This window comes from Clarias gariepinus, chromosome 21 (genome assembly GCF_024256425.1).
Source record: "Clarias gariepinus isolate MV-2021 ecotype Netherlands chromosome 21, CGAR_prim_01v2, whole genome shotgun sequence".
Lineage (NCBI taxonomy): Eukaryota > Metazoa > Chordata > Actinopteri > Siluriformes > Clariidae > Clarias > Clarias gariepinus.
This window is the reverse complement of record NC_071120.1, coordinates 10853577-10966212: the sequence shown is the minus strand read 5'-3', so window position 1 is coordinate 10966212 and position 112636 is coordinate 10853577. Positions and strand designations below refer to the sequence as shown.

General features: G+C 39.8%; 3 protein-coding genes across 4 annotated transcripts; 2 read left to right on the top strand and 1 right to left on the bottom strand.

Moving 5' to 3' along the window:
- Positions 1-1696: 1696 nt before the first annotated feature.
- On the top strand, positions 1697-27289 carry svopa (SV2 related protein a). Its single transcript, XM_053481124.1, has 16 exons — positions 1697-1846; positions 12813-12973; positions 14381-14466; positions 16687-16785; positions 17190-17261; positions 18726-18850; positions 20095-20158; positions 20847-20972; positions 21062-21190; positions 21331-21404; positions 21606-21682; positions 21793-21897; positions 22351-22462; positions 22840-22921; positions 24429-24518; positions 24950-27289. The coding sequence occupies exons 1-16, from the start codon at positions 1812-1814 to the stop codon at positions 25148-25150; spliced, it is 1638 nt and encodes a 545-aa protein (XP_053337099.1). The 5' UTR covers positions 1697-1811; the 3' UTR covers positions 25151-27289.
- LOC128509398 (D-amino-acid oxidase-like) lies at positions 27276-43800 on the bottom strand. The gene is made up of 11 exons (XM_053481125.1): positions 43737-43800; positions 40725-40920; positions 39392-39506; positions 36528-36604; positions 34100-34165; positions 33772-33826; positions 33183-33287; positions 32992-33074; positions 32609-32726; positions 30041-30139; positions 27276-28072 (listed from the first exon to the last, which is right to left on the bottom strand). Exons 2-11 carry the CDS (start codon positions 40916-40918, stop codon positions 27950-27952), a joined length of 1035 nt encoding a protein of 344 aa, XP_053337100.1. The 5' UTR covers positions 40919-40920; positions 43737-43800; the 3' UTR covers positions 27276-27949.
- A 5617-nt stretch (positions 43801-49417) lies between these two features.
- ssh1a (slingshot protein phosphatase 1a) lies at positions 49418-102301 on the top strand. 2 transcript variants are annotated; one of them, XM_053480930.1, is made up of 15 exons: positions 49418-49804; positions 58556-58593; positions 76809-76909; positions 84618-84682; positions 87424-87545; positions 89855-89923; positions 90423-90488; positions 91783-91977; positions 92292-92385; positions 92685-92813; positions 92923-92969; positions 93637-93783; positions 94103-94303; positions 94470-95100; positions 95309-102301. In XM_053480930.1, the coding sequence occupies exons 1-15, from the start codon at positions 49733-49735 to the stop codon at positions 96371-96373; spliced, it is 3042 nt and encodes a 1013-aa protein (XP_053336905.1). In that variant the 5' UTR covers positions 49418-49732; the 3' UTR covers positions 96374-102301. The 2 variants fall into 2 exon arrangements, with proteins under 2 accessions (XP_053336905.1, XP_053336906.1); XM_053480931.1 differs by lacking the exons at positions 49418-49804; positions 58556-58593 and adding an exon at positions 68816-69044.
- Positions 102302-112636: the final 10335 nt, after the last annotated feature.

The following is a 112636-nucleotide window of genomic DNA, read 5'->3' as shown; positions in this document are numbered from 1 at the left end:
CTCAGAAATCACCAGTTAACAACCAGCACCTCAGATTACAGCTAAAGTAGCAGCTACATCTCAATATCAACTGTTCAGATGAGATTATTGCATATTTTGGAAGCGTTCAGCATTGTTTTACAGTGGAGAAATATAAAATCAGGGAAGACCATGGGATTAGAAGGTGTATCCAAGCGTTTGACTGATGGTGAAATGTCGGACATACTAACATGACATTTACATTTGGCAGACTCTCTTATCCAGAGCGACTTACAGAAGTACTTTGAAGTTATATTTATGTTTGATGTTAAGTTTCATCATTCAATATATGCTTACACAGGTTCACTAGGTGACTATCTAGAGGTATGATCTGTGTTGACAAACACTTGGAAAGTTAAGTCAAATATCTAAGAAACAAAGATCTTTTGTTGTTGCCTGTGACTCGGCTACAGGGAGCCAGTGGAGGGAGTGGAAAGGCGGGGTGACATGGTACTGGGATGTCATGGTGGGATTTTTAAGGTGAGGAAAAGCCCGTTAGCCCTGTCCGGATTACATTGACCCATGCTTAAAAACCTGCTGGCCAATCTTTGATTATAGTTCACCATCAGGGACAACAGGAATTGTGCCACATCCTTAAAATGCTGGGGAAACGTTAAAATAATGTAGACCAAAAAAACATTTCAGTCATGTTAAACCATCTAACCAGCCAAACTTGGGCCACCTCATCAGTCTTTCGATAAAGTAAAGATAAAAAATAAATAAAAGCAACACTTTACTCCACTGAGATTTTACAAATTACAAATCATTACTGGCAAGATTTTTGAAACATTGCATGTTTTTTTTTTTTTTTTTATTCAACAAAAATATTGTTGAAAGAAAATGGTGGCGTAGTGGTTAGCACCATCACCTTGCGTTGATCCTCGCCTTGGGGTCTGTGCTTGCTTGGTTTTCTCTTAAAGTCCAAATACATGCAGATTAGGCTAACTGGTGTTCCCAAATTGCCCATAGAGTGTGTTTTTTGTACCCTGTGATAGATGCTGTACCCCCTAAGTCTCCTGGGATAGATTCCAGGCCAACAGCAACCCTGTATACAGAATAAAGCGGTGTAGATAGTAGGCTTTCTTTGTCATTCCAACCATATCCAGTCCAGTACACAACGTTCCTCCAGGGCCAAAGAGCTACATACATGCAACAACATAAATAAACAACACAACATAAGTTAACAACACACTTTACCCGAACCAGCCAGCTAACTAAGAGTTGTAATTAGCTGACTGGCTCAGATATGAGATTTTTTTTTTGATGGTGAGTGATTAAATGTATAAAAAAAATTTAAATATTATCGGCGTTTATGGAAGAAAAAGAAGAATGTCCTCATAAGCAAATAAATGATTTTAAGGCTCGGGGGAAAAAATATATATATATATTTTATTATTTTAAAATAAAAATGTAAAAAAAATATTAAATAATAAAATAATAAGAATAATAATAATAAAATATTTTAATATCCATTATAAAATTGTATAATAATAATAATAATAATAAGTGTTGTTATTATTATTATTATTATTACTGTTGTTGTTGTTGTTTCTTTTGGAGAGCCCCACCCCCATTAATCACTTCTGCGGCTCGAGTCGATAATCGCTGTGGCTCCGCCCCCTCCACGCCCCGCCCACCGAAGTGTGTAAGTGTACACGTCTGTGTCTGTGTGCGCGTGCGTGTTCGCTGTCCGCCCGCTCGCGGTGCTGAAATCCCGGCGCGCAGCAACAACAATAAGGAGAAGAAGAAGAGGAATGTGAGGGCGATGAAAGACACGAGCGCCGGTTTACATCATGGACGATGATCTGTTCCAGCTGAGACAACTGCCGTGAGTGAGACAGCGCGGTCCTCTCTCCCTCTCTCTCTCTCTCTCTCTCTCCCTCTCTCTCTCTCTCTCTCTCTCTATAACAGATTTGTGCTGATGAGATCCTGGGCCGTGTTACAGCCTCCTCGCCCTTCTCACTGCTCTTCATCTAACTGTCTCACAGGCGTGGACATGATACAGGACAACACGGTTTAATCTCCATGTCCATGTCTCAAGAAAAACATGGAGGCGTGTGTGTGTGTGTGTGTGTGTGTGTGTGTGTGAGAGAGCTTTGTAAACAGCGCAGGGTGGATGTCAGCCTCTGTGTGTGTGTGTGTGTGTGTGTGCCAAATATATATACTTATTTGTTTTTTTATTTCACCAGCATTTATTTATTACTCATTAAAAACCAGCAATGACGTATCAATGCATAATATCGGTCATTTTATTACATTGTGTTGTTATTGAAACCCAGCCAGTTAAATCCCAGTACCGTACGATACACCAGACGGATAAAAGTAATCCACCAGACCTGTTAATCATCAAATTGGGGTGTTTCAATCAGTCGCCTCATCCCTATTTAAAATCTATCTTAATGATTCAGCATACCAAGACATCTTGGACGATGCTATGCTTCCAACTTCGTGGCAACAGTTTGGGGAAGACCCTTTTCTTTTCCAACATGACTGTGTCCCAGTGCACAAAGCGAGGACTATAAAGACATGGTGTGATGAGTTAGAAGAACTTAAACCCCACCAAGCAGCTTTGCTTTGGGATGAACTGGAACATGGAGATTGCAAACCAGGTCTTCTCCTCCAACCTCATACCTGACCTCATAAACGCTCTATAAAATGAATGGATATGAATTCCTACAGAAACACTCCATAATCATGTGGACAGCCTTCTGGAAGCTGTTATAGCTAAAAAACGGGGACCTAATCCATATTGAAGTGTATGTATTTGGATACAATGTGGTTGCAGGTTTGGCCAAATACTTTAGTCCATCTGGTGTATATTATATAATATGTATTAGGGGTTATCACTGTTGTCCGTGGTTGACTGTTCAAATCTCATCTGGTCAGGGTACATGTAGTTTGCATAATTTCCTGTCTATGTGTGTTTGTTTGTTTGTTTGTTACATTCCTGCCTTGTCCTGCCCTTGGGACAGACTCCAGGCTCCTACAGTACCACCCTTCACAGGATCAGCTGTATAAAAAATTAATGAACAGAGAAGCATGGATATCCAAAGAATGAATACTACTTTTTGGTGCACTATGTAGATGTCAACTATTTGACGTAGCATTGGCATCCTTGTCCGATTATTCACTTAATTAATGGTATATCTTATCTGGTTATATCAACAAGTACAGCTGTTCCTGTGGTCCAGTGAGATAAGTGTCAAGCATTATAGTTAGTGTGATCACTGGCATTGTTCCTTTATTATCACAAATAGTGTGTAGCGATACCGTAAACATACGGTAGTGTATGTTTCTTTTAGTGTACAGTACTGTGAAAAAGTATTAGGCACCCAATTTTAGGATATGAACTTTGGTGTAGTTTTGTTTAAAATAGTATGACTTTATTATTGAGTCAGCAAAAAAACATTTCTGATTTCCAAACATCAGTATTCCACCACAGAATTGGAAGTTGCAGTATACTCAGTAAAACTTTCTTTATAATTTCCTTACAAATTGTACGTGTACGTAAGTGTCATCACACCAAATACACACTTTGTTTTATTACTTACTGTTTATTTGGCTTTCTAGCTATTTATTTATCCATTGACAGCATCCTTGTTCTATATATATATAATGCATATATTGTATATGCATGTGCCTAAGAGAATATTCTATATATACATACTATATTAGATGTTAAGTCCCATTACTTTTAAATCTGTTTTAGAGATAAAAACACATGCACTTTTTTGGTACAAAAAAAAACGAAAAAAAAAAAAAACATGCATTCTTAATGATGCAACACTTTTTTTTCTTGTCATCTTCTTGATAACATCCATCCAGAGTAGCCATGCAGTGCAAAGATCTTACACAGCCGGTACTCTTTGTTGAAAAATATCAATCAGGAGAGGCTTAAAAAGAAGCCTGGATATTTTCAGTACCATGGAACACTGTAAAGTCTTAAATCAACAAGTGACATTACTAAGATGATGATGTCCCTTTAAAATTGACGAGTAGACCAGGACACAAATGGTGTCAGAGTGTCTGCCAGGAGGCTTAGTGTCATGCTAAAAGAACTGCAGCAGAACAGTCTATGAATTGTTTTTGTGTGTGTGTGTGTGTGGGTGACAGGATAAGGTGCCAAGACACAAGTCCATGAAGTCAATTTTGAACACACATACACACACCAAAAATGTATGGGAAAAGAAAAATAGTATGATGTATGATTATCACAATATTATCATAATATTATTATATATTAATATGTAGCATATTCTAAATATTTATAATTTTTTTTCGCTGCCTCTGTATATATATATATATATATATATATACAGTGAGGTCAATGAGAATTTGATCACCCTGTGATTTTGCAAGTTCTCTTACTTATAAATCATGGAGAGGTCTACAATTTTCAGCATAGGTGCATTTCCACTGTGAGAGACAGAATCTAAAAAGAAAAATCCGGAAATCACATTGTATGATTTTTTAACAATTTATTTGTGAATTACTGTGTCAAATAAGTATTTGATCACTTGCTTATCAGCCAGATTTCTGACCCTCAAAGACCTGTTATTTTGCTTTTAAATAGTCCATATGCTTCTTATGGAGCCACTCCTTGGTTTTCCTGGCTGTGTGCTTTGGGTCATTGTCATGTTGTAAGATCCAGCCCCGACACATCTTTAATGCTCTGACTGAGGGAAGGAGGTTTTTGTCCAATATGTCACAATACATGGCTCTGTTCATCCTTTCCTTAATACAGTGCAGTCGTCCTGTCCCCTGTGCAGAAAAACACCCCCAGAGCATGATGCTTCCAGCCCCATGCTTCACTGTAGGTATGGTATTATTGGGATGATACTCATCATTCTTCTTTCTCTAAACACGGCGAATGGAGTTAAGACCAAAAAGTTTTACTTTGGTCTCATCTGACCACAGGACTTTCTCCCATGACTCCTCTGGATCATCCAGATGGTCCCTGGCAAACCTCAGACGGGCCTGGACATGGGCTGACTTGAGCAGGGAAACCTTCCGTGCGATGCAAGATTTTAAACCATGACGTCTTAGTGTATTACTGATAGTAGCCTTGGAAACGATGGTCCCAGCTCTCTTCACGGCATTGACCAGCTCCTCCAGTGTAGTTCTGGGCTGATTCTTCACCATTCTTAGCATCATTGATACCCCATGTATCTATTCAGACTTTGGCTGATTGTGGGGTGAACAGGTGTCTTTATGACAGCTAACGACCTCAAACAGGTGCTACTAATTTAGAATCATGAGCAGAGTGTAGCTGGACCTTTTATAAGCAAAATAACAGGTCTTTAATGGTCAGAAATCTGGCTGATAAGCAAGTGATCAAATACTTATTTCACCCAGTAATTTACAAATAAATTGTTATAAAATCATACAATGGGATTTCTGGATTCGGAGTCCTGATCGAATAGCAGATAATGACACGTTAGTTAAAAATGCTTTTTCAAGGGAAAAACAGATAATGTATTGCAAAGTACAAACTGATCAAGTCTTTGATTAAGTCTTTGTTTTATGGAACCAGTTTATTGTACAATTAATTTATGGTTTGTGTAACACATTTCACACACCCATCATATCATGGCTGTCCAACTTCTCTACTCCATTTATTAACTACTAGTGGTGCTAGGTATTACATTAAACCTTTAGGGAATTACGTGGTTGGGAGACTTCAACCAAAATGTCTTTTATCATTTAACTAAGGACAAATCTAGTGTACTAGGTGTTTGTTAAGGCCCTGATCTGACCCTGAACATTATTTGAATGCCCTGACAGCTTCCTCCATTACACAGTGAGGAAACATTGCTGATGCTCTTACCTTTCTCTTACTGCTCTCAGACGGTGACACTGGCACGGTGCCAGGGTTAGGAGGGGTCAAATGTCCAACACGTCCAACACAATGGGAACATTTCTGGAGATGTTTGCTTAAAGCTAATGTTTTCGGCGAGTCTCAAACCTTTGTAAAGCTCTTAGTGCTAATAACAGGTACATCAGCAAACACTGAAGCTTGTAGTCTCTAATAGTCTCAAACGCAATAAGTAGGCAATAAAGCAGGCATTTAACACAAGCGTGCTACGGGACAGTTCAGGATAATCCAGGAATTTGTGCTCGCTGATTGTCGCAACAAAACTGAAAATTTAGTGGTTTATCCATTTTAAAAAAACACAGAATTCAAATGCATTATCTAGCTTTCTTAAGTAGTTTAGAAGTAGTCTTAAGTAGAGCCTTTGATGAATAAATTATTCATTTACTATCCCATACTCAAAAAGTCATACACACTATATATCACTGGACCCCATTAGCTTTGAGTATGGGACACATTTGCTGGTGCAAGTTCTTGGACCGATGAGGGGAGAGTTTACAAACCTCTGTAAAGTCTCAAAAATCTGGTCATTTGGTACATTCAGGTCATCAGCTGACTTCATTTTTTTTGCCACATTATGTTGCTGAGCCAGCGGCGCAGTGGTGTAGTGGTTAGGACTGTCGCCTTGCACCTCCAGTGTTGAGGGTTTGATTCCCGATTACCTCCTGTCCAAAGTCTACTGGGATAGGCTCCAACCCCCTGCCACTCTGTATACAGGATAAAGCACTACAGACGATGAGTGTGTAAGTGAGTGAGTGAATGAGTGAGTGTTGTTGAGCCCAGACCAACTGAAGCAACCCCAGACCATAACTCTGCCTCCAGGGGCTCGTACTGTGGGCCCTAAGCATCCCTTCATGCGCTTCCCTTCATACCCCAACGCTGTGTAATAGAGTCTATGAGGGTCAAACATCTGGAAGATCTGATCTGATCTAATCCCATCTGGACAGAGTGCAGGGCTCTTGATGAATTTTTTTTTTTTAAAGATACTAGATTGCTTTTGTTTTAGCTTTAATTAATAGAAGCTGCTATTGCTTTTACCAGTTACATATTGTAGGATACACAGCCTTCTCTCTCTCGGTCATCATTACTCACTGTTATACTCAGGTTATTCAGGTTATGCGTGCGTGCATGCATGTGTGTGTGTGTGTATGCTTTCGTGCCCTGCAATGGATTGGTACCTCACCCAAGGTGTACCTCAACTCGTCCCTCAATAGACTCTAGGCTCCCTGAGAATGACTGAGTGAGACATATACACTATGCTGCCAAATGTAAGTGGACAGACACCTGACCTGCGCACACTTGTTAAACCTCCCATTAAAAAACTCAGGTTTCTATTTTGACTAGATGTTTTTGAATTAGCAGTAACATTACTGGAGTTGAGTGAGAAGGTCTGGTGTGCAGATAGAGCTCTGGTTCATCCCAAAACATCTTGTGTAGTTGAGGTCAGGGCTTCGAGCAGGACACTTGAGTTTGTCCACATGCTTGAGGGGACTGTTTCAAGGGATGGTTCATTTTAAAGATAATTTCTTCCAACTTTGTGGCAAAAGCTGGCATCCCTGTGTGTTTATGATGGCAAAACATCAGTATGAGACATATCAAAATGTAAGAGATCTTTGGGGGGCTTCATCATGCAGCACTGATTGGATGATCAAATTATGAGAAAAAAGTAAAGCAATATGCCGCTTTTTGGACTGCCTTAAAGAGAGCAATAGATACTCGTGTTTTTACACACTGTTGTGCTGTGGTGTACCACAAGGATCCTCCTCCTCCTCCTGAACTCCTGTTCTTCGGAACAACACACACACACACACACACACACACACACACACAGATTAAAGGAACAGTTGCTTTCTTATGCTGTCTGGGCATTTCTTCAGACTGATCACATTTTATTCTGATGTGTGTGGTCTCTTTCAGGATTACTCCACCACCATATACTCAGGGTGTCAGCGCTTAATGAAAGGATGATATTTTATTTATATAGCGTTTTTAACAATGGTCATTGTCTCGAAGCAGCTTCAAGAAATGAAAAAAAAAATGTATGGAAGTGTGTATGAGTGAGAACGGGGGCAAGGAAAAACTCCCTGAGATGGCAATAGGAAGAAACCTTGAGAGGAACCAGACTCAGCAGGGAACCCATCCTCATCTGGGTGATAACAGATAACAGGGATTGATCTGCATCATATAGTGTGTTTAAGATATAGAGTCCAGTTTCGTTATTCATAATCATGCCACATCTATATAGATATAGAAACCCTGCACTTGATCTTTGCCAGCTGTTTTGTTCAAGCCACATAAAATCATCATATTTCTATCAAACATCCCTATTGTGGATTAGGAAAGTAATCCAGCTCATGTTTTTTTTCAGTCCTGTTTATTTCCCCAGCCTGTGAACCTTCCCAATCTCATGATCTGGAAAATATTTAACATCACCCTCAATATTAAATCAGAGCCACAATGCAGCCCTGAAAAAAAGCTAAAAAGTGTTAACAGTAATGATATTGCGCTGTATTGAGTTTCTCTCGGTCTGTGCCGTATTCAGATCATATGTGAAGCAGCGTTACTGGGTTCATGAAGGCGCTTTTGCTATTAGAGAGACTAAACAAAGGCTTCTGCTTAATTACACCGGCTGTCTCTGCACGAGGGCTTTATTCGCCCATGATAAGGCTGAGAGCTGTGATTACTGTAATTAGGAGCACTGGCGGTTCTCAGTACTCTCTCTTTGTGTAACAGCACTCAGATCAGTGCTCAGCAGTGGCCTTACACTTCACACTGCTGACTTACAGTAAATAAAACTCAGGCTGCTTTTCTCAGCCTCGGAAAGAGCGCTTTATATACACCGTACATACAGTACGAGTCTCTCCGCCTCCAGATTTAGGGTCAGATCTTTTTTTTTTTCGTCTCACTGACCGTCTGCATAGTTCTTTTTTTTTTCAGTTTATATTTATTTTAAGCATGTTCCGTACATCTCGAAAATGTGAACTCTATGGAAAAGTTGTTTTTTTGTTTCCTGTAAATTTCACTTAAAAAGTGAAACTTATTCTAGATTCATGGCACGTAAAGTGAAATACACTATATTGTCAAAAGTATTCGCTCGCCTGCCTTCACTGCGCACCAGTGCACAAAGTAAGGTCCCTGAAGACATGGATGAGCGAGTTTGATGTGGAAGAACTCGAGGTCCTGACCTCAACCTGATGGGATGAATTAGAGCGGAGACTGCGAGCCAGGCCAACATCATAATAAACCCTATGGATTGAAAATTGGACGTTACTCAAGTTCATATGCATGTGAAGGCAGGCGATTTTTGCAGATGGCAGTATACAGTCTTTCACGTCTTTTTTATTTAATTTTTTTCGTGCTTAAAACTAATGAAAATCAGAAATCCTCATTTCTGCGCTCTATACCCTGTTCTAGGTCGGGGCTACTGTAGCATGAATTACTGCATCAGTGTGGCATGAAGGTGATCAGTCTGTTATGGGCGTTACTGGAAAAGGATATCTGCGACTCCATAAAGCTTAAAGCGCTCTAAAATGTCCAGGTAGATGACTATATACTTAAGAGAAAACAGAAAACACAGTGGACCACTTCCAGCTAACGACCCGATATGGAACGGCACATCATCACAGACTGTGGAAACTTCACTCTGGACTTCAAACTACTTTGATGCCTCTCCAATTTTCATCCAGACTCTGGGACCTTGATCTCCAGATAGAATGCTAAATTTACTTTCATCTGAAAGAAGGACTTTATACCAGTGAACAGTCCAGTTCTTTTTCTTTTCCTTAGTCCAGGTAAGATGTGGCCTCTGTTTCAGGAGGAGCTCAACACTAGGAGCGCGAGAGTTGTAGCTCATTGCCTAAAGACATCTGTGTGTGGTGGCTCTTGATGCACTGACTCCAGCCTCACGCCACTCCTTGTTAGATGCACTGAATATACAGTATATTCCATTTCTGAATTTTCCCTTGTTTACTTGATTATGTTCATTTCAGTTTGATCATTTTTGCATGTGATTCTGAGCTCAAGCTCTTCTCCTGCTGGAAAATTCCTTTCTTTCTTTCTTTCTTTCTTTTATTTTTAATGCAGTCTTGAGGAATAATTCTCAAGCTTCCTGGAGGAATTTTTTGTTTCTTATATTCACTCCAGACCCTGTACCCGAGCAATTTCAGAAGAATGTGTTTGGTTGTTAAGCTGCACAGTGAGCAATGAATCATTCAAGCATAAAAAAACATTTAACGTACTGTAAGGCATGAACCAGTGAGAAACAGGTGTCGTGATGAAAGATGGAGTTAAAAAGAGCTGGTAAATTGAATGGCACAGGAATGTTCTCTTAATAAACCGGCTGCTATTTTTGCTCATAAAACCAGCAAGTCATTGCCTTTTGAGAGACCAAAAATAAACCAAAACAACCTTATACTGTACTTTTCGATGAACTTGAAGGTTCAGCGCTATTCTCCCAGGATTTGGACAGTCGTGTGTTGGACAGTCGTGTGTTGGACAGTCGTGTGTTGGACAATCGTGTGTTGGACAGTCGTGTGTTGGACAGCCGTGTGTTGGACAGCCGTGTGTTGGACAATCGTGTGTTGGACAGCCGTGTGTTGGACAGCCGTGTGTTGGACAGTCCTGTGTTGGACAGCCGTGTGTTGGACAGTCGTGTGTTGGACAGCCGTGTGTTGGACAGTCGTGTGTTGGACAGCCATGTGTTGGACAGTCGTGTGTTGGACAGTCGTGTGTTGGACAGCCGTGAGTTGGACAGTCGTGCTGGACTGTTAATAATCAGCCGATGACTTCCTCGTGTTTATTCTCAACAGCGTGGGTTCTACTGAATGCCAGCATTAAATTGTTGATTGTCACAAGAATAAAAATGAGTCAGAGGGAAAGTGCACTTAGCAGGGAGGAGCCATCTCACCGGCTGTGGCAGAGCAGGCAGTACAGCTGTTACACAATGTCTCCCAACGCCCAGTCTTCCTCCTCGCTCTTCATTAAACTAGAGTTACCCTCTCTGATAGCTGGTTTGCTAAAGAATATAAATCCTCATTGCTGCAGTCATGTTATTGGAGCATCACACTTCATCATCTCCCTGTTGTTCAGAAAGATTCTGTCCACATACGATTCTGTCCTACAACATGCAGGACAGGCTGCCATTGAACTTGTCTCCCTGACCCTGACTAAAGCCTGTTCAGCCTTCAGCTTTATAAGTCTATAACTGTTGCCGGGACACCGGTTAAGCATGCGTCCTTTGTTCCCTGCTTCGTTCGGTGTGTGAAATTTCAGCACGACTACAGTAGCTGTGTTTAAGACCAGAGCACACTGTTCCTTTAATAAAGATAAAGTTCGAAGTAATGCTACGGGTAATGCTGCAGCCAAAGCACATTGCAACTTATTGGACGTGTCCTTGCGGCCATGTAAACCTCTGATTTTAGTCCTGCTGTTCAGCAGGTATGCATTTCACTGCTCCAGATGTTGTCTCATGTCTCTGGCTTCTGGGATAATTGTGCCTACTGAGGTGCCATATTTAGACTAACGGACGCATGGGCAAGCAAGGACATGTAGATGTCCAGAACAATGTGGAATTCTGGGTTAACAGAAGTGTTTGTCTTATCATCCAGAGATTGTGAGTTTGATTCCCTGGTGATGCTACAACCCGCCAGGAGCCAGGAGTCGAGGGAGCAGATGTTCTCTCAGGGTGAAGAGGTGGCATGGCAGCACTCTCACGTCCATCAAAATGACACTAGTCAATCATGGGCGTCTGTGAGCTCATGCCAGTGGATTGTGTTTTCCTCCGAGTGTGTTACACTAGGGTGTGTTGAATAAGCAGCGGTTCGAAAAGTTATGGTCGGCTGGCGTAAAGTTTCTCAGAGGGTTTGTGATGAGTCTTTACCCTTGGTGGGAGAGTGCTCTTAGAGAGAGAGACGGGTGGGAATGGGACATGGCTGAATCAGGGAGACAAATCATGGAAAAATCCAAAACAACAACAACAACAAAAACCCCCATGTTGGAAGTTCCTTGCATTAAATGACAAGAACACTTTCTCTATTTCTTTCCTTTTTCATGCCTTTTTGTCTCTTGTCCACACTGTGTCTCATGTCTCTCTTGTTCCCACTCCGTCATTTTCTGTTTGTCTTTTTCTCCCTATGTCTCCTTCTTGTCATCTTTTTCTTTGCTCTTCTGTTTACTCTATTTGTTACTCTATTGTTCTTTTGTTCAATTTGTTTTCTTCTTTGTCTGCCTACCTTGTCTTCTTCTTCTTCTTCTTTTTCTTTAAATATCTTCTCCTTTTGTACTTGGTACTCTATTGCGTTGTCCTCCTCCCCCTGTATTTTCTCGGTTTAGTGTTTCTATTCAGAAAAATACTATATATGTGTAATACAGTGGATGTTCAGGTTCACATACAATGTCTTCATGAGTGCGTGTGGAATAACTGAGCTTGGGAGTCAGTAGGCGGTGAAAATGTGTTTTTGTATTAATGGAGAATGTTGTTGTTCAGAAGATTCTTTATCTTTCTTTTTCAGGCCACGTCACACAACCTGTCATGGATTATTTTCTTAGAATTGGTTCTCTCTTCATCAATTTTTGATTTTAAAATGAAGTTTTTTTTTTATTTCTTTATAATAACAGTATACTCAGACCGGATGTTCTCCTGTTGTCTTGGTAACACATCACGACCAATTAGAAAGGACTTGTGTTGTTTCAGGATTATGTTTTGTCTGGTCAGCTCGATTCTGCCTGCAGGAGCAATGACTCATCCACCACTCGACACTGCAGTAATTCTCCACTACATAGTGACAGAATGCCAGAGTTTCTGTACCAAACATCACTACACCACACAGTGCAGTCTGTGCAGACGGACCTGACTTGAGAATTATTATGATTATGTCTTCAGTCATTGTATAATATCTTTCTGTCTCCCTCATCTGTCCTGCAGTGTGGTGAAGTTCCGGCGTACAGGCGATAGCACTTATTCAGAGTATGAGTGTGGAACGAGGGATCAGATGGTGCAGGTCGAAGGCGGAAACATCGATGCAGGTTCTGTGGATCTGTCTGATGGAGCTCCGGTACCGCAAGAGTTTGCCAACCCTACTGACGGTACGTGTCTCACCCCACTGTCATTTGATGTAATCTAGGAACGAGGGCCGTTCAAGTCAAACCGGGACTGGTGATGAAATTTCTCATGAATGAACGCCTAACACCGATTGACATCTGAGAATGATCTGATCCTGGCTAAGGTGGCTCAGAGCTCATCGCAGTCGTTCCTGTGAACGTTCAGTGAGTGAAATGCCTGATCCAGATAACTTGCCAGGAATAAAGGAATAAAGACAAATAGGATTAAGTGGGTTCGGAGCAAACCGTAAATAAGAGTAACTGCATGAGCACAGAGAGATCTTTATAATTACACCTTCAGTTTTTAACTACTTGTCTACAGTGTCCCAGTGAGGTGATTAACTGAAGCATGTGTGACACTTGGACAGTTCCTCTTCCCATCCATATGGGACCATCCACAACAGCACAGAGTGTCACGAGTAATAGATTACATGTGCATCTCAATAAATGATAAATCTTAACAAATAAATCAAAACCTTGATTTATTTCAGTAAATTCAATTCAAAGTTAAATTATATAGATTCTTTACACACAGACTGATATATACTATCTGGTTTTTTTTTCTATTTTGATGATTATGTCTTTTTAACACTGAAAAATATGAGCATGTACAGCACTCACAATGGGTTTTCATTAAACTAAAAGAAATAAACACTCGAAATATACCAGTCTGTGTATAATATAAGAAGTTTCATTTTTGGAATTGAATTTTACTGAAATAAATCAACTTTTCAATGAAACTCTAATTCTTTGAAGTGCACCTGTATCACTGAGGCTGACAAAAAGTCTCCGTGAACAGCTAAACACACCGGGGACACCAGGGGACACCAGGGGACATGGGTAGGACCTGCACTGATTAACATGTCCAACATTTTCCAAAAAGAAACAGAGGTGTAAACAAGGCACAAATAGCGAACAAGACACAGGTGGTGTGATAATAATAATCAGGAGGATATGACCAAAACAGATCTGGTGCGGCAAATTAGAACCACAGGCTTAATCGGAGCTAACGTTTACATCTAGCCACTGATGCTAAAGATTGCAAATGAAAACTATAATAAAATGTAATCAACATTGTTGTCTTGTTTTTTAAGGTTTGACTAGAGCTAGAAGGGTGATGAACTGTAGCTATCAAGCAAGATACGTTCATAGCTTTTTGCATTCTGAAGCCTGAAACAACAGTTTTGAATAGTCCTCCAGCTGCCTTGGTTTCTGACGACATTCAGTACAGTATAAGACAGTATAAGAAAAGCCAAGAGCCGTAGTAGCAGCACCATCTAAAAGTTTTCTGCTTAAACTCCAGACTTATTAAAAATAGTTTTTAAAATAATTTAACAAACCACAGCAGTGCTTTCTACACAATTTTTCATTCCTCTCTTCATCTGGCTGTAGATACCTTCATGGTGGAGGATGCTGTGGAGGCCATCGGCTTTGGACAATTCCAGTGGAAACTTTCAATCCTCACGGGTCTATCCTGGGTAAGGCTGGCATCCTTGGCACTTGTGTTATAATTACTGATGGAGATCTCTAAAGTTCTATCTGAGCTATTTTTTGACTGGACCAGTGAGCATTGGGCAGTTGAACAGCATTCTGGGTAATAATATGTCATAGGTAATAAATGTCTGCAAATCTCCCTCTGGATTAATAAAGATTTATCATAATTTTTTTCTAATCTTAATATAAGAAACTCTTACTTAAAAATGAAAATGGACCAATTAAGTAAATAAATAAACAGAAATGAAGAATTTATACTAAGAAATTTCTTGATCCCATATGTTTGACGTCCCTGAATATCATTTTATTGTTATAAATATTAATCAAAGTTGTTCAAGGTGTTCCTGGTGAAGTTTTTTTTTTTTTCAATGTTTGCAAAACCTGTTATCATCACAGCCTTCTTACTGGTAAAAACAGTTGCAGTTTAAAATATTTACTTTATTGATTAAAATTGTGTTTTATGTGATTTTTGTAATGTTTTAATAATAGTGTTCACTCTGATCTGTTCACTTTTTTCCTGAACAAATTATTTGCAAAAACCTTTCAGTAGGAAGCGAACGCAGTGTCACCTAGAGCTCCCTTTTCACCCTGCGCCCCAACACAGCATCAGTTTTCCATCCAAAAAAAAGTTTCATATCTGAGTTTTTAGGATTTTTTTATTGCACAACTACACAAAATAAAAATAAGCCATAAAAGTAACACGTTCCACAGCTTTTTTATGATAACTTAAGTTGACTCAACATGTAACTCAAATATTTAAGTCGGCTCTAATAGGCAACAAGAGTTTGTTTGTGAATCCAAGGACAGCGTGTCTCTCCAAGTCCAACAGAAATGGCTTGATGGCTCTATAGGTGTAGTCCAGTCCTTTTGGAATTCAATGTTCAGAGCACAGACCTGTCCAAACATCACTCCTGAAGCTGCTGCATTGTCACGCAGACCATCGAGGACTACATTCACCTCTCCAACAGCTTGTTCAGGCTTCTCAGCCGTCACCCCTCTGACCCCATCATCCACAGCAGAGATCTGGTTAAAGAGAACAAGAGAAGTCTTATGAAGACAAAGATAAATGAATTTCACAGAATATCTAGTTATGATGGAAAATAAAATATACTAGTAAGGCTATATACCACCAGAGAGTGTAAAAGAGCTTCTGGAATTCTAATGATGGGTTAAAGTTACGTACTTTTTTACATACGTATTAAATACTAATCAGTTACATTACAGCTTTACTCTCTGATAAAAGTAACTAGTTCGAGTACTTTTCCATTGCAGAAAACTCCTTTGTGATTCCTCATGCATGTTGTTTTAGTCAAGACCTTTATAATTATTCTACCATCATCATCCAGCGAAGTTTGGGCCATAATCTGTTAACTACTAATACCCCTATCTCACCTACGCGGTTTGGCGCAAGTTTTGGCGCAGTGATCTTGTAGACCTTGTAGAACTTCGCAGAACGTCGGGCGATCAGTCACGGCGGCTCATGGCTAACACCGCTTCTCACCGCGAGTCAACCACATACTGTAGGTGAGATAGTGGTATAACAGCAGGAATAACAGAAGGGAGAGGGGTTATCGGGGGCGGGGCTTGTAGGACAACTTTTACACACACAGACACTAACGGAATCACTGCTGTCTGGCTCACGGATTAACGTGTTACACCCAACACTGAAGATGAGCATTAGCGACTCTGGCAGTTTTTTATGTCCCTTAACTTAGCGAGTCCTAAAGCGCCACGACTCCTTAACTGTTATACGCTTCAGGTTTTTATGGAACTTATAAATCATGTGATTGCATCCTAGGGAAGGTAAATTGCTGGCTCAACTTGATTCTTTTAGTTAACATTATAATATGTATTCAATACGCATCACAATTGTTAGACGACTCTTCTGGGTTTTGTATTGATATTTTCGTGGTGGAAATATTCACAGTGTGTTATAAAGTGCGGTCTGCGGTCAGGGATTTTTTAATTTTGTTATAGTGGTGGAAATGCCAGTTTAATAGGAACACTTGCGAGCTGTTAAGCTTACATTCTTGTTTCATCAGAACGTGAGCAACATCTTCTCAATGAGCTTGGTGACGTTGTCCACGGCTCAAATTGATGTCAGACTGCTGGAATTTTTTTTTTTTTACCATTTTATTTTGATCTGTAATATGTGATTGTATGTGTGTGTGTGTGTGTGTGTGTGTGTGTGTGTGTGTGTGTAGATGGCAGATGCCATGGAGATGATGATCCTCAGTATCTTGGCCCCTCAGCTGCACTGTGAGTGGAGGCTCCCCAACTGGGAGGTGGCACTGCTCACTTCGGTAATGATGATGATAATGGTGATCATGATGATGATGATTGTGGTTGTGTGTGTGTGTGTGTGTGTGTGTGTGGTTGTGTGTGTTTTCCGCCCTATTTTTCTTCTATTTTAATTTTTCCCTAGTGGCAGCTTTTGCCATTTTCCCATCTCCTACCTCTTCATCTTCTGTGTTTTTACTTAGCCGTCCCCCTCTCCCTACTTTTTCTTCTGTCTGTATCTACATTTTTAATTCCCCCTTCCCTTCTTTAACTTTCTATCAGTTCTCTCTCTTCTTGATCTTCTTTTCATTCATTTCCATTCCGTTTCTGCTTGCTGTACCCTTTCCCATCCTGATTGTAAATTATCATCTCTATTTTGGTCATGTTTGTGATTTGTCTGTCTCCACTCTCTCCCTCTCTGGTGTAGGTGGTGTTTATTGGCATGATGCTCAGCTCTTCATTATGGGGAAACATATCTGATAAATATGGACGGAAAACAGTGAGTATCAATCAGAGAATCCTCGGATCATAACACTGTCTCGTACAGTGGACGCTATGCATGATGGGTACATCGCTTCATGCTCTTCACTTCTTAACCTGACCTGCTCATCGCTCTAGAATAGAGTCAATCTGAACTCATCAGACCACATGACCTTTTCCATCGCTGAAGATATTCTCATTAATGGGGGGATTTCTGATGATCACACGACTGTTTATCCCCAACCCTGTGAGATCCAACGGCACTGTGCATGAGGAAATGCTCTGACGTCCACTATTAAACATAGATGGGATTTCTACTGTCATTTTTTTTTTATAATGCAACTTAATTTTTAAAATTTAAAGAATTTAAGAGATCTTGTGTTAGAATGGACATTGATGATTTTCTTTATCAGGATTTAATAATGCAACAATCTTCTTAAATATTAGTAATTTCAGTCATTATTATTATTATTATTATAGATATAAAATATTTAAAATATAAATAAATTAAGTATAAATATATTTTTTACAAATGTATAAATTACAATTATAAATTGCAGGAATTTTTAATCCGGTACAACATTCTGGGATACGCTCAATTTATTTTGCCTTAAAATATATATATATATATATATATATATATATATATATATATATATATTTTTTTTTTTTTTTTTTTTTTTAATGTCTATACTTTTTTTTTACATTTACACTTTATCAACTTTATGCGTTAGTTCTAATTGAATATGGAGTCGAATCTGGAAGGACAGTCCCCCAGTTGGTCACCACCTGCCCGTCAGCGTCCCTGTTACACAGTCAAAGTCATTTAGTTCTGCTGGGTTTAAAGTGTCAGAACATTTAAACAGCACTGTCCGGTCTCGCCCGTAATCGTGAGGAGAATTCTAACTCTTTTCAGTGAATCAGATCATCAGCCGTTCTTGACTGCCAAATGGCTCGTTGCCTGTTTACATACAAACAAACAAGAGCAACAAAAAATCTGGACATAACAGGGCCTTGCATAAGTACTGACTTTTTAAAAAGTAGAGTTTATATCATATATCTACGAATAATAGAGCATGTAAAAAAGGTCATAATTAGCTCAGTGGGTTTGACCTGTATGGAACTACAATATCTCAATACTGTAGTAATAGAGTAAGCAGTTTTATAAAACCAAAATGTGAAAGAGATGTTTAAATACTTGATGATGTTCCCTGTGCCATGTAGAGCCTACAGTATACTTTAGGTGTGTATAATTATTCACTGATCTTGGATTTGTCTTGGATTTGTCCTCGTCATGATGAACATCATGTTTCCCCTTTATTGTGAAGGCCCATAATAAACTAACCTTTCTGTGCCAGACCTAAATTGGCCATGTTTTGATCCGATATCCTTTTTATTTCCTATTATCCTCTCACAATAACGTATTGATGTCTTTACAGTAGTACTTCCATATAAATACAGTTTTCATATGCTTGTGTTTCAGGGTCTGAAGATGAGTGTTTTGTGGACTCTGTTCTACGGCATCCTCAGTGCATTCGCTCCTATCTACGGTTGGATTTTGTTTCTCAGAGCTCTGGTCGGTTTCGGTATTGGAGGAGCGCCTCAGTCGTAAGTTCCCCTCACAGTCACAGTGTGAGATCAGAACACAGAAGTTACATTAGTGCTGTAAGACACTGACAGGCGTTATATGTCTCAGAGGACTATACTAATGTGCATCTGATTATGCGCTCCTGTTCTCACCCTGTCACCACATATACGGTCAGTCAGGACTCATCAGACCATGTGATCTTACATCAAGCCTTTTTCTGATGAATCTCAATAACAATTGGTTTTCTGGTGACCACACGGCTGTTTAGTCCCAATCCTGTGTGTGTATGTGTGTGTGTGTTTTTAACCATGCAAGTGTTTAAATGATCTCAATTTGTGATTGTTTTTTCTACCACATTTCTTCCACAACTTAAGTTGTGTTGAAGGATTCTTAACCCAACTCCCAAGATTTCAAATCTCCTTAGTTGTTTTCTTTGCTTTTTTTTGCAGCCCAATAATTCAACCCTTCAGAAACTGGGCAAGGGAGTGTATGAAACCAGTATGAAATTCCCATCTAAACATAATTTACTTTTTTTTCAGGTTACATTCTTATCTTGTAATAGAACTTTTCCCCTCCACGGATCGTTGGCGTTAATGCTGCTTTCATTAAATATGAATCCGCTTTATAATTGCAGGTGTCGCGGGTAACGAAGCGAGGCAGTCTGAAGCGAGCGTAGACCTTTACAGTAACTAGACTCTGTGCTGACTAATGAGGCACAATAAATGTAGAACCGAGGAACAGGAACTATGAGCTGTGAGAAGTACATACGGACTATCGAACACAACAACGAGCAGTTTGTATAACAATTGCTCCTGTAGGTAGAGCACCACACAGAGAGACATAAAAATGGAAACTTAAATAGACAGAAAATACACACACACAGTTGAGTGTGATCAGGGATGTGTGATTCGCTGTGGCTGATTAGAGGTGGAGTCCCGTGTGTCTGTGGTGCTACAATGACAGCAGTGAAGACTGAGCATCTTACATGCATCAGAATTTCCCAAACCTTGTAGACTTACAAGATGGAATGTTTGTAGATCAGACTGGTCCAGCACGTCATCCCACACATGCTCGATCAGACTGGAGGTCTGGAGAATCTAAAGGCCGAGTCAACACCTTGAACTCTTATCATGTCCTTCCAACCATTCTAAAATGATGACATTTCGACCCTATTTACTGCACCTTTGATCTTTTGCATTGGTCCATTGCAGTGTAATATTTGCACCAATGACTTCTCATCGTTTTCTTCTTCTTTCTCCTTCAGAGTGACGTTATATGCCGAGTTTCTGCCCATGCGCTCCAGAGCTACGTGTATTCTTCTCATTGAGGTATCATTATTTTATATATTGCCTTTATACTCAAGCTGTCTCATTAAGACATTATGCATGTCGTGTACATTATATAAGTTCAGAAATTAAATTCAGTTTTACCTGCACAAAAAAAATCTTATGAGCATTTTTGCAATTTTAAATGAAATACACTCTCCAGTTAAACCTGGGATTGCGAGCATAATTTGTTCCGGAAGCATGCTTGTAGATCAAAGCACTCGCATATCAAAGCGAATTTTGAGTCTTTATTCGGTAAACTGGTGTGTGTGTGTATGCACATACAAACATGAAATAAATAATGTTTTACACGCACATTCGTGGTCACGTGTTACATTAAACAGTACACACTTGCATGGATGTTAACTATACAGGTGTCGCACGCACACTAAGACCCAGCAGGGAAGGCGATTACCCACAATTACACAGCGCGCGAGAGAGTGGAACCATTGACTCAGTTGTGATCACGTGACGCTCAGCTTCAAAACATGCATGTGTGATAATACTCGGTGATACGCGTATATCAAGACTCGCTCATTTATCAAGTCACAATTTATACTTTTTTTGCTCGTCTTGTGAAACGAGGTTCCACTGTATTAGAATTTTAAATTGTAATGCATGTACACTTCGAATATGCAAAACTGAGCATACACACAAGCATGTGTGTGTGTGTGTGTGTGTGTGTGTGCAGGTGTTCTGGGCTCTGGGCACGGTGTTTGAGGTGCTGCTGGCGATCCTGGTCATGCCGACGCTGGGTTGGCGCTGGCTGCTCGCTCTGTCCACAATCCCACTCTTCATCTTCGCCATCCTCTGTTTTGTAAGTTCTGCTATGATCCTGCCAACATTATCAGGACTGAGCATGCACCTTATTTATTTTTGTGTGTGTTTGTGTGTGTTTATGTTTAGTGGCTGCCTGAGAGTGCCCGCTATGATGTGCTGTCTGGAAACCAGGAGAAAGCTTTGAACACGCTCAAACGCATCGCTACAGAGAACAAAGTCCCCATGCCACTTGGCAAACTCATAGTGGCACGGCAGGTAGCAAAAGATATTGAATCTATTCTATTGTATTTTTTCGTGTTTTATTCTATACTGTGATTTCATACTTATCTGTGCATCCTTACACTTTGTATGTCAGATGTGAAATGTTTTTAACTTTCTCTTCGTTTCCTCATCAGGAGGACAGGGGGAAGATTAAGGACCTGTTCCTGCCTCATTTCCGCTGGACTACAGTTCTCCTCTGGTTCATATGGTGTGAAAGACATTACAAACACACATCAGTAATCAGTTAGATAGTGTATAGGAAGCTCACACCACCTCTCTACTGTATAGTCACTACTAGAACTTTGAGATTATTTAAAAGACTTATTTCATAATTTTATTCTGTATCTCTCAAAAAAGAGAGGCGTAACCAAAAGGTCTACAGCTTTAAACAATGTTCTGTATGTCTCAGGTTCTCGAATGCGTTCTCCTACTACGGCCTCGTCCTACTGACGACAGAGCTTTTCCAGGAGGGCGGCGCCTGCGGACGTGAGTCCTGCCTGATTTCTCCTCACTTGAAATTCACCGTTAAAAATCCAGATTAAGTATACATGTATATAAATTTGAAGTTCCAAATGCAGCTCTCTGCCTCCCGCTAGAGACCAACGGCAGTAAAAAAGAGCCAAGGTGTAACCTGGAGTGCAAGTACCTGAACTCGGATGATTACAAAGACCTGCTGTGGACTACGCTTTCAGAATTCCCAGGTGCTCTTTACACTGATGACACACACACACACACACACACACTACTCAAAAAATCTCTCCCAGAGTACAGTTGATAGCATGGTTTATACCAACCGGCGCCACAATGGCTTAGTGGTTGGCACTGTCTTACCTTTACCTTACACCTCCAGGGTCCGGGTTCGATTCCCACCTCAGGTCTGTGTGGATGGAGTTTGCATGTTCCAGTATAAAGACATGTAGATTAGGCTATTTGCCGTTCCTAAATTGCCCGTAGTGTGTCTCATTGTGTGTGCCCTTTGATGGATTGGCACACTATCCATGCCCTAGGGTAAGACTCTCTGGGTTAGGCTCCAGGCCCCCTGTATACAGGATAAAGTGATATGAACGATGAGTGAGTGAGTGAGTTTATATCAAAAACACTGTGGAAATCTTCATTTAAATGAAGGAGATTTATTCACGGTTAATGTGCTGCAGGTCTTCTGGTGACGCTGTGGGCAATCGATCGGCTGGGGAGGAGGAAGACCATGGCGCTGTGTTTCCTCGTCTTTTCAATCTGCATCGTGCCGCTCTATGCCTGCGTGGGCAGGTAGATACCACGCATTGTTTCCTGTTCCCCTTTCCGTTCCATCCTACTCATCTACTCAATGTTTGGATTGGCGTGAATTGTAATTATGGTGATTCTACAGTATGTAAGAAATACAAACTAAATTCCAAAAACATCTACTGTAGAATTTGAATGCAGCCAGAGATGATCTGAGTGTATTTACATTTACAGCAAGAATAATACAGCTGAGTGTTACAGTAGCTGGATCACCACAATGCTTCATGGAACAAGAAGCCTTCACTGTAATCATGTGACTAGGACTTGACATCCAGTGTTATAACTACTGTATGCAAGTCGAACAGTTCTGATTGTGTGTGTGTGTGTGTATGTGTGTGTGTGTGTGTGTGTGTGTGCTGCAGGACGTCTTTAACAGTGCTGATCTTTATTGCGAGGGCGTTTATTGCTGGAGGTTTCCAAGCAGCTTACGTTTACACACCTGAGGTACGTTTGTCTCACACACACACACACACACACACACACACACACACACACGCTCGTTACGTGCTTATGTTTCCTTCACCCTTTCACTCTGTTTTATCCTGATGTTGAACTTTGAGCTGCACTTAAACACCCCCAGGGTTGAATATTGGCTAATACGAGCTCAGTCTGGACTTTATAACTCTCAATTTATTGCAGTAGCGCTACACACAAAGGTAGATTTAGCTAGACTGAGTCGCATCAGCTGCAATTTACTGTGTATGCAGAAATGTATTGTTCTTGTATACACTGATCAGCCATAACAGAAAAAAACAGGCTGTGGTGCCTGGTGCAAAGGTGTTAGCACCAAGTCTTGTAAGTTACAAGATGGAATGTTCGTACTGTAGATCAGACTGGTCCAGCACGTCATCCCACACATGCTCGATCAGACTGGAGGTCTGGAGAATCTGAAGGCCGAGTCAACACCTTGAACTCTTATCATGTCCTTCCAACCATTCTGAAATGATTTTACAGTGCAGCAGACACATGATCCTGCAGAAAGAGGACGTCAGTCAATTCTTGGTCTGCAACCTTGTTCAGGTAGGCGGTACTGTACGTGTCCAAGTGTCATCCATATGAATCCCAGAATCCAGGTTTTCATCATCACACTGCTACCGCTGGCTTGCATCCTCCAGAGTGCCATCTCTTCTCCAGGTAAGGAACGGACATGACCTGGGCCATCTACATGATGGATAAGGAAATGTGATTCGTCAGAGCAGGCCATCTTATTCCATCGTCCAGATCTGATTCTCATGATATGTGCTTTTGGTGGTTGGGAACACGTATGCATGGACTACTCGGCTCCACGCGCAACACACTGAGATGCCATGTCTGCTCCAAAACCTCTCTACCAGCACTAGCATTGAGCTTTTTAGCTATTTGAGCTACAGTAGCTCTTGTGTTGGATCAGACCACATGGGTCAGCCTTCGCTCCCTATGTGCATCAGTCAGGCTTGTCCAGCCATGACCCAGTCACAAGTTCACAGGATTTCTTTCCTTGGAGCACCTTTAGTCACCCGGCATGATTTAACACTTATCAGAGTCTATCAAATCCTTATGCTTAACCATTTTTCCTTCCTCCAACACGTCGACTTCAGGGACAAAATGTTTCGTTACTGCCACGTCTAGGTGCAAACAACTTTATTCTGATCGGCTAATTGGTGTACGTGAGCTACATTGTATGCTGTATATATTGTAGATGACAAGTTTGTGGAATTCTGCAAAATGTAATGGTTCAGGCAAACAAGACTTGCGTTATGTTGTCTTAATCACAAAACATACTTACAGTACGATACATATTGTGGGACCAAATGATGTATAATGTAATGTTTTTGTATTGCAAATGATTAAATTTCAGTATTTTTACCCAATCCGCAATATTTATATATTCACCACTTTTAGTATCATAGACAGCATGTTGGCATAGAATCATGCTAATGATAACGTTAGAATTTTTTCTGTGTGTGTGTAGGTATATCCGACAGCAACGCGAGCTCTGGGTCTGGGCACGAGCAGTGGCATGGCCCGGGTCGGGGCTCTCATCACACCTTTTGTGGCTCAGGTGCCCGAATACAATATTTCATACGGAACCATCAGAATTTCTTATGCTGTCTGATTCACACATCCTGAATGTTTAGGGATGGAATTAAAGCATGTAATCAATAATACAAACAGCTACAGTGCTTTGACTTTATTATGCTCTAAAACTCATGTTCTACATAACTGATCAATGGGCTTTCAATGTAATTAATTTATTTTTTAAATCATAGTAGAAAACTGTCATCCATTAAGGTTGCTTTTGATTGACAGATGAGGTAGAGCTGTGGAACTTCTCGATATCAGCAGATGACAGACACAGTTATTAATTTTACATGCATGCTGCATGTATACATTTCCTCATAGTCATTTGTCCATCCTATTATAAAAACCTGCAAGAGTGACTAATATAAAACTGTCTGTATAAGAGACCTTATGTGGTGTGTGTGTGTACAGGTGATGCTGGAGTGGTCAGTGTATCTGACTCTGTCGGTATACTGCTGCTGCTGCCTGCTTGCCGCCGTGGCATCGTGTGCTTTACCCATAGAGACGACGGGCCGAGGCCTGCAGGAGTCCAGTCACAGGGAGTGGGGACAGGAGATGAAGGGCCGCGACTCCATCCCTCGCTCCAACTCCTCATCCACCTCCCAGCAGTGAGAAAGCAGGAGAGAGGTCAGGACGGAATAGAGAGGGAAAAGTGATGGAGGGGAAAATCAGGACAGGGGACGAAAGAGTGAGATTCAGTGGAGAAACAAGGAACTTTAGGGAAAAAGAAAGATGGAAAGGGAATGGAGCAGAAAGAGACTGTTAGAGGGGGAGAAAGAGAAGTTTGTGTATAATGAATGAAGGAAATGTGGTCAGGCATCAAAGCCTGAATGATCGTTCACATGATTCATGTAGTCACATGACGCTACTCGTTTCAGTGATTCAGCAGGTCAAGCACTTTGTGGACGACACACCGTATCCTCACACGCCGGACCAGTGTGTATCCCAGCTGACACGCACACATCAGGATGAAACGTACCGTTTGATGACTGAAATCACACTAATCCATCTGTGTTCACGATCATTTCAAACACAAGCTTGTTCTCTGTGGGTGACGATCACCGTCCAGTCAACACTTCATGCAGATATTAATCGTAAGGCAAACCAGAGCTAATTATTAGCATGACGCAGATCAGGTTGTGCTAATTTGCTTTGATGTTGACCTTATTAATGAGATTAAACCCTAAAAAACTGTTAAAAAAGCTACTGTAAGTAAGACAGATGTTTGGTGTCTGCAGATCGCTTCTTTAGTTATGAGTTTATTGTCGCTAATGAGAGACGTACAGTAAGAGCAGCTTCCAGCATTTAGCACTGTGCAAACTGTACGACACTGTTGTACATTAAGTAGTTCAGTTTATTTTACTTGGTGTCTGATGTCATGGTCGCATGCCTGCTTGTTTTTACTTCTTGATCAGTAACTCAGTTATTTTTTCTATAGCCACAGCAGAAGCTAATTCTAGAGGTCATTAAAAAATAATATCTTTTATTACTCTGGTTAAAATATGTAGTAAAACTACTGCCTCGGCAGCCTGACGTTAACAGCCATCTTGGGCCTCCGAGTGGTGCAGGAGATCGCAAGCTCGATTCCCGGGTGATGCTGTAACCTCTCGCAGCCGGAGGTCTAGAGAGAACTGATTGGCCGAGCTCTCTCTCAGAGGGGAGGGATGAGAGGTACTTAGTGTTCCCACATTAATCACAGCTCTACAGTCAATCAGTGGTTTTAATGTTATGGCTGATCAGTGTACAAGCTTCTTTCATTTGTAGCGTAAAGAAGAAATTTTAGACACCAAACATCTCGGCTGATTATAATTGCTGTAGTTCAGCAGGTAAAATTCTAGCTTTTTTTTCTCTCCTTTGAAAGGAAATCTAGAGAGATGCTCTGTGTCAGTAGTGTGTATAACTGAGGAAACCGCTTGTACTGCAAGTGTGCACAAAATGAATTATGTGCTGGAGGTTTCAAATGGCATCAGCAATCTGAGGGAACTAGTGAGATGGAAGTGCAAAGCAGGACATTATTGTCTCTCTCTCTCTGTGTGTGTTTGGTTTAAAGAGTACAGGACGGTATTAGAACAGAAAAAGAGGAATTTCTGAGAGTTTATTTTACTACAAAACACAGCTTTAGAGCAGTAATCTGTAAAAAGTGACACATTTCGATGACACCCTGGTCAGTCTTTCATTGGTGTTGTGACCGACAGCAGGGTGGCCTCCACACACACACACACACACACACACACACACCTCATTCACCACTGATAATTACGTGGACTGAAAATACGTTGTACGCAGCAAAGGTGTTATTTTTAACCACCACGTCACATGAGCGTCATTTTACCACTCAGCCGAAACTTCACGCGTGTATTAGATACAGTATAAACACACTCACTGCTTATTAAGGTTAAGCAAACACAAAACCATTTCTCAAATGGACCTTAAGAAACATGTCCTACTGTAATAGCGGCGAGAATAAGAGAAAGTTATCGTCGTTGTTCATAAAAACACAGCTGATGATCGGCAGGTCAGTTTTAATTTTTATTTTATTGAGACAATTGAAATGAGTGAAATTGGCTGGGAATGTTTAAGACCTCATTTTGGCAACTGAAAACACACACACCAAAAAACAATCAAGATTAAACTGAATGTTTGTAATTTATGAAGTCATAAACGGCAGATAATACATTTGGCTCGTCTTGGCTGATTGACTACAAAGTGCAAAAATAAATTACATTTTTAATTTTTTTTTGGTGATTACTTTTAAATGTTCATCTCGGAATACTTTTAGCACCGTTATCTTTATATATCTTGTCAGTTTATTGTTCTGTATTTTGCAAGGAGTCTCTGGGTTCAGCTTTTGGATTAACGCTTTTCACTTCTGATCTGTGCATTAATGATTGATTAATGATTCGATCTCATCACCTTGTGGAAATGATGGCTGACGGGTTTGTGCCCAGCTTCGGTGAAGTCCTGTGTGTGTTCGCTCAGAGTGAGGTCTCTGTCCTACATACAGTACCTGCCTTTGCGATTTAGTGATGAGATTATTGTGTGTGTGTGTGTGTGTGTGTGTACAGACATTCAATGCCACACTGGATCCACATGTGTATCTACAATAAACTATATTTCAAATGAAAAAGCTTTCTGAATTTCTCTCTGTAATTATATTTAGGGCATCATTGGATTTTTTTTGGTTAGTCCTGCATTTTTTAGGTTGACTTTAACACTGATTGGATGATTGGTTCAAATGGAGTTCAATTACATAGGATCAGGTCTTTAAAATGATGTTTTTCTGATACTACACTCATTTATCATGATGTTCTCACTAGCTTGGTTACGTTTGATTAACAGACTGATAAAAATCATTAATTATGAATTAACTAATAAGATCAGGCAAGTAAATATTAGTGCATTAGAGGTGATTTAGAGTCGAGATTTAGCTTTGGCTTTCGGCCGCAGAACCTCGCCGAGAAGACGCGCGGCTTCTTCAGCGCAGCCACGATGTATCGTTAGCCCGTAGCCGCCGTGACCGTAGTTGTGGATTACCTGGTAAAGCAGATAAAATAATCAGCAAAAACCTTCTACATTGTGTTTTCTATTTAAGTAACATGATCAAAACTGATATTAACTGATTTGCCCTGCTCCCTGAGGATGTGAAGTCAAAAATGACCCGCACTACGGTTATATTAAAACTTACGTTGGCTGTTCCATTCAAGGCTCCTGTCTCCCCATGTTGTGTTACTTCAGTTCATTTGTCATGAGCAAGAATTTAGACTCCATTTGTAATTTTCATCAAATAAGAGCAGTGTACAATGATTAATTTTGTGTGGTCTGAGGGTGTACCTGGTGCGGAAACAACTCAAGGAAGAGCATAAAACAGAAGCGTTTACTCAATACTCTAAGGAAAGTGAAAGTTTCTTACAGAGAATCATTACTGGTGATGAGACATGGATTCATCACTACGAGTCTGGAACGGAGACATCCTCAATCACCGATTGAGAAAAAGTTAAAAGTCACCAATCAGCTGGACAATTGATGCTTACAGTCTTCTGGGATTCTTAAGGGGCAGTATTGGAACATTATCAGGAAAAAGGGTTAACAATCAACAGCACTCGTTACAGTAAGACGCTTAATGAAGAGCTGAAGGCTAAAGTTCGGATTAAACACAGAAGACTGCTGTCCGAGGGCGTCATGATCTTCATGATGGTGCACGTCCACATGGTTCTGCCCAAACTGTCGATACTCTGCAAAAACTTAGTTTTAGGGTGTAAAAGCGACCTCCCTATAGTTCTGATCTTACTCCATCAGACTTTCACTTGTAAAAGCTTCACTTCTGATTTTTAATGAGGGAATAAAAAAGCTTGTTGTCAGATGGACAAAGTGTACTGAAAAGCAAGAAGATTATGTTGAAAAATAATGTACTGTATTTGCCTTCTCTAGAAGCTAATTAAATTCTACAGCCAGAGTGCGGATAATTTTTGACTCGCCCTTATATTACAGTTTTTCCATGCCAATGTATTAGAGGTTTGGGAATTTTAGTCACTTTCTTTGTGTTAAAACAATGTTTGTAAGACCAGTCCTGGACAATCCCATAAAACAAACAATGGGTTGGTTTATTAAAGGAAAATATAATCAACAGTAGACAGTAACAGTAACGTAGGACCAGTGGTTTTGCAGGCAGGGTGAAATGGATGGAGAAGAGTAAGGAGGATCAGCAAGAATGAAGAGGAAAGTTTACAGGACGGTAGTGAGACCAGCAATGTTCTACAGTCTGGAGACGAGGAAGCAGAGCTGGAGCTGGCAGAGCTTAAGAAGTACTGCGATTTGCTTTGGGAGTGACAAGAATGGACAGGATTAGGATCGAGTATATTAGAGAGTATGTGGAGGTACAGTAGGAGGTTTGGGGACAAAGTTAGAGAGGCCAGATTTAGATTGTTGGACGTGTGTGGAGTAGGGATGTAGAGACAAGCCGTCAGACAGAAGGAGAAGAGGAAGACCCAAGAGGAGGTTAATGGATGTGGTGGAGGAAGACATACAGAAGGACATGCAGAAGGAGATACAGGAGGACATACAAAGAGGTTGGAGTGACAAAGGAAAGATGAAGTGGTAGACAGAGTTGGGTGAAAACAAATGCTCCAGCCATTTCATCTTCGGAGCACCCGAAAGAAGAAGACTAGGAGACCATGCGGATTTGATTTAGCGTAGCATATCTAAACCCAGTGGTAGAGACGGCTCAATCAAACTAACACATTTTTTTATTATATGTAGTGAGTAAACTCCTGCTCTACCACGTAGTATAATAAAATGGTTAATACAACAAAGATTTCATCTGGAGTTTTTGATATCTTTTCCTTTAAATAGAATTCGGTTGATGCATCACAGCAATGTGAAGCTCTGAAGCCCTGATCATGTATGATGGGTTCCTGCAACAGCCTGAAGTGAATCCTATAACATTTCACCACTTCTGTCTTTCAGATGAGCCTGTTAGTGTGCGGTTGTGCGATACGAGCTCACCTCGATTACGCTGGGTCCAGAACGGATGGTCTCTCTCTCCAGCCTGACTTTACTGCGTACAGGTCTGAGACCTGTCCAGTCCTCCACTATGCGAGCATGCTGACGGGGGACAGAAAAAAACGTAAAAGTCTCCTGATTCATTTATTATTCAAAATGATTCAACGAGAATCGTGGTTTTAATTAAATTGAATAAACTGCTGATCTCCTGGGATTTTCACAAATAAAAAGTCATGAAACTTTACACAAAATGTAATGATCTAATTTAATAGGATCTTGTAAGCTGAAAGGCTGAAACACCTTGTTGATGACAGAGATCAAAGGTAAATGTCCAGATTGGTCCAAACTGTCCGGTTTTTGTATTTGGCAGTCATTCTTAAGAACTGGGACAAAACAAATGACAACCTTTTTATTGCATTACAGAATGTTTGCCAATAGCATCAAACATTAAAAGATGTATTTAAATTATATTTATATAAATATAAATCTATTTATTTATTTTATTATGTCTAATGGTGTTGACAAAGTCTGGACACAAATTCAGCAAATTAAAAATTAGAGTTTAAAAAAATGTAATAATTTTATTTTTAACAACCACTAATGAATTAATATGTACTTTTTTTTACCCATCACATATATTTTAATCAGTTTTTTTTTATGTGAACACTTGTTCTGGACAAGGACCTTTTCAGGTTCACTTTATGAAAATAAAACACTAATAATTTTAATAATATTGAATTTTATCAGAATATTAAAAAAATTAAGTTTATAAAATTGATTCTAATCAAAATATGAATTATTTTAGAATTTTAGAGAACACCACAATATTACGTGCTGGACGTTTTTTGTCCTAGTTCTCAAGAATGACTGATTATAACTAAAATAATCTGTCTTTACAGCTGCGTTAAGCAGAAAAGCATTTCATAAAAAAACAGAAGACCACATCAGGTTCCTCTCCTGTCAGCCAGGAACCAGAACCAGAATCTACCATGGGCACGCGATCAGAAACCGGACAATTAAAGACCGGAAAAAGACCAGGTTTATTTATTTATTATTTAATTATTGATCTTCAACTGTCTAATTTTGGTGAGTCTGTTCCCATGACAACCTCACATTTCTGTTCTTGGCTGAAAAGGAACCTCATGTAGCTCCTGCTGTTGTAGTCCGTCTTGTGCATGATGAGATGCTTTTCTGCTTACCATTTTAGTAAGGAGTGATTATATACTGTAGGTACCAACAAGGCACTTACAGAACAGATGCTCACGTAACGCTGTGTTGTTCACACCGTTACCTGTTCACTCTAGCGAGAAACTCCAGTAATTCTGGCATCAACAAGCACGTCATGGTTAAAGCCACAGAGATCACATTTGTCCATGTTTTGATGACTGATGTGACTGAAGTGCTTTACCTATATCTGGATGCTTTTATGGACTTTGATTTTGCCATGCGATTAGACAGCTTCATACAGTAAATTAACAGGTGTACAGGTATTCCTAATCAATGTATATACGAGTTTAACAGTAACGTGGGAAAAATTTCAACTGGGATTTCAGAGAGTCGAGGCTAGTGTGTCGTATACCCGAGAATGAATCTTTGGATCATGTAAAATCATTGAGAGATCATGAAAGCATTGAGAGGGTCCTTTTTGAATTAAAAAAAATATTTTTTTTTTTCAATATCAACTGGCGTTATAATTGTACATACACTACCGTTCAAAAGTTTGGGGTCACTTGCAAATTTCTTTGTTTTTGTTTAGTGATTTATTTTCTCCATTCTACAACAATACTGGGGATTTCAAAACTAAAAAATTACACATATGGAATTAGGTAATTACGTAACAAGAACAAAACAACAGTCTGTTGTTATTTTAAGACACAGAGGTCAGCCTTTCTGTAATAGTTCTTGCAAGAACAGTATTGTCAAGTGCATTTGTAAAATCCGTCAAGCACCATAATGAAACTGGCTCTCATGAAGGCCATCCCAGGAGGGCGAGACCAAAACCTACCTCTGCCTCAGAGACGAGAAGTTCATTTAGAGTTATCAGCCTGAAAAATGACCAATTAACAGCAACTTAGATTAGAGGCGTTATGAAGTCTTTACAGAGCAGAAGTAGCAGACACATCCCACAATTAACTGTTCAAAGGAGATTAATGCATTTTATGCAGCATTCCTTTACAATGTAGAAAGAAATAAAAATCAGGAACGACCATGGAGTTAGAAAATGATTACAAACTTTTAAACGGTAGTGTATATGGAGTTGACAAGTTTTTGGGAGCCTGGAATCAGGGAATGACCTGACTGGGATTAACTACTGGCTCTTTTAATGAGAACCTGATCAGGAGGCCTACTGTACTGTACGTGTGATACAATACGATGATATGATACAGAAAATGTCAAAAATGTTTTAAAAATTTTTTATTATGCAACATAAACTTTTAACAACATAAAAGTTTAGTTTAAACCATCTTCAATATGAAACATTGCTTTGTGAATTATGGTAAAAAAAAAAAAAAAAACATCCAAAATGTCTTACATGTGATTGTCAAGAGTATTACTTCATCTTTCTCTCACCTGTAAGCTGGGCTCCAGTGCACAGGCTCGCTCCCAAATGGTTTTGTGGTCGATGGAATTGTTCTGCTCACTCCAGTTCCCCACTTGAAAAAGTCCCCCAACTGTCACTAGACGACTTCTGAAGATGCAGAACAGGTTTATATTCAGATCAGTGAGGACGCGTTAAATACCAGAAAGATAACAGTTCTTTTTGTGGGGGCGAGGATAATGCAGTTCGATCAGATGTTCATCCAAACCCAACTAGTTCTGCAGAAATATTATGACGTGTGTTTGTGCCAAGAGATGTGTGAACAGCTTGGAAGATATAAATATGCATATTATTAATCAAAAACAACAAAACAGTACGCATCATGTACTTCTCATTAACCAGCAAGAACGCTCACCCTGGGATGATGTACGGTGAATTGTAAACTGCTGATGTGAACGTGTGCGTCAGAATGAAGTGTTTTAACCACGGAGCGTCCACCTAATGATGGACCGGGAAAAGCAGAAAGAACCGCATCTTTAAATCACGGTACTCAAGCCTATATATACAGTATACAGCGTATGCAGTTAGTCATGAGTAACCTCTGACCTTGATGATCTGTCCTCGGCCTGGAGTGAGCTCAGAATCAGGTTGCAGGTCGCCTGAGCGAACGCCTGAGCAGTTGACGATGACGTCTGCTCCACTCTCTGCCAGCTGCACATTACATGTGGTGGGAGAACAGAATAATATATGAACTGTTCAATAGATTTGTGATAAATGACTTAATAAAAACTTCTTCCTAGTGACTATACAAAGTATATTGAAGACTGCACATGAGTAGAGGATACTGAAAAGCATCCTATGTGATAGTGCTTGAATATAATCCCCAGCGTTACACTAGTGCCTGGATACCATCAAGGTAGAACGTTTTCTCAGTATAATGGAGTCATGATTTTGACTGCTTCATGTCTGATACGCTGGTCTCCCAGGAACTCCCTTAATGGCCCAAACATGTGGAAATGGCTTGGAGCGAGGTTAGTCCTGTACCGTGCAAGTGGTGTTGGTGAATGAGGGTGTGTACAGTTTCCACAGACAGTTCCCTAATTTCCGCGAGTTGGCGAGAATAATCAGGTGTTCCAGTCACTGAATGTTGATAAAAACGACTACAGGGGGCTTAACAAAAAGGAAAAAGGCTCACCTCTTGGAAGGAATGAATCTTTCTGTGGTGAAACTTCACGCCTCTATTTGTCAACCTGAAAAATAAAACAGAATTGCTATTTAAGTTAAGTAGGCTATTTAATTCGCTTTTAATAATGTTTTAATTATCAGAAATCTCTTATGAGTTCAGGTTGGGTCACACTGATGACACGCTGTCCTTGCTTTATACTATAATAAACAGCACTGCACAACCGCACTGCAGGTTTAACCGAGTGGATTAAACGTGAATCTCTGTGTCAACCTGGTAAACTTTTTAACAGGACAAATGTAAAAAGAGTGCTGATACAGTATAAAGCCTGAGCTCTCACCAGGTCATGAGCCAGGGCAGATAGGTCTTCCCTTCCAGCATTAAAGCCGTGTTGAACCAACCCATGCTGAGAACAACACAATATACAATCATTGCCTGCAGAAACTCAGAGAACAAACATATTAACGTATGTAATTACATCTTAAAGAATTAGTTAGGACTATAAGACTGAATTACAGAATCTGTAGAATAAAAAGAGCTGCAGTTTTACTGCTATAAATGTATATAATTACAGTCACATGGACTTGTAGGTCTGTAGGTACTGTACATGGAGATGTACAGTAGGTCTTCTACAGTTCCCTCATACTGTATGTTTCATATACTACGTCTTCTATATAGTTCCATCTTTGACTTTTTAAAGCCTTCTTTAAAATCTTCACGAAGCAATCAAGCAGCCATGGATTAAGTGAGCGACACCGAAGTGCTGCAGACCAGCCGGGTCCAACAGGCTTTGAAGAATAAAGGAGTTCATACTAACTATTGATTGATGTATAACAACTTCGTTGCATAAAATAAGTTATTCTTATTATCTTGCTTGTCATTACTTTAAATGATTAAAAATATTTTATATTTAAATATTTCACATTAACCCACCACTGTATACAGCATGTGTACACAATTATTATGCAAGTCCATATTCTAATAAAACAGCATACCCATGTCTTTTTTTTATCTAATAAAAGCTTTATCACCCTCCTTATTCACTGTGTCAGGTGACTTCATTTCTTAACTGATTGAGGGTGTGATTTAAAGAGAGGCTTAAAGTCAGGGGTGTCTAATTATCGAGCAGCTTTATGCTACGGTGAAGATGGGTCAAACACAGGTATATATATAAAAAAAAGCAAAAATACATCACTGGCCTTCAAAGGGATACAAAACATCTGAACCTGCAAAGATGAGGTTGAGTCGTGATTATGGCGCTATCAAGAGATGTATTAGTGCATAAGTCTACAGGAATGCAAAAAAAAAAAAAACCCTAAGAAAACCAGCAAATTAAAGACCTGCGTGGCCTCGGAGAGAGGAGAATTACAGCCAGGTAAAGCAGTTCACATCTGAACAGTCTCGTTTGGTTGCTTCAGCTAAAACTGGGCTCTGGATATGAGAGTAACAGAAGCTTTAGAAGAGAAAAATCTATTAAAAAATAGCTATAATTGGAAATAAATGTATTTTTACATTATTATGTACAATCATGTAGAAGGACACTGTTTGTTTTAAAATATACTGATAAATGATCATTTATTTCCCAACTGTATAATAATTAAGGTTGGAACGACAGGCATATTTAAATTAGTACCACTCGGTACAGGGCAGTTATTGCGGTGACCCCAGTGGATACAGTCTAGCTTTGACTAGTGCCGAGTGATTTTCTCTATTAATTAACATTAGATGGAACAGATGGCACTTGGCTGAGGACTTCTAGCTAAATATTCAAATATCACTTCAGCGATACGGAACAGGTTCGAAATGTCAGTTTAACAAGTTTATTTAAAATATATTTCAGCATTCTATTCAAAGAGCTAATTGGGAAGTCAAAGCGACATCACTTCTTACTTTGGCTAGTCGCAAGTTCTTTTTTTTGTCAGCAACATCAACATTTTGTTAGACAGCTAACTGCTAACTTTGTTAGGATGAGTGATGTGAAATACATTTTCTTTCTAAAAAAAAACCCAGCAGACTGTATAGTCAATGTTTTAGATTTAAGAAATGAATCTGTATGTTGATTAATCCAAATTTAATACATGTACAGTATGTACAGTCATTTAAAGGTAAGAAGTTTTAGTTTTGGCAGCCATATTGATTTGTAACAGGACCATCACCAGGAGCAAATAGTGTGGATCATGTTTTAAAAAATCCCCACATTTACATTAAAGTAGGCCGTGTGCAAGGCCCGGGTTTAATTCCTTGTTCCATGCCCAAACCCCAGCTACAGGATGCAGTGCCGGTTCCAAGCCCGGATAAAATGAGAAAGTTGGGTCAGGAAGGGCCCGCGGCATAAAAACCTGGGCCAAACCACTGAGATACCCCTGCCATATATATATTATACTTGCTATACATGCCAAATATATATTTTTTAAGAAAGAATGGTATGTGCCTTATTGTGCATTATACATAAATGATCAGGAAATTATGGCTAGTTTGCAAGTCTATAATAATTATTATTTTACATCCTGTCTTTTCTTTAATACAATTTACTGAAAATGTACCGACTGATGTCTTCAAAACCTGACCCCTCATCTGCGTACCCCTACACCCATAATAATACTTGTGCACACCTACTATCTCTCCATCCTTCTACCTGTTACATGACAGCTGTGTCACTATAATACCCATTTACCCACTGATAACCACAAAAAGGTCTCCAGGTGTTTTTATTCTGGTATCATCAACTGTTAAAATAATGCAGCTCAGTACGGTTGATTTAACTTTACCTGTATCCAGGAAACATGTCGAGCTCACGCTGGGTGAGTTCCCGAAAACCCAACACGGTGTCCTTAAACGACGGCTCCTGCAGAGGAACAGACGGCATTAAAGTCATTTTCCCGAATTCTATCCCACTTCTGAGAAACAGTGTGGTGCGTAAGTAATTGCACGGTCATACAATTTTTGTTTAAATGTAAAACTACTATTACAGTACTACTGCACTGTCACATGTGTACTACTAAAAACTGTAATGTAGTGTTTAATCCACACAGAAATCTGACCACAGAGTGTTCACATGTTAGTGTAACTGGACAGGAAACCTTAAGACCAGGCATGTCAGGTTAACACTGGATAATATTCACAAAAACAAACCCTAATGCAGTTTGGGACAAAGTCTTAAGAGGTGAGAGAAAGATTTACCCAACCTGAAGAACTGATTAACATTAACACATCAGTAAAATATAAACTATAGATTATATAGTAGAAAACTAGTGATGGGTTTCCAAGTATACGAATAGTGACGCCCCATCATTAACGCTGATACACAAGATGTGTGTCCATTTCAGAAATATTCATAAGAATATAAAATACCGTCATATGTTTCATGTTTTTTTCCCTTCATTATTACATGAATACAAGAGTTATTTTTACTAGTGATACGACCTGCATGGATTCATTGGTGCTGATTCATTTTAGTTCCAACTACAGTACACTAAGACACAGGTTTATATTAATGCACTTATTCTAATATGTTCCTGTTTCTATGGTAACCGAGACTTGTATTGCAGAGCTGCCACATGATCTAAACCTAATGTCCTCATTTATAAGATGTTATTTTATTAAGGAAAAGATTTATTTCATGAAGAAGACATTTTTAGACGTAGACTCATAAGTGTGCCAGTTCTTTATAACAGTCAGAGGAAGGTGTGTGTTTGAGTTTCGTTTACCAGGAAGGTCTTTAGGATGGATAGCGTTCCTGTTTTTTGTAAAATATCTTTTAAGTCTTATTAACTTCAAGTAAGAGGGAAAAAAAGCAAAAGCTCAGAGACAGTTTGTAGCCGCTGTAATGGAACAGAAACTCAATGTGCCTATGAACAGATTCAACGTGTGACGTTCAGTATTAATAAATCAATTCATAATTACTGGAAAACTGCTGAGACATAAAACATTGGAGGTAAATTATTAACTAGCTGTGGTAAAGGATTACAGCATCCTGTTGTTGGTTATTATCCTATGAACACACCGCCCTTCATATTTTACTTTCTACGTGTTAGGATTTTATTATTATTCTGAAATAGAAGAAATAAGAAAAGGCCTTCTACAAGTTGCTGTATTCAAACCTTTAACTAGTAACCTTACACTGAACAAACTGCTGTCAATCATAAAAAATCCATCCCACCCACTACATGATCTCAGCGGAGTTCCTTCTCCAACAGACTGTTGATCCAGGTTCGATAACACAAAGAATGTACACTGTACAATGATCCACCTCTATGTAACAGATAGTAATAGTAACTTATATACATGTTCCATTATTCACCGTCACTTCACACACACGTACACTGACAATTTGTACATTTTATTTCTTTTTCTTTTCTTTCCTTTTGATTTGACAGTTTACCTGATGCTGCTGTGATGCAATCATTTCCCTCACAGGATCAATAAAGTGTATCTATCTATTTATCCAGTGTACATGTGACTCTGCTGGACGAAATATTTTTAACCTGGCAGTAAACATGATTTTAAATGTTAATTTGTGCAACGAAACTGCTGATATAGAAGTGTCAAAGTGTGCTACATGGTTCATCCAAAGTCCAGGATATACACTGCCAGGTCCAGGAAAAAAAAAAAAAAAAAAAAAAGTTGCCACTTCAGAAGAGAAGTACCGAAAACTATTAAGGAGATTTTAAATTACTGGAAATGGGTAAAGTGGCCAACACGATATTAAAACCTGGTATCACCCAGAGATCAGTAGTTCAATTCCCGGGTGATGCTGTAGCCTCCCACAGCCGAGACCCTGATGAGAGCTGTTTGGCTGAGCCCTCTCAGAGGGGATGGATGGGAGAACCACATGATAGTCTTCGCCCCTCCCTGACTGGTAATAGCCTTGATGGGGATGGGGGGTTTGCCCTAATGACCGGTGGGAATTGGATACGTCTAAATTAGGGAGAAAATTGGGGAAAAAATTCCCAGTCTAGCTTTAACCCACTTGTTACTGAGACTCATCAGAAAAAGGCTTTAGTTTGCTGCGAAGAATAAGGATTGGACTTTGGAGCGATGAAAAAAAAAAACGTCATGTGGTCTGATGAGTTCAGATTGTCCCTATTTCTGAGTGATGGGCACACCAGGGTGAGAAGGAAAGTGCATTAAGTCATGCACTCATTATGTATCGTGTCCACTGTACCAGCCTCTGGAGGCAGTGTTGTGATCTGCAGCTCTGCAACGGTATGTGGCAATAAAATGAAGTCAGCTGATGACCTGAGTGTACTGAATGACCAAGTGGAGTTTTTTTATTCCCTGATGGCACAGACATATTCCACGGCTCAAATTGTGAAAGAGAATCATTTTCACACATGAACTGGACACCACATTGTCTGCTGTAATCAAAGCTAAAAGAGGAAAATGAAATATTGGAGTTTGCACCTTTTTTTTTTGAAGGCAGAGTTTAAAATACTTCAATGAATCAAAGCTAACATTCTTCAGCTTACATTACAGCTATCATTTCATTTAAGCATTTAAGCTGCTGAAATGAGGAATATGACCTACGCACTTAAGGTTGAATTGTATTCGTCATGCTGAGATTTATTAACATCTTCCTTATTAGAAGAACCCGCACAGAAGAAAGAGAAAGTTTTTTTTTGTTTTTTTTTACCGGGGCATGTCGGGTGCACAGATTGTAGCCAGACTCCAGGAATATTCCCATTTTAACAGATTCCGGAGAGCTGAGGAAACTCAGAAGGTAATCAAAAGTTTCTTTGTTCCATTTTCTGGAAGAGGAATGAAGACATGAGACATCAGCCTCAAAAATCACCAATTAACAAACAGCACCTCAGATTAGAGCCGTTATAAAGGATTTATAGATCAGGACACATCTCAGAATCAACTATTCAAAGGAGAGTATTGTACGGTATATCTAGCACATCATTCAAACTATATTCACGATGCCAGATCAGAATCAGAATCAAGGTTTTTTCGACATGTATGTTGACACACACAAGGAATTTGGTTGCGGCTGTTTGTAGCTCTCAGAGTACAGACTAACATAAAAACACTATACACAGTAATTACACAATATTTGGTAACAGATTAAATAAGGCGAGAGGAGTCCAGATTGTAAGGAGTAGAGTGTATCTATGGGAATTGTAAGGTAGGGCAAGTAGTCCTGTTTGCATTATATGTACTATAATAGGTAAGGCGAAAAAAAAAAGGCAAGTAGTAGTGATGTAATGTGCATGTAGGGAGTTGGGGGGGGGGGGCAATTCATGTGACTCCACAATGACTCCAAAACGTTTTGTTTTTAGTTATTTTTATTTTTTATATATATATATATATATATATATATATATATATATATATATATGCAAGAATAGTTATAATAATAGTGTGACACCTGCAGGAAACCTCAAATGCATATTATATATATATGGGTGTCACACTATTATTATACCTATTCTTGCATTCAGCAAATTATTTGCCACATTTGTTTAAAATTGTATAATCATGATACTCATGATCATAATAAAATCTGCAACTGGGCATCATGTTAATATCATATCGGGTGGCCTCTACTAGATGTATAACCGAATATCACAGTAAATAGCACTGAAGCAGTGTAGGAATGTGTTTTCACATAGTGTATATTTGACCAAAAATCTTTAAAAACAAAAAACAAACAAAAAAAAAACATCCTGATAGAAGATAGACTAAATACATGATTAAATACTTACATGATGAAATAATTACATAATTAAAATAATTGCATTCAATTTCTTTAAAAGGTTGTGTTTTCCATCCAGAATAAAAAAAATTAAAAAAAACTTTTTTTTTTATCATATCATCTGGAGTGTGAAGCCAAGCCATGCCAAATATATTTGAAGACCTGCTTAATTTCTAAATAGATAATTAAATACCTAGCTAAAGGGGTAGCTGTGTATCTGCCCCCCAGTGATAGCATTTGACACAAATCTAATCATCTCTGCCCTTACGTTTCCTGGACGTTGCCCTTATCATAGAGGTAAGGCTGCCACAGTCCTGCTGCTCCGTCACTGGTGGTCAGAGGGCTAAAGATGTCTGCGTAGACATCAATAATCAAGGGACTGACTTTGTCATGGTAATGCTCGTAAATGCTCTGGGCTGTAGAGAGGCCGATGACCCCTGCTCCGATGATCGCTACTCGCATGGCTGCAAAAAGAGAATATTACACAAACATTACAATCATACTATAAAAAGTGAAGTGGTTTTGAAAAAATAAAGTTTGTCATGCCCCAAAGGGATCTACAGCATGCACATGGTGCAATAGAGCACTAAAGTGATGCACAGACACTTCTTGTCCTGAAAATAACAATCCAGACTGAATCTGGCCAATGGTACAGACTGAATTCATAGAACAGCTTCCACGTAAGGGTATACTGTACAACACATGTCAGCTTGCTCAATTCCCCCCTATCGTTTCAATGGGCCATACGCACAAGACAGCTGAGGCTGAGGGTGCCAAATCTCTCTATCCATTTGGAACAAGCAGATCTGCTTAGTGAGAAAACTTCTATTGATTGTTAGCCGTAGAAATCAAGGTCTTGCCAACTGTGGCAGCACCAGAAGGAAGACTACTCGGAGCTACATGATTACATTCTGTACAGCGAGGGGGAATCAGTGGTAAAGAGTCTACATTTTAGATCACACCTCTGTCAAAGATGGAAATAATTTTTTGGGTTACAGGAATGATTTTGTTGAAAAGGTTGGAGACCTGATATCAGAATTGTGGTTTGCATTCCAGTGACAGTGTCATCAGGATGCAATAATATGTCACTGTTGAATGTTTTAAGCTCTAAAGTGTTTCGGGTCTATTCTTCATGGTTGGAGGACAGGGTAGACAGGACGACCTTTGTCTCTCTAGTCTTTTACTTGGCACAGGGAAGATGAGACGCACTTACTGTACCTGCTGTATAAACAGGTTATTAATGTAGGATTAAGTGTGCAAACAAACTATAAAACTGTAATGCTAAATAACCCAAAACCTACGATATTCACAATGCATGAATTTAGACATTATGAACTATAACTGCATAGATAGATAGGAATAAGTTTCAGACTGGTACTGTTCAAGAGATAATCAGTAATCAGGGAGACTGATAATGTTTAGCCTTCAGCACTAGTTTCTCACTAAAGGACATTCACGCTGTAACTATAGAATAACATCTGTTCAACTTCTGTTCCGTACCTTAACTAAATAAGTTAATAATACACAAAAACATCAGATGGCCAGTCACAAGTTGCTAAGAGTTTAAACAGTGGTGGTGTTTTTTGGGGGATGATACCAGAAAAGTCAACGGCTCTTAGTCATTATTATTTTTTTTTTTAAATATTTTAATGCATGACAATTTCCAAATGCCCTTAACGTACAGTAGATTTTTTTTTTTATGAAAGAAAAACAGGAGGCAATGATTCCTGTATTTACTGTTACTCTGTTGGATGGACTTTGGTCTGTTGTGCTTTTACTGTATTACGTATAAAAGCGCAGTATGACCATCATCAAGCATTATATTGTTAGAACTCAAACAAATCCAAACTGTCTGTTACTAGGCTGTAATAATTGTCCATAGTGGATATAGTTTACTTTTTAAAACGTTAATGTCAGCTCTACATATAAAATGTAAACATAATTACTTAATATATTTTATTTGCATTGTTATGGGCTGCCTGAAGGACTTGATTTTTGACTCAATAGTTTCAGTGGAAAGCTTTTTGTTTGTTAAGCCACGCAGTGACCTTTGCATCATTTAAGCATAAAACACAGAACACACCTAATTTCAGGCATGAACCAGTAAGAAACAGGTGCAGATGATGACAGGCCGGTGATTAGTATACTGGTGATGCTGAATGATGAGTGTTTGGAACAGACGAGAGGGGGAATGAGGTTGCTGTTATATAAACAACCAACTTTTAAAATCTATCTTAAGGAACTTTGCATTCTGTCACAGGAAAACTTTTGTTCCAATTTCCTGTTTATATTAATATGAAGAAATGAAAAGCTCAAAAATGTGGCACAGTCCTGTAGGTCAAAAGTTTGGTCACACCTTCTTATTCCATGATCTTTCCTAAGTTTTATTTCTTTCTACACTGTAAAACAACACTGAACGCGTCCAAAATATGCAATAATCCCCTTTGAACAGCTGATATTGAGATTATCTGCTATTTATGACGGCTCTAATCTGAATCTAATCTCTAATCTTAATTGGTCATTTCTGAAACTGGTGACTCTAAATGAACCTCTCCTCTGCAGCAGAGGTAAGATTTGGTCCTGCTTTCCCGGGAAGGTCTTCATCACGGGGCTGGATGGGTTTTGGAAATGCACTTAACAATACGGTTCTTGTAAGAACTGCTCCAGATCACCTGGCCTTTGCATCTTAAAATAACAACTGACTTAATTAAATAAATTACCCAATATTATAATTTCATAGTTTTGAAAAATACAGTTTTGTTCTAGAATTTAGAAAATAAATCACTAGACAAACAAACAAACAAACAAACAAACAAAAACACTGAATTAGAAGGTGTGTCCAAACTTCTGGCTGTTTTTTATATTAATAATTGGTGTACATATTATCTGTCACATGTCACGTGCACTTTCATTTTAGTTTAGTTTAATTTTACAGTTACTGCTGTAGAACAAACAAACAAACAAATAACCAAACAAAAAGCATGCAAGTCTTCCCTGCTGGTTAGTGTGTTCTGGACAACACAGGTGTTGGGACTGACACCTTTACACACGTCATGCATATACTTTATGCTAGTTATTGCACAACAGTGTAATCCCGACATTAATTAACACTATCTGATAGAACTTTAATCAGAGGTTAGTTGTTGTTGTTTTCTTACTTTACTCTGCCATTCTCTTCAATTTAAAAGTTTAGATTTGAGCTTTAACCCCTAAAGGATGTTTCCTCAAGCAGGTAAGAGACACTGAGATCTGCGTTTAAAGACTACAGGACTGTACTTACCTTCAGTTTGCTCGCGTCGTGTTTGTGCTTCACTCAGAGAACAAACAGCAGCAGCAGCAGCAGCGTTACGTAACACGGGGCGGGACATAGTGACACCGTGCTGCGTTCAACAGCGCCACTCATTCCTATTAAAGCCTGAAATTTATATATATATATAAAAAACTTTTGTCAAAAAAATTGACACATACATATTTCATATATTTCTGAATATATACGGAGAATTACAAAAATTACATTAGTTTACCTGTTGCTTTTTTTTTAAAGTGTTTGTAAAAAAAAAATAAAAAATTATATATATATATATATATATATATATATATATATATATATATATATATATATCTGTTTGCTTCCCTACATAAACAACTTTATTTTTGTCTTCCTTAAATAAACAAATATACACTGCTCATCAAAAAAAAAAAAAATCGTTTCGATAAGCTTAGGCAGCTTCTTCTGTCTCTCTACAAACCCCAGGAACAGATTAAATCAAAGTAGCAAAGTAGCCTGATTATGGCAAAAGTGAGTGACTAAAAATGTATGTGTATATATAATATAAATATATGTGACACATAAAATATATATACACACACAAATATACACTGCTTATCCAAAAAAAAAAGTGGCACACGAAGTTTTTCTTAGCTTTGATCGTTTCAATAAATTTAGGTAATTTACAACAATTTACAACAATTATTGTATTTTCATCCAGAGTGGTATTATTTTCTCTCCAAGATCTTGTATTGATGATGAGAGAGTCAGGCTGCTTCTTCCGTCTCTCTACAAACCCTGGACTCATCAGACCACACAACCATTTTCCAATGCTCTACAGTCTCTGTGCACTTTATGCTCCCTAGCAAATTGAAGCCTTTTTGTCTGATTAGTTTCACTTTCCTAAAGCCACACAGCTGATGTTCCTTGGGTTCTCTCTCTCTATTGTGCGTGTTGAAATGCTCTACTGTTGATTTTTTTTTTTTTTTTTTTTTACGATTTGATTTCACTAAGCATTTAAGTCATCTCCTATCACACTTAGAATGCTTTTCTCACCACATTTCCTCCTTGAAGGTGATGGTTCAACACAAGGTTCTGGTAATGCTATAGTAATAATGATCAATTTATTTACCTTCATTATGCTCAAAAGACCATAATACCTCATACACAGAATCATATTTTATCATGTTTTAAACGTTCAACAAATAACAATATCCAGGTTATACTCTAAATGATGTATCTACTGTATATGTATATGTGGTTTGTCTGTGTATTATGCCAAAGACATAGATGAATGTTGTAGATCTTGGAAAGGCTTTAGGCATTAACAGTTTTGTATTTTAGAGAAAAAAAACAACAACATGGAAAAGTTCTCAAATGTAATGCAATTTAGTTTCAATTTTGTTGTCTCCTATTTTACCCGGTCTAAACCACTGATAAAGTTAGTAAAAGGCAAGGAGAAATGCATATTGTTGTTTTTAGTTTTCAGTTCCATCACTTTAACCAATCGGAGGGGAGGCTCTGTAAAATGTGACTGAAAGTTACTGTTCATTTTTTTCTTGTTTTTGTAATATTCAATATTTTCCCAAGCCACTGTATTATTTTTGCCCCCTGCCAAAAATAACCCTTCCAGATTTCAATTCCATTATGTGTCCTTCCACTGGCTCTACATTCCTTCATGCTTTTAGCCACAAGTGGTCACTCATGTTACCTTGGACTGTCCTTTTGCTTTGTTTTTCCCACAAACTTGTTTGAAACCTGTACTTAATTGGCAATCAGTGCTTATATAATTGGTATACTGAACATTCATGCTAACACATCATATAACACTCAACAACATTTAAACACTACAAGCTTATTTATCTAAGCATATTACTGTCACTTGCATGAAATTAATAAAATACTGTAGAATAAATGCATCTTAATAGTTGTGTAAGCTAGATGTCCCCTTCTACTGATCCTGAAAGGACAGATAATGATAATTAATTAAAGGGTAATTAATTTAAGCCCCCCTCCTTAAACTGCTGGGTTACTCCCTTTTAACCTCTTGATCACGGTTCTAAATAAGGCTCTAAATATGTTGAAAATCAATTTATGATTATGCAAAGTAGCCTGATTATGGCAAAAGGCAATGACTAAAAATGTTGCCATAGAAATGTTTAAAGTATTTGTGCCACAATAATATAAAATAAAGTCCCACTGGGAGGATAATATCTGAGCTACAATATTTAACAGAAAGACAGATATGCTTTTGTCCTAGCACTTAAGTGTATAGGAATACAAAGTTTTATGAACATGACAATGAGTTCCATGTTCCTCAGGGGCCTCCCCAGGCACTGGATACGAATCTAAGCAGATCTGATTAGAACACGTCCAGGTTGTGGTAGAATGGGAGATTTATGGCTTAAAAATGCACATGATAAAATTGAGCAGTAATTGTGTGATGCATTCATTTTAACATGGACCAGAATTTCCAACACCTTGTGTCGTGGAAGTCTTGAGTGAATGCACTGATCAGCCATATCAATTTCCTGTCTCGTATTGTATACTGTAGATCCACTTTGGCACCAAGACTTTAGATCCTTTAAGTACTTTAAGTTGTGAGGTGCGGCTGCCATGGATTGGCCTTTTTGTCCAGCACATATCCCAATTACTAAATTAGATTGAGATCTGGGGACTTTAACGGCCAAGACAACACCTTGAACCATGTTCCTCAAACCATTCCTGAACATTTTTGCAGTGTGGCAGGGTGCATTATTCTGCTGAAACAGGCCACTGCCATCAAAGAATACTGTTGCCATGAGGGGGTGTACTTGGTCTGCAGCAGTGATGTCCACATGAATCCCAGGGCGTCACACTGCTACAGCTACTGTAACTTGCCCTCTTACCATAGTGCATCCTGGTGGCAGGTCTATCTCAAGTAAGCAAAGCACATGCAACTCACCAATCAGGTTACTTTCTTCCATGGCTCCATGGTCCATTTCTCATTTGCACATTGTAGGTACTTTTGAACAATAGATAGGGGCCAGTGTGGGCACTTTGCAGTCACATACACAGCAGAGGTTCTGATACCTTTCTATCATAGCCAGCATTACCATTTTGCTGCAATTCAGTAGCTCTTCAGTGGAATTGGACCAGAAGGGCTAGCTGAGGCTTGGTTGTCCATGACCTTTGTACTTTTGGTAGGTGCTAAATACTATATATGAGAAATACAGCATAAGACCTATTGTTTTGAAGATGCTCTGACCCAGGTGTCTAGCAATCACAGCTTAGTGCTTGTTAAGTTCATTCAGATCTTAACACTTAGGGAGTTTTTCCTGCTTCCAACACATCACCTGTAGACTTACTGCCCAATACTGTACTGCATATCCAAAGACTAGACATGTGCCAGTGTAACAAACTAATTATTATTATGCACTTCACTTGTCGTTGGTTTTAATGTTATGGCTTATCAGGTTATACACCTTGATCCTGAGACATAGTATTAGGTACAGAATTTTTATGGAGACATTTTATAAGAGACATAATCTGTCGCATAGGTGAGCACACAGTCATGGGTATCATAGGGAATTATTACTGTATGGTCCACAGTCAAATCACTGGCCAACCATGTTGAAACCAGAGACATCATTTAAGCTAACCTATGACACTAACCCAGCCCAGAAATGCAGTTTAGGAATGGAAATATGGGAATAATTAAAATAAGAATCCCATTTATTTATTCTTTCTCCCTGTTACTTGCCCAGTTTTCTGATGCCATTTATTGGTAACTATGACAAGCTACGTAATTAGTCTTATTATGTTCAAAAAAGAGAAGGAAGGGAAGTTGGAAAGACTGTATGTTTATAGATGTTATAAATGACAACGGGAACTTGTTTTGTTGGTACTCCACAACAGAGATAACTTTTGAGATAAGATACAGAATGAATGACTTAACATTTGTTAATAAGTCCTTAAAAAAAATCTCACTGGAGAATACTGGTAACTGTAACTCCATTTTACATGCTCAAAGATTTAAGTGTGACAAATGTGCAAAAACAGGCTTTTTTTTACTGCACTGTATTTTGCACCACAGACATTTCATTTTAATGTATACAAGCTACATTATATGGACAAAAATATTTGGCCAAACCTGTTTATTATTGAATTCAGGTGTTTCAGTCAGGCCCCTTATCCCCAGTCAAGAGCAATCTTAATGCTTCAGCATACCAAGAGATTTTGGACAATGCTTTGCTTCTAACTTTGTGGGAACAGTTTGGGGACGACCCCTTCTCTATTCCAACATGACTGTGTCCCAGTGCACAAACAGGGACAATAAAGACATGGTTTGATGAGTTGGAAGAACTTGACTGCCTTTAACCCTCGGGATGAACTGGAACGGAGATTCCAAGCCAGGCCTTTCTGTCCAAGGTCATAAATGCCCTACAGAATGAATGGGCATGAATTCTCACAGAAAGACTTAAAAACGTTGTGGACAGCCTTTCAAGAAGAGTGGAAGCTGTTCTAGCTGCAAAAGGACTATTAAAGTGTATGTATTTGGATAGAATGTCACTGCAGGTTTGGCCAACTCATTTTGTTCATATACAGTAGTGTGTGTAGAGGAATGACACAAGCCCTAATACACTCACTCACTCATTTATCTTCTATACTGCTTTATCCTGTATTCAGGGTCACAGGGGGCCTGGAGCCTATCCCAGGAGAGTTAGGGAACAAGGCAGGGTACACCCTGGACAGGGTGCCAATCCATCACAGGGCACAAATACATAAAACACACACACACACACACACACTACAGGCAATTCAGGAACATGAATGAACCTAACCTACATGTCTTTGGACTGTGGGAGGAAACCAGAGTACCTGGAGGAAACCCACCAAGCACGAGGAGAACATGCAAACTCACATGAGATCGGAATCAAGCCTGGCCAGAAATCGAACCCGGACCCAGGAGGTGCAAGGCGAAAGTGCTAACCACTACACCACCACCACCGCCCAGCCCCAATACAATCATGCAAAATAAATAAATGAATAAATAATAAAATAAAAAAAAGAAAAAAATCTTGTTGGATGCTAGATCATCAAAACATGACAGCGGATAAAGATCAGCCTCTACATACTGGATGTAGTGTGACCTTAATGTTGTAAAGCCACGGCAGCCAATAGCATTAGCATTACATGTCCTGATGCTGTACTGTGTGTGTGTTTGGTGTGTGTATGTGTGTGTTGAGCCGCTCTGTAGGAGTGAGCTCCAGCAGCCTGACTCAGCGCACTGACACTGTATGTGAGATGCCTCAGACACCTAACGCCATGCAGCAGGTTTAGACCGCGCGCTTTCCGGTGTTATGCCCTAAAACGACCCCCTGCCACGGATTGCACCCCCCCCCATTACGCAATCGCTAGCTTCAAAGAAAAGCCGCCGCGCCTTTTCATTCAAACGCCTTAGCGAATGTTTCCCTGTCGCTCGGTTTCGTAAACACAGTTTTTTTTTTTTTTCCAGTCCCCCCTCCTGTATGTTATACACTGTGTCCCAGCTCCATATAAATTCGGCCACATGAACACAGGAGAAATAGCAGTAAGTGCTGCAGGTTTGGTGTCTGTAACCTTTTCCTAATCAGAGTTAGACCGGGGAGGGGGGGCATTTCGTGGCTGCTCCAGTTACACTCCAGTTAGATATCGCACAGAGGGGAGTTCACTTCTACTCTCTTCATCCTAGCTTATTTTCAGCTGGAGAAATAATAGTAAGTTTTGGTAGAAGTCAGGGTTCTTCTTTCCAGCCAGTGTTAGGTAGGAGCAGGGGAGCGTCATGGCACGATTGGTGTAATTTTTATTTTTTTCCCCGGACCAGAATAAGGCGAGGGAGGCTTCATGCAAAGCGCCACCGTGATCACATCCCAGCCGCCGGAGATGCCAAGAGCTGCTTGGGGCCATTTTCACCCGCTGTTAAAGACCTGAGCCGCCTTTCTGCACCGTTCTGGGCTGCTTTTTGGGATTATCAGAGGCGTTACAGCATGGCTTTGGTGACGCTGCAGAGATCTCCGACCCCGAGCACGGCCAGCGCGAGCACCGCCAACGCCGAAACGGTGAGCCGGGAAACAGGAACAGGAAAGGCAGGGTTTAACGGGACGCGGGGATGTGTAGGAGGCCTGTGTGTGTGTGTTAGTTACCGGGTTGCAGCTTATAACATGTGCTCGTTATGTTCGTTAGAAAAGCACCAGAGTCACGCAACAGCAAAGACATTAACGACATTTAACGTATTCTGCGCGTGCAGTAAATAATATAAGGCAGCTCGTGCTTCCCGGTTAATCATTGGCTAGCTTGCTAGCGTCGGCATGTCGACAACACCTACTGTAGCTCCAGCCGTGTGTATTCTGTCTTAAATCAAATGACACCGAGTTAAATACCTGACTTGACATGTTAGACTGCCAGTTTTATAACATTTTCACATTAAACATTAAGCATTTTCGTTATTTACTCTTCAGCCCTCATCTGTGTTATGGTGAATGAGCTAGCCGGTGATGTAGCACAGCGCCCTATACCTGTCAGTCCTACTCACATCTCAGCTAGCCTGGGCTAGCCATGGACCTATTTATACAGTATACACACTGAAATATTAAAATATATCAAATAAACATTGTCTAATAAATAACATGACCAGATTTTACAGCAGATTGTGACTTCGTGTTCAATAAAGGATGAGCAAGTCTGTTTGGTCAGGAAATACAGTGTACATTTAATTCCTACAGAAATGTATAGTGTAGATGGATAGCATTCTATTTTGTATTTCTATCTGTATCACAAACGCAAATATACAGTTTATATTATATTCAATATAGATGTAAAGACATGCAGAGATGTCCTATTCTCTCAAAAAGCACTTGGTATAATGAACAGAAATCCTGTGATGGTAAAAATAAAGCCAAAGTCTAAAATCTGAGGTAAAATACACCATAATATAAAGGTGAATATTAGCATCTGACATCTGAGGTAATCTAGAATAATGTAAGATGAGAATGTTACTCATAGTATAAAGTCTAAATCTAGTATAAAATCTTAATATCGCATATATTCAATGGAAATTATAACTATAATTATATCTGTTTTTAAATAAAATCTTAATCTTTTCATCCATCCATCCATCCATCCATCCGTCTATCTAAGAACCTTGGTAGTCCAATTAGGTACTGTGAAGGCCAGAGGTGATTACCATTGTATTTATGCCCATTTTAACGACCGTGGTGGAATCTCCAGTCAACATTTACACACTACGAGCAATTTGGGTACAACAGTTATCCTAATCTGCATGTCTTTAGCCTGTAGAAGGAACCCCACCAAGCACAGAGAGAACATGGAACCCCCCCACACAGACCACGAGGTGGGAATTGGACACTGACCCTGAAGGTGCAAGGCAACAGTGATAACCACTAGACTACTATGCCGCCATAATCTAAATACATCATAATTTAGACGATAAAACATTTTACGTAGCATAAACTACATAAGAATTCAACTTTAGCATAAAGTATTTCTAAATGTGAACCACGATTATTGTGAATCAAGATTATTATTTTGCTACAAAAGGTACAATTTTTCTCACAGTCATGTCAATAGTAATGACTGTACATATTTAATTTTAAGAACAAGACATAACAAGAATAAACCCAATAGCATCTCTTCAACAATACACCACCGTCTTTCGTCTCTAACTGCTTGTATTACAGCATAAAATGTCTATCAATGCGTACAAATCCTATTACAAGACAGAAAAATAGGGACTTATTTCGGGTTGTATGTACACACTTGTGATTGCACGCTTCTAATAGGCATGTCAGTAATTTGCTAGATGATGTACTGTCAAATAGTTTAGCATAAAGTTCTTTTATGTTGAGGTTCATGAGACTTATGAGATCTCATGATCAGGACATTGTGAAAAGGCCTCTGTCATTGCAGAAGGTTTGGTTATGTTACCACAACTATTTCATGATGCACACACACACATACACACAGACCTTCTATTTGCTAGTACAATGACCCATTGATTTTGAATATGCACCTGACATTTTCCTGTGCAATGAACCATTAAACTCATCCACAATACGGCCGATTCCACGTTACCTTCTAAGGTTTGATTAGTAACGCAGTCTACGTCATGCCTTATAACAATAACGCGTTTCATCTGTTTTTCATTCGATTAACTATAACTGTGACGCCCATTTGTCTGTAACTGTAATGGTTCCCTGAGGAGCATCGGGCATCCTTTTGGGTAGAGATAAAGGCTGCACAGGCGCAAAATGGCTCAGGTTGTGTCTTAATGGCATCACGTGACCTTTTGAGAGAAGCGTATCACCAGCGCCTGTCACTATTTGGTAAAAGTACGAATACAGTGCTCTGTTTATCGATAACGATGCTGGGGATTTGTAAAATTCCATTTATCACAGGTTGTGTATAGTAATTTTTAAAATCTTGCTATGATGTCATTTTACATTCGGCTGCAGAATGGCAGTTTCATCAGTAGAGGGCGCAAGCAACACATGCTCACACTGAGCCGCAGTGTAAACAAAGCAGATTAGGTGAGACACACTATTTTACAGTCTGACATCCTTTACGGTTGTCATAGTCTTAAGATATTATGTAAAATATTGCATGTGTGTTGCAGTGTGTCATGCTGGTTTTCACTTTCTGGTCTCAGGAACTGGGCTGTAGTTCAAAGTTGTGTAACAGGTTGTGTATACGTCACTGATTCGGAATTACTGGTTCATTAGCACATCAAAAACAAATGTTCAGTTTGGGAAGATTGCGCTGCTGTACTACTGATGTCATTCCACCCTAAGGGACTGTAGTACTGTTAAGGAGGAAGGGAGTGGGGGCTACTCCCCTCAACATGAGTGAAGTGGTCTGTCCCTGGTGAGGGTGGGGCTGCTCCATCATCTTACTGCTAACACACATACACACATTTGGATTTTGCAGAATATCCCATCCAATAGAGAGACTCAGAGCTGCAGTGATGTCATCTCCTTACACCATTAGAGAGAGAGCGAGAGAGCGCAAAATACCCACAGTATTAATGGAGCATTAGAAGGTGAAAAATGAGAAAACGTGAAGACAGTATGCATGTGTGTGGGGGGATGTGTGTAGAACAACTGCATGATACAATGATGTAATATTATGCTAATGATGTATATATAAATGATACCGAAGAATTATATTCTGCACGAATTGTGAAGAAATAAGTGAAGAATAAACTTTGCTACTATTTCCTACAATAGCAAATCTTGAAATATTTCTCATATACAGTTAAAGTCAGACTTACTACAGTTAGTAAACCTTTACTGTCCTACGCCAGTTAGGATTACTACTTTTATTTTAAGATTCTTTCACATCACATTTCCAGTGAGTCATAGAGTTTAATATTGTTTTTAAATTGTTAAACTCGGATCTAATGTTTTAGGTAGTCTTTCACAAGCTTCTTACAAAAGATTCCTGGCATTTTTTCTCCAGGGTTTCTCCTGACAGAACTGGAGTCAGGTTTGTAGGGCTGAGACTTACACACGCTTTTTCAGTTTTGCCCACAGATTTGTTTTATTGCATTGAGCTTCAATACCTTGAATTTATTGTCTTTAAGGCATTTTGGCCAAACCTTGGAGGTTTTCTTGGGGTCATTGTCTGTTTGGAGGAACGAAGCTTTAACTTTCTGGCCGATTTTCTTCCCCTGAGATGTTCCTTCAGTATATCCACCTAATCGTCCTTCCTCATGATGCCATCTACTTTGTGAAATGCACCTGTCCCTCCTGGAGCAATGGGACAGTTTATGATTGGAAATGTGCAAGCCACACCCTTTTACCTTGTGACCAATCAGATCCGAGAACATTCTTTAAATTTAAAAAGTAAGATCTGTGTCTCCATGTGCAGCTGCAATCTGTCGGCTGGCCTTTTTTTTTTGTTTTGCTGGTTTTTCAGGTTATGTAGATATCGGTCTCATTTTACTGTGGATATAGATACTTTTGGACCCGTTTCCTACAGTGTCTCAGAAGCTCCTTTCTCTCTGCTCTCGGATTAATTTGCACTTTTCATACCAAACTATATATATAAAAAAAAAAAAAAAGTATAACATGTTGTGCTATATAAATAAATGTATAATTCCATTTAATATTATGGAACATCCATGCCAATCGTATTTTGGTATAGTAAGCACAGATGTCGTACCATCTAGTATTTCATTGGATCGCCTTTAGCTTATGGTTCGGATTGTTGGCAGTTGACACATATTAATCACTGCAGTAATTATCCAAAAGCTCTCAAAGTGTTTCCTTATTTGAATCCAAAAAGTGATTTGTTTTGTACAACATAAACGGTTGTTCTTTCACAAGCCTCTCTTTTACACTGTCGTGAAGTTAATAAGACAAAGCAAAAACAAGCGTGTCAAGTAACAGGGAAACTGCAAAGCACAGTCCTCTGTCCTGTTTTGGAAAATTACAGGTATATCTCTGATCTGTCCAAAACGCCAACTCTGGAAACCCCTTCCAAAAATGCTAATGATAAATGTCTCCTTACAGAAAAGGTTACTGTAACTATGATAAACATTTTTTTTTATTTAGAGTGTATGCCATTCATATTAATAATGAATTAGAAACTTAATAATTGATCAGTCAATCAGAACTGAGCATTCAAAAGCACAGTTTTTGTTCAGTTTTAATTGTCATTACCCCTTTAACCCGCCTTGTTTCTTGTGTACTGTGAACAAGGTCACAAATGTACACTAACTTCCCTTTTTCTAATCTAACATTTATTTATAGCTTTGGGTAACAATTACATTTGCGTTTGTAGGCTTATAGCTAGTTAATGTAAATCGATCAGATTGTATGAAGCTTGTTAGTTAGCTTTTCATATCTACAATGCTGTAAAAAAGGACAGTATTTGCCTGGATAACTGGAGTATATACAAAACACAATTTCCAAATGATGATTTCATTTATTTTCATGACTTTTTTATATATTGTACAGCCAAGTAGGTTTGGACAGCTTTTTTCCCTTTAATAATTGAAATCATTATTCAAAAACTGCAGGTTGTATTTACATTTACAAGCATTTATTTTACTCTATCTATTTTTGGTTACCTTTTTGTAATCTTAAAATTAGTTTTAATTCATATAAGTGTGACAAATATGCATAAAAAAATTACAATTCAGGAAGGGAGCAAATACTATATTTTATGGCACTGTATGTAGGTCAGTAGAGTGTTCTGAGGATTAAGCCTTTAAAAATATACTACTGTACCTCTAAAAAGTTTGGGATCACTTTTTAACTCCATGGTCGTTCCTGATTTTTATTTCTTTCTACACTGTAAAGCAATGATAAATGCGTCCAAATAACACAATATTCAATAATCTCATTTAAACAGTTGATATTGATGTGTATCTGCTACTAATGATGTGTAAATCCTTCATAACGGCTCTAATCTGAGGTGCTGGTTGTTAATTGGTGATTACTGAGGCTGGTAACTTTAAATGAACTTCTCCTCTGCAGTAGAGGAACGTTTTGATCTTGCTTTCTCGGGGAGATCTTCATGAGAGACAGTTTCATCATGGTGCTTGATGGGTTTTGCAAGTGCACCTGACTATAATGTTCTTGCAAGGACTATTCTAGAAAGACTGACCTCCGTGTCTTAAGAAGAACAACTGATGTAAAATGTACGATGTAGAAAATAAATTACAAAAAAATATATATATATATATTTAGAAGTGATCCCAAACTTTTGAGCGGTAGTGCAAAAGCAGTCCCAAAGCAATTGCAGAAAAATACAAACTGCTTTCACAAAGTACTTGCAAAATACTCTTGTTTTGTGAGAGCGTTGCTTTTTCTTCTTTTAAATTTATGGTCGGTTAGTGCGTTGCCACCACCTACTTGATGGGAATGTGATTCACAGCTTTATTGTTTAGGTTGCAAGGAACAATCCTTTTCACAAATGCCCATCATTCTATTACCTGCAGTATAAATGATATAAGACAGTTCAGTCGTTTTATCCACAGGAACTGATTGGCTGTTAAAAACAAAGCATCAAGTCAGATGCAGATTCCATCAACATGATCATCTCAAACACACACACACACACACACACAATCAACCTAACGTATGCCTTGACAGCAGTCCTGCAAGTGTTGCTGCTTGCTAGTCAGTAAAGCCCCTGAAGTGTGAGATGACTCAGCAATTTCTATTGAGCGAGAGCTGGGCTTGGGATGGGAAAGGTGAAACATGACGCTTATTTATTTACAACTTTCTTATGGGTTCACCTTCAAATGAAGACGTAAGACCATTTATGGGTATTAAAATAGTTAATTGATTTTTTTTTTTCTTTTTCTTTTTTTTCTTTGAAATGGTTAGTACCTGTACTGTAGATGTTCATTAGATGGACAGATTTGAGAGGAAAGTGACACAATGTGAAATTCTGACTATAAAAACATTAACAGCTTATGCAATTATAATTAATGTTAAATGTGTCATTGGAAACTATCTACCGTGATTTATTCCTCCAGTTTTCCTTACCATCAGTGGCGTTTCTGTTTGTAGACAGAGTGAGACGGAAAGCAGCATTGTGGGAAAGTGTCTCCTGAGGGTAGTTCCAGGCTGAACCGAGCCGCTTCCCCTTCAGGTGTGGGACGGCTGTTCCTACCTGCGTTTCTTATTGTTCCCTGTTGTGGTTCGTAACCTAATCACCGGTGTTTTGCCCTCCCCAAACAATGAAGGACTATTTTTAAAGCATTTATTGTTATGATGAAATCTTGTTTGTGTGGTCAGGAAACATGTTCCCAACCCCCACATTCAATCTCTGCTCTTAGATAGAGGAATTAGGTATAGGTTTACATTATTCTAAGTTATCAGATGTCGTTGATAAGTTATCAGATTAACAATCGTACAGTAAAATCTTTACAAAACAACTAACAACCAAGGACACAAGGTTAGACTGCATTAACAGATTTTATTTTACTGGCTGTGTAAAATCTGTAGAACAACTATAATAATTTCCCCATTCACACACAAACTAATACATACTGTATATAAGCTTATTATTTTTGATTTATTGTGTAGCTTGTATGATGGGGGATTTTTCTTCTTGAGAAACAGAATATAAGAATATAACTCATGCTGGAAATGATTCAAATTTGACCTTTTTAATTCCGTCCCCAGGTAAAAATGTAAAATCTCCAGGGGAGATCCAACAAAAGCTATCTGGTCTAGGTCACTTATCAAGGTAACAGATTACCTGTATGTATTTCTACACTTGAGCACTGTAAAGTGCTAAAATTTCTCTGTAGGTTTCGAATAGCATAATTTGGAGATTGTTACACACTACATGCTACTGTCGATGAGGTATTTCACACTTGAAATGTAGACTTTTCGTGGGAAACTTCCTTTTAAGATGACTGCCTCTAACAGTACATTTATAAAAATGTAGCGAACTTTAAGTTCTTCTTTTTCTTTCTGCATGTTCCTGCTCAGATAAATCCGTCTCAAAGGCTCAAGAAAACGTTTCTGATTGCTCAATAATCTCATGAATAGTGCACAAAAATACAGGCCTGATTGGAAATAAAAAACAGGGTGTGGTCGCATTTTTCATGTGTAGTCTTTTCACCAGTTATCATTATACAGTAAAACCTTAGAGTACAAATGGCATCGTACAGTTTATTGCCTTAAGAAATCAAATTTTGCAAGAAATTTGCAATAGCATATGAACAAACCGATTGGCTAAGTTGTTCGGCAAACCGGCTTTGCGTCAGTGAAAAGTCAAGCGAAGCGAATTTAATTTACTTAATCCCAAATTGGTGGGATTGGTGGGGGTTTGGTGAGGTTTAATGTCTATTTATTTTATATTTTACTCCATTTACATGTCTTTTCTAATTATTTTGATTTGTTTTGGTGTTTTGTGGAAATGTAGCTGACCAAATGCATGAATTTCTGTTTTAAATGTTTGTACATTCAGCAGACCATAAGCTGACAAATATGCAACTCTGGACCTTGAATTTTAGAGTTTAAGAACATCTTATACTAAACAACAGTTCGTGAAAACTTCATGCATCCAGCATAAGCGGGTCCAAATTATTAACTTATTAACTTTGTAACTTTTTCTATAGCAGGAAATCTAGTTTTCCAGAGTCACCTCCCTCTTTTTAAGCCACGATTAGTCAGACAGTACTACAGATGCAAGGCTGAAATTCTGCGCACTACTTTCTTGATATAATGACATTATTTCCTGAAAGTAGGAAGAAAACCTAAGATGTTCAATCAGGTGATTTGACATGGATTGACCTCTCAGCATGTGGGACACAACAGATCAACACATACAGTAAAAATATAACTTTTATCACTTTTTAATTGTAGAGGTGAAGGTGTCAGTAGAGGTGAAGGTGTCAGTTCTTTCTCTCATACTTCTTAATTTTTATTGAACTCATGGGATTTACTTAACATGCGAGGCTGCCTTAAATTTTTTTTTTTCAACGACAGGAACCTTAGGAGCTGGTATCGCCCTAAAACATCTTGGAATGCAGAAGTGGTAAAAAGTGCCCATGATAGCACACATCTTGTAATTATCAGCACATTCCAAGTTTGGCAGCAGTTTTATCTGAGACCATTTGATCTGATTTATATTTAGATCGACCTGCTTGTATACTTTGTGCGATATGGTATGCAGATTCCTAGCACACAAACTGGTGCTCCTTTTTTTCTTTTTTTGGAGATGTGGTGTCCTGCTCTGTTTTATGAACATGGGTCAATTGCTGTTTTTTTTCTCTCTCTCTATTACAAATGTTTAACTGTCTTTCTATTTCTGTCTTTCTAATTTAGGATTTCGGGAGTGAGGATGACCGAAGGCTGAATCAGAGGTAAGAAGTCTAAAGGTGTGCATGAATATTGTGTTCAAGTCCCAAATGGAAGCAACTACAGTTAATTTTTTTTTATATAATAGAGACAGATTACTTAATTTGGACATGTATGCCCGAATCTTTGTCATGATTTTCCTTAAACCTGCTCACAGTGCAGGTTTGTTCATCCTTTTATACGAACCTGTAATCATATCGAGATGAACAGAGGAGATCAGGTACAGAAGATGGTACGAGTGCTCTGCTCTGGACAATCTCTCATCAAAAGAATTTGGGTCATTAGCAATCGAAAGCGGCCTTTTAATTTTACACCTCCTGCAAAATGTCACTCATGGCTAAGCTCTCCGGGGGCGAGCGTGGCATTTAGACATCCCTGTTACAGAAAACTGCCGTCTTTCTTACATCTGATCATCCGAGTTCTCTTTGAGAGGACGTATGAAGAGTCCCATATGTCGGTGTACGTCTGTGTTCCGAGAACAGGTGGCTCATACACACGCACTACAGTACGTAGTCACTTTTGTACTAGCCAAATTCTTGTTGATTACTTGATAAGTGAAATCATGCAATTATGACAGTTTATAATGGAAATTAGCTCATTTTTAGTTAAAATATTTTCAGTCACCCCTAGGATGTGCTGTAGCTTTCTTAGTTATAAAAAGCGTTTCCTGACAATGACTGGCATTATGTTCCTCTCATATCTATTGTTATTATTTTTTTGTCTGGTAAATTTCATACTGGATGACTAAATATAAAAAAAAATTGAAAGTATTCCACTGCTGTGAATTCGAGATAACTAGGGCATACAAAAAAAAAAGATAAGGCATTGGTTAGAGGCTTTCGAACAACTTCCCATGTCCTCTGGGAGAGCGATAGTCAGAGTCAGCGGCCCAAAAAAAACCCCCAAAATGTTCTTTTACCTTCTGAATATGGGACAGCGACAGAAAGCTATCTAAGGTGAAAAGTTTTCCAGTTTGCTGACGCAGTTTTTAGTACCTAATACAGTTTGCTGATGATTTCTGTCTGAAATAAAGGCAAAGCTTGCATGAGATATGCATGAGATATCAATATTTGTCCTGCTGGAGGAAGAGGAAGTCTGTAGCGGATGTTAAAGGTTGTGGCTGAGGACTGGTTTCTGAAGATCAAGTGACTGTTGTGTTTCTAGCAATCCCTGGGGATGTACAGTCATATAGACGTTACAGACCTGAGGTATTCCTGTAAGATTTCTCAAAGTGCTGCTGTGTAACATTCATATAGAAATCTGACAATTTATTTAGTCCTATTTATGTTTCCCAGGTTAACACATACAGTGTGTATGTATATAAAAAACATTAGCTAGTTGACTTTAGTTTTCTTGGAGTAGGAATGCAGATATACAGAGTTTTATTACATTTTAGAAAAGGTGATTTCGTACAGCTACTGTAAGTTATAAATGAAGTGCGTCTGTAAGTGTAGTACATCCCGTAGTTGCTTGTTTTTTGTTTTTTTTTAAGTTTTATCTTGTTAATGTTTTATAGGAAGATGACGTTCCTTCTTTTGATGGTTATTTTGTGTTGTAAACTTCCTCGTTCCTGTAATTTCCTCATTAGAGTGTATATTAAAAATGTTTTTTGAACTATAATTCCCTTTTTTTTTTTTTTTTTTTTTTACTTCATAATTTAAAGACACAAAGGTTAAACCGACATACTTCCATGACGGCTTTCTAATAGGTACCGCACACTGTATTGTTACTGTAAACCTGATTAAATGAGCACAGCCTGAGTGCGGCACAGAAGGTGTTATTGACCTAAACAAGGTCATCTCGAAAGCAAAAGAAGGATTGTTCTCTCGGAGCGCCGCTCACTCCCCCGTACCGGTCTTTCTTTCCATCTTTCTCATTCCTCTTGTGGGTCAGAAAATCTCAGCTTTTTTTCCTCCTCCTTTCTCGAAAACAGGATGTTGGAAAAGAGGTCAGCGATTCTTGTGCAGTGAGGCTCAGGACAAAGCCGGCAGTGTCTGACTCTATATCCTCTGTGACTCTCTGGGACAGGGGGCTGGCCGGGGGGGGTATGTTGTGATAAATACTGAGGTTTTACGATGAAGTCATCTTTAAAAATATCCGTCTTATGTTTTTTTTTTTTTTTTTTTAATAGCTAGGTGGGGGTAATTAAATTATTTACCAAATATCTCTGGAATTAAAATTTTGTTTTTTTGGATGGAGAGCGCATGTTTTATGATTTTTGTTGACCAAAGTTTTAACATTCTTTACTTTAATCTTATGCTTAAAACAAAGTGGGGGGAAAAGAAAAGTAGAGATGCGCTGATTCCAATATGATGACCAGTGATTGAAATATTCATCATCCAGAGATGGCAAGTTTGCGTCCCATACAGCTATCTGTAGTTGGGAGTCGAAACCAAGGGTTATATTTTCCCCAAATATTGTGTATTAATATTTATTTCATTGAATTAATTAATTATTTTATTTATTTATTATTGTTTCTTACATAAAGTTTTAAACGCCTAAACATTACTGTTTAACTTTGTCTTCCTGCTAAGATTAAAGGCATATTATCAGTTCACAGTCACCTCAGAGAAGATCATATTGTGTTAAATTATAGCATTTTATTATTATTATAATTATAAAGTAGAATGTTTAATTTTTCTGTCCTGGGTGTACCCCGATAGTGCCCCAAGTCTCCTGGGATAGGCTTCAGGCCCCCGCGACCCTGAATACATGATAGAGCGGTGTAGACAATGAGTAAGAGGTCTTAAAAGTAAGTAATAAATTAATGGACATCTGTCTTGTGATAGCTAAAGCAGACGGATTTTATTATTTCAACACCTGTGAGAGAAATCCGACGATAAACCACAAATCAGAAAACAGAAAATAATGGAATATAGTTTATTCTTATCGACAGTCTGTGTAAAATTCACAGCTTTAGTTGAAGCGGACAGTTACTCGACTGGGAAACATTTTTCCGGTTTTACAGACCAGTTAGTTGAGCGATTAGTTTTCTGATCTGATCTTCAGATGCTTTACAGATGCTAATAAACATCATCAACAGGTAAATTCTGCATTGTTTGAAACGACTCGTGCCTGCCTTCAGACGTGGTGATCTCCCTGACTGGTCTCGACCTGCCTTGTGCTGACCTCATCGATCCCCAAAGCTACAGCTCAGAATTATGCAATGATTAAAACGGTTGAACCCTCATAAATTCCACTGCACTTTCATAGACCTGAAATGCCAAGTGGAACAAATAGATCATTTTAAAAACCTCACAGGACATGGTGCTCTGAGTGTAAGGTTGGAATGTAAAGTCACCGCACCTCTGACGGTTCAGGACACTTCAGCTCGGCCGCCTTCGGGATTTTAAAACATTTTACTCTGATGTTACTGTTGGAAAAGTTCATGATGGAATTAACATCTTGGAAAATATCAAAATTTTAAGGTATTTTTAGGTAGTATTTCATTTTAGTTTGTGGACACCAGGCGATTAGATCTATCTGTCTTAACCTTTGTGTTTTTTACTACATGATGGAGCATGGATGTGAGGATGTGTGTTAAGGTAGCTCCAAAAGTGACGTTAGTGTGAGGAGGCCTGGTGCACGGTCTGTCTTCTGGTTCATCCTAAACTTTTGGTTCAGTGTGGTGGAGGTCATGGCTCTATTCAGGTCACTCAAGGTCTTGCAGTTTTAAATGGCAACCTGGTCAAACTTTGTCGTCTTGGAGCTCACTTTGTGCATGGGACATTGTTATGCCACATTGTTCCAGCAGGTGTGATGATCAAGTCTGCAAATGTTAAGAATTATAGTGTTTTTTTCTTAAACCTTCGCTAGTGATTTGTGTGTTTTTAAATGGTCAAGCAATGCTTTGATACTGAGAGGCGTTACAGCATGGCAAAATACACTATATAGACAAAAGCTTTTGGCCAAACCTGCAATGAAACTGTATTCAAATACATATACTATACTTCATTATGAAGTTCCCCCTTTTGCAGCTGGAACAGCTTTGGGAAGGATGTCCACATGATGTTGGAGTGTTTCTATGGAAATGCGTGTCTATTCATTCTGTAAAAAATGTATGAGGTCAGGAGGCACTGATGTTGGATGAGAATTCTCCGCAATCTCCGTTCCAGTTCATCCCAAAGCTGCTCGATGGCGTTGAGGTCAGGGCTCTGTGTTGGGGCCAGTCAAGTTCTTCCAACTCATCACACCATGTCTTTATAGTCCTCGCTTTGTGCACTGGGACACAGTCATGTTGGAATAGAAAAGGGGTCTTCCCCAAACTGTTGTCACAAAGTTAGAAGCATAGCATTGTCCAAGATGTTTTGGTATGCTGAAGCAGTTAGATTGCTTGACACCTGAATGCAATAATTGTTCATATCTTTTGTCTATATCGTGTAAAAAGGGCATTAAAAGATCGTAAAATATACAAAACATAAATGGTCACAAGGAGACGACGGATTAGGGCAGAATTCGGCCATGGTTATTTAGCCGTGCATGGTTGGGGTTCAGCACAATTTCCCTGTTAAAACACACCCTATTTGGTAATTCAGTAGACATGTATCACACTTGCTCGACTCCAGACGTGCAGTAGGTTCCTGTGGTATCCGTATACCCATGATGTCAGGCTAACTGGCCATGACTAGTCTACCACCTTTGTTTTTTTTTTGATAGGCTTAACCATTACTTTTTTTTTTTTTTTTTTAAGTTAACTGTACATGAAAGTGTTGAAGCAAGAATGTCTGTTTGGGTTCTACACGATGATATCAGTGAGTGTTGCATGGCTTTGAGCCTGGCAGTGATTTCACCATGTGGGTACAGCGACTGGAGCAGCCAAGCACAGCTATCTGTGTTTTTGTTTGGGTGCTTGCTCGTGTGTGTGTGTGTGTGTGTGTGTGTGTGTGTGTGTGTGTGTGTGTGTGTGTGTGTGTGTTGCATAACTGCAAGGGGAAAAATGTGATGGAATTACAGAGGGTCTCTTTTCTTCTGCTTCATTTGTTTAGTCCCGCTTAAAAAGCATTACAGTGTTTAATGTAACGACAGCAAACATTAACGAACACTTCATTTGTTAAATCAAAAATTTTTTTTTTTTTTTTTTTTGTAAGCAGAAAAGGAAGGCTTTTAAATTTGCATAGAATAAGAGAGAGGAACGATTTAAGGAGGAAAACTAACATGTTTCGTGCGTTAAACCAGGCTGTTGTTAAGGAAAAATCAAAGATGTGATGTGAAGTGGTACTAATGGTAATGGCGATGTCGCCTTGCAACACCAGGGTCCGGTTTCGATTCCCGCCTCGGGTCTGTGTGCATGTTCTCCCTGTGCTTGGTGGATTTCCTCCCACAGTCCAAAGACATGCAGATTCGGCTAAATGGAGTTGTCTATAATGTGTGAATGAGTGTGAGAGTGTGTGTGTGCGCCCTGTGATGGATTGGCACCCCATCCAGGGTGTACCCCGCCATGACCGCTAAGGCTCCAGTCCCCCCAGACCCTGTATACAGGATAAAGCAGTATAGACGCTGAGACTATGATACTGTAAGTAAAAATGCACTCTGTTTCACACGCAGGAACGCTGGTTGCTTATTTGACAAATCATAGTTCTTACCATCTTAAACCAAATAATCCAACTCATCAGCTCATTAGCAGATGTTTCCTGCGCTGGATCAGCTGTCCTGAGATGGAGCACCATTCATTGTGATGGGATTGGTACTCAACAGTTACCTCTTGGTTTGTTTTTATTTTATTCTTTTATTTTTTCCTAAGCACTGTGTCCTGGGATCCCCATTAGCTAAACATGTCCAATGTCAGAGTGGACCGGATTGTTGCATCTTGCCCCCCTCATGTGCAATATGAAGTTATAATGTAGTTATGCTGTCAGGGTCCTGTTCATCAGATGAGGAAAAGATCTCTTCCAGGTTTCTGTAGCTTGTGGAGGCTTGTTGTCTCTGATTACCAAATGTCAGTTATTGTGTTGCGACTACAAAGGTGTTTTTGCTCACCTGATGTGATCAAAGAGGTCGAAATAGTTGGGAGTTACGTCAGGCAGTATAAGATAAGATTCTATGGTATACACCGCAGTCACAATTTCATTTAAGTAAATTTAGTCCTGGCTTCAGTACAGTATATAAAGAAAGAATCATAAACAATGTTTTTGTATAAAACTAAACAAATCAAAAACTGCTACAAACTGGTTCAACTTCTGTCATTGCGTAGTACAGATACACTGGATAGATGTACTAGAATGGTAGTGTATAAATAAAAAAAGAAAATTGTGAAAATAACATTAAAAAAAATAATAATAATGTATTATTATTATTATTATTATTTTTATCAGCCCAAAAAAATTATATACACTTCAGGAAAAGAAAAACTTACATTTATTGCTATGTTATAATATACTATACTATAATATAATATAATATAATATAATATAATATAATATAATATAATATAATATAATATAATATAATATATAATATAAATCATACTATTTATATTAGCATATATATATATTGTAGTATATCTATACAGTGTATACAAAAAAAGGATACACACTTCATGAAAAGAAAAATAGTATGATTTACATTATATTAATATAATATAATATATGAATCTAATTATATATATATATATATATATATCCTTTTATCGTTATACCATGATCATTTAAACGTATATCCTATGATGCATGTCAGGCGTTTGGCCGATGCAGATCGCATCAAAAGTGCAAATGATTCCCAGTAATCTTGGACACAATCATGTGATATGCATGCTCACATTGGATGCTTTTCGGTATGTTTAAAAGAATATTTGAATCTTTTTATACTGCATCAATTTACCTGTGATTTATAATTTTTTTATCAGCACATTGTACATTTAACTATTTGTAGTTACATTTAATGTTATGGAATGTCTGTGAAAACAGTTACTGTTCCGAAGCGCTGATACTGGAGACTCCTCTCGGTAAACCTAACCTTATCAGCACTTACACACACTTTAACCCGTTCCAGTCCCCCGATTCAGCTGTTACTATGGAAACGGTAATATTTTCCTGCAGGCTACATTAATATCACCCTCTGGTTTGCAGTTACAGTACTGTTACAGAAACTGATCACCTTCTGACCAATCAGAATGGAGGATTCATCAGAGCTGTGGTGAAGATCGTTTGAGGTGGAATCTTGTCCAGAATGCTGATTTTTAAAAGTCATTAGTGTGATATCATTAGTGCCTTGGTGTCTACATCCATCACGATCAGAACAGTGCCTGAGTGGATGGAGATAATCACTGTGTTTTTCCCTTCCTTCCATCTTTCATTCCTCCATCCATCAGCGCTGGGGCTGTGTTGTGTAACGTCTTTCCCTGGAGAGGGGGACGCTGTGTGTGCAGGAATTTCTGTCTGTCTGTCTGTCTGTCTGTCGTGTGTGTGTGTGTGGGGATTTAAGGAATAAAATCGAGGATCCTGGCCGAGGTGGCTGGAGACCACTGCAGTCGTTTCTGTAAACATTCAGCGCTCGATCTGGGAAAAAAAAAAAGAGACAAATAACTTGTCGCCAGCTGGCATAAAAGATGCGTCTGTGTGTTTACACACTGACTGTCCACACAATTATTCTCCAACGCCACTTGTACTGTACCTTACAGGAACTCGACTGGGTGTTCACCTACAGTCCTGACCTCGTGCACTAGTGAACACTGGGATAAGTGTAGCAGGGGAGTGTATAGAGACGTGGTACAGGGAGGTTTTAAACACTGGTATTCTGCACAATTAAAAGTCCTGCTTTGACTTTAAATTGAATCAAATAAGGAAAGACTGTTTAAAGTGCACAGCTCTAATGATCAGCTCATCTCATCTTCTATACGGCTTTATCCTATATTCAGGGTGGCGGGGACCTGGAGTCTATCCCAGGGGCCTGAGGGCACGGGGCGGGGTACACCCTGGACAGCTCTAATGATATATAATGATAATGTTTCTTATTGTTATTCTGTAATAATGATCCACAGTAGCTAACTAGTTCACCGTACTTCACTGTGTTAGCCACCACAGGAGGAAACAAAAACAACCTTTTTTTTGCGTTAAAATGTACGAGAGTATATTTAGGTCAATGTAAGAGCTATTGCTAGCCAAGGACCCTTTATTTTTGTTTAGTTCTTGGTAAACAAGTCAACGACGAGTTAATTACACCAACAAAGTTATGATTAGATAGCATTATGCATTATGATTAGATAGAAAAATTTAGTCTCATCTGTTTAATGTTGGTTTTTTATTCCAGTTTAGCTTAATTAACATTTGTTAATTAACAATCTCAGTGTTAGTCTAGAGCATGTTTATGTGTAACTTCGTTCACGCGGAATTTAATTGTAGCGTTTTTAAACATGTACAGCGCCATCTGTTGGAGATTGAAATGAACTAAAACTTTTACGTTACGGTGACGTGTGTGTGTGTGTGTGGTATGAAGGTCTGGGATCACGTTTATTAATTAGATTTTAATTTGCTCACTCATTAGCGTGTATTAACCCTAAGTTTTTGAACTGATGAAGGTTTTTTTTTTTTATGATATAAAGTATAAGGGCCTTTTTCATTTAGATTTGAAAGTAGCATATCTTCTCTTTCTATATCTTCTTTATTCTGTTTTTTTTTACACTATTATTTATGCATACATTTTCTTTCATATAGTTTTTAAGGGCTCCAGATGTACGCAGCATATTTGCCGTAGTATTGTTCACGTTGTTTAGTACGGTAGCAACTCGTGAATATCATGATACCCGACAGGTGACGCGACTCTTGATGTGTGTTAACGCTCATGTTCTCTCGACACCATGATCCTGTCAGAATTCATCTCCTGGGTGATAAAGAGCCGGGAACGTTCATCCTGAGCAGAAACAAGAGCAGCATCTCGGTAACAGAGCAGAAAGTAATAGAGTTAAAGAACAAATCTATTCCTCATTAGCGTAAAGTAAAAACAATCTGGGTTTATATTTATTCCACACATTATTATTGCGTTTATCAAATAGGTTTTGGGTTACATGTGGAACTGGAACCCTCCAATCTCGCTGTGTGTGAGGGAGACCTCAGCTCTCGCCTCAGATGCGTGCCGCTCCGAAGCTTTACGGGCTTTTACTGGCAGAGACGTTTTATTTTAAAGAGGCGTCACGAGCAGTAAATGTTCCTTTCTGGGTTTGTTGCCATCGTGTTCGCTCTGACTCTTAACCCAAAACGCATATTCTTTTATTATATAATATCATAATATCGGGAATAAAACACTCCACAGATACAGCTCGGTTACTCTTACAGTATTTATATATTTTTTTTTATTCCACTAACTTTAAATTGCACCAACAGCAATTTTTCAACTTCTACATAAACAAGCCTTTTTTCTTTTTTTTTTATATACTTTTACCGTTTAGTTTAACGTTCCAACTGTAGCTGTTCATTTCCTCATCTTCCTCCATCCCTGTTCCTCAGCTCTGCTTACCTTCAGCACAGTCTTATCATTTCTAAGATATGTGTGTGTGTGTGTGTGTGTGTGTGTGTGTGTGTTTGCGTGCGAGTGCAAGTGAGAGTGCTTTCCTCTCAGCTTACAAGCAAACAGCCTTTCCGTTTCTTTCACGATTCGTTCGTCTTCCTCATGAGGATCTCCTCACACGTCTCTGTGTATTAATGAGATTTAGTGACACCTGTAGTCTGGACACCGGAAGCAAGCCGAAAGCCAGACGTCTCGTGTCCTCTGCGGCTGAGTAGATCACTGAAGAACTATTTTAGTCCACTTTTTCTTTTTTTTTTTTCTTATTTTATTTTTAAATAAGTCTTTGTCTGGGTGAACTGATCAAGGACAAGTGGTGTTTTCCTCTTAAAAAAGGACAATGTCCTTGTCCAAGTGCGTGCTCCAGTAAATCCAGAAAGTCTCTGTGTTTGGATATCTCACTCGGAAAGACTATTGGATTTTCTTTATGCTGCCAGATCAGCACTTGGACAGACACACACACACACACACACACACACACACACACACACACACACGGCCTACCTCGGGCTTCGGGGTGGACATTCCTGCAGTCAGTCAGGCTGAGGACAGCAAAGCAGGTTTATCTTCCTGTCCTGCTCTCGAGAGACCAGAAGAGAGAGCAAGAGAGAGAGAGCGAGAGATAGGGGGAGGGTGTGAGGGAGGAGTGACAACAAGTTCCCAGCCTACAAGGAACTTACACAAGCAGGAACACATTCATTCTGCCGGAATCCACTCGCACTCACACACACACACACACACACACACACACACACACACATGCACAAGCTCACACACAGACGCCGTCAGCGTTTCTGACGCTCGTCTTCATCTCTCGCGTGCCGCGTGCCGGGTGTCTGGAGCTGCGCAGGTCCAGCAGGATGCACCTTGCGCTGGACTGGCCCCGGCGGGTCTCGCTCACCACCATGCTGCCCTACTTCGTGGAGAACGCCGTGCTCACGCAGCGCGAGATCTACCGCATGTAAGTTGAGAGACGTTCGGAGACTGCGCGGATCTCTTGTTATTTTAAACAAAACTTTGTTGTCTTTGTTGTTTATTTCATATCATTGGATTACTGTAAAAAAAATTATATTGTACGTTATTTAATAAGGTGACATCAGGCGTATGTATGAAGGTTTGCTCATGAACTATGGCAGATTGTCTGAGATGCTGGAAAAGTCAGTCAGATTCCTCATTAAGCAGAACCACTGACACAGCTTTATTCTTAATACTCAAGTCATACAGAAATGTATAAGATATGAAAGAAACGTTCTTGTGTATTTTGAGGTGCTGCACAAATGTGCTTTATTATAAGCCCACGAGCTTTGGATCGTACTGTAGCTTGTATATGAGAATCCATGGGTCTGAGGCGGGGGTATACAAAGTGGACAGGAAGTGAATCCACCGGAGAGACACTCGCACACACTCCTGCACACTCCTGTTACGCATCGCAAGGTCACCTTTTTTGGTAGGTGGATGGAAACGTGGAAACTCCTCTGGACGTACAGGCTGTTTGCATGAAGAAACCAGGACTAAAAGTGTCAAGGCAAGATTAATAGTGTAGCACGTAACCGGGTTTCAGACACGTGTATCGCATTCCCTCGCTCGTATAGTGTACACTTTGCACGTGAGATGTTTTTTTTTTTTTTTTTTTTTTTTTTCTGTGATCTTTGGGAAATCTGTTCTCGTGTCATTTGAAACCAACATCCTTTCTTTTGGAAAGTAAACTTGATCTGGTTTCTGATTCCGAAATGCCAGAGATGAAGGGGAACTTTATACACTTTGTTTGCTACAGCTCCATCCTTAGGTGCACCAACCATGATGTGAATTTTGAGCCAGTCACTTGGAACGCACCTGATCACAGTAGGAATGATTGATTTGTTACATGCCTGGAAACAATTTCTCCTCCCGTTTACCCCCAGTGACCAGCGTTCACATTTTTTTTGGTCTTCGTACTCGGGTACACTTGCGTATTTACATTCACACTCTCCGATACAGAAGGTGGCAGTATGCATCGACTTGGTTTGTGAGCCGGCATTAAACTTTCGTTTTACACCTAATATCAGCTGGGTAGGTGAGAGGAGGAGACTGGCGTGTGTTATGCTCCAGATTTTGGAGGAGACACACGGCACTGATGATGTCGTGTCTTAACATCGTATCTGTTTTCGTTCTGCTTCTGTTTTCAGGTACGATTTGCTGATTCGATATCTAATTCGATCCGTGCTCAGGTACTCCATACTATTCTTGAGACCACCTCTTCAAGCAGACTCGGGCGTGGTTACCGAGCACGGAATCGATTCTGTTCTCACTGATCAAATTAAACCAGACTTTGGGATCTCAGAAACAATCCTGGGGCCCTAATGTGAAAACGCTCTAACTGCCGAAAGAATCACAAAAGTATACATGTTCTATCCAAGTAAAGATGTGTTCTTTTATGTATCGTGATTCCTATTATTTTTATTTTCTTTTGAGCTGGCCAAATGTTGCCGTTTCTCTATAGTCCTGCAGGTGACGCACTACAAAGCATTCATATATTTGCAGGCAGCATAGCATCCTGAGTTAAGAATTGTAACAAAATCTGAAAAGAAAATTCAGACAGAATTTGGATATTTTTTTAAATCAGCACAGAGGTATCGCAATTTTTTCGTATCGGCAGGTCCCTGGCAATTCACGTCCGTACTAAGCAGTGCACTTGTGAAAGCGTCTTTCAGTTCATTAGTTGTTCAGTGACAAGACAATACAGCTGCATCATTGCCGTGTCATGTGATGTCTCTTTATAAATGGCTAGAAGAAAGGCTTGGGCAGGACCAACCGCACAGTCAAACAGAAGGACTGGGCAGAATCAACCGCACACAGACAAACAGTACATAGCGAGAAAACGACTTGCATGTCAACTGGCATTTAAAAAACTCTCCGAGGAGAAAGTTTGACCCCAAGGCGTGCTTTGTGAGCGAGCTGCGTTGAGAATGAGGGCATTGTGGGACGAAAGCTTGGGCACTCACCACATCAGAAAGCACTCATTGTGCGAAGACTTTGTGTCGTTTTAATAGCAGGCGAACAATAACGCTGCCGATTGTGAGGTCCGATCGGAGCGGGGTCAGATGATCAGAACGTCTGACGGATGATGGATGTAGGCGTGCATCAGTCACAAAATAACTTGCTTCCTGTTATCAGTTACAGTAACAGAAGCTGTCAAATGTTCCCCTCACCAGTCTTGTTTCTGTTTGAACGAGATCACAAAGTCTGCACGCAGCACTCAATCGTTCTTCAGAATAAATCACACTTTAAATTAAACCACAAGTACAAATGTAAATAACTTTGATTATTAGGGAAAATCATTTAAATCAGATCAAGAATTCTTCTTATTCACACCTAAAACCCTGACTGTAAACGTCTTAACGTGTTCGAGGCTTCCTGTAAATAGTGCAGCCTTTCCTCAACAATGCTACTCATCTGTCATAGCGCTCGTCTAATTGATACGTATTCCACCTACAATTAGTGCATAACTTGGCACCGGCTCGCTCAGCTACCTGTAAAAGCCTTTCTGTGTGCATGTCCACGAGTACATACAAGCACACACACGTGCTTGATGTTCTTGTTTCCCGTGATAGCGAGTTTATTTTTAGCTGGCTGTGGATCATGGCGTGTGTGATAGCAGTCTCCTGTGACACGTCTCGTACACTTCTTTTGTAAGAAGTGAATGTCCGTTCTAGTTGTTTTGAAAACTAAACACCTAAACACAGCATACCAATAATGCATGGGCTACACGGGGGTTAGGGGGGGTGCAAGAAATATAGTTTTTTGTGACTCTTGATCTGTGGCTCGAATGGAACAGATTAACGCTACCTCCTGGGTTGTGTTCCTCCTGTGAGGTTTAGATGCAGGGGTGCAGCAGTTTGCTTTGGAATGCTGTAACACAACACGTAGTTTGCACTGGGTTGGTCTTTTGGGTTATGTGGGGAAATGATTATAAATGATGACAATTTGGGTTCACAAATAGTTAGGTACTGCATATGTTTTATCTTCAGTTAGGTCGCTCTCTGTGATTGATTGTTTCAGCTTCCTGTCTGAAAGTCTGTACGTCTTAGCTGGCTCCCGGATATTCAGTTGATAGCAGCAGCTGTGTATAGTCCCTTCCTGCCTCAAACTTTAGACCATCATTCCAGTCCCAAAGAAACCTTCCAAACTGACTAAAAGGGTTTAGATCTGTAGCTAGCAAGGGATTTAAATAGTTGCTTCTGAATTACAGGAAAAAGGCCCTCAGTGATAGGTTTCTTGTCCCAGCCACTGGATGCAGGGCCGGTCCTAAGCCTGGATAAAATGGGAGGGTTGCGTCGGCGTAAAACCTGTGCCAAGTTGTTGTGTGGATTGGATGGTTCTCTGTGGCGTACAGCAACTCCTGAATTACAGGAACAACATTACAGACTCACTACAGCTCACGTGCTTGGAAAACAGGTGATTGTGGATGATGCTGTAAGCATAGCACTGCACTACATCTCTCAGTATCTTGACTCTTCAGGGACCTATGCATGAGAATTGTTTGTCTTATGGTATCGACCCACATCTGTCAGATTTTTAATTGAGGGAACAAGTCAGCCTGGGTAAACTGTCAAGCACCCAGTCAGTCAGAGCACGGTGCTCCCCAGGGATGTATGCTCTCCCCGCTACTCTTCTCCCTCTAGAACCTCAGCAGACTTTTTCAAATTCTGCAGATGACACCACAATCATCGATCTTATCAGTGTGTCTTCAAACAGAAAGGAAGTAGAACAACTGACCCTGTGTTGTAGTCAAAACAATCTGGAGCTGAACATGCTCCAAACAGTAGAGATGACAGTAAACTTTAGGAGGAGCGCAAACCCGTCATCTTTGTGGAGGGAAAAACATGAAACACTTGGTGAACAATAAGCTATGTTTAATAGTGAAAGTTGGAGTATTTCCATACACACACAATGTGATGAGAACTCGCAGGAGGAGGAATAGCTGTGTGTCTATGAGAAAAACACTTCTTAATGAGACTCTTCAGAAAAAAATGCTCCGGTTTGTTTGGGAGCATAAAGATTGTACTTTGCAGCGATGGGAAAAGGTTATGTGGTTATGATGAGTCCAGAATAAGCCGATTCCAGAGTGATGGCTGTGTCAGGGTGAGAAGGGAAACGCATGAAATGATGCACCCATCATGCATAGTGTCCACTGTACAAGCTATGATCTGGGGTTGCTTCACTTGATCAGGACTTGACTTTACTGAAGGACCAGAATATCACATTATTGGAGCTTTTCTTCCCAGATGGAACATCCAGGAAATCCTGGTCTTAACAGAGTGGTTCTGGGAGCTGAGCACTATATTATGTGTTGTAATCAAAGCTAAAGGGGACTGAGTGTAATCCTATTGTGTACTGTATGTCACTTTCTTTTGGCTAGGCCTAGGATGTGTATATTCTATATTGGATAATTGTTTACAAATAATAAATCATATATTATATTCATATATTATAGATTGCATTTATAGATGATCTCGAGAGAGAGGATTTCCTCTACATATATTTGTATCAGTCCTTTCTGTTTCTTCAAAAGCACACTGGCCCCCATTTCACCCAAGATTAAATATGTTGCACAATACCTGGCCAATAAATCTTTCTTCTTATTAATTCTTAGTTCTGGTGCATTTCTTCCGCAAGTTATCTGACGATTTTTTAGGATCAGACGTTCTCTGACCCACCACAGTCGGGATCAGCCTTACGACTGTCTTCAAAACGTTTGCACCGTTGCTAAAAGTCTCATCAGCACGTACAGTTTTATTATTTAGTTTTTTTGATTTTTTTTTTTAAAGATTTTCTCCCTCACCAGGGGGCTCCCACATTAAGGCTACTACTACCACTCAGCCAGGAGGACCGGAGACTATCACGTGTTTCCCCCGAACAACGTGACGCCAGATGATCGCATCTTTTCGAACTGCTTGCTTACGCACCGTTAGGGGCGGCGTAACACACTCGGAGGACAGCGCTATCCGCTCCTTCCGCGTGCGCGAGCTCACAGATGCCCCTGATTGGCAAGTTTAAAAGATTCTGATTTAAGACTCAGCTCCTGACAACAATCATGACGGTTCCAAGTTCCAAAGAAAGGCAGGACCAAAATCATGTGTCATGATTATTTTCCTACGAATCACTTTACAACAAGTGGAAAGTCGATATATATCTTTAACATTTCACCCATGTAAAAATCACAGTCCTTTTGGAGCTGGTAGCCGAAAAAGTCTGGGAATCCCTGCCGTACATTCTAATGTCACACTCCTGCAGGATCCCAGTCCTGATGGATACGTCTACATTGAGAAGTGAAACCTGCACAAAGTCCTGCAGGAGAAGTTTTGAATGTCATCGTCGTGATCAGTAAACAATAGCCTCCCTCACTTACTCAGCACTAAACAACGCTTTCGGCCTCGCTACAAAACTGTTAACATAATTACACCCTTGGGTGTGAGCGCAGTCTGTTCAGCTTGTCATTTTCTCTCTCTCTCTCTCTCTCTCTCTCTCTCTCTCTGTGTTGTGGTTTCTTGTCACATCCGTCATTCTTGCTCTTTTTTCCCCCCACCTGTTCCTCACGTAGCAACATCATACTCAGGAACCCACACGGTAAAGTTGCTGCTAGCGGATTGAAAAAGAGACGGAACAAAGGAAAGAGGAGTGAAACAAAAGCCCCTGACATCTTTTTTTTACAGAGCGCAACTATGTCTCCAGAGCTTTGAGGGGGGGGACGAGATTGACGAACAGAGACAAAAAAAGGAATGAGAGAAGGAAAGCGAGAGATGGAGAGTCAGAAGAGGAGGAGGAGGGTTTGACGCATAACTCTTTGCACAAAGCTGCTTCTGTTGGTTTCTTTTTCTCCGCTCGGCTGCTGTGGTCAGGGTTTCTCAGGACATCCAGTCCAGGCAGAGAGAGACAATGGCTTAAAAATGGAACAGCTTGACTCAGCACAGGGTCACGACCACAGCTGGGCATAAAAAAAAAAAAGCCTGACCTCTGGAATATTTCAGCCTCCAGTTCGCTCTCTGAAGCTCGGCTGATGTTCTGCTCACGTTCTGGTCACACGCCAAGCCCTGTTTAATTATCTTAGATCACTTTCCTTATTATTTCTCTCAAGGTCCAAAAGGAAGAAAAGATCCAGTCTTCTTTACAATCCTGGTTTTGTGTCAAGGCTGAGTGGCAAACTGTGCTTTGTGAAAATATCAAATGCAGGCAGTACTGCGTCATGCTGTAATACACTACACCTGTTGAAAAGCCGAGTATGAGCGCCGTTATTAACAATGGGCTTCAGTTACTAAGCTGAATGCTGCTGCATTTGTATGAGCGATTACACAAAACGTGAGTTTCCAGGAAAAAAACGTGATTACACATAAAGTGTTTTCCTTCCTCGGATCACTTTTGGTATGTCCTGATGACAATCCCACAAGACCTGCAGTTTTAGAGTTGATCTGTCTCAGGTCTCCAGCCATCACAATCTGGCCCTTCTCACATTGGCTGCGTTTTCTGTATCTTGTTACAATGGGGGCAGGAAGTGGGTGGGATATATTCGGCAGCAGTGAACCTTTTTCCCTGAAGTTGATGTGCTGAAGGCAGAAAAAATGGGCAAAAGCATAAGAATTTGAGTGACTTTGACTAGAGTCAAATTGTGTTGTCTAGAGGACCGAGTCAGAGCAACTTCAAAACCGCAGGTCTTGTGGGATGTTTCTGGTCAGGACCAGTGTTGGGGTAAAAAACTTTACTTTTTTGAAGTAAATAATTACATTACAAAATTACTGTCATTAAAAAGTAATCAGTCACATTACAGCGTTACTCTCTGATAAAAGTAACTAGTTCGGGGACTTTTCTATTGCTGAAAATGAAAACTCCTTTGTGACTCCTCATGCATGTTGTTTTAGTCACGACCTTTATAATTATTCTACCATCATCACCCAGCGAAGTTTGGCCCATAATCAGTTAACTATTAAAACCCCTATCTCACCTAGGCGGTTTTGCGCGTTGGCCATACAGTAAGTACAGTTCATCATGATTCACCGCCAGTTTTGGCGCTGTGATTAGGTTTCCATCTTTCCGCGCGTCGGTCCTCGAATAGTCAAACCGCACAGGTGAGATAGGGGTATAACAGCAGGAATAACAGAGGGGGGATTGGGGGGCTTGTAGGAAGACTTTCTCCCACACACAATAACGGATTGGGAATGACTGAAAAATGTTCACGATATGAACAAATGTCACATTTGAATGTTACTGCTTCACCCGAACTGATCCACTGCGAGTGTTTCCCTTCCATCACCTTTCGAATCCCAAGCCAGCCGACTTCTCGCCTTACCTGTTACAGCTGCTTTCTCTTCCTAAAGACACACACTTATGAAGTGCTTTGAGCTCAATGCAGCTCGCCACCAGTCCGTGTTGTGTGTTTGTCTTTGTTAAACCTCAGACGCAGCCGGAGGTTAATCATCGTCTCGCTTGAAGACGCTGGAATTTGCAGCACACAGGATTGCGCTGGATCACCGGCGCGCTCGCAGGCGCTAATTAACCCCAGCGTTGCAGTGTTTCAGCACTGACTCAGACCTGGAGTTCCCCCTCGTTTGTTTTACTGCATTGGACCATTGTTGAGCATGCTCACTGCCAATGCTGTGCCATGTGTGTGCGTGTTTTTGTTGTATGAGAAAATCGTGTCTGATCTCTGTAGATGTAAAATGTCTTTGTCTCTCTGTGTGTCTCTCTGTTGCAGTCTGAGCGAGAGCTTCTTCATGGTGAAGGGAGCTGCGTTGTTCCTGCAGCAGGGCAGCAGTGCGCAGGGTCAGAGGACTCACTCCCATCACAAACATGCAGGTGAGCACACACACATACTTACAGACACACACAGGAAGCCAGCCACAAACATGCTGCCCAGCTCGTGCACTGATTTCCTTTTGTTCATGGGAGGTTCGACTCGCAAACCCCGTCAGCCAATCGGATTGAAGCGTTCGGACTGAATGCTAACAAAAGACTGCTGTACATAATGAAAGGAGTGTCGGAGTGGGTTGATGCAGCCTGGTGGAGATGAAATGGAGTTATTGTTTCCACCTGAAAGTGAATTATTTCCAACAATTTGTCGATGTTTCTTCTTTCAGAAACCACTTGGTCCCTGTTGTCACTTACATTCTAACAGCTGGAAACACTCGTTCACCCGTCTTTAGTCTCTTTCCTCAGAAAGAAAACTTGTTCTATAACTTTATTGAACAAGTTCTAGTAACTATCTGTAAGCTGTAACAGATAGACTATCGACTGATCTTGATTTTCGTGCATTGCAGTTTTCCGTTTGATTTAAAAGCACTAACGTGGCGGAACAGTCATTTAGTGCTTAGCCCTGTCGCATGGCACGTCCAGGGTTTGGGTTCGATTCCCGTCTCCGTGTGTGCATGGAGTTCGCAGGTTCTCCCTCTGCTTGTCAATATATTGAATGATTCAGTGTTCTGATCTAAATATATTTACAATATACGGAATAATATATTGTATTAATATGTTACAATATATTGAAAAATACATAAGGAATTGCCGCTTTTTTATATAGTGGAACATAAATTTTTCTTTATATCTTTATAATACGCTCCCCACGGCCGTGAACACAGGATAAAGCGGTATAGAAGATGAGGGAGTCAGCACTAAGGTTTACTGTCTCATTCCTCTCGAGCAGTGTCATTTCCAACAGATACTTGAAAGGTGAAATGTTGTGTAACTTGATGTGTTGTTGATTACGTCTTGTTTTGGTGCTCGTTTCAGTCCAGCGTGTGACAGTATCACACTAACCGCTTATAAACTCAAAAGATGATGATGTAATACTCTTGCAAAACCCGAGTATTTGAAAGATGCAGCAAAAGCTGCAGTATATTTTAAAGAATCAAAGTTTTTTTTGACTATTTGGTATTTTTACCTCAATCACCCAAAAAATGAATTGTTTTTGAAATCTGACCAACATATGATGGATTAAATCACATAGCTCTACAGATCACTGTACTAAAGACGGTCCTGAAAAAATTTAATGATAATAATACATTGTTTTTGTTTGTTTGCTTGTTTTGTTCTTGACTGTGATTCAGATTGGCTGAAATTAGCTTCAGAGCCCACACACACACACACACACACACACACACACACACACACACACACACACATATATACATCTATATAGACACACTTGTAATTAGAGTAAAAAATAGCCGCTTGGACTAGAGTATGAGAACGGAACCGAGGATGATTCAGTCGCAGAAAAGAAAAAAAACATTTATTGCATGTTTTGAGCTCTGTTTATAATAAATTTTTGTTTATTTATTGATTTATAATTATTTTTATTTATTTATTGAATTAAAACAGTTCTATGTTTTGACATGCATGCAGAGACACTAGAGTGGGTCTGCGCTTCTCATTAAACCTTCACCGCGGTGGTGTTTCTGTTCTCTCGTTGGCGCTCACGATGCCGACGGTTCTCAGGAAATCTGAACGTTAATCTTTTGCAGCATGTTTGTTTCTCTCAGCCCATGGGTCTGCTCTGATTGCACAACCGCTCTTCCTTTCGGCCCTCCGATCCTGTACAGATAACCTTGTGTGTGTGTGTCCTCAGGGTGTGTTAGAATGGTAGATGCTGCACAGGACGCAGGTTAAGCACGTCCACTATAAGCGGTGTGTGTGTGTGTGTGTGTGTGTGTGTGTGTGTGTGTGTGTGTGTGTGTGTGTGTGTGTGTGTGTGTGTATGGGGGTTAGAAGGATTAACGGTTTAGTGTGGTACACGAGGAGACACGGGTCGAGCGCTTCTGTCCTGTGTGCTGAGAGAGCTTGCAGTCATGAGAATACAGTTACTGTTTTTTTTTTTTGTTGTTTTTGTTTTTTTTCCCATACGTGTCTCTCTGTGCTGTTCTATAAAAAGCTCTGAGGTTATAACATTATGTTAAACAGTACAGTTTGTATTCTAGTCACTCCTTCGTTTCGTGAGTGCTGCTTGTTTTCCTGGAAGTCTGTAATCAATAGAGCAGAAAGCAGTCTGGGTAAATAAGCTGTCCCGCTTTTTTGGATGTCTTTCCGCGTCCTCTGTTTTTATTTTATATATATTTTATGTTTTTGCGTTGATATTCCTCCAGGATCTTTTTCTCCTTCACCCTGTTTACCTTGTGTGCTGATTTTGCTCATCTTCAGCGTTTCAGATCTCTTTGAATCTGTGTCCGTTCCACTCGAGACCCCGGGACAGGAGCGATGCACTCGGTTCTATTTTCAGAGACGCAGAGTGAGACATGGGGACTGGGACACGAGAGATAGTGAGAGGGAGATAGTAAGGCATGTGTCCCTTCTGACTCTGATAAAAAAAAATGTTCAGACGTCATGAACTTCAATGAACTTGAATCTGAACACCTGACGATCACATGGCATCGGCGAACTCACCGAAATCACGGAGACATGGCGCAAATGTTTGTTATTGATCTCTCTGACTTTAACCCCGGCAGGTTGTCGGTGCTAGATGGATCGCTTTTAAGCTGCTGATCTTAAAAGTTTATACTGAATGGTGGATCTGAGTTTTTAAGTCAAGCACCCTTCTACATCCTGACCTGTCAAACCCGTGTTAGTCCCCCAACAACAAAAATCTAACGCATCATTGCACATTTTCAGCTGGATGACGGATCAGGTTCAACCTTTAACCTTATGCAAATCAATAGATCATAATTGAAACAGTCTTAACGCTGTTAAGCAGAACAACAATATAATGAAATGCTTCCACTTTCAAACGCACTTACAGATTGCAGCATGCACGTTACGCAGCAGCCCTGTGTGAGAGTAAAGAATACTCACGTAGTACATATAGGGAAATGCATGTGAATATTTAAAGTGATGTTAAAATATTTGCATCAAGTTTAATCATGCACCAAAAAGAATTCATCACTCTTTATTTTAAAAAGATGTGCTTAAATAAAATGCGTGAGACAACCGAGCGTATTAAAGAAGTGCAACAGTAATGCATGGTAGGAGACGTGGAACAAAGAGACAGACAGAAAATGACTCTACAGGCTACAGGCGAAGAATAACTAACCCCACCAACTAACCCATCGAGGCGTGGACGGCACTAGACCTCTGAAGTTGTGCCGTGGTATCTAACCCCCAGCCGTCAATGGTACTGTACATCCATTAAGTCCTGCAAGTTGTGAGGATCAGGCTTGTTTGTCCAACATGTCTCACAGATACTCAATTAAAGTGAGAGTTAGAGAATTTGGGGGCTGGGACAACACCTCAAACTTATTGTGTTCCTCAAGTGCCAGGGTTCACTCTCCTGCTGAGCGAGGCCACTGCCATTATGGAACACTGTTTCCATGAATGGGTGTACTCGGTAGCAACGATGTTCAGCATTGCCAAGAGGATCATACTGCGTATGCCCTCCCTTGCCTTCTTCCCATAGCTCATCTGGGTGTCATTGCTTCTCCAGGTAAGTGACTGACATGCACTGTGCCACCTACAGTAGGTGATGTAAACACAAACATGATTCTCCAGACCAGGCCATTGCTCCGCCGTCCAGTCCTGATGCACCTTTGGTGGTGGACACGGTTCAGCATGTGACCCGTCTGCCACTCCACAGTGTCACTCTACGCAACAAACTGAGGTACTGTGTGCTCCAACAATAACTCTACTATTGGATTGGACAACACGGGACACCCTGCACCCCTGAAGTGCATCACTGAGCCTTTGCCGTCCATGACGGTTTTCCCTCCTTATACCACTTTTGGATCCTTTTTTGATCCTGACCAGCGTAGACCAGGAACTCTTCAGACAAGAGCTTCAGTTTTGGAACTGCCTTGACCCAATCATCTTGGGGTCATACCATTGGGCCTTCGTCAAAATCACCAGGTGCCACTGTAATAAGATAATTAATGTTATTCACGTCACCCATCAGTAGTATTAATGTTATGGCTGGTTGGTGTAAAGGTGGAGCCTACGTACATTGCTTACCCACGATAATGCGAATAGTGGGCGGTTTCTCTACACGTAAAGTTATGGTAATCTATATAATCAACCGTTACAAGCACGGTGATGAGGAAAGCATCTCGGTATGGACCGAGTTGAATCTTTTGAAGCGGATGGGTTACAAGAGCAGAAGATCAGATCAGGTTCCAGTCCTGTCAGCCAACAACTGGAATCTGATGCTGTCATGGGCTTGGACTCACCCAAACCGGACAGACGATAATTGAAAGAAATCAACCGTATCAAGCTGTATAAGTTGTCAGAAGGTGTTCAAGAAGTTTCGACTAAATAGCCAAGCTTTTATAAAATGTAGGAAGTGATGCCGTTGTGAACAGTAATTATGGTAGCTCTTTTATTCCGGTTTGTTTGTATTATAATTATCTCTTGACAAAACTACTGGAGGTAGGAACCAGAGTGACGGGTTGTGCTGCATGACTTCAGTTTGTCATGTCTGAACTCCTAATCAAAGTGGTGTATAAAGAGATGACCGTCATTCTATTATTGTAATAATATATTGGGGGAAACTTTTCTCAGCTCCCAGGTTGTCCCAGCTTTCTGCTGTTTCAGCTTTCGTAGCCCAGTTTCCACGTTAGACCCTGCAGTTATGCCCTGAAACTGAATCGTTACAAGATTTCCTCGTTTTTTTTTTCCTGTCTGAACACGTCATCTGGTCACATGCTCTTTTGCCCTGACCCAAGGTCAGTTTAGTTGTTTCTCTTATCAAGGTTAAAGGTTAGGGAGAATGGAGCTAGTGCTTGATCAGCAGAGAAGCACCTTTGATCCAGGTGGAAGGTTTGCTTATGTTTTTCTTTTCTAGACGCGAAACAGCAAATCAAATGTCCTGTTTTAAAGGTCAAACCTTTCGCTGAAAAGGTTTGATGAATGGACGACTTCAGAGCGTGCACAGGGAGAAGTGATGGATGATTACGTCTTTAGGCGTACACGATACACGGAAAAAAATGCAAGAACCAAGTTTAGATCTGCATTCCTACTGAGATGTTTAGCCAAACCTGCAACCTTTCGACTTCCTTAAATCCTGGTCCCGTTCAGACACAGGTCTTTGTCGCTGTCCTTTTTCTCAGACAGATTTTCTCACCATGCCGACCGTGGCAGCGTGACTCACTGCTGCAATGATGGATCATTGCTCTGGTAACCTGAAGCGTTGCCAGAAAAACAGAAAGCAGGAACAACAGCCGCAGAGGCCGAATGTAAAACAACATCTGATCGAGACCCAAACTGCTAATTAACGCCGACGGTGGTTTAGATTTACGAGCTTGTCTGGCTGCCATCTCTCCCTCTCTATACCCTTCCTGTACTCTCTCCCTCTCTCCCCCTCTCTTCCTCTCTCTCTGCCATGTGATTTTCAGATCCGTGTAGATTAGGCCCATGTCATACCATCACAGCATCCAAAGAAATGAAGGAAAGAAAAAAAACCCTTTAAAGATCTTGTTTTGCATGTCAGGTTGTGTTTGGAGGCAAGGTCATGGTGGATTTAGTTTAATGTTGTTTTTTTAACCTCTTAGCAGGCAGGTTTGAACTCTGTACAACCTCGAGAGGAGAGAGCCGAGGTATGAGTTCATATTCTGGACTGAAAAGGGTTTGGAAATTTGTGTCAAAACTCTTTATGCTAAAGTTCAAAAGGTTATATGAGTCTAAGGTTACTTGTAGAAAAGAAGAGAACTCTGGCGAGAAAGAGAGAGAGATGGAGATACATGCACAACAAGACAGAAAAGAGAAATATTTCAATCCAGGACTTGTATTTAGTGATCCTAACAAATGACACAACATGTTTTTGTATTTTAATATAGTAGCTTTCTTAACAAATTATGGTAGTGACAAAAACTTTAGTGTAAAGTGAAATATTTGGAATATTTACTTACATTTCAGATTGCCTTAGTATGTCTTATGTCACTTATTGTTTTTAACTTGTCAGTTCTGTATACGGTCCTAAATTGGATACATGTCCCACACATGGTCATGTGACTTGACTTGATGTACAGTGTATAAAAAAATTAGGTTAAAACACCATGAGCTTGTGTGAGAGCTCATTTAATTTAAACAATGAATCTGATTCTGGCAAAATAAAGAAATAAAATAATAATTTTTAAAAACCTTGTATATTAGTGATGCGCGGATCATCTCGGACCCCGCAGGTAACCCGCAGGTCAGGTTGGGGTGGGTAAAGTAATTGTCACTTTATTTGCGGGCGGGTTGGTGCGGGTCATTAAAAACTAAATTAAATAAGAAATCCATGTATGTTGCGTGCAATTCCCTATAGCCTATATTAAATATTTTGGAATATCTATTTTCATATTTTATTTTACAAGTCACGAAAGCGCCAAGCAGCTACCCCTGCCAGTGACAACAAAAACAAAGAAATGAAAGTGGTGCGGGGCGGGCCAAATAATTTCATAAAAGCGGGAGCCGCGGTTTGGAAAAATACCTGACCCGCGCATCACTATTGTATATATAATTTATTGTTATTACTATTTTTTATTTATTTTTTTTAGCCAGAATCGCATTCATTGTTTGAATTAAATAAACTCTCACACAAGCTCATGGAATTTAACCTAGTGCCTGTTGTTGTAAAAAAAGATTCATCTGAATCCCTCGAGAATAAAGAATTTATCAGCCATGTGTCCCCTACATACGAACATTTGAGTTATGAACTTTCAAAGATACGAACATGCATTCACAGAAGTTGCGGAAATTACGAAAGTTAGATGACATTTCCAGAAAACATCGTCATGTGCGTGCAGCATGCATCCTGTCCAATTGCAGTACAAGCACAGGATGTCCGGAAGCAAGTGTAACCGCAGCAGTGAGGAAGCTGGTACTGCTATGAATTGTCCAAGGCAAGCAATAATGATGGAGACAAAATTGAAAATAATTGACGGAATGAAGCGAGATGAAAAGGTGGCAGACATTTCTCATTATTTTGACATGAGTCATTATTGACAAGTTTTTAAAGAACAAGGACAAGATCATGGAACGTGTTAGTTTTATACTTTAAATAGCCAGTTGTGTTAGTATCCTAGTACATGGACAATGTTTGTTGGACATCAAATTGGACTTATGAAACTTATTTTAATGTTGGGAACTTACTGTTCATGTTCAAGTCTTGTACTTAGAGAAGCTTAACTGTATCTGTTGAATCTTCACATTACATTTCTGTGTGTGTGCGTGCGCGAGTGCGTGTGTGTACTTGGCTTTACATACTTTTGAGGACCAGGGTTAGATTTAAAACAAACATAAGGCTCAGGTTCTTAGAGCTGTATTAATCTACCTGAAGTTCGTATATGTACGCAGATGGATGCTGCACAGTGTGCCCTGAGCGCCGGCTGGCTCCGTCCCGTCCTCCTCACTCATCCAGACGTGAATCATTCGTTCCTCCCCATTCCAGTTGCTCCTCAGCTCCATAAATCTTTCTGTGTTTTTTATTGCTATTATGTTTGTGTTGATTTAACACATGCAGTATGTCATGGTATCGAGCGGCACAGGTTTATTAAAACCCGGGTCATGGGGGTTGTGTTTTAACAGTGTCTGTTCTGTCTTTTAATAGGAGATTTACCTCAGCACCTACAGGTGATGATCAACATTCTTCGCTCAGAGGACCGAATCAAACTGGTGAGCACAAGCACACTATTACACACACACACACACACTGTTCGTACGTTATAGCTGAGTGTTTTCATGCAACACTCTTTTCACCTGATGTTTCTTGAACCGGTTGTGTGTAGACGATTAGTGTTTGTTAGTTAGTTTGTTAGTTGCACGGCGGTTACATTTTCCTCGTATTTCAGTATTAACGAGGACCAGACACGATCCTGATTAGTGAGGACATTTTCTAGCACCGCTTAAACACTTTTCAGTGATGAGTGTAATTAGATAACATTTCAACACAGCATTAAAAAAACAGGTGTTAACACACACACACACATACATTACACATGTATATTACTGACATACTTAAAGCATGACTACATTCTCTACACAGTGACATAATGCCATGTGAAGGCATTTCTCCATCCTGGAATGTGAATGGGTATATGTGGATGTCTCACTCATTCATTAAATTAAGTTATACATGTCATAATGCATTATGTTTTCTTTAAAACAGATGGAAAATTTATACACATAACACCTACATTCATTACTGGTTTCATTACAATTTTTTTTTTTTTTTCAGTAAAAAGCTTTTATGCTGAAATAGACTACATATACATACACATATACATCAAAATTTATCCGCACTCCGGTTATATTAAAACATATCATCTATGCTTTACGATCAACGCCAGCAAAAATAGAAGCCTCACTTGTGGTTTACATGAAAGAAGAGCAGCATGCTATGATTGATTTTTTTCTGGTCTGAGAGGGTACCGAAACAACTTACGGTTAAGCATAAACCGAAGTGTTTGAATATCTGCGAACAAAATTTTCACCAATATTCTAAGGAAGATGAAAGTATTGTAAAGAGAATCATTACTGCTGACGAGACATGGATTTATCGTAACAAGCCTGAGGGGAAACAGTATGGAACAGAAAAATCTTCAATGGCAGATCGAGAAAAAGTTCAAGTGTCATTCCCTTAATCCTTACAGTTTGGAACATTATCAAGAAAAAGGATCAACAGTCAACAGTGCTTGTTACAGTGAGACGCTTATTAAAGAGCTGAAGCTTAAACTTTATGAGGACCGCTATCCAAAGGCGTCAAGGCTCTATCAGACTATCAGACCTGTTCGGTCCCCTGAAAGCAGCCGTACGGGGAAGAAAATTTACTTCTGATGAAGAAGTGAAGACAGCGGTGTATTTGTGGATCACAGCTCAGCCTAAAACGTGTTTAAACCCAGGAATGCGAAAGCTTGTTGACCGATGGACAAAGTGTACTGAAAAGCAATGAGGTTATGTCGAAAAATTATGTAAGTGTCTTTCCTAAAAGTTACCTAAAATAAATTCTACAGCCATGATGTGCGGATAATTTTTGACTGCCGAGAATTTTTGGTGTTTTTCTCCAACTTCTACACTCTGAAACATTGATTGATGTTGGGTGGGGGGAAAACATATAAAAGAACAAACTCTGTAGTGTTGGGATGATTAAACCTAGTGAAGATAACAGTCAGTGTGGAACATATGGGATTGTTTTACCCTGGTCAGCATAGCCGTTAGGTTTTATACTGATTTCAATATTTAACTTTTATGAGACACCCGACCGACTGTTTTCCAAAATAATAATCTTGAAACGTTCTAAGGATTGTTTGGGACTCGGGCCAAACCCCATGTCTCCCGTGGCCCTGGCTCACTCATCCTTTGGTCTGAGCGGAAATCAAACCTATCTTGCCGGACACCATGACGATCTCTAGTAAATTTGTAAAAACATGTTGATAAAGTAATTCTTCCCACCAAAACTCACTCTATTGAAAACCAGTAGAGTCGTGGGCTGTACTGTACTGACGATGAGTCAGCAAAAAAACTCTCTTGGATTCTCCCTCTCTGATCGTTCCTCAGTTTTGCACACGCCCCCACAAAACATACAGCTAAACGTTCAGCTGGGTCTCCTGACTGCTGCCGAGAGAAACGCTCAAACCGTTTGGGAGTTATAAGTGTTCGTTTGGAGCGAAACGACTCCCGACACAAAACGGAAATCCTCTTTGGACAACACTGACTCCTCACTCGGACTATTTTCAGACAGTTCCGCCTAAACTTAATCTATATTTAAATCGCTCTTGTGACCAAAGACGAGAAACTTGACCTCCCACAAAAGTAAAGCCTTCGCTGTCAGAAAAACAAAACGACTAAACTGTTGCGCTAGCGGTTCCCAAGATGGCCGTCTCAGAAGCAGTCAGTGGAAGAGCATCATATGGTTTTGTCTCTCTGTCAGAGAGTGATCATGTCACGTTGTCCGTGTGTGAGTGAACTATGCAGGAAGGACCGGCGATAAAACACGTGACCCAGTTTTGTCATTGTAAACAAACTCTTCTACCTCTGACAAAAACCTTATTCACAATACTTTGGGTGCTTTTAATATCCCCTGATTTTTCAATCACATTTCCATACAAAATTTGTTTATTAGGAAAACCATGGATGTTAGATATTTTTATATCATTTATTATCTATAATGCACGAGAGCACACTTATTCACACTTTATTCTTGAGCCGTTAATTGTTCTTAATGTATTTGTAACACATTACATCTCAGTGCATTTCAAGATTAGTCAAGATCAGATCCTTTATTATAGAGATATTGCTAATGGAATGTTTGCTGTGTACTGACATAAGTGACTGGTTCTCGTAATCAGTATGACGTGTGTGTGTGTGTGTGTGTGTGTGTGTGTGTGTGTGTGTGTGTGTGTGTGTGTGTTGGCCAGGCGGTTCGGTTGGAGAGTGCATGGTCAGATCGTGTGCGGTACATGGTGGTGGTTTACACAAGCGGCAGACAGGACACGGAGGAAAATATTCTGCTGGGCATGGATTTCAACAATAAAGACAGGTGAGTGCACGAACACACACACACACACGCTATACAGTCACCGTCATCGGTTCTTTGTTTAACAGGTGAAAAGGGCCTTAACGCAAAGTTTCATTGTACCCTATAAATACACAACTTCTAACATACACAGGTGTCGTCACACACTGAGAACCTGCTTGTCCTCTGCAACCCGTCTGTGAGCTCACACACACACTGTGATCTCCGAATGAGGACGGTTTGTGCCGATGCTGCAGCTTTGGAGACAGAATTGATATTCTTCTTAAAATAATTTCTGCTCCTTGTGTAACTTGCCTGAATCTCCGGAAAATAGATTACAAAATCAGAATAAAGACCAAAATATCTGCGGTTTGACTGACCATACTATACTGTATGTCTTCTTACATGTGGCCTTTTTTTATATTTGTTCACATTTTCCATGTATACTTTGCTGAGAAAAAAACAAACCAAGTGCTTTTCATTTTTTAAAACGTCCCCCTAGGAATACACTGAAAACATGCACTGATGGCAAGTATGAAGCCAATCCAGGACAAGATGATGCATGAATTCTTAAGTTGAACTTTGACCCCGGCTTTAGAGACCAAATCCATGTCCTACCCCTCAGTGCTAGATAAGAACAGACAGCAAAATTAGCACAGCATAGTTTCTTCCTTAACTAATAATGAACGCAAATTCCAAACTATGTAAATAAATAAACAGCTTCACCGTCACTAGCAAGCCGATCGTTGTAATTTCTTTTCGATCACGCTAGCTCGGTGAAGGTGAAGCTTGTAACGATGAACCTGGTGTGTTTGAGTGAGGTCCAGACCACCCGTGCTTTGCTACACCGCATTGGTGTCTGTGGTTACGCAGCCCTCACGTGTGACTACGCTATGAGTCAGTGCGACCGGGCCGCTCGATCCGGCGAGGTGAACAGCTGCAATAACGGATCAGTAGCGAGACTTTATGAAGGTTCAACTAAAGAGAATCATGATAGAGGAGAGAAGTGTGTGTATATACGTATTTTGAAGTGTTTTACATTTAAAGCGTTTGCTTGGTGGGAAAATAAATAAATAAATAAATAAATAAATATATATATACTGTATATATATATATATATGTTACATTATTTGGTTTTTACTGGAGCTGCAAAGCTAGCACAATTAACACTGCTTTCTGATAAAATATGTGTAAACACAAAACTTTTATTTTAACAAGGATTTAAGCTCCACCCACTTCAGATTATAATTTAATGTACATAATATACAAAAAAAAAAACTATAAAAAGTATTGACAAATTTTTTTGCACAGATTGTCTGATGTAAAAAATAATTGTGAATAATTGCACACTCACTTCAAACAGGTGTGTCGAGTTGCTCAGTGTGGAACAGATTTGCGTGTGTGTGGTTTGTGACAGTGTATGACACACTGATCTATAAAAAAAAAGGACAAAAGGGCGTCACAGAGATAAATACAGAGCGAGAGCTGAATCACTTTCAGCAAACTTGGGAAAGTGATTCAGGAGGCGTGGCTTAAAGCTGGACATGCAAATGTAATTTCATATTGGAGTCAGTGACACCCAAAGGTGTGAAGAGGATGAGGACGTTTAAGTCAAACCAGGACTTTTAAATGAGAACGCAAACACACTCTCTTTTATTCCTTTATATAATCCGCTGCTACACTAATGCACTTACACTAGTGCATCATGGTAGAACGTTTCCTCAGTACATCAAAACCATGATCGGCCTCCTGGAACTCCTGAAACACTGGCCTCCCAGGAACTCCTTTAATGGTCCAAATATGTGGAAATGGCCGAGTTTGACTTGAACACCCTTGTATAATATAATTATAATATATAATAGACTATCTCATCTCATATCATATATATTTCACAGTTAGGATGATTCAGAAGTCGGATTTGTACAATGCATTAGACTAAAGGCTGAAAACGTATGTTACATGTTAGCTCCATTAACTTTAACAGGTGCAGCAATAAAAGTCCTAAAAGTTTTTTCCCTAAAAACAAAAAAACAACAAACTTTTCTCTTATATATCAAACTGGCTTAATTTCTCTCCTTCTCTGTACCTGCTGTTTCAGTTTTTATGCAAATGAGCTACGCCAGAGCCACGCCCTGCCTGAGCATCAAGCCAGAGGACGGGGCTCTTCTTTTGAGGTCACATTAGGGGAAATCCAAATTGCCATATTCGTTTCCATTTAAACATCAGAAATGTCTAGGCCGAACAGCTATTATATTCATGGCAAAATGTGTTTACTTAGGATCTCTGCAGACTGAAACCAGAGTAACTGGGTAACATTTCTTTTGTCCCTACAGTAAAAGCTGCTCTATAGGGATGGTCCTGCCTCTTTGGAGCGACACAAAGATCCATTTGGACGGAGACGGGTGAGTGCAACCTCCCCTACTGGTCAAAGCACACCAACGCAGAGAAAATTGTCAACGAATGTTAGAAAGATTTTGCAACAATCAGTAGTTCTGTGGTGTAAAGTTCTAGCACCAGCATAGCGACATCCGTCTCAACAATCATCTCAATGATTTTGAAGCAAAGTAAGAAACTGGTGTATAACGAATGACGTTATATAATGCATTATAATTTCTGAATGACGTTTCAAAATCTGTGTTATATTCTATTAGTTTCTCATTCCAGGGAAATGAAACAGATGTAATTGGGATTGGGTTTGAAGTCGTCTGTTATTATTATATCACAGACATTTAGTAGTTATTTAATGCATTCAGTTTTAGTGTCATCAGGTTTTCTTAGTATGAAACAATTAGGGGGATAGAAAGATAAGGAAGTCAAAAACATGTATTTAAATTTCCGTAACTGTGTGTCTGAGTGATTTGCTAGGTTGACCTCTGTTGACCTTTGCGTTCCCATCCGCAGGGGATTCAGCATGACAACGGCGGGACGCACACACATCTTTAAGCCCGTCTCCGTTCAGGCCATGTGGTAAGACACGACGAATATGTGTTTATGTAAATGTATTTTTCGATCCGGAAGGCAGGAACAGATTTCATATTACTGTAAATATGTTAAAGTATGATCACCTGAACATTTGGTCTTACAACTGAGCTGGTCTTACTAGATAAACATTTTTTCCTTCCATTAAGCACAAAGTTCTACTGATTTGAATAAAAAAATGAAAGGTGATAGCTCATGAGACAGCAGCATTGTTGTCCTGAGAAGCTCAGGTTTCATGTTCGAGGCCAGAGTGTGAATACCTCGTTTCATTACGATGGAAAGAGGAAGCGATAACGCTGGATGAGCGTGTGCCCGCTCTCGGCTCGGCCGCCTCATACACAAGGCCTTGTTCTCGCTCTATTCCTGAGTACACGCTACTCCTTCACACTGTCGATGAGATGCACCGAGAGATTTGCCAAACTCAGCTATTGACTGCCACCTGTTGGTGGACTGGTGGAATTGATGCTGCTGACTGACGAGGATGTTTTGTATGCGCTTCACGTCGTCCTGCGAGTTTCTGCCCGATGGAACGGAATAGAGGAGTCTTCTTTCCCTAGTGCTTTACAGACAGTCTGTTTACCGCCGTCTTCTCTGCCAGCTGTGGGATACTCAACTGCATTTCATAGTCGCAGAAATGGCCTGAAAAAATCCTGTATGCGTCTTATTATCATCATCAGTCAGTTAGGGAAAGTCAGCGACAGTGTTCAGGGAAAGTGTCAGAAAATCCTGGTTGAAATGTTGAGATCTCAGAATGTGAGAGCTGCACCATCGCTCATCTAAAAGCCACCAGAGAGAGGAGGACAAAATGTAAACAAAACCACTTGTTCTGAAAACATTGACGCTACATTCACATGACCATCAATTCTGATTTTTTTTTTCTTTTCGTCTGAACACACAGTTGTGTCAGAGTCGCTTTTCAATGTGGTCCTGGACTGGATACATGCTATATCTAATGTATTGAAGGCGTTTTAAAGGACAGTTGCGTCCACTTTAGAGTCAGAGACAAGTCACTTGTAGTTATGAATGTGAACCATCATGACATACAGATCCAAAATCAGAGCTGACCAATGTGGCTGTAAACATAATCCTGGTTACCTCTTAATGATGACGTTAGCAGAAATGTAAGTGGAGTTCTGCTGTTAGAAGCGCTTTATACAGTAGACATCGTTATTATCATCACATTGTATGGTATAGAGCTCAGCCAAGATTTTCTCATCCCATGACAAATAATGGGAGCAGTCCAGTTTCCGTGTCTCACTTCTGACCTTTGGCCTGTTACCAGGTCAGCGCTGCAGGTGCTGCACAAAGCGTGCGAGGTGTCGCGGCGATATAACTACTTTCCCGGTGGAATTGCGCTCACCTGGACGGGCTACTATGAGAGCTGCATCTCCTCCGAGCAGAGCTGCATCAACGAGTGGAACGCCATGCAGGACCTGGAGACCATGCGGCCCGATTCGCCCGCCATGTTCGGAGACAAGTGAGTTCCTAAACTTCCCTTCATCTAACCTAAAGCTTTTTGCTTTGTTCACTTTGTGCTTTGTGTCCACGTGTCGTTTCGGTGTATTTTACATGCATCTTAGACACCTATAATAAAATGAGACGTCTGGTTCATGTTTGATAACAAATACAAATTCAGCAATGTGTTTATTTAGACGTTTCACATAACATGAAACAGGCTAGCTGAATCAGATCTCAAAACAGATCTATTGTTTTTTTTTTTAAACATGCTGGGAAAATAAGCTCTTCTCGGAGCTCTTCTCTGGCTTAATCATCATCTGGTGTTTTCTTCAGGCCCACGGAGAGAGAGCGAACAGAATGCCTCATCAAAACCAAACTCAGGAGCATCATGATGCTGCAGGACCTGGAGAATGTGACGTCGAAGGAGGTAAAAAAAAAATAAAGAAAGAAACACAATGCCGTGTGCAGTTCTGTACCATCAGAGTGAAGATCCTGGAATAGAATGTCTCATGAAACATGAATATTTATAGCTTATTTCACATGAAATGCACTTCTGCACTGTTCCCTTCTGACCAATCAGAATTCAGAATTTATAAAAGCAATGTGGCATAATTAACTCTAATGAACTCTAGATGAAAAATGATGTCCTCTTGATTAAAATCTCTAGCTGTTGTAGCTGTAGTGTTAAGAATGTTGTTTGTTTTTAAATCCTGTGTTGTCTGTCAGATTCGTACTGAGCTCGAGCAGCACATGAACTGCAATCTGAAGGAGTACAAAGAGTTCATCGACAATGAGATCCTGCTGATCCTGGGTCAGATGGATAAAGCCACGCTCATATTCGACCACCTCTATCTGGTCAGTGGAAAAAATTAAGCCTTCATTAAAAGTCTTGCTGAAAATCCAAAAGTAATACTAGAAATAAGAGTAATGCTCGAGGTTGTTCTGTGAATCCTGTGTATTTCAGGGATCTGAATGGAACGCTTCCAATCTGGAGGAGCTTCAGGAGACAGGGTGAGTTTAAGGTCACATACAATGTTATACTCTATTTCAAACATGTTTACCATGTGGAGATGTAAATGTTTCCATAAGGTCTGGTAACGCTCCAGCTGAAATTCTACCCATGCAGTTGTTGGAGTGCTTTCCAAACGTACCATTTCATTGTTTGTAGCTTTAAATGAACTTCGAGGAAGTGTATACATCTTTTGTGTGGGAATTTGTCTATCGCCATACACACTGACTCCAAAATGTATTTTTATTTAATCTTTTTTTAGTTTTTTTTATAATAGAGATGCACTGGTGGATCGACCAGTAAGCACATTTTCTGTTTTTTAACTTGATCAGCCTTGACTGTTCATTTGTGAAGATGATGAATCAATCTGAAGTATTAAACTTTTGAATTATAATTATAATTACAACTTTTTTTTTTTTTTTTCAAGGTGAAGGTCTTAAAATTGTAAGAAATTCAGAAAAGAAATTCAGTATTAAATCGGGATATTTATTAAATCATGACCGATACAGAAGCGCAATATAAATATAATTGTTACCTAATTGTTATCTAATCGTGATGACATCAGATCGGATCGGTTGGTGACTCCTTTCCCTAATGGATATCTCTCTAATGTGTGATGCACATCAAGTGAATCTCTCTTAATTTAAACCATATTGTTTTTGTTCTTAGGGTGGGCTACATCCTGAATGTCACACGAGAGATTGACAACTTTTTCCCTGGGACTTTTTGTTACCACAACGTGCGCGTGTACGATGAGGAGACCACGGACCTCCTGGCTCACTGGAATGACACGTACAACTTCATCGTTAAGGCTAAGTAAGGCTAAGTAAGGCACATATGACGGACAGTAGTTTGTAGTTTTATTTCTCAAACAATCGCTGAGTAACAGTACTTGCTAAGACACAATAGGGTCCGTAGGAGAAAATGCTTGAACAGTCTTGAAGATTGTTAACCATTAACCTGTGAATAGAGATGTTACAGTTCATTACATGCTGGCAGAACGCTGGACGGAAAGTTTAGCCGTACCTCAGTGGTATAATCACGTTTTAACATGGTGACGGCGTCAGGTCCTAGAAGGGTTTGAATGCTACTGTGTTTATTCCTAGATTACATTTTTTAACACTTAACTTTTTAGGAAGAACCAATCCAAGTGTCTGGTCCACTGTAAGATGGGTGTAAGCCGCTCGGCGTCCACGGTCATAGCCTACGCCATGAAAGAGTACGGCTGGACCCTGGAGAAAGCCTACAACTTTGTCAAACAGAAACGTAGCGTCACGCGGCCAAACGAAAGCTTCATGAGACAGCTGGCTGAATACGAAGGCATTCTGGATGCAAGGTAAGCATCTTTTATTGTTCATGAAATAATTATAACACACCAACAGTAAGTCACTATTATACAAGTTTCAAAAGTTACCAGCATTAGTTATTTACTAACCAGTAATTGCTCACGCAATATTTGAAAACTTGAAAAAAAAAAAAGTTTTTTTTTAAATACACTACAGCAAGCAGCGTCACAATCGGCTGTGGCATCCGGACTCTGAATGCGATCACCCTGACTGTCAGCGTCCTGCAGCACCCTGCTGCGTCGACGACTCATCCCCGGAGGCCGGTCCTTCCTGCTGCGAGGCCGCTGCCCACACTTCACCCCTTGCTTTGGAACTCGACCCTTCTAACCCCCAGAACTACAACTACTACTTCAGACGTCTGTCAGACTCGGCCCTGGACAGCGAACCGTCGACGCCGGTGCGTATGCCGGCGCCTCTGCTGGATGTGGATCGAGTCTACATTGAGATAGAAGACGTGGAACGTGACGCCCTGCTGGATGACGAGGCATTCGAAACGCCCCGCTTCGCTGCACCCGTTGGAGAGGGAACGGCGGCGCAGACTTGCACTCGTGGTGCCGAGCCTTTGGAGGAGCTGCGTCTGCGTCTGGAGTTCAGCACTGTAGAGGAGGAAGATGAGGAGGAGGCAAAGAAAGAGCAGGAGGAGATGCAGGCACTGGCCGAGGGGGGGAGAAGAGAGAGGGAAGGGGGTGCAGGGGAGGAGAGCGGCATCGATCTGGGTAACATGAATCACCTCTGCAACGAGAACTCCAACAACAACAACCACCTCCGGACACGAAACAGCCTTGCTGTGAGTAAATCTTCTGATGATCTATTTTTGTAGTCAGAAAATGCAATAAATATAATTTCAATCATAGTAGCTCTTGCACACAATCATTGTTCTTGCCTTTTGTAGTAAATTCCTTTAAGCCTTTCATAGGGAATACGTTTAGACTGACTGCCTGTGTGCGGTTTAGCTTTTCTTCTGTAATGTCCTGTTATCTGGTCTTTTTGTACAGGAGAGTGCCCTTAAAAAACAGTCGTCTAGCCCCAGACCACCATCCAGCTCTCTTTCAACCTCCAGTACTGTCTCTAATGCCAGTGGATGTGGCTTTGCCCCCTTACCCATCTCTGGTGTGCCTAGTATCTCTGTAGAAGTGCCATCCTGCACCAGTGTTGAAGTCAAGGCTGTCACACCCACACGACTACGTCTTTGTGGACCAAACTGCAAATGCAACAAGTGCACCAAGACAGCTTCAGATTCATGCAGCACATCAGCCATTCCACTCTCGGTGCTTAAGGACAAGTCTGGAAGCCAGTCACACAAACCTGATCTTCAGCCAACGAAGGATACAGCACAGGGTCAAGGGGTCAAAGAGAACGAAGGGTCAAGGGGCAAGAACAAGGCAGAAGAGAAGTCTCTGAGTTTATTTAGAGAGGGAAGCTCACAGCAGCAGCAGGAGACGTTAGACCAGCTACAGAGGTCCGGCCTGGTTAGGCGGCGAGCGGAGAGACTGGAGAAACTGTCCGGCTTGTTCCAGGAGCGATTCCGTGAACACGCAGGAGCTGCTGCAACACACTACTCTGCGGAGACGCCAGAACGTCCTTCTGCTTCTTTAGACACTTCGTCTGGAATGGTCAGTACTCCAGCAGACTTCTGGACGTCAGTGCCACCTGCAGTTGAGGATTCGGGAGCACTGACGCCAGTCTATTCCCCGCACGGCTCCACGCTGACACGCAGCTCAAGCAGTGACAGCATCCGCAGCGTTCGCGGAAAGCCGGGTCTGGTTCGCCAGCGGGCACAGGAGATAGAAGCGAGGATGCGCCTGGCCGGACTCACAGTGCCTTCCCGTTTAAAGCGCTCCAACTCGTTGGCCAAACTCGGCAGCCTCACCTTCTCCACGGAGGACCTCTGCTCCTCAGCGTGCTCTTCTGACGCTGGCACCCTTCTCCTTCTCACGCTCTCCCCAGAGCCAGAAGTCACTTCCAGTCCAGATTGGGATCGTGCCAATCTCTGCTCTGCCACTACAGCCATGGAGCTCTTCAGTCCAGGAGCAACAGGAACATCTGAGCCCAGGAGCTGACAGTAAGAAATGAGGGATTTGTGCAAGATGATGATGTACTTGAACAAAGATTCTCTTCCTGAAAACCAACTTCTCTTAAACGGTAGGCTCGGCCATCCGCAAATCAATACCCAGGTCGGGCGTTAGGGTTTGCAGTAAAAAGATCTCTTTAATGGGTGGATTGAACAAGGCTTTGCTGAAGTTCCTGCCACTTGTGTGCAAGGATGATGCTTAACCCAAAATTTAAAATGTAGAGTTGGGGGGAAAAACAGGGTTTGCAAGAAAAAAAACAAAAACTGCTGTCCCAAAAGCCTTTCGTCGTATCTGAGAAGACTTGTCATCTAGAAATGGCATCAAAGGGAACATCCGGTCGAAGAGTTGGGAATAAACAGACCTTTTAAATGCTGTGAATATAAAAAAAAATATGCTACTCAAGGAAACAGGATATCCAAATATTTTGAGAAGGTTCTTGTTGGTTTAAGACTTTTGTTGCATGGAACTGAAGCTGCAAATGTGTAATTAAAAACTACTTGTACACCGAGTGCTCTTCGGCCAAGCGTCTAAGGAAACCATCGCTTTTGGTTCCCCTTCCTGCTGAGCAGCCATATTTCACAAGAAATTGCTACCTGTTGTCTGTTCGTCTACACGTCTGAGTCTGGTTTCGGTGTAAATCTCATCTTCCTGCTTACTCGCATTTTGACAATGCTTCTGACGAGCAGCGGGAAAAGCGATTTCTCAATCAGTGCTGGTGACTTTGTGCGCCCTGAGAAGTTGTTTCCAGGAAGGAAGAACACGATTCTTTTTCAATCTCTCTGCTGTTCACTCTGCTCTGTATATCAACACATGTTGCTGGAGATAATTAGCTGTATTTTGCTCTGGTCTGAATTCCATGGTTTATTTTACCATTGAATGTTAACACTGGGCGCGTTGACGGCCGTCAGGACTCGTTTGATAAATTGTATCGAAAAAAACCCGAAGGTTTGTTCGAGTGTGTGTGAGAAGACTTCCAAGTCCTCTCAAGGTGTTTTGGAGAAACAGTGGGCGATAATTTGTCGCAGGCCCTCGTAGTGATGACCGCTTTGAATGCTTTAATATGGAAGGTATCACTTTAGCACCTTAGGGATTTTTTTTTTTTTTGAATATCTGTCAAGAAGAAAAAATGTGATTCAGTCAAAGTGCTACATTTCGGGGCTATTTAAATCTCTACCGTCGTTTACCCGGTTGCGGGTAGGATAATGAGAAACTAATCCTGGTTGTCGTGTAACGTCCAGAGCTATGTATTCCAGCGGTAGAACTCTCCAAGGGCAGCTCCAATCAACCCCTAACTTGGCGCACACACTTTGTGTACTGGGTTATAGCACAAAAATTAATATATTTCTTCAAATTCCACAAATTTTAACAAACAAGCCAACGACAAACCAGCAATGCAAATCACTGGATGCTGAAACATCCTATAAATGCAGCGCGAGGACGCTTTTTTAACATCAGCCCGAGACAAGCTTCCTGAGCGTACTCTGCGTTCACACTAGCGAGTGGCGTAAGTCGTGAATCCAGCAATAAGTGACAGTAGGGTTCAGACAACGTCTGAATTAAGATTTTCTTCAATATGTTACAAGTTACAAACCAAGAATAATTGGGGACGGTTAAAAAAATCTTTTTCCTGGCCAAACTTCAGACTTGAGCATCAATTTAAAAAATAAAAAATAAAATTTTTATCAAAATATGTTTGCATTTGAGGTAGCAAAATTTAGCAGTTTGTCGATGCTCCTACAGGGGGTGCACTCTGAACTAATCGCACACTGGCAGGCAGCACAGCGTCTTGCGCGGTAGGAGCAAATTATTTGCTAAATGAGCTTAGAATTGTAACAAAATCAAATAAAAATAATATTTAATTGAGAAACTTATGAAATCATGATACTCGCAGAATCGAATACAAATCGAATCTGTGTCTCAGTATTGTGATGATTATCGTCTCGGGTCGTCCCTCGGGTTGTTTGTCTGCCAGACTCCACACCATCACAGCTTCAGTTCCTACTTACATCTAGTCCTAATTCTACACCGTTAGATGCTTAAAAGTAAAACAGAACCTAAAGTTACCCAAGTTCTCCCTTCCTGTAGTATTTAAATGTAACTCAAACACACAGATTTATATGAAGTGTACATCAGAGCATGTCTACTAAATGAAAACCCGACCCAGTGGAGACGTGTAGATTAATTTAATGTAACAGGATGTCCCTGAAGTGTGATTTTTATTTTATTTTAATCCTTTTTTAATCACATCAACTCTGTGTGACTTTTTATTCATTTTATGCACTGTACATGAAACGTCATTAGGTTTTAGGAGTGGTAAAAAATAATTCCCTCACAGAACCCGTAAAACATGGGGGAAACGCCACTGCAGACTCCTTACCAGAAATCAACAAAAAGGTTAAATAAAAACCTCCCTATAGAACACTACATCATATCAACGAAAATATGTGTCACGTTGTTAAATAGCATCAGTTGATTGTTAGATTTATAGTGCGGTGTTATAGTGCAACGTTCCCTCCACAGAGCTGTTGCCATGGAAATTCTACTTAACTTATGATGATAAGCAGATTCATGTGTGATTAATCCCTGATTTGCCGCGCAGACAGAGCTGCTGTCGCGTAAAATACCCGACCAATCAGAATGAAGCATTCAGCGGCGAGGTTATACGGAGCTGATCAGATGAGAATATGAAGTGACAACACTGGGGGGAAAAAACCTTGGAAAACAGCCGCTAGTATGAACGCAGGGTCCGATTTTAAAGACGCCGTACATTTCACTTAGTGTGGAAAATTCTCCATGCATTACATCATCAAAGAGCTGGAAGGGTCGAGAACAAAAAGAAACTCTTATATCCTACTGAAAAAAAGAATAGTTTTAACCAAAAAAAATTTCTATAATGATTTGCTTAAATCTTGCTCTGTTTTAAAATACATTTCGACTGAAAAAAAACAAAACAATCACAGACACGCAAACACAGCTGCGTGTGTATGTGCCCGTTTGTCTGTGTAACTGCATTCCAGCGTGACTGAGTTTGGGAGTGTGTTGATCTCTAGGAAGGTCACATGACCTTAATGTTAGTGTGTGCCATCCTGAGGGGCTCGGATTGTTCCTGTGCGTGAGATCGCAAGGTCTACAGCTTCACAAGCACACACACACACACACACACACACAAACTCAGTTATATACAGATATTCCATGTTCTAGCACACTCAATCACACACCGCTACACACACTCATCATCTCAGTCAGGTTTGTTCCCTTTATTTCAATGTTTAAATACTTGAGTTCTTTTTTTATTATGCAAAATCCTTTATTGTTTTTGTACATCTGTCGTTATGTCGAGCGCGTGTGTTCCTGACCGAAGCGTGACTTGTATATACCTTTGCATGCGAGCGTGAGTGACGTCTCACATCATGGACCGTGCGATTACTGTGAACTATTTATGAGAGACGGGGAAGAAAAAAAAACAAACAAAAAAAAACCCAAGTGTGTGAGTGCACGTTAGTATTTATCCATGAGCAGGCTCATACAATACACACACACACACACGCTCCGATCTAATGCACACGCATCACAATGCACTGTATGTAAATATGTTCGTAGGTGACAAAATGGCGCTCCGGTACTTGTGTCCTTGTGACCACTCTGAAAAAGGGAGACGTTTTGGATTTCTTTGGCTTGGAAAAAAAAAAAGGCACTACTGTACACCTGCATAGCAACCTGATATCTGAGTTTTACTTCCATGTCCTGATATCGTACTGTTAAAAAAACAACAACAACAAAGAAATACACATCAAGGTTTGCCTTGCACGTGTGGCAAGGTTTCTGCGAGGAAACTTCACGTCCACACGTTTGCGTTGGTGGTGATCAGGGAAAAGCTAGCGGTTTTCTTCTTACCCGCGTGTACGGATTCCTGTGGACGAATTGAAACAAATTATTTAGCGATTGTTAGCTTGATTCATGATTCCAAAGATTTCAAACTTCTTCTTTTTTTTTTTTTTTTTTAGCATTTTAACTTTTAGTTTCTGTTTTTATTTTATTCATAGCTTTGTGCGTTTGCGTTTGTTCTCGACGTTGTTGTGCAATTTCAGATGACTCATGTTAAGGAGGAACCGCATCGACGATGAATGCTTGGCCCCCTTTTCACTCGCCGCCAGCAGTGCTAGGTCCTGCCCATCTTTTTATTTCTGTTTACAAGGTTAACACGTGAACAAACGCAAGCTGCAGCATTAACACCGCATCAGTAACGTTTAACAAAGTAGCTTATAGCCATGAGTAAACAAAAAATAAAAATAATCATTATAATTCCCGGTAATGAAGAGTGTTGAAACGTGAAACACCTTACTGAACATATTAGCGACTGGAAAGCGAGTTTATCTACTGCAGACTTTTGTATTTTATTAAACATGTACACATGTCATTCTAGCTTGGGGGTTTGTTAAGTTTGATGTTTCAGATTTGGTCCTAGTGACTAATACTAATGGAACCCCAGTGTAAAGTGTTATCCGGTTTAGTTTCTCCGGGGCGTTGTGGTTTTTGTCCAAAATTCTGCGCCCACTTATGCTTTTTATCAGGGACGAGCCGTTTGTCCAAAACAAGCTTTGTGGGGGAAAAAGAAAACATTTGATGAGTTTACAGATCAGCCGGTTTATTGTAGTGGAAGCTTTGGGTTCCCTGATCGCTTCCTAGGTGCAGTGATGTAACGATTTATTTCCATCATTTTCTAAGAGCATCTGCTCTTACGAGAATACATAAAATATATTCTCATACATGCATGCATACACAAGGGGAGTTTGTTGTGCTGAATGACGCAAAGGTTTTAAAGGAGGACATGCGATCCCAGACAAGGATCGTATGTCGTAACTTCCCCCACGGGAGTTCCTGGGAGGCCAGCGTTTCATTTCAGATGTTGAGTCTCAGGTTCATACTGAGAGAACTTTCTACCTTGTTGGTATCCACGCACTAGTGAAACACTGGGATAAGTGCATTAGTGTAGCAGAGAAATAAAAGTTATTTACGCTTAAAACTGTATTCTGTTATTCTGATCAAAAGTCCCAGGTCGACTTGAACACCCCTTGTGTGTGTACAGTACAGTTCACCTGAATGTTATCAGATTAATGTTTCATACAGATGCAATTCCACTGAGCCACAGTTCACGGCTGGAAAGCCCCCGACCGTCCATCACTCCCACACAAGCCATTGCCATTTTGCCTCTGATGCCATTCAGTCAAGAGTTGCTAGCTCGTGTCGTTCGCGTTAGTGTTTATTAATCGCATTATTAATGTTGAAGTGCCTTAAAGTGAAACACCAGAGGCATGGTTAAATCTTTATCTTCCCTTCTGTTATGTTGCCAACAAAGCCGTTCGCGTACATTTTTACGTTTTATACAAGTTAGGCTTGTTGATTATTTGACTTTTTTTTTTGTTTTTGTTTGTTTGTTTTTAAATTAAATTCTAGCCAAGAAAAAGTTCTTGCTCCAAACGTTTTTGGTTGAGCCATAACCAAAGTTTAATGAAATGTTTAATGCCAGTCAAGTCAGTATAGACTTTATTTCTAGATCCACATGCTCAGCTGATGCCACTTTTACTGCACCTTCGGAAAGAACGGTTTGAGCGGACAAGAGAGATTTCATCACTACATGAATCATATGTAACGTCGTGACGTATCTGGGCCACCGCTAAAGCAGCCATATTGTCGCTAAGGCCCTTCATGCAAATAGGACGAGGTCGTGATGTGTACGCGGTTCTCTTATTCACTACTGTTGCCATTAGTTTTTGTTTTATATTTAAGTATGCAGTAATTTTGTCTTTTGTACCGCAGGATTTGCTGTAGTTCTGACGCATATTGCACTTTGTACATTTTGTGGAAATGATGTACTGTGTGTATATTATGGAAATAAACTTTTTTTTTTTTCATTCAGTTCTGTTCAGGTTTAATTTTTTTTCCTTCCACCTGATTAAAAAAAAATATTCTTTCTATCTGCTTAAAAAAAAAAAGCTGAAAACAGGGTCATGCTTTATATTATGTGTACAAAGTGACAGATTTTAGGAACTTTCTTCTTCATGATCTAGGTTTAAATGTTTTTCTTTAGATATTGCACACATGAAATCATTGGCTCTATGTTTCACAGTAAATATGCTCCACAGTGTTGTGTGATTTCAGGCTACTCATTTTTAAAAGGTGCACGTTGGGGAAGCGACCTAACAGTCCTGGTCTTTACTTGCCTAGATAAGCAACACTCGTTATTAAAGACTCATTATACTTTTTGTGTGTCAAATAAACACAACATCTGTAAGTACTATTGCATGAACTGAAGGCTTTTAATAACAAATCGAATAACACAAATAATTTAATAAATTAATAAGCGTTAATGCTGTTAGGTGCATTTACGTGGAGACTAATATTCAGAATAATAGTACAATTGAAATAAAAATACCTCAGTAACACCACGAATGTGCCGATCCGGCCCGATCAGGGTGAGGGAGGGTTCAGTAGGTAATGATTAGCCACTTGATCTGATCGATACTCTCTCATGGGGTCACAATCAGGAATTTTGCCTCCATTTCTAAACCCTCTAAAAACAGACGCCTCTCTCTCCTACCGGTCTTCACTTCCACCCACAGGGTCACGGCTGAGGAAGACGCACCGACTGGCCTCATACTTAATATGTAGTAAAGCATCTAACCAAAATGGGAAGCCTTTTCTAACCTCAAATGTGGGGGGAAAATAATTCTTCTTCATCTTCTGGTAAATTTCAGCCAGATTTACCAGCAGGCAAAATAACTTTAATAAAAAAAATAAAATGAAAAAAAAGCAATTTTAGCATGGTAACATCAGATCAGTGTCAGTGTAAAAAGCTAGGTCAGAACCTCTTATTAGAATTATTTCGAACAAATTGAAGAAATACCAACGTAAGAATATTTGTGGTTGCCCTTTAATATTTGCACCTTGACACCATGCATCAATAAGTTATAAACATTTTGAAAAAAAAATTTGCCAAACATTTTAAAGATTAATAAGTATTAAACTGAATTGAGTGACAATAATATCTCTGGATTAGAGTTCCTAAATTACTTGAATTGCCAGTCAAGTGACCACCTGAGTGTGAACTTTGAACTTGTGCATAAGAACGTCTGACATAATAATGAACAGATTTGCTAAAAAAAAAAATTATAATAAAAAAGACAAAGAAATCAAATGTCAAATCTAAAAGGAGATTTTGCATTAAAACATTACATCATTCTCCTTGACGCATCCTTTGAATATTTACATTTGACAGACATTGGCTGATGCTGAATGTACAATTAGTTTAAAATTCTGCAGGACACTTGGATGGAGAAACACTTTCTGAGAGAAAAGTCTGCAAAGCACCCTGGCTCCACTCACTGCATCTCAGACTCTGATTGGTTGGCTGGAGAAACCGTTTTTCCTCCGTCTGATTGGCTGGTTGAGTTGGCATGCTTGGCACGGCAGTGTGGTTGAGCTCAGCTCGGCTCGGCTCATGCAGCTACCGGCCACTGGCATTAATTAGCATGACATCAGCGTGGAAAAGCTTGTTTTTCCACATAATACCATGTTCAGGGGAGATTAATGAAAAGTGACTATGTGGAATGTACGTACGGAGGCAATGCCTTGGTTCAGCTTGGGTAGATCCTACAGTCAAACAGTATTGGGTCCCTGCAAAAATATTGAATAGTTAATGTTTTTTTTTTCATTATTAAACAAAAAACTTCCAACAGGTCGAAACAGACAGTGCACTGACAGCACACTCCCAGAACCGAGAGGAAAAGTGAGCGTGCTCTGCTTCCGTGGCGATAGAGAGAGAATCTGCAGGAAAACAGGAAACAAGAGCGCGTAATGTCATCGTTGGCATGAGGATCACTATGGCGTCTGTCCCTCTTTCAGATAATTGAGTGGTCAGACAGCAATGAATCACTTTCTACACAAATGCGGTAAAGCCTGATATGCGTTTATATTCCCTGAAGCTCAACACATTTGAATGATCTCATTTCCTTCTTAACATTTTACCTAAATAAACAGATCCAGTTTGTGATGCCTGCAGTAGAGCTCTACATGTTTGTGTTCATTACTCATAATTTTAAGTTAGGAATAAACACATCAACATGTTACATATGTACACTGTATATACTGTAAACTAAAAAAGTTTTAAGTGTATGTGTTCGGATAGTATGCAGGTTTTCCAGAATCGAAAGAGGTGTGGTGAGTAACAGAACATTGTTTTTGACTGGTGTGATGTATGATATCAGAAATGCTGAGAGTACCGTACTAATAAGCACTCAAAGGTTCGCAGGGGAACTGAAGTGTAACTATTCAACAACAAGAATGCACACAAACAACATTACTTGTGGGGTAAAAAGATTGCGGATCCCTCAGTCTTCCCAGTTTGTTTGATAATTAGACACATAGATGCATACTTTATTGACCTTGAAGGACATTTTAAACATCTAGTAGCCAAGGATGGTAACACAACAGGCATGTACAGTGGAACCTTGGTTTATGAGCATAATTTGTTCCGGAAGTGGACTCGTATTCCAAAACACTCATAAACCAAATTTAATTTTCCCATAAGAAATAATGGAAACCCAAATCATTTGTTCCACTGGGGCAATTATTCGTGCCCCATAAAATAAATACATAAAAATAATTAATACAAAATATAAAGTAAAAATCAAACAAATTAACCTGCACTTTACTTTAAAAAATAAAAGCAAAAAGAAATCCCGACAGATAAGTGTTTCCATTTATGCGCGCAGGTGCTGTGTGTGTGTTTAGGTCTGTTGTTGTGTGTGTGCGTGCCCATAATTTGACACTGTGCTGGTTCACAAACACACACACACACACTAAAGGCGAGAGAGAGAAAAAACATTGGCTCAGTTGTGATCACGTGACGCTCGGCATCAAAACAAGAAGCGCATGCGTGATACATGATACTCGGCACTCGTAAACCAAGACTTTCTCGTTTTTCAAGTCAAAATTTATTAAAAATCTTTGCTCGTCTTGCGGAACACTCGCAAACCGCGTTACTCGCAATCTGAGGTTTCACTGTATTTGCAACTGCATTGTGTATAGCACAGAGCCATAATGCACACACAATACACCCGTGGGAGATGACCAGAGCTTCTACAGGACATTTCTAACCGTTACACTCCTTTTGGTTTGTTTCTATATGGTCTGTTGCGGGTTCTCCTTTTCACACAGGTCTCATTTCGCCTCTGTGACAACCTCTGGTGCTTACCTAAAACCGTAACAACAATCCCCCCATTCGTGTCTTTCACACAGTCATGCCTCCAACAGACAGGCCTTTCTCTCTCTCTCTCTCTGTCTCTCTCTCTCTCTCTTGTCCTGTTCCAGGAGCACACCCAGAAGATGAACTTAGTCTGTCCTTGAAGACTTTATCATACAAAAAAAAAAAAAAACACTGACCTCAGAGACTCCTTCTATGAATGTTAAATAAACTTCTCCTCACAGAAACCATTATGTGTCTATGTGGAGCGCCCCCTATGCAAATCATGGTGAACTAGCTGTTGCTATGGAACCCTCTGTGCTTTTGACCGAGTGCATTAATATAGGCTTGAGATTCGTTGTGTTCCTATCACTACCTTCAGTCCAACCATTATGAATCAACATCCTTTGACCAATCGGAATCGAGACTTCGATAGCGCCGTGTTGGAATACATTTTATTTATACCCTGCTTTTCAGTAACTCCATGTTTCTATTATTTGTCTATTGTTTTTTTTCTTTCTGTAATGTCTCATGGGATCTCTGTTCTCGGTGCCTGCAGCTCTTTTACCCCGTCTCGAAGAAACACATCCTGTTTGGCCGTTGCTGTGGAGGCTGAGAGGAAAAACAGGGAGATTTCACTATGACTCTTGTAACTGTTCTGTGTTTGTACTGCCTCGTAGTGTCAGTGTCTCTCACAGGCTTTTCCCTTCTCTGTCCATGGTTTTCTCTTTTATTGCTGTTTTCACACTAGCACCTATCTCTTCCCACACATATCCCCTTTCCCTGTAGTGGGATTAAACAGATTTTTGATTAAAGACACAGCATGCTAAACACTTGTTCTCTCAGACTTCTTGTTTAATCCAAAGTGCATTTCTGTTTGAAAAGTTAATTTGGAGCATGTTCAAAGAAAGTCCATTCTCTGCATAGGTTAGGATCTAGCCATAATAACGTTAGTCAGTCACCACATCGCAGTCTTATGTGAAAACACAGAGTAATGAATTAGCACCAGACAGAGCTACTTCTCGTTTTCCACCATGTGGAGCCAGGAATAGAAATTCCATGTTTATTCAATAAGCTTAATGGCTCGATACCACTCTAGCCAATAGGGGGATATGGGCATTTTAACATTGTAATTTGGTGACATCATGTGTTAGCAACAAGCTTAATACGATCCAAGCTGTGCTACAGTATCCAAAAGCCCCCATGCCCCTCAACACAAACCAAAAGTCTTTAAACCAAAAAGTACACACTTTATTAGAAATAAGAATGTTGTAGTTCAGGGGAAAAAAACATGCAAATGTATTTATTTTTTGATAACCTTCAACTTAAAATTTTTGGGTAACCTAAGCCATCTTTAGCATCAAATTTCTTTTTTTGCATCAAGGTCTGATAAAGGTGAAGTCTGAATTGCTTTTCATCTCAACACGATTGTAAAAAGCAACTTTTTCATCAACAAGGCAGATCTACTGTACCACTTGCTTGTTTTTCCGCACTATGGTGTCTGATTTCAGGAAATCATCAGTTTCTAAAACACCCAAATCAGCTGTCTGGCAACAACAACCATGCCACTCCTCTGTCCAGGCCATCAAAGGAACTGGACCACTACAGGTCTACAATAGACCAGTTTTTTGTTGTTGATGATGGTGAATCATTCTCACACAGCACAACAATGAATTTGACGTAGTTGTTTAAAATGTTTTTCCAACCAACAGTTGAACCTAATCACAATAAATAACTAGTGGGTAATTAATACAAATTGGGCACAATCACATTTTCGGCTTCGGTCCGGACCGCTCCGTCATATGCTCAGTCAGGTGGATTGAAGCAGAGACGATGAGGGCACTTCAGAAACCTGATTAAGAAACCACAATCATATATACAGGTTCTGATTAGAGTTTATATGTTTTCTTACCTCAGCAAAGTTCACACTGAACACAATTTCAACACACACAGTATTGTTTGATTATAATGATTCCTGATTAGATGGATTTTTCTTTGTTGATCCCTTAGGAAAAAATTGTGAAATCTATTTTAAATATTATCTTGAGAAATCTAATCTGGGTTATTCAGGTTATTTCAGAAATATAGTTGTGGTCAGGTTAAATTATTGTTTAGGGTACACTATAAAGTCATACATATTTTCAAAATAAAATATTCATAGTAAGGGTTAAAAAAAGATACCATTACCACTTTAGCAATAACTAAATGTACCATTTAGTACCATTTTTTTGTTTTTTGAGAATGTGTGTTAAATTATATTTTTCATCAGCACAAACTGATCAATAATCAAATGGTGCCTCTAAATTCCTTAAAAAGGCATCTGACTATAGTCGAGAGCGGCTCCTGGGCCCCGTCTCTGTCCGGTTCTCATCACAGTGGAAGAGGAGTAACTTATTTCATTAAGTAAAAGTGGGTTGTGACATCACAGCAGAGGAGAGCAATAAAAAGCTCTATCGACGACACAGTTTTGAAGAAGAAGTGTATCAGGGACACAGACTGCAAATTTAACAAAGAGTCGTCTTGTCCTGGTGAAGAAAGTTGTCTGGTTATAGAAATCCACAGTGCTCATCGGTGAGTGACACACACACACAAACACATACACAATTTTGGAAGGCATCATAAGATTATTTAGGTGTCTGTTATACAAATTTACTTTTTTATCAATTATTTCTACTGAATTTGTTTCATTGTGAAAAGATTAGCTTGCTTGCAGTCGTAGCTTTTACTTCCCGGCTTGTGTGTGAAAGAAGAAAATCATGCAGGCACAAGACGATCATGTGATTTGCCTTAAGCCTGGGTAAACTTAGTAGTGGGACAAAGGGAGAGTTGTGGTGAATATGAAAGATTGACCTTGCAGCCTGCAGATGACATATTTTTTATTTCGAAGTTAAAAAAAAAAAAAAACAATCTACAAAAAATTAAGAGACAGAATTCTTGGAGCGCTACAGAGATACTGACACATTTTTGCTGACTGATTTTGGGCTTATGGGTAGTAGCTACAGCCCATAGCAAAAAACTCCAAGATGAGATCTCACGTTAATCTCTTCTTTGTCTTTAAGACAGAAATGAGCCGTCTTTAAGACTTAAATGAGATTTTAGCCGTTTTCTCAATTTCCTCAAATGTGTCTCAAATATGGCTCATTACCTATAAATCTTAGAGATTCGTATTTGTCTTGTGTGCGACTCACACATTGTTTTTTCCAAATCAGTGTTTTCCACACATAAAGTATACAGTAATTGTAAACTGTGCATTTGGGTTTTCTGACATGTTCTAATATGATCCTTTTAAAATGTTTTGCTAAGTCATGTGTGTATAGTTAGTTAAAATAAAATCAAATTGACTTTTTTATATTGAAGAATATATTCTGCTGAAAAATTGTCACTCTAGATTGCACAATCCTGACTCATATACAGTATATTTATTAAAATGTATGCAAAGAATGGCTAAAAAGGCTTTGGGGTTTAAGGGCTGGGGTTCTCTGACAAACATTGCCATCTACTCTAAAGCGGGTTTAGTATATTTTTATATACTTCATCGTACTCTACACATACGGGTAGATGGAGGGGAGGGTTAGTAGGTTGGATCTCTGAAATAAAGATATATAGATCGAGTATGTAGGTTGGTAACAACTAAAGACAATTACACAATTGCTTTGCAATCAAACCACTAGTTATATTACTATACAGTACACCCAGGTGTCCCTAGTTAATCAACATGGCTAACCTTTTACAAAAGTGTACACCTTAATGAATTTATTGAAATAAAGCCTACATACATGTAGATTATAATAGAGACATGATTTTCCACAATTTCTCCCACACATGCTTCAAACCTGCCAATGTTTAAGTGTCCAGTGTGTTAGAGAAATGTGCAGGCCTCGGGGTCAAGTCAGCAAGAACCACTTTATCCATCATTCATCCAGACCTTTAGGTGACGGTAGCGCACAACCTACTTTACCTGCCGTGGACAAAAATGAAGAAGACCAAGAAGACAAAGCGGATAGTAAAGGTGGGTTTTACTTTTTGGCGCCGAATTTAAAATTCATTATTATTGACAAGGAGTCAAAATGTAAAAACCACAGAGTCTGTCAAAAAAAACAAAAAAAAACCTGTGGTATACTTAGCTGAAATTTACACAGCATGCCACCTCAGGAGACCAAGAATGCAGGAGAATGTTCCGGAGTCTCCATCAGCACATCATCAGTCAGGTGAGCACCAGCCCATGAGCAAGCTTAAGCTCACCTCTCAACCTTTAGAGTGTTGGGGATGGAGTAGCTGAATGGTGTTTAGGTAAATCTCAAATGTTTTAATACATTTATTTTGTTCCATTAGATACTAAGCAGCTTCAGGAGTTGCAGACTTTGGACAAACTTGTTGGACATCCACCACAAGAGAGGACTGATGTAGCCGGCGAGAGAACTTTTCCAGCCCTGTTCTTGAAGACCTTACATACAGCAAGCAACCGATTTTCCTTCTGCTTTTTGACTGATTCTTTTCACTGGAAGATTGTCACAATGCTGTGGACTTTGTGTAGCTCCTGTATAAATCATACTACGAGTTGAGCAGTGTGACACTTAATAGCTTTTTCAAGTTGGATGACATTTTGTATTAGTATGATCAATTCCTTGAAAAAGTCTTGATTTGTCAGATTTTGCTGTTATATTGTGTAAATTGTAACTTTATTACATTGTATGCTGTTAATTGAGGATTTTTGATATGTTCAATAAAAATATAATATTTCTCATGAGATTCTCATGAATCTCATTTATATCTGACTTTTATCTTATTATGCTCCTTCAAATGCAATTCTGTTTCTCATGTACATCTCAGATTTCCCAAATGTTTCTCAAAAGTATGTCTCGCTTTGTGTCTCAGTTATGTCTCTTTGTTTCTCCTAAGTGGAGTTTAGGAGAAATAGAAAAGACAAAGTCAAGCTTGTAATAAGACAGCTCAATTCAGTCTCATGAGACAAGAAAAAGCTCATTTTGAGCAACAAAATTTTGCTATGGGAGCTTAAACATTTAAATATAAAAATGCTTGTACATGCTAATAATAAATGAAAGCTTCAGTTACTGTGACACAAAAAATCTTGATGTCAGGATTGTACTAACTTTATTCTAAGAAGAGACACCTCCTTTTTAAAAATAACCGGAGGCTGCTGTTAGAGTTTTCCAGCCATATTTGTCTTTGGCTAGCTTTGGACCTTGCTAGCAGTGCTTCCTAGCTAGCTTTATTTTGTGTAATAGGCACATAAACAATTGTTACTTGCTTTCAGTGTTAATTTGTGACTCTTTGGGGATGAGTCTATGACATAAAAGCTATCCGTGTTATAAACCATCAAAGGAAACCTTCTAAACCAAATTCTGTGTGTTAAGTCTGGGTGCGGGTATACGAGGTATCAGGAGGTGCAGGGGCAGGAAACACATTGTCAGTCTAGAAAATCGCCTATTGTATGAGTCATTCCTGTTCCAGTGGGTCTCTCTTTCTCAGCATTGTACCATAGTATCTGCTAAATATATTACTACAAATGTCGCCTCGAAGACCTTCGGCTTTTACAGATGTGGAAAACGTGCTGTAAGTTTTAGATAAACTACGACAGGCCATAATAGACTGATGTATCGATCTCCGGGGATGATAAAATCGGTCTAAGAGAACGGATGACACTAAAATAACATTCACGCAGGTTAGTAAGTGCAGATATGGAGGCTAAAATAAACCTTTCATAGTGAATGGGGCTTTTTTTTGGGATGGTACCAGCGAGGAAGAATCTCCTAGAATAGATTTCAAAAGAGTACACAAACTCCCTCCTGTAGGTTACAGTCAAAGTGTGTCAGGAACATGACATGTGACCCGTTCTTGTTTTCCTAGTTTTCCTTTTTTTTTTTTTTTTTTTGAAAGTTGAGAGCTTTCTACCAAGGAAAAGAGACTATGTTTTTTCTATAAGCAAGATCAATCTAAAAATGCATTTCTAACACAGAGGACCTTATTCACACCATAATTTTGGACCACCTTTTGCTTTAATTACGACATGCATTCGCCATGGCAATGTTCCGATAAATGTATGTAATGTCATCAGAGTCACATTCATTTCTCTTCAAGATCTTGCATTGATGAGTTACACATCTGTGTAAAGTCTTCTCCAGCACATCTTAAAGATTCTCAGTGGAGGTCCAATTAAGGTCTGGACTCTGTAGAGGCCATGTGAGAAAATGACGTCTCATGTTTCCTAAACCACTCTTTCACTCCCTAGCAAATTGTAGCCTTATTTTTTAAATTAGTCTAACTGATAAGTGGTTTTCTTAAGCCTACACTGAGGTTTAGTCCCAATGCTCTTACTTTCACTATTAAACACAGCCATGAATTCTACTATTGTTTTTTTTTTTAATGATTTGATTTGATCTCCAAACAGGATCATTAAAAAAATCCGATCACATTTCTTCCTCGAAGATGATGGTTCAGCACTATCCTTCCAGGTTTTAATAATGTGCTTTTCAGTTCTTAACCAAGTTTTAATAGTTTCTTCAGTTGTTTCCTTCGCTTGATGCAGGACAATAATTTGATCCTTCTGAAACTGAGTAACATCTCTGCCTTGACCACATGATATGTCTTCTGACACGGGTGTTTAGGAAATGAAAAGCTACTCACGGCATCAGGGTAAAATAACGTGTTGCCAGCTGAACCCTTTTAATCACTGCAGTAATTATCCAGTGGAAGGCTCTAAGTATTTGTTTAGATAAATCCAGGTGGTGATTATTTTTTTTTTGATCCAGGCAGTGTATAGCCATAAGTCCATTGGACTAATTTTTTAAAATGAATTTAGACTATTTAGAATAATGTCATATTCCTTATTCATGTTTAGATAAACCGATAAAAAAAGAAAGACAGTTTTGGGGGACAAATTTCTTTTTTATACTTCATCTCTTATCCAGCACAACACTATATTGCCTTGAGCTGGAACTTTGTGTCTGTAGTAGCATTATCAGCTACACTGTTAAGATCTTCAGTGAAAA

Excerpts from the sequence above, each read along its gene's own strand:
- svopa (XM_053481124.1), top strand. The coding sequence starts at position 1,812 with ATGGACGATGATCTGTTCCAGCTGAGACAACTGCC. Across the intron at positions 21,898-22,350 it reads TACGCTTTCAGAATTCCCAG|GTCTTCTGGTGACGCTGTGG; the intron begins GTGCTCTTTACA and ends AATGTGCTGCAG. Across the intron at positions 24,519-24,949 it reads TCACACCTTTTGTGGCTCAG|GTGATGCTGGAGTGGTCAGT; the intron begins GTGCCCGAATAC and ends GTGTGTGTACAG.
- LOC128509398 (XM_053481125.1), bottom strand. The coding sequence starts at position 40,918 with ATGCGAGTAGCGATCATCGGAGCAGGGGTCATCGGCCTCTCTACAGCC. Across the intron at positions 39,507-40,724 it reads AAGGGCAACGTCCAGGAAAC|AAAATGGAACAAAGAAACTT; the intron begins GTAAGGGCAGAG and ends TTCCTCTTCCAG. Across the intron at positions 34,166-36,527 it reads GACATGTTTCCTGGATACAG|CATGGGTTGGTTCAACACGG; the intron begins GTAAAGTTAAAT and ends TGTTGTTCTCAG.
- ssh1a (XM_053480930.1), top strand. The coding sequence starts at position 49,733 with ATGGCTTTGGTGACGCTGCAGAGATCTCCGACCCCGAGCACGGCCAGC. Across the intron at positions 49,805-58,555 it reads GCACCGCCAACGCCGAAACG|GATTTCGGGAGTGAGGATGA; the intron begins GTGAGCCGGGAA and ends TTTCTAATTTAG. Across the intron at positions 87,546-89,854 it reads GATTTCAACAATAAAGACAG|TAAAAGCTGCTCTATAGGGA; the intron begins GTGAGTGCACGA and ends TTGTCCCTACAG.